The sequence below is a fragment of the Corvus cornix genome, chromosome 2 (genome assembly GCF_000738735.6).
Source record: "Corvus cornix cornix isolate S_Up_H32 chromosome 2, ASM73873v5, whole genome shotgun sequence".
NCBI lineage: Eukaryota > Metazoa > Chordata > Aves > Passeriformes > Corvidae > Corvus > Corvus cornix.
The window spans coordinates 147,871,863-148,016,041 of NC_046333.1; the positions used below are offsets into that span (position 1 = coordinate 147,871,863).

At 38.6% G+C, this 144,179-nt stretch overlaps 1 protein-coding gene across 3 annotated transcripts; it reads left to right on the top strand.

The window, feature by feature from the left end:
* The first annotated feature begins 16,518 nt into the window (after positions 1–16,518).
* Positions 16,519–108,412, top strand: KHDRBS3 (KH RNA binding domain containing, signal transduction associated 3). 3 transcript variants are annotated; one of them, XM_039549020.1, is made up of 12 exons: positions 16,519–17,005; positions 42,827–42,945; positions 54,102–54,218; positions 56,321–56,467; positions 62,620–62,759; positions 71,692–71,802; positions 73,186–73,378; positions 85,816–85,898; positions 100,691–100,749; positions 104,073–105,183; positions 105,597–105,653; positions 107,669–108,412. In XM_039549020.1, the coding sequence occupies exons 1-10, from the start codon at positions 16,918–16,920 to the stop codon at positions 104,162–104,164; spliced, it is 1,149 nt and encodes a 382-aa protein (XP_039404954.1). In that variant the 5' UTR covers positions 16,519–16,917; the 3' UTR covers positions 104,165–105,183; positions 105,597–105,653; positions 107,669–108,412. The 3 variants fall into 3 exon arrangements, with proteins under 3 accessions (XP_039404954.1, XP_039404955.1, XP_039404956.1); XM_039549021.1 differs by having other exon boundaries at positions 104,073–104,222; XM_039549022.1 differs by lacking the exon at positions 71,692–71,802 and having other exon boundaries at positions 16,522–17,005.
* The last annotated feature ends 35,767 nt before the right edge of the window (positions 108,413–144,179 follow it).

The following is a 144,179-nucleotide window of genomic DNA, read 5'->3' on the forward strand; positions in this document are numbered from 1 at the left end:
ATACCCATCAATGTTTAATAGGCATTAGGGCAATGCCCTTAACAACATGCTTTAACTTTTGGTCAGCCCTAAATTGGTCAGGCAGTTGGATTAGATGGTCTTGTAAGTCCCCTCCAACTGAAATAGTCTATTTTGTTTAGTTCTATTCTTGTGATTTACAGACAGTGATTAAAAATCAGCTTTGCCCCCACACTGCTCGTTGTGCGGAGAGTCCCTTGGAGTCCGCTTAGGAACCTGTGATGACCTGTGTGTGTGTTTTCATCCCTGTGCTAATGAGAGTTAACAAAATTACAGAATCCATTTTAAAAGCTGCCATTTTCAATGCTGATGTCAGAGGTAACCTGCAGGTAGGAAATAGTTTCATTTGTTTTATTTAACAATTTAGTTGTTCACTTAGCCTAAGCCTTCTGGGGTTACAGGCAACCAGAACAGATTTCTTGAACCAGTTGCACCCAGTACATCACCAGAGAGCATTTAGAAGATTATATTTCCCATGTTGTTATTACAAATTAAGCCATTCAGGGCAGACAGTTCCAGAAAAATCTAAAATTTGACCAAATGAAAATCACCTGCTTTCATTATTTGGAAGATTAATTTGTACAGGACTGAGGATTCTTTTTTCTTTTTCCCTAAAGGATAATATTTTTTCTACAAGCCAGTAGGAGTGGAAAGCTATAAACAACTGCTGATGGGTTGTGAATAGAATAGAATAATCATCATAATTAATAACTTAGTAATATTCACTACAATGTCATGACCTGGCAGAAACTTCCATCTATAATTAATTACAGTCCTCATTTTGGATAAGCTTCTTTTTTTTTTTTTTAGAAAAAGGAATGACAGTACTTGTGCTTATCTGTTTAACTGCTGACATGAGTCTAATTTCATCCACAGTGAAATTTTGGGTTTGATTTGCAACAATGAAAACTCAGATGCATAAGCCCTGAAAATTACCTTAAAACTAACTAAAGCTTTTCTTGCTTTTACCGAGGTACAGAAATAGAATTTTTTCATAGAAAAATAAGTTAAGAAAATATTCACTTACTTACCCTTATTGTCTGGAAATTGCTGTCCATTTTTTACCATTTCAATAATGTAGTAGCTGTTAGAGCTAAAAGATAGGCTTGGAGGACATTTGTTTTAAAATTTACTCCATGGAGAGTCTCTGGATTAATATGCTTTTATATGGGATAGGGCAAAACAAAAACAATGTTGAAAACTAGGTTGTATAAATAGAGCATGCACCTAGTTATGTACTATAAATCATGCACATGAGTATTTTTAACTGGGGGAAGGAGACAGAAGAACAATGAAGAAATATAGCTGTTCCTAAAGCCTAAGGTGATGATACTGTCTTGTTCTGGAGACACCAGAAATGCACATAGCCATTGAGCTTATTTCTCAAAGAGAACTGATAAATGAGGGAAGGCATCCCAGAGGGTTTCCTAGGTTCCCCAAGTTCAACAAAACCAAAAGTACTCTTCAGTACAATGCTTTTTCCTCACATCTTTCCTCAAATAAAATGAATTATTCACACAGATTGTTTATTTCAGTGTGGATGCTTTGGAATTTCTGTTGTAATGAACAGGGCTCTGAGGACTTCTCTGTAAATGCTTTTCCTGTTTATTCACGTTGTTTTTATCAACACAAACACTTATCTCAACCCCAATATCTTATCTCCCCCAAAAAAAACCCCACAAACCCAAACATTATTAAGTTGGAGATGCTGAGATATGTTTAAGTTGCTGCCTTTCTGCATCTTTCCATCTACAGAACAAATGGAATAGGAAAGTTTACATCCCTGAAGGATCGATAGTAAGATTTTTTTTTTACATTCATTATATACTTAGAAAATAGATTCTCTGGCTGTTTAAGTTAATTTTATAACATATTAGCTGTAGGATTTAGGAATAATCATGCACAATTAAAAAGAAAAGTGCATATAAAAAATCAACCTTAGGATATTTTTTATGGTAACTCCATTCTTTATACAAATATGGCATTTTTTTTTTTCAAACAGATGTAATTCTGTCTTCTTTCCCTCACAGCCCAAAGCATGAGCTCTGTCAGGATCCAGGAAATATGTAGAGCAATGCCTAACACTCAGACACCCAGTCTGGAAGATTTCTTCTGAGAACAGTCAGGACACATTCTCAGAAGGACAAATGCTGCCAAAATACACTTGTAACTTTTTTCTGTATAAAAACTGAGCTGCAGAAGTATCTGTCCTTATATTAGCCCAGTAGCTGCAATATTTACACAGAAACTCTTGAGAACTAAGTTGTATGCTTTGGTAAGATTTTCCTCTCTTGGAATGCTGCTCTAGTCAGCAATCCAGTCTTTCACATCCATTCTCCTCTTGTCATATGAATCTTTCCTCCTTTTCAACACAGGCAAGCACTTTGAATGTACCCACAGGCTCCTATGTTTTGCATTCAGTAGACATTGTACTTAAACAAGAAATAATCTTGAGGGCAAGTTGAGACTCCAGGACTCCACACTCTTAATTCAAGGCATCAGGCACTGGTGTCAAAGGATTTCTGAGTGTTAAACCCAGCAGGTTATTTTGCACAAGGGTATAACAATGATTTTAGCACAATTTTTTTTCCATTTTTCAGATTAGACATAATACCTCAAAACTGGTTTTGACTCTGGACTCTGAGAAGGTTGTCTAGGATCTCCTTAACAGAACTCTGTGTGGTGCCTAAATTGCAGAGGGCACAAAAAATGGATTTCTCCCACACTCAGAGTTTTCCTCTGGAAACTGCTGCTGCGGTACCAGCAGCTCCCTAGTGAATCTGATTGTCTCCTCAAGGGAACTAGTTCTTCTCAGAGCATTGCAGAGAAAGCATATGGTAGGCTCTGGCTTCCATTTCTTGAGACTAGGCATCTAAAAAAATAACCATTGCAAAAAATCACTGCAGTCCTTTATCCATCTGTCTTTAGTGTGCTGGTGTGAGACAAGTTCACGCCAAGTTGTTCATACTGAAGGAGCTCTACTTAACTGAAGTACTGCCGTAGAAAATAGCTGAGCAGGTCAGCTCTTCTTGGAGGAAGTCTTTGCTCACCGAAGCAGATGATAGTCCTTCACAGACTTACACAATCTTGAAAAAAGCAGGAAGATGCAGAAGGTTCATTTCAGCTAAAGTTTTGGTGGCTCTTTGTTCCCATTGTAAATGTGCTCATTAGAGTTCATCATAAGAGGTCTTCACATATGTTTGAAGTTAAACACCTGCACAACCTTTTGCACAATGAAGTCATAGCTATTACCAGTTATGCTGGTACTTATTTTTATCTGCTCTTATCCTAGTTTGTTCTTAAGAGGTTACCAAAGAACTGTAATGTCATTAAATACCATCCAGACATGAAAAGCTTGGTGAAGAACTTAAATTCCTACAGGAAAAAAAATTGTTAAACCACAGAGGAGCAAGTATTTATATTTTTTAAACATTTTTTAAATCACTATTCTTACAGAGTAGACTTAATCTGTGAAAACAAATCAGCTTATGATAGATTTCTTTGGGGTTAACATCAAGGAAACGTCGTGTTGCTATTGGATACACCTCAGCCATTTAGAGGAGAAAAAATATTGTCTGAAGTCAATATATTTGTGTCCTTAACCGAGATGAGAAATCCCAAACATTCCAATCATTTTTGTCTGTAAAAAGAGATGGTGTTTTTCAAGGGCTTTCAGTTGTATAAGCACAAGCATCCAGTGCTACTAAATGCTAAGGTGTAGATAGATAGATAGAGAGATAGAGAGAGAGAGAGAGATCTAGATATATATGTGTGTGTGTGTGTATATATATATATATATATAGACACACCTTAGGGAATATGTATAAATTATATGTATATATTCTATATATACATACAGCTGGAGGTCAGGTGTGCTATTCCAGATTTGCCATGTCACATCAGACACGTGTTTCCTCCTTGCCTCCCTGCCAAGTGAATATTGTGCCACCTTTCTGCTGAAAGAGAGCTCAGTCCTTGGTGTGGACTCAGTGCTGAATCACAGGTGGTGGCCTAACTGCCCACCTTTACTGATGGTCAGTAATTTAAACAAAGAAGCCAGAACTACACTCATGGTTGTCAGCAATTCTAATTCGCCCTCTATTGTCCCTCCTTCACCTCTATAAGATGTGTTAAGATCTTAGCTAGAGGTAATTATTTTTCATATACAAAATTTAAGCTATACATTCTTATTTCTTAGACACAGTTCATGCAAAAACCAGTTTAGGAATGAGTGTTTTGATTTAAACATCCATTAGTAGGCTCAGATTGACAGCATAAAGAATTCATTGAGAATTTCTAAAAAAAAGTCACACAGTTCTGATGACCCCATTATAAAAATGTAGGAGATTGCTGTTTCACAAAGTAAATAGCAAACCTCATTTTCCAAGAAATTCTCCTCTGTTCAGATTCAAGGCACTAAAAATGTTCTCCAGTGGTAGAGCAACACCTGCCTGCAGGGGGCATTGCAAGAAACTGACTTCTACAGTGTACTAAAACTGCATCCTGCAGGTAACAGAGGGGTATAAACAAAAGCCATGTCACCCCACTGAATATTGAAATAGTGTCATAAAACTGAGGATTCCAACTACTACTACCAAAAAACCAAACAAACAAACAAAAAACCCAAAACCCACCCAAACCCAAAAAAGCCACTGATCTTAACAGATGATTTATTGCATGTTGCTCTCAGACCCTATTATGAAGGAAATAATGAAACCCAAACAAAATGGTCCTAAAATATGTTAATAAAAAACATGTCTTCTTTGAAGAAAGAAATCAAAACACAGGCTCTAGACCCATCAGATAACCCAGACCAAATAGAGCACAAACGAGGTTACAGACCCTTGTTGCACTCTAACACTCCCTTGCTTGCACCACGGTGCCTTTAACTGTAAGATACAGTTTTACCACACACTACCAACTCTTCACCCCCTTTTCCCCAGGGTGTTAATAAGGTTTAATTAGCAAAATAAGCATTTTCGGAGTGGTTTTTTTTTTTGTTTTTTTGCAAAGCAGTTATTTTTCAATACCTGTCAAGATCCATATAACAGAGAACTTTCTTCTTGAACCTTTGTCAGAGAATGGATTTTAAGACCCGATTAAATCAGTCAATACAACTGTTACTGTAGAGTTGTTCTCAGTTCAGGGTTTTCAGGTATTGGTAAACAAAGACAAAAGATTAAGTTTTTACAGGGGCCCTATCTTGTCTCAGCTTACTTCACTGTTGCATCTGCACAATGTTTGATATTATAACTCATTTCTTCATAACAAAATTTAAAAGAAGAATAAAATTTTCTAAGAATTTCCTCAGCCCAGGAAGTGTTAGATGACATGTGGCACAGGAAACATCTAGGGCTAGATTGTGAGCTTTCTTTTTGGGGACTTAAAAAATTTTAAAACATACAAAATATTTTTTAATATGAGATAATATGATTTTTCACATTTTTAATGCACATTTATTTTTATTTGTTTCAAAATTTCGTATATTGTAGCCAATGCCCTTTTTGGTGGGTTGGTTCTAAGACTCCGGAGGATCAGAAATGGATTCAGAATTCCAGGGCTGCTTTTTCCTCAATTTGGATAAAGAAACACTTTATAAATAGCAATAGCTGTGTGTGAGGCCTTAGGGTTTTGTGGATTTTAAGGGTGGACGTTGATGGCTTTTGTTAAACCAGGTTAGAAATTATTCCAGTAAAGACTCCTGCTGTGTCAGCAGATCTGGAAAAAAGTAATCAGTACAAAGTGATGTATGGGTTTCTTTTCTTTAATAAAAAACCTATACCAAACCAAACCAAGCCCCAAAAGGAAACAGAAGTTGAGAGCTCAATGTAAATAAGTAAAAGCTAGCTGCTGCTGCCATGAATGAGTGGTTTAGGTTGCTTAAAGAATCACCAGCAAGGGATCAGAAAAAGCAGGTTTGATATAAATTTGCAAAAGCACAACCAAGTTTGATGGCAAGGTTCACTCTACTACTTACTATATAAATAAAGCACACACACACACACACACACACAAATGTTTGAGGAGTAACATACAAAGACTTTTGCTGAGACCAGGGACACAAAAACGTAAGGAGGGAAATGAGTAAGGGGTAACAGAGACCCTTCTATTTATTCCCAAGGTTCAGAGTGGACCCCCTTGCCAAACTTAGCCTCAGACTGGATCAGCAGTTTAGGTCTAAAGGATTTAGCATCACTTTATCATAATAATACCACAGAAAATATTTTCCATATAGAGTGAGGGGTACTGCAGTGGGGGGTAAATTTAGCCTTTTATCTTTTGTTTAATATAAGAAAGGGTAACTGGACACTTTATAGAGACTAAGGTTTGAAAAATGTCACATCATTATTCACATTCTTTAGGTTGGATGCATATTACCAAGCATAGGATCACCCTGCACAACCTGAACAAGTGGGATAAACTGTCTATACATTGTCTTACAGTTTCAGGGCAGAAGCTCAGGTCCTGCAGCAAGCTCTCTCCTGGCACACTTGCAGCCCACCATGCTTTACATCAACTGAGGTGTCTGAACCTATGAGAAAAGGCCATTACTGGGGGCATGGTATCCAATTTTTGGCAAGGCAGTTCAGCAGATATTAGTGTTCCCTGGACTCTTTCCTTGGGCAAACTGTTGGATTAGATGACCTTGTGGAGTCTGTCCTCCTTTTCTTTGGTTTGTATCATGCAGCTCACTGTAAGATTGTGCTGTCTGTGCTATCAAGAAAAAATATTCATGTTGATATTTTTTCCTGCATGTAGAGGATAACAGTATCTGGCAAAGAAATCTTTAATAAAGCTGCACTTGACCACTAACCTGTTGTGTTAAGGAAATTTGAATATTCTTCCATATTGTAAAACCAGCAAGACTTAAACACTGCTGTAGATAAATACCATAAATCTTGAAATGAAAGCATATGTTTCTTTCACACATTCCCACTTTTCTGCTTTAATTTGTCCCAGCCTACCTGAAGTGTTTTTACTGAAATTAGATCTGTTACTAGTATAAAATTATAGCTGTTCTATTTCTGTGATATAAAAACAAAGAAATAGAAATGTATCTGGTTAGACGTAGCATTGGATATTTTTAGTATTGTTTCCTAATCTTGCTGTGGAAATCTAATGTAATATAGAACATAAGAGATCAAATTATTATACTTATAGCTATAATATAAGCAATCAGGAATTACAAAAAACCCAGCAAACAATAATGGATATTAAAAATCTAATTATTTGTGTCATTTAGAGCATAGTATTTGTTTTGTAATACAACCATGAATATGGCACATTTGTGTAACACATTCTGTTTATTGAAAAACAAATGAAGATGAGATAATTTTAACTGCATATTTTATCATGGGAACAGGAGATCTGTGGCAAAAAAGAAGTAACAGAAAGGAATGAAAAAAACAGTAGGTGAGAAACATACAGCAAGGGACCCATTTCTTCTTTAGGATGGTTATGCTAATTTTTGGGACTTGCTGGAGCAGCAAAGTAGAGATTTTAGGATGAAGGCATCAATTACTAAATACTAATGCTATAAAGATATCATTAACTTCTCAAGGTAATTTCAAACACCCATTCATACCCTACTTTTCAAGTGCTGCACTTTTACTTGAACTCTGTAAGAGGTAAAACTCTTTGAAAGTCAATAAAACTTAACAGTTTCCTTAAGAAAACAAAAGTGGTTTCCTTGGGAAATATTATGTTCTAATCCTCCACTAATTTGAAAAAAGATAATAAACTATCTAGAGGCCCCTAAATAAGACCCAGAATTGAGATATTAGACTACTGATGTACTATTTTTAAGGAAGTGTATGCTTGGATGCATTTTAAGCCTTACTAAGCACTTCTTACCTGAGCTTAGGTTTGTGGCTGTTCCCTGACAAAATAAGGCAGTGCATGAATAAAATTCAAACTATTGATTTTTAGTAACTTATTTTTGACAAAAACATACTTCTCAATTTAAGTCACATAACTGCATGAAGTCAGAATCCCAAATTATTAAGGAAAATGACTGGGTGAGAGAGGGACACTGCATCTAATGAAAACATTCTAGCAGGAAAGCAGACATATTTTTGCCTTAACATTTCACTTTATACATTGATCTATAATGAAATAGTCCTGCTTCTTACTTTCCCTCATTTTGCTGAAACTTAATACATAGATGGAAGTGCAGCAGTACTTGTGAATGTATGGTCAGGACTATTTTCTTTCCATTTGAGTTCTAAATTAAAAATCTGAAATCAGGCCATTATCACCCATTGAATTCTCAGGCATAGCTTACAGAAACAGGCGTTTGGGGGTTTTGTTGTTTGTTTGTTTTGTTTTGTTTTGTTTTCCTAGTGACTTTTCTTTCTCTTCTCACAGCCACATTTCCTTTAACATCCCCCAAAGCAGCAGCTCTCCCAACTCTTCTTGCAGTGTCTTGCAGTGTCAGCTCTTCTTGGGGTGTCCTGTGCAGGGCCAGGAGTTGGACTCAATGATCCTTTTGGGTCCCTTCCAGCTCTGAATATTCTGTGATTCTATGATTCTGTCTGCCTTGCTATCTGAGGTATTTTTTTTATTATTGATAATTATCAATATATACACAGCTGAAATATTTTTTAAAACAATTGTTTTGCATATATCATCATATATCATCATATATATCATATATCATCATATGGCTTTGCGATATTAAAGAATTAAGCAATGAGATACTGTCGCGGGTTCGGTTTGTAACCGGGCAGAAACACCAATTTAGTGTAGTGGTTTGGTCCAAAATACTCATTACTGTTTATCTGCTGTGAGATAAGAATTAGGAGAAATGCAAAACAGGCACCAAACTTGAAAGAATATAAAGAAGTTTATTAACAGACCTAAAAGAAGAAAAAAAAATTATACCACCTTCAGAACTCTCCTCCTCCCCCCACCTTCCTCCCTTCTCCCACTGACAATGTTCAAAGACAACCCTTAAGATGTTCAGTCTGTTTACCACTTCCATAATAACCTTGTTCAGTCCATTTAGAAAGAGAAGTCTCTTCTTGCTCATGCTATGAAAACATTATCACAACGAGACAGCCTCCCACTTCCAAATATTGTTCAGTCCATTTAGGAAGAGGAGTCTCTCTGCCTGCGTGTGAGTCCTTCCCCCGACTTGCAGCTTTTCCCGCAACTGCTTTCGAGGGTCCACTCTTGAAGTTTTTGGGGTACAATTTTAAGGTTGAGCCGTTCAGAAACAAAAACAGAGGCCCTTCTCCTTCCCTGGGAGCAAAGGGTCTTCCTCATCTTCATCGTTAGGACTATCTCTGGGAGCATCTCTAGGAACTGAGGTTTTCTCCTTTCCCATTTGGAGCAAAAGTCCTCATCTGGTTCATCTCTCCCTGTCCAAACTTCTCATGAAATTACAGCTGCGTCAGCATCTGCCTATCTCAACGCAGGTGCTTCTGCTCACGAGTTGAACGCTCCACCCCCCATATCTTCATGAAATTACAACAGGATACTCTGATATATCATAGCTTCACAAGAGAATTTCAGCTTTAAGCATCTCCTCTCTCTCTTCCCTCAGGTTTTCAGCTCTTCACAGCAATAAAAAGGGTTAATCTCACCTCGGCCTTGCAGCTTTGCAGCTGGAATGTTGAATTTTCTTATCGCAGTGGAGAGGGGGGAGAGCCGAGCCGCTCCGGCTGCCCACGGCAAGGCAGTGGGGGGGGTTCCACGACTGGAACAGGTCCATGGCTTCAGGATGGCCGTGGCCCGGCCCGGCCTGGCCCAAGCAGGGCCTGGGCTGGGCCCACTGGGCCCTGCTCGGGCCCTGCAGCCACCTGTCCCAGCGCCGGAAACGAGAGAGAGCTTGGAGGGGGAGTTTGCCTATTCTTAAATGTGGATCACAGAGGTGATCACAACTTTAAGTGGCTTAGAGAATTGTCCATATTCAAACTGGCCAGCTGATAGGTTCTATCAGTTCCCAGAGGAAACTGTAAGCACCCCTTAGCAAGGACGTCCGTTCCGGGACTATGCTTGCTAACCTATGACAGATACACATGCAACAGTCACATCAACATTGTGGAGGTGGTATTCATGGGTGGGTTGAAAGTACCAGACTTCAGAAAACAGACCAACTTTGTGTTATAAGTGCAAATGAAATTATTTGGAGCTGGACATAAAGACACAACAGCCTTCTCAGCAACTGCTGTTGAGCTGAGCAAACCTCTGAAGGCAAAGGTTGATGATTCTCCTTCTTTTCCTTAACTCTCTGCATCACAGCAGATACCAAGAACAGGATGCAGAGAACATTTTGCACTGCTTGATCCTTCCATTGTGGCCTGGCATGGTGGGAACATGTATAAAATCCATGTTTCACAGACTGATTTGCCTGTGTGCTTTGAGCAGGAGCTGAGTCTTCCTGTCTTACATGGTGAGTTCCTCTTTCACCTGTTGCCTTGTAGAAGGTACAGAAGGAGCATGGTTCCATTCCCAAACAGAAAATAAGTTAAAATGTTTTATGCCTTTTTTTGTTTGTTCCTCCCCCCCTTCCATCAGTTCCTTTTGGGCTCTCGTACAGCTGCTGCTTTGCTTCATAATCTCACTTCAGGTATGCAGACTCTTGAAGGTCACTTAAGAGCAGCATGACTTTTGCATAAACATAGTCTGTGAAGTTTTCATGAACTGTGTTCTGGCTCACCCTCCAGCATTTTAAATAAGATTTTTTATTCCAAGAGAAAAATGGATATTTTACTGCTATCCCTTCTCCCTCTTAAGAGAAGCTTAAGAAATGCTTTCTATAAGACTGCTTTATTATTACTGTTTAGAGTTAAAGTTTAAAAGCAAATGCAATAAACCACCATCACCAAATGGCCTCTATTATATAATAACTTTAATTTACTCTGACTCTCTGAGGATCTGAGCAGTCTGAATAATGTTATTTTCTGATATATTATCAGAAGAAAAGAAACTGTGGTTTTCATGCAGAATAATGAAAGAAATGGGCCATGGGTAAATCAGAAATGAAATATCGCAGAAAACAGTGGTATATAGGAGATATTAATGCAGCAGATTTATTTCAGAGTTGGAGTAGCTAATATTCTTCACCTTGGTTCCACCAGGTGACAAGGAAAACAGCACTGATATTTTCAAAGATCAAGTATCCAGTAAACTCATACAAGCAGACAGAAAAACACAGATTGTAATTTTGAATGGAGTTCTGTTTCTTTTTCAAGAAAACATCACCATACAAAGATAAATGTTGTGAGACACATCATGGTCTTACCAAGACAACTGATAACTTATGGCTGATGAAGCCTTGGTAGTTAGGAAAGACAGTCTGTGAAAGACAAGTTTTTAATGGATTGAATATAAGAGGAAAAAATTAGCAACAAACAATTTCACTCTGTAAAAAGCTGTCTTAAGAACAAAAGAGAACATTCATTAGCACACAACACAATGTGCTAAAAGATGTGAAAGCAGGAAGAGGACAGGTGCAACAGAGATAAGGGTATACGGACTTGGCATCACCCACGTTCAGAGCAATAAAAGAGGCATGTGGGAGGACCAGATGCATCAAGGTTTGTAATACACATTGATTGTCCCAGCACTAGAGAAGGCAGTCACAAAGTACTCAAAGCAAACCACTTTTGTAAGCATACTAGGCAGGAATATAGGAAATTAAAGAGCATACAATTTTGCAAAAGCTCCTAGCAGAGGAATTTAGCAATAGTACAACATTCCTTTATAGCTACAATATAAGGTCAAGAAAGGAGTACTAAAAAGTTATTTATATTCAAATATGACACAAGAGAAAAAGAATAACCAGAAAAAGTTTTTTGCCATGATAATATCTTTTGCATCATTGGAACTATAGGAAGTGTGTATTAGAAAGTACATAATAGAAATTACAAAATCTAGATTTTTAACAAATACTTGTACAAAGCAAATAACAGGCTATAAAATCATTGTGCCTTATTCAAAACAAGATTAGAAAAGACTCTTTTAATATGACAAAATGCTTCAGAGCAGAGAATACAAAGTTCATCAAGATGCCTACAGGCACATCATATGACCGAGGCACATGTGTGTGCAGCTCCAGGACTGTGCACACTGCTACAACTGCCATTAGCAAAATGCCTACAGGAAAGAAAAAAACCCTTCAGATCATGGCATACATGAATATAGTGACAAAGGTGGTGAGTTCACTGCAATGTATTGCCTCAATTACTGCACTAGAAATGGGAGAGACTGTTCTGATACAGTGTGTTAGCCTTTAAGACCTAGAAAGAAAATAAAGTGGAATAAAGTGGATAAAATTTACCTGCTACAGATGATGTAATAATTTTGTTTTACAGGTCTCGTACATTCTATGTACTATGTTCTACCTTAACTTGCCTGATTACCTTGATTAGGTCCAAAAAGAGCCTAAACTTTGAACTATGAGGCAAAAGGTATAAAAGAGAAAGCTGGGAATTTTTAGAGAAAAGCTTTTGAAAACAATTTCTTATGGACGTCTTGTATGACAGTATACTCTTATCTATTTTTTTTTTCATATTTTAAAACACATGCATGTTAAAATAAAAAGAAAAATAAAAAGCCAGAGGAATATTGGAGAAAAGAGCACAATGTTACTTTCGTCATGCCTAATAGAACTTGGCAAGTAACACACTTATATTAGGGAAGCCAGAACCTACTTAGCAACATGCTAGTCAGAACTGTGGTGAGTCACATCAATCACTAGATGTGGTATTTGTGACAAACTATTTCCCAAACAGACCCTGCTTCTACAGGTCTTCAGCTATGTGCATTTTAATGAGTTGAAGTCTCAAATAAATAACGATTCTGTAACAGTCTGTTGTGGTTTGCGATTTAAGTCAGGAGCCCAGGAGTTAATCAGAGGAAAGAACTACATTAGAGGCCTGTAAAGTCTACCACAGAATTGTAAACAACCCCAGCAGGATGACAGCCTGTGAGTGTGATGCCTTCTGTATCTGGAGTGAGGGTGCTGTGTCAACAGACTCGCCTTGATCGGGCGCCTTGTTGTAGATCCCAACCACAAGGTTGATTTTGCCTAAATTACCATCCACTCAGCTGGGTTCTTCTCCTGTGACAAGTGTTCCATCTATTCAGTGATCACACCAAGCTGCCACTGACTGTGGTGCACTTGTATCCCACAAACCCAACCCTTCCCTGGGCAAAGCCCCGTGGGCAGCAGGTCTAGGGAGGGAATTCTGCCCCTCTGCTCTGCTCTCGTGAGAGCCCACCTGCAGTGCTTCATCCAGCTTTGGGGCCCACAGCACAGGAAAGACATGGATCTATTGGAGCAGGTCCAGAGGAAGCCACAAAGATGGTCAGAGGTCTGAAACACCTTGCCTTTGATGACAGGCTCAGTGAGTTGGGGCAGTTCAGCCTGCAGGAGAGAAGGCTCTGGGGAGACCTTATAGCAGCATTTTGGTACTTAAAGAAAAGAACAAACATTTTAGCAGAACATGTTGTGATAAGACAATAATGGTTTTTAAGTAAAAGAGAGTAGACTCAGACTAGATTTAAAGAAGAAATTCTTTACAATGAGGGTGGTGAAACGCTAGACCAGGTTGCCCAAAGATGTGGTAGATGCCCCACCCTTGAAAACATTAAAGGTCAGTTTTGATGGGGCTCTGAGCTACCTGACCTAGTTGAAGATGTCCCTGCTCATTGCAGTGACAGAGTTAAACTGGATGACTTTTAAGGCCCCTTTCAACTCAAACCATTTGATGGGTCCATGGAAATGACAAATATTTAGCTGTAATTACAGTATTAGGAACAAAGACTTAATGGTGAAATTACTGCTTGTTACGTTGATCCAACAAATAAATAAAATGTAAGTTCATTAATTTGTACAGAACCCATATTCCAGTGAGAGGACATAGTTCAGTTTCTGCCTCTTTACAGATGGTCCCCTCACATCCTGTTGGCACAAGAAAGTGAATCTCACTCCTGAGAGTGAAGATACCAACACAGCCTAATGGTTCTAACACATATGAGTATTAATTTTGGCACCTACAATTTTAGCTTATAGATATGCAGGCACACTGTCAGGTCATATAACTGGTGCCTTAAAAGGAGCAATGGATATTAGTCTGACATGGTTCCTGACTGATGTCCACCTAACAAACCAACTTCCTGAGGCTACCACATGCATTAAACAGCAAAGCAGACGTGTACTGTTAGAGAGCAAACACATTTAAGTCATGAGTTTTAGAAGTTTAGAGTCATGGCTTTTCAATATTCATGAATCCCACAGCTAATACTTACGGGGCAGCTCCTTGAGCAAGCTGCTTTTCAAGCTTTGTATAGATTTTGGCAGTAAGAAAGCAATCAATCCTTAAGAAGATGGTGTTTCCTGCCTTTCCTGGACAGTAAAAATGATGCTCAGCAGACTTTTCCCAGCTAACCACATCCTGGGCTGCTTTCTAGGGCCCAATGCTCGTCATTTCCCATCCTTTCTGCTCTCCTCTTGTTTTATTGCATTGTAGTGAATTTCATTGGAGAAAACAATATCCTGCACTTGTTATGTGCAGGTTTGAGTTTGAACAATAGGGTACAATGTGGATAATTTTATAATTCCTATATTATTACAGACCTGGAGAGAACCAAGTCTTCAGACTTCCAGTAAGTCTTTCTCTGTTGAAAGCCAGAGGGAATTGGTATAATTTGGGAAGAAATACTGTGGTTTCTTGAAACACCAAATGTTTATTTAATCAGTTACCAGGGAGAATATGATTCTTTCCAAGAAAGGTACATTGTGTTTTACACAATTTGTAATAACAGAGCTACCTTTCTGTCTGAGGTCCTTGATGCTTTAGTGGGACTTTAAGTACATTTAGGCTTTAGCGGCAAACATAGGGATTATTTTGCTCCAGGTCATTCAATAAAGATTACACTCCTACACATTGTTCTGTGTCAGAGTTGTATGTGCCTGCCTGTTTCACAACAGATGGCTGCATTTCAGTACTTTTATATAGAAGATGTATATGGAAGGTTGAAAAAAACATTTGTTTTTAATTCAACTTCTTCCAGCTGCTTGTATGCTTTAGTTGTATCCATCAAGCTTGATGTCATGCAAGAGAATTTTTTAAATAGAACTTTGCAAATTTGTTTCTGTTCATTCTGGATCAAGATTTATTTGGAATGGTTGTACAGAGAGTGTACATCGAGTATGTTTCATGTTGTAGCATACCAGGCATTGTTTCATGGGATATTGCAATCTGTGAAATACAAAAAGGAGTAAGATACCTTAAAATATGGTCTTTTGGTTTTCAGGGTGAAAGAGCACTTGCAGTTCTGAGAAGGGAGCCTTAACCTCTGCTTCCAGGCTTTGAGTGAGCATTTCTCATGCTGGTTTACCTTTTCAGAGCTTTTTTCCTCCCTGTATTGCAAGGATATCAGTAAGATACATTGCAGGTTTTTTTTTTTTTCCTAATACAAAAGTAAATGTATGGCTGTTCAATTTACAGATAGAAGAGTGTTTTCAGTGGCCTTTTAAGTCTAGATCATCAAAGTTTCTTACTGGATTTTCCAGTAAATGTTGATTTAAAATGCTACTTTATGTGTTCGGCTTCAGTGATTTAGTAATTTTCCTCTACTTTGCCCTTGTGCTCTGTGACAGAGAAGAGCTGGTCTGGCTTCCTCCGGGCTTTTGTCACCCAAGATTCATTGATGAGACACCTAAGGACGAATAAGGCACCGATGTAAAGTCTCAAAGCTAAATATCAGAGTGAATCATGATCTAATATAACAAATGCATCCCCTGAAAAAATAGGAAAATAGGCTAGAGCAAGGTCTTCTAAACTTTGCTTCTTTCCTGTTTTAGAACAGGGTGAACCCCAAATCCACTTACAGCCGCACATCAGGGCAACTCATCAGAAATATGGTTTTCTGACTGGTATTTATGAAGTGGCTTGTATTACTAGAGGCGCAAGTACAGAACGCGGGATAGAGGATACCGCTGTTTGGGGCAGTGGAAAAAAAAAAAAATCCCCTTTGCACTCCTTTCAACACAGTACTTGTCTTTCTCCGCAAGGTCTGACAGGGACGAAGAGGACGCCGTCCTGGATCTCCAACCCCTCTCACAGATCCTACACCCCGGGGAAGGCCCCGAAGGGAATCGTGTGTCGGAAGGGTCGCTGTGGGGTAGGAGGGGGGGGTTCTACGATCCTCGCTGGCCCGAACTCAGCGCGGCTCCCACTCCGCTCCCGGCACAGAGCCGCTCTGGGAGCGCTCCCTCAGACCGGCCCCGCACCGACCGCGGGGAGGCGGGGCCAGCAGCACCCACCAATGAGAAGCTGCGGTCCGCACTGACTGACAGGCCACGCCATCCAATAGGAGCCTTCACTTTGGCAAGGGCGCGGCGCTAGGGGAGCTCTGCTGTCCCCGCCCATTGGCAGGGGTCGGGGTGGGGCATGGCTCCTGGGCGGGGCTAAGCGCCGGCGGGGCGGGCTCTAAGGCCCGTATATAAGCCTGGCGCGGCGCAGCTCCCCCCGCTCAGTCGGCGCAGCGTCGCCGCGGGGGTTGTGCGTGCTGCGGGTCTGTGCGCCGCGCCCACCGCCTTACGGTTCCCGTTTTATTGTGTGCGGGGCCGCCGTCCTGCCTGGGTCAGCGGCTCCCGGGACGCCTCTCTTCCCCCTTTCCTCCTTGTGCGCCTCCGCAGAGTGATTTCTCAGCGCCCCTTCCCCGCTGAGAGGGGGTGTCTCCCCGGCCCGCGCCCCTTTTCTCCCCGCTCCTGGCCGGGGGCTTGCGGCGCTTCCTTCTGGATGCGTCCCCGCAGCCCCGGGCGGGAGGCGGCCAGGGGGAAGCGCTGCCTCCGAGGATTTACCGCCGCCTGGGACTCGGACCCGCTCCTTCCCCGCGGGTGCGCCCGGCACCCCGGCTCCGTTGCCGCTCCGGGCCGCTGCCATGGACGAGAAGTACCTGCCCGAGCTGATGGCGGAGAAGGACTCGCTGGACCCGTCCTTCACCCACGCCTTGCGGCTGGTCAACCAAGGTGAGGGGCGGCGGGGCACGGCGGGGCGGAGCGGGGTCGCCTCATCCCGCGGTGGGGTCCGGCCGGAGTGAGCGGCGGCCACCGAGGGTGCTCAGCCGGAGGTTCACCCCTCCCACTGCACCGCTTGGAGGGGTTTGTTGTTCTCAGGCTGTCGGTGTTTGTCGGCGCCCGGCGCCTTCCCCTTTCTCTGCCGGGCAGCATCGCCCCGGGCAGCCGCGCACGCTGGATGCCTTCTCTCATTGCTCCTCTTCCATCGGTGTTTTCTTTGCCATCGCTCTCTGCTCGAGTTACAGATTATTCCGAGTTGAATGGCCGTGTAGGACCGCTGGGTCTGCTGTCCTCTGCTCGGGCTGCGCGTCATTTAAAACCCCAGAAGGTCTTGTGTTTTACCCCGTTTCTGAACAATGAGCAACCGATTGTTTACATGTGCGTGAGCCTTCTTAAGAATGAGCCGACTACCGATGTTCTTCCTGAGAAACTTTGGGCTCTGCAGCTAAAATATTAAGGAACCAACAATACATTTTAGTAAACCTTTAAAAAAGCCACAAAGCATATTTTGTTTTGCAATTATATAACTCCAGCTAATAAATTACTCTCACCCCTTCTGCATCTGTCATGTCAGATGTGCTTTAAAGTGCTGGCTTTTTGTTTCAGTGATGCAATACTGGCTAGAAAAGTCATTCTGTGTGAATTAAAGTATGATTTACTGTACATTTGGAGATACAGTATAATTGGCAGGTGACTTTCAAGTACAGCTCTGGAGAGCTAAATGCTTGATCCAGTCCTTAGGATGCTGAAGTGAAATAAGTTATGAAGCGATCCTCTTAATATAACACAGTGACAGCTAAAATTATTTTCTGCTTCAATTGCAGTGATTACAAAACTGTGCTTGATGTACTTTACATCCTATAACAGGAACAGGTTTAAATTGATGTGGCTTCTTCTAATGTGTTGTAGATTTTGATGTGTAATAGATGCAAATGCCCGTTGCAGAATCGGGAGAATTACTGTTGTCTGAAATACTCTGGAGTTAGGGGTTGCTGTCACAGCTTCAGCTGTGGAATGCATATGCCAAGTGCGTTGTAGCTGCATGTCCATGGGTGGTTGAGATTTTGCATATTTTTCCTAACTTTGAATCCATAAAAATGCCACTGTTGATAATGGGAAAAGGAGAATTATGTTAAAAACCAATTATTTGTTCTGTTTGCTGTAAATAAAAAAACTTACAGAAATTCAACTTGATGGCTGCATATAATGAAGTTTCTCTCTAGGTAGTGAAGAATCTTCTTGCATGTGTAAATTATTCCAGGGAGTTAGAGAAGTATGTGATTTACTATTTTGTAAACAGTGTTAAAGGAAGTATACCTGACTTTTTGACTTTTATGAAAATAGTGCTTTTTTGAATTTGATACTTTTTGAGGTTCTCATTGAAGTGAGAAATTGGAGGACTGAAACTTTTGCCTTTCATCATGGTATCTGCATGCGTACATTCAGCTCAAAAAAACCATTGTCAGTGAAAAAATGTAAAAGTATGTGAATCCAATCTCTGTGGTCTAGTAGGTATCTTGATTTTTTTTGTTTACTTTGAAAGTGAAGTGTTTCACATGTTAGAGATGGGAAAAAGAAAGATTGAGGGTGACTTACCAACTGGTTAACTCTAGTTGAAAATGGAAATTTGTATAATACCTATGTAAAATAGATACTTTAGTTGTAGAATCACCAAAAAGCCAAATAAAATGAAGTAACTGTGTAATACAGGTAGGAAATGTGACTTCAGGAGGGGGTGTTTTACAAACCTATCCTGCCATGACACTAACTTTATCAGGGGCTGTTGTTTTTTTTTCCTCAATTGTAATAATTCTATGCACTTAAGTGAATGGAAATTATTACTGGAAATATATATGGAAATGTTCTGGCTTGGATTTTGTGTGCCAGGTCCACTGAGTATTTTCTATGTTAGTTCATCTGGAGGCAAATGAAATGGCTTGTCTAATTTTTTTAACTGGATTTGTTTATCTTTTAATTTTAGAATGGAACAGGTTTCCAAGTTTGGCTTCTTTTTGGTGTCTCTGAGAATGTCTTAGCAGAGGTTTTAAGTGCTTTAAATAACCATCTTAATTATGTAATAGCATTTTGGTGTCTTAGTAGTATTAAATTTGCTATCTGTATTTACTTGAACTGAAATACTGTACATCAGCCAGATTTCTTCAGAAACTCAAGATTAATTTGTAAGAGTTGTATGGATGAAGCAGAATCTTTCTGAGATCCTGAAGTAATTCAGGTGTGTTTATTGCTCAGACAGAAGAGCCAAATTGCTAACAAATTCCCAGGCATGTTGAAATTTGGTTTCTAGGGAAAATCCTGGGTCTAGACTTCTGAAATTTGGTAATTATAGTTTTCAAATGGAAGTGGACAAATTTGCATATTATGCTTATAATTACACATTTACACAAATTACATAATTTTAAATTTAAAAAGTGGAGCTTGACCTGCTTCAAGTTCCTGGGTAACATTTCATTTAAAAAAGAACAGTGTGGAAGTAACTAAGGTGCTGTAGGAATACTTTATTGAGCAGTATTATTAACCTGTCTTTCTAAATTAAGGTATGACAGAAATTTCTCTGCCTTGAAACCTTGTTTTGAAAGCACTAAAATCAAATATCAATATCCTTCAATGTTCCTGCATAGTACCTATAAGTGCTGATTTTTCTTGTTGAGAACTCTGCTCAAGGATTTGATGCTTTGTCTCCTTGGGACACAAATACAATACCCATTGCTTAAATATTGTTTTAGAGAGTCATTGAAACATTTAGCTGCTGCTTAAATTTTAGAACAGTGGGAGTCTTTTCCAGGAGACTAGACTTTATCCGCTTGATCTAATTAAGAAGATTTATTTGTATACCTGAAGATTAAGCCATCCTAAAAAGGGGATTTTTTTGCCTGTAAACCATTAAACACATTATAGATTGGAAGCAGACTTATTTGCATGTGTAGTAAGATGACCATGCTAATAAGATTAATTTGTAGCTGGTACCAGACAGTGGGAACTGGAACATTTTGTCTAGTTATTAGCTTATAGTAAGTTCTGTAAATGAAGAACCTTGAGAAAGATGAGGCTCTATGAAGAGGCAAGAGCTTAATACATTTATATTTGTGTTTTTCCTATTTTCAACTCTCATGTGCTCATCTTTATACAAAATCTGAAAAATATTTCTGTCTGTGGAAGTGATGCTAGTCATGAAATCAAGCCTTATTTCGAAGGCTGACTTTGCAGTGGTGGTTGTCTGTAAATGTTGGTAAATGTGCAAGTGTAGTGTTGATTGTCACAACTTGGTTCATGAGTGATGCTCTAAAAATACTGAAAGATCTGTGAGAAAGTTACCTTTTTTCACATATATTTATAGTAGTGATTCAAGACGAGTGGTTAGTGAATGTTGAATGAAGTATGTGAAACTGCAGATGGAAGAAGCTAACTGTAAATAAAACATGTTGATACCAGACTCATTTTGTAACAGGGGAGACGTGGAAGTGTGCTTGGCAGTTGCTTGGTTTGTGTAAAATAAAATGTGTAGGTAATGAAAGTTAGGGCTGCTGAAATCCTTATGTCAGAAGGTGATGAGTCCTGCTGCCGTTGCTGAAAGACAACTCTCTTGTGCAGACTGGAGCTCTGGAATTCTTCCTTACAAGCTCATTTTAGTGGCTTTGAGATTTGGGGTAATGTCAGAAGTTGGCAAGGCTTCCTTTAAAATGTCAATGAGATGATGTACAGGAATACCAAGCCTTCCTATCAGTAGATGGCTGTATGTGCTAACTGTGTGTTGAATGGTCTCCCTGAGCCACATGTCTAGTAGTGATCAGCAGGAGCTTGCTGTTTGTTGTGTCAAATTTTGCTTAGGAGTTCAATAATCAGAGCAGTATCTCCCTAAATTTCAGGGAGAATGGAGTGTGAGGAAGTGTACTCACTTTCTGCTTTGTAGAGGATATTAGTGGTCTAATTTTTTTTTCAGCAGGTAAGGGATGGCTTTGTAAAAATGGTTGAAGTAGGAGTTCAGTAATAAATTAGGGTTCCATATATATTACTGACTTTTCATGCTTTAAGCTCAGCTTGGTTGGTAAGTACTGTGCAGCCACTTGTTTCCTGTCCCCCGGTAGAATGTGGGGGGAATTGAATAAAGGTACTACCTGTGGGTTTAATGACTGAAATAATGTAAAATATAATATTTGTATTGAAAAGGAAAAACACAAATAAAACCCAAGAGAAATAAGTGGTGCAAAATATAGTTGTTCTTCATCTGCTGACTGATGCCAGGCTGTCCCTGAGCTGCGATCAGTAGCTCTGAGTCAACTCCCCCCAGTTTATATACTGGGCATGCATCCTGTGGTGTAGAATATTCCTTTGTCCAGTTCAGGTCACCTCTCCTGGCCGTGCTCCCTCTGGGCTTCTTGTGCACCTGCTCCCCGGCAGAGCATGAGACACTGCAAAGTCCTTGATTTAGAGTAAGCACTACTTAGCAACAGCCAGAAACATCAGTCTGTTATCAACTCTCATACTGAATCTGAAGCACAGCACTGTACCAGGCACTAAGAAGAAAATTAACTCTATTCCGGAGAAAACCAGAACAACTTCCAATAAATCCATTTAGGTATGCCAGGGGTTTTGTGCTTTTCTTTAATATATCAAAAATAAAGTTGATTATTTGTAGTGACATACATATGCTGTAATGTAAGCAAGCATTTTGCTGCTGAAGCATCCACTTTCCTGTGTGGACAAGTTTCATGGCATGGCACAGACACATGGTGCTGTTTGTTCCCAGTTCCTGATGGTGTTAAGTGTACTCCATCAGTGCAACCTCAGACTCTCCTTTTTCCGATTGTAGTATCAATCACAGGAACAATAATTGTTTCAAGTGTCCTACTCTTTGAGGATTTCAAAGCACTTCGTGAAGGTCATAGGTGTTTTGAAAATGAGATATAACTGTAGAAAGCTGACAGCGTTTTAAAATTATTTGGAGCATACTATTAAATATAGTAAATTTTGTGCTCCTCATATTTTTTCAGACAGCAGGTCACTTTTAGTTGTTGTTCTTAGAGGTTAACCAGAAATAAATTGTTCTGGTTTTAGTCTGATTACTAGAAGACAGCAGCGTAAGAAAAACATGTTGGTGGAATTGGATATTTTCCAGGCCAAGTGTGATGAGAAATTTAAGTGACAGTACTGGGAATGGATATGATACAATGGTTGCACCATCAAACCAGGGAAGGCTGACTTAGGTTCTATTTCTGTCTTATTAAAGCAGCATGAAAAGTAGTAAGTCTTGGAGGGGAGAAGGGATATAGCAGAGTCTGTCCCTTATCTCAGCTATCTGTATCTGGTAAAACTTCAGAAGTCACATTTTTGTCATAGTTGCTCTTTGCTTTTACTGCAGTGAAACCATTTTGGGACAGTCATAGGGCTAACTAAAAATTAGATTTCAGTCTTGCTCTCTTAAAAGGCTGGGGAAGTGATTTATCAGATATTCCAGTCATGTTAACAGGGCTTCTGTGAAATGCAGCTCAATATAATCATACTTTCTTCAGCCCTGGACTCATCTGCTCTGAAGCCTGACTGAGCCTAGAGCCACTCACCACGATCACAGTTAGTCTAAAGCTGACTCCTAATTCACTTGCGCACTCACTTTGGCAGTCAATGAGAGAGATCGAACTTAAAGGTTTCAAATGCAGGCTGACATGGTTTGTCACTTTCAATCCTTTTTGACACCAGCCATGCAAATTAAAACTGTAACCTTCTGAGTACTTATTTACTGGAGGAATCAGAAAGGAGGTCACAGCACTGTTCTTCTGGCCTGTGGCTTGCTTGACTTTACTGGCATGTACTTAGAATTTATGTATATGACCTTTCTGCCCTCTGACTTTATTCCCCTCTCTGTCTTCAAATATAATTAAGAAACAAAAGAATTTAAGATGTGCTTTTGTTTGAAAGAATTGGGTATCAAAGTTCAGAGTTGAAAAGCCTCTGTAAAGTATTCAGTGTAGTGCTGCATGAGTTTTTAATTACTATTTAGCAGGGTTCAGTGAAAAGCATGTTTAAATAGATTACCTGGTAACTGACACACCTAATATTTTATGGTGAATTAACTGACTGTTCTTAGCTGAACTCTGCAGGAATCTTGCAAGCTTAATGTTTACATTATTAATACTCTTTTTCAAATAGAAGATGATGAAGAACAGGGCTTTTATACTGGGCATGTGGAATATCTTCACAAAGTGGGATTGTCTGCCCCTGAATCCTGGGAAGGCAAGTCTCACCCATGCCATGGGGGCTGCTTGGTAGGGGTGGTGGTAGTTCTGGGAATTATTTTAGAGCCATATATTTCTAGCCAAGTGTGATTTTGTTTTTTTTTTTTTTTTCCCCAAGTATAACACTAGCTAGAAAATGAGTATCTTCATGGCCTTAAGCTAAGGCCATAAGGGCATATGGACTCGGGAATTTAATTTTCTTGTGACGTTCTAGATACAGAAGTCTGTATGTCTTAATCTTTGAGGAAATCATGGAAAGAAATACAATGCTTTGGAAGCTTGAGATGGTCTGTAGGCTTCTTGCTAGTCTGATTGGTTTGTGAAAGTGATCTTCAGCTTGTGATTTGAGAGCCTGACTGCCTTCACGGATGAATAAAGGTGCTAAGAGGCCCTTTAAACTGGGGTGGTGGAATGTGTGGCCAAGAAGTAAAAATGAAAAAATGCACAGTGCTTTAGCAATGGATGATTAACCCTTAAACCAAGTATAAGGACTGGTAGATTTGAGTGTCTTGACATCTTTGATTCAAAATGAGGTGCATTTATGGACATTTGATCTCTGCTAAATTGTAGAGCCCTTTGAAGTGTCAATGACTTGGGCTGTACAGTAGCTGTAGGTTGGCTGTTTATGACAAGGAACAAATTAAAGAGCAGTAACTGGAGAGGTAGCACAAAGAAGCATTGTTTGACTGACTGATGCATTTTTGTGCCTCAACAGCTGAGCAGTGCATGTTTTATTCTTTGTGTGTTTATCCTATCTTAAAATTTTCCTTTGCTTGAACTCACCTTTGTCATGTTTATCACTTATTGTTCTTCTATGTTGTGTTGTTGTTTTTCAGCATTTTACCTTATTGTCAAGGTAAACTTATTAAGAAACTAGGCAGTTAAATGGATTTCCTTTCTATTCTCCATCTCCAGTTGCTATTTGCTGGATGCCTTTCATTTCTTATTTTGATGTGTTTATCAGACTTTTGGCTTCAGGTAGCAGCTCAACTTCAACAAAGTTGCAAGGCAGCAAAAAAATGTCAGCTTAATTCTTGTAGATGGTAAATCTTTCACTTTTTTGGCTTGTATAGGTGTTCTTTTATAGATCTTTATTTTCTAGGAAGAATTTGTTGACAAAGTGGTTGGAAACCTAAAAGATTAGAAATCATTTCAGTAAACCCATTGTACTTGATCCAACAGAAAATTTGATGTAACAACTGCTGCTGTGCTGTTCTTGGTATAATACAGTGGCAGTAAAAACCTGAAGCTGCAAATCCTTTGAGGATTTACTGATATTCTTTGACTTTAATAATCCATCAGGATTGTTCAATAGGAATAGTCTTAGGAAGATGCCTTTATGTGGACAAGACAGACAATATAGGAAAATGTCTTGAGTATTGGGTGCGGTTTCAGACACCACAATATAAATCACAATATAAGAAAGATATAAAACTATTAGAGTTTTGGTGTCCAAAGGAGGACTATGAAGATGAAGGGTCTGGAGGAGAAGTGTTACGAGATGCAGGTGAAGTCACTTGGTGTGTTCAGCCTGGAGAAGAAGAGACTGAGGAGAACTCATTGCAGTCTGCAACATCCTTGTGAGGGGAAGAAGAGGGGCAGGCGCTGATCTCTTCTCTCTGGTGACCAGTGACAGGACCCAAGGGAATGGCCTAAAGCTGTGTCAGGGGAGGTTTAGATTGGATATTGGCAAATCCAATCCCAGAGGGTGTTTGGGCACTGGAACAGGCTCCCCAGGGAAGTGGTCACAGCACCAAGCTTGACACAGCTCAAGAAGCATTTGGACGATGCTTTCAGCCACATGGTGTGATTCTTGAGCTCATCTTGTGCAGGGCCAGGAGCTGGACTTCAGTCCTTGTGGATCCCTTCCAACTCAGGATATTCTATGATTCTATAAATCGAAATTGCTTCTCCTCTAACTGCTGCTGCATTTGTTGAATGCTTGGAGAGTGAATATATCTGTAGCCTTTTACTGCCTCAGATTATTCAGTAGCAGTACTCTGGGAAGCAGATGTGTTTGAAAGCAAAAGGTTTTAGATGTTCTCAGCCAATTTATCCACTGCTTTGGGATAAAAATGATGGTTTTCAGATGTAGAAATGGAAGGACTGCTTTTAATGTCATTCTTCCTTTCATGTGTGCTTTCCTGGTTGCTGGTGGTGGACAAAGGTTTTTATTACTGGTTCATTTTGATCCATGTCCTAATTAACTAGAGGTGGTCAAGTACCAATCCTGATGTCTCTGGTCAGCAGCCCAGTTTCTGCTCCCTGCAATCACATCCACAGTATCTGAGTCTGAGGGTTAAGGAGATTTTTGTTGCCTTACTTCTGCTACCAGGCACAAATGCTGTGGTGCCCTGTATGCAGACTTCAGTGATACAGCTCCATGGGGTAAAAAATTCACCCTTTCCTTCTCTACCCACCATCCAGACTAAAGCTAAATGATAAATTTCACTTTTGTGAAAGGGACTATGGTTCCTCATGTCTGTTTGGTTGTTTGACTTTTTATTGTGCTTAACTGTCCCCTGTCTCCCTTTCTGAGCTTGAAGGAAAGCAAATTTTTCTCAGCGAAACACAGTTTGGGTATGATGTTCTTGATCCATTTGTAGAGTCATGAAAGTTCAGAAAACATTTTTGCACTTCACTAGGTATTAAACTGCTTCATGACCACTTCTATCCTGTTACTTTAGGCTGAAGAAGTCCTAATTTTGAGTAAACTTCGTCACAGATCAGTTTTCTGCCTTCCTTAAAAGGGTTCCCCAAAATCTTTGTGGTAGTTGGAGGTGTTTCTCAAAGCAAAACAGTTTGTTCTTACTGATTGATTCAGTTTCTCCATGTAAAGCCTGGTGTGTCTGGGGGAGCTAAGCTGCTTCGCAGCAGATAGGCTGCAGTGATACCTTTAGCCCTAGTTAACACTTGCTCCTTATCTAGAGTTATCCCAGTAATATCCTAGGCTGGATAGTCTGCAAGGTGAAGTGCAGCATCTTTGTACTACATCTTAAGGACTTAGGGTCCAATTTGTCTTGTGTTACTCAAATGGGTCTTAAAGATTCTCTTCACTTATCATATACCCTTGACCTTTTTATTACACCATGTATCCATGGTCTGGAAAAATGATTAGGTTTTTATTGGCCTACTGTATAAAAGCATACAACAAAAGATTTATCATGTTTTTAAGGCTTACTGTATCTGTTCTTTAGACCTTTTTGTTTCTGCAGGCACCTGAGTCTTCACAGAAGCCTGTTAACACTATGTGAAACATGCTGGGAATGATGTAAGTGTAGTCATATAAAGTGCTTGTGGGGGATGTGGTGTTTTTGGCTGGGGTTAATTTTTGTGTTCCTAGTAGCCAGTGTGGGGTTGTGTTTTAGATTTGTGATGAAAGTGGTGTTGATAACACAGGGATGTTTTCATTACTGCTTAGCAGAGCTTACATGGAGACTCTACTGATGAGGAGGCTGAGGCTGGAACAAGGAGTGGGAGAAGACACAGCTGGGACAGCTGACCCAAGAGATGTTCCAGACCATGTGGCATCATGCCCACCATATAAAGCTGGGGTGAAGAAGGAAGAGAGAGGAAGTTTGGAGTGATTGTGTTTGTTTTCCCAAGTCACCATTATTATGTGTGATGGAACTCTGCTTTCCTGGGAATGTCTGAGCACCTGCCTGGGCATGGCAAGTGGTGAATGAATTCCTTGTTTTGCTTTGCTTAGGTGCGTGGATTTTGCTTTACGTACTATTAAACATTCTTTATCTCAATCCATGAAGTTTCTTAATTTTGCCTTGACGATTCTCTCCCACATATGCCTGGGGGAAGGGAGCACCTATGTGGGGCTCAGCTGCAAGCTGGGGTTAAACCATGACAGAATTAATGACCTCTGAAGACTTTTTCCCAGACTTATATCTTCTGTGAATTTGAGGATCTCGAGCTATTAAGAACTAATAGGACACTTTGGAAAGAGTGGAAGTCTCCCACAGTGGGTTTTTCTACAAGAGTCTAATACAGCATCTTACATGTAGTGATGCAGAAAGCCTGACGATGTAGCCTGTGCAGGAACGTTTTTGAATGCATCTTTGTCAAGCAACTCAATTATTATTAGGACACTGGATGTTAGAGAAGGCATTAGGCATGTTAGAGAAGGCATTAGGCATGTTAGAGAAGGCATTAGGCATGTTAGAGAAGGCATTAGGCATGTTAGAGAAGGCATTAGGCATGTTTCATTTTTGGGGGAGCTGTCTCGGTAGGGCTTTAGAGCGTTTCGGGAATTACTGCGGGAGCCGTGCCGCAGCGCCGCGCGGTGCCAGGAGGGGGCGACAGCGGCCCGGCCCTGCGGGGCTCCCGGGCTCGGGTGGGAGCCCCCGGGAGAGCCGGGACCGGGGCTCCCGGGATCGCGTGTGAGCATATCGGGAGAGCCGGGACCGGGGCTCCCGGGATCGCGTGTGAGCGTATCGGGAGAGCCGGGACCGGGGCTCCCGGGATCTCCCCGCGGGAGAGCGGGGATCGGGATCGGGTGTCATCCCCGTGGGAGCATCGGGATTGGGGCTCCCAGGATCGGGTCTGAGCCCCTGGGGGAGCCGGGATCTGGGACCGTCGGGATAGGGTTCCTGGGAACGTTGTGAGTCCGCCGGGAGCGGCTGTCAGCCCCTCGGGAGAGCGGAATCAGGGCCGCGCGGGCACATGCGGGTGCTGGGTGCCATCGGTGTTCGCCTGTCACAGCAGCTCTCGCAGCCAGATGTGTTCCGTCTGTTCTGCGTCTCCAGGCTCAGGTGTGTCCTGTCCCTGTCCTGCTGTAACCCCAGCCCGCAGCTCAGCCCCCGTAGCCGCTCGCTCCCTCCCCCGCGAGGGGATGGGGGAGGGAATCGGAAGCGTAAAAACTACAAAACTCCGGGTTAAGATAGAACACTTTGATAAGCAAGGTAAAAGCTGTGCACACAAGCAAAGGAAAACAAGGAATCTGTTCACCACTTCCCATGAGCTGGCAGATGTTCAGCTGTCTCCAGCAAGGCAGGATTCCATCTCGCCTGATTGTGGCTCGGGGAGACAAACGCCTCTACTTTGAGCATCCTCCCCCTTCCTTCTTTCTCCCGCTCTGAATGTCCACCTCTTCTGTCTGCCCCACACTTTGTATATCGAGGATGACACCGTATCATACACGGGGATGATTTTAAACTAAGAGGAGAAATTTAGATTAGACATTAGGAAGAAATTCTCTGTGAGTGTGCTGAGGCACTGCCATAGGTTGCCCAGAGAAGCTGTGGAAGCCCCATTCTTGGAGTGTTCAAGATCAGGTTGGATGGGGTTTGGAGCAACCTGGTCTAGGGGAAGATGTCCCTGCCCATGGCAGGGGGTATGGAACTGGATGATCTTTAAGGTTGCTTCCACTCCAAACCCTTCCATGACCTGAAGTAGCTTTGGCCTGTGGTCTTTTCTTCATGTATGCTTGAACTAGTCAGACTTCTGTCAGTCAAATTTGATAATGTTGGATGAAAATTTAAAAGAAACTTTCCCAGACTTTTAAACTTCAAGCTTTGAATATTCCTTTATTATCAGCTGATTAAATGGAGAGTACAGGGAAATTACCATAATGTTATTTATAAATTATTTATTTATAGATGCACTTATATAGTTTGCAGACCTGAAATAATAGGCCTTGTTTGGAACCCTGAGTAATAGTTCACATAGTTCAATATAAGGTTAATTAAAGATGCTGATGTGTATTTCATTATGGCATAAGTGGAAAGTAGCTGGATGTGGGATCAGCTGTATAAAGAACTCTAGGCAAATTATCTTTTAGATTAATGCCCTGACAGTGGAAAACGGATGTGATTTGCTTTCTTAACTGGTAGATCATAGTTTCTTTAGACTTCAGTGGTGTGCTGAGCATTGTGCTAACATAATGTATTTTCTGCCTCTGAGTAGGTTGTAGGTCCTGAAGGCACCAATCCCTTATTCCTGTTCATGTGTTCAAAGCAATGACCAAAGCTTCCAATGACTGCCTGGGCAAAGGCTGCCTGCTATGATGCCTTGCATGAGGTTGATGCTGAGTATTTATTTACTTATAAATCTGGGCAATAGCTAAAGTACTCAGCTTGCTGGATAGCCTCCTGCTTGGTCCTTTTTCTATGGAAAGTAGTGAAATGGATAGGAAATAATTGAATCCAAAGTTTCTTTCTCACTTGGATAAAGTATAAGGTAAAACTGTAGGCTTAATTCTTTAAAGTCCTTTCAGAATATTTTATACTATTGCACTGGAATAGTAACTGACTAGAGCTCAATGCTGTAGCTTGTGTTTCAATAAATTTTTTCAGCAGTAACTATTAATGATTTCTGAGTCTGTGCAAATGATGCTCATCTTGTAGGTATGTCTTGTCAGCATCTGTATGAGGTATTTTTTGGCTCCTCATTTGGAAGGTTTTGTTGCTGTTATCAAAGCTGAGATTTGAAGCTTTTCTGCAGAGTCATCGGAAAAGAGCTGAGTGTAGGGAACACAGAAAGCAAGCATAGTTCCTTTATTCCGGTTTAGTACCTTAAACATGGCTGTGCATACTGTTAGTAATGGATGTCAAGCTATGCTGTAATAAAACAAATGTTAGCATTATTTTTCTTTCATTTTATTGATGACTAATCAGCTGTTTGAGCTGTATCAATTATAGTCAATCAGTTTTTGATAATAACCCTTTTTCCCCATACAGTATTTCATTCTCAAGACAACCATCCTGACATGAGAGAAATTTTTTACATGTACCTAATTGAAATACTAACAGAATAGTGAAAGCAATTTCAAGCTAAGCCACAAAATGAAGAAGTGAGAGCAGATGGCCCCTTCAGAAAAATAGATTAAAGAGAATAGATGCTCCTGGCCAGCTACATAGTTAATCTCATGCTTCTTGTCAAGGGGTACTGCCAATAGATAGTTATTATGCAAGAGTAAAGTAAAAGCTGTATGAATTTAGTGAAAAAAGCTTTTCTTCATTCCCAGCTCTTTCTGATAATTTAGTGTTATGTTTGTATTTTTTAAGTTACAGTTATAGCAAGTATGAATAGTAACTTATTAAATTAGTTTTGTCTTGCCTTAGAAAGGGATCCTGCAAAAAGAGTGGCTCTGGGAATGTAGTTCCATTTATGATCAACCAAGATGCATTGTAGCATTTCTGGTATTTTCTGTCTCTGTGACACACTGGTGATTGGGTCTTTAAAACCATATGTCAGATTTGGTAGAGGGATTTGTGAGTGTGTTTCTCTGTCTGCATGAGGAAGAGTTTACCTTCCCTGTGGTTAAATGTTCTTTTCAGATTTATTAGCCCATAGTCAGATTTTTCGGATCAGTGAAGCACCTTTATTTCTTGGGTGTATGCAAAATAACCCATTCCAGCCTTTTAGGTGGTTATTCTGTGTGGCGCTGGACATGTCATTCTTGTGCTTGCTCTGAGGTCAGTGAATCCAGACGGGGAAGTGAGATTTGAAACTTAGTAACATGTGAGAGTTTCTTTAGGAAGACTTCTTTATGGGTGCACAAGTATCCACTGTGACTGGTTGGGTTTCTTGTTTATCCAAAATGCACTTTTCTGCTTTGTTTCTCTCTAGCAGCAAGGAGCAATAGAAAAATCTACTATATTAATTGGTTATTGTTGTCTCAGCTGTCCTTCATCTTTTAGGCACACAGACTCTAAATTTCTAAAGCAGCTATATTTTTTAAAATGCTTTGCCTTTGTCCTCTGCCACAGCTAGAAGGTAACTTCATTCTGTAATTTTGGAAAGTGGAGCATCAACATTTTCTTTCCCATATAAAAGCAATTTAAACATCACTGAATCAAGAAGTAATGGCACCTCAGGTAGTTTGCATTGGCACTTTTCTTACTGTTTCTTGGCAGACAGAAGTGATGAAGGAGCAGAAACTTGAATATATGGGGCTGTGAAGGCAGGTGGGGACAGGCAGGGCAGGTGTCTGGTTAGAAGGAGCTTCTGCAGGTTCCCAGCACTACTGTTATAAATATGACCACTTTTGTTTTTGCTGTCTCACCTTAAATGTAGGTGAACTTCCCTTGGCTGTGAATTGTTCCACTGCACTTAAATGTGTCAGCTGCCTTGTGCCTGTGACACTTCGTAGTAGTTGATTTTCTGTATATAATCTGTAGAAATGTACTGAAATCTGCTATTTAAACTATTGAATGTAGGGATTACTCCCCTAAGAAAGTTCATAACAGACACGCAGTCCGTCACTGGGAAAAAGTTGTGTTCAGCGAAAGTTGGCATTTTGAAATTAGCTGGATTAAAACTAAAACAGTAACATGTCTAAAGTTAATTCATCACATAACTACATGACATAATGTAGTTGCAGTAAAACTCAGGCATCACATTTTCAATTTCTATGAATGCATTTGATTTTAAACTGTCTTCAAAACAAATTAGTAAGACAAATGAATTTGAAATATCTTGACTGCTGAGTGGTTGCACAGAACATGCTGTTTTCCTGCTTCTTACAGCTATACCATAACCATGTCTGTTGGAAAGAAACTTGGACATTTAAAAATACTTTTTACTGAAGAAAGATGCTTTTTGTAAACAAATTTACTAACCCAAAGTATAACTTACTCAGCAGGAACTCCTTAGTTCTGTTTCAGGTAAACATGAAGATACTTTCTTTAGAGAAAGGTTTTGAGTCAGAGTTGTTTCTTATGGCAAGTAAAACCATACCATAAATGCTGCTAAACCTGTAGTATATTTTAGCTTTGTAAGGTGTGTTTCAGCAAAAGCTTACTGGTATAATTTGGTAGCTGCTTCACATATTTATGCAGGTATAGAACGTGGTCTGTTTCATTTTTTTTAATTTAGAAAGATGAGTAGTGTTCTATTAGGTGAATGCTAGAAATACTAACTTAAGAAAAAAACCTTTCTTCGAGAGATGCCATGAAGGTTGGAAGATTACCTTCCTCAGGGAAGGTGCTACGTGGACAGGCACATGGTCTAACAGAGCAGAGGTCTATTGCAGCTGTAGATGTGGCTGCTCTCCTGCAGAAGCTGGTCTGTTGAAAGATGTTTGGTCCTTTCCTTGTGAGTTGCAGCTGGAAGGAGTCCATAAGCTGGGCTTTCAAGTTTTATAACACTTCTAGGGAAGTCTGATCTGGGTCTACAGTTCTGTGAAGTGATTCAACTAATTTCATGGGAATAAGTTTAACAGCATCATATTTGGAAAAAAAAATTGAATGTTGTAGCAATATGCATTAATTCTGTGTAATATGTGTCTTCATACACAGAAGATAATTTGGATTCACCTGCTATTGAGCATGTGGAAGGGATTGTAATTAATGTTATCCCTCTGCTAGTTAATTTTTGACTTGGATGCTAAAGGTTTTTAAGATCCAATTTATGTTGAAGCTCATACATAAAATCACCATACAAATTTCTTTAAGCTGCACTTTCCCATAGGACAGTAGATATACAAGCTGCCTCTGTATATTTTCCCTGCCAAGGTACATTACTGCAACCAAGGATTGTAATGGGTGACGAAAAACAAAAGTACTGCCCACAATAGTTTTGTCAAAAGTGGTGCTTTGCCTCTTTTATCTTCTGGCAGTGCCAATGATGGCCTTCTGAAGAGATCATGAAGTGGTTTGGGTTGGAAGGACCTTAAAGGTCATCCCCCTGCTGTGGGCTGGGACACCTTCCACAGGACCAGCTTTCTCAAAGCCCATCCAACCTGGTTTTGAGATTAGAGGATTAGAGATTAGGGTTGTGTTAACCTAATCCAGGATGGTGTGCTGGAATTAGTCCCTTTTCTTTTACATGTGCCAACTAATATCTATATGTTTGTTTTCTACATCTGTAGATCAGAATGCACAAGTGCTTTAGGTTGTTACCTTCTTCATAAATATTCTGAAAGCATTTTTTTAGATTTGTGATTTTTTTTTTTGTTTTACAGATTAATGGACAACCCATCCATGTTATGACCTGGGACATCCACCTGTTTTTGTGGTTTTGTGTTCTTTCTGTACAAGATTACCTTTTCACACCTTAATTGCACATCAATAGTTTGTGCTTTAGTAAACAAAGTTTCAGACATGGAAGTCTCAGGTTTCTGAGAAATTTACATCAAAGGACGAGGAGGCTTGTGTTAAAATCAGCAAGATGAGAAAATTATGAACAGTGGATTGAAACGAGATTATGAATGAAGCATATACTGTTTTCAGTGGCTGATCTTTTAGAGGCTCTAAGCAGTGATTACATTCACTTTCCTAGTTCATTTGATCAGTGCAATGCCACAGAATGTATAGATGTTTTTATCAGTTCTGTAGTAAGATTGAGGTTATACTTCTTGGTAGAGGTTATGTAGGATCAGTGGGTATGAGTTTAAGTCATAGCAGTGTCTGTTGCTAACTCTGAATTTCACTGAATTAAGTATAAGAATTTAGAAACGTTATAGATACTTGCAGTAGCTTCATCTTTCCCTAACTCTGTGTGAAATATGGACAATGACAAGTTTTTATTGGACAGAAAAAGCATTTTGGACAATGTGGTGTTCTGGGAAGCAGTGGGAAGAGCTGCCTGCTGTGTGCATTGTCAGCCATGCAGAGTAGGGTAATGGTGGGACAATGGAAAGAGAAAACAGAAGACTACTGTACCCTGGGTCTGTCTATATCTGTTTCTCTGGATTGTCTTAGCATTCCTACGATGAATGAATAACATTAATTTCTAGCATGCTTTCAGGTAACAGATCATGGCTTTCTCTGCTCCCGTATTTCATGACAAATAAATCTTGGGCTGGGGGAAGAATTTTTAAGAACTAGTATTTTTTTAAAAGTACCAAAGATGGAACAAATCTTTTCTTAAAAAAGTAATTTCAAAACTCTTCAGCAAAACAGCAGAAATCAAGATGCTTGCTGAAACTTGCATGAGTGCTGAGAGGAAGCATCACCAAAGTGCTGGCAGTGCTGTTCTGGTGCAGCCCAGGTGCTGGTGGCCTTTGCAAGTGCACCTTCCTGGCTGATGTTCAGCCTGTTTGAGCTTCAGGTCCTGTTCTGCAAAGCTGCTTTGTGGCTGTTTCATTTCCAGGCTGTTCTCTTTTATGAGGTTATTCCTCCACAGGCACAGGACTTAGCACTTCCCTTTGAACTGCATGAGACTGCTGTCAGCCCATTCCTCCACCTCTTTGAGGTACTTCTGAGTGTCATCACAACCCTCTGGTATTTGAATTGCTCCCAGTTTTCTGTTATGTGTGAACCTGCTTAAACTGCTCTCTGTGCCGTCAGCCAGGACATTGATGAAGATGTTAAACATCATTGAGTGTTCCACTGATGTCTGGCCCCTGGCTGGCCTGGTTGTGATGCCACTGACAGAACCCTTTGAGCCAGGCAGGTCGGTTTTCAGTCCTCCTCATGGTCCATGTCTCTATCCTGTGCCTCATCAGTCTACATGAGGATGGTGTGGGAGGCTTATCAAAAACCCTTCTTCAGATGGGGTGGACACATCAGTTCTTGTCTCATCTCATATTGTTGATGGCTCTGTTTAGTACAGTGTGACTTCCCTGCCATAAATTTGTTCGAACTGCTCTCATCTTGTCCTTCTATGCCTGGAAAAGGTGTTTACTATATCACCTTCCAAGAGATCATGGTGAGTTTTACCATCCTGTGATGCCCCAGATCCTCCTCCCGGCTCTTGAAGATAGGACTGATATTTGCTTTGCCTCAGTCATCAGTGATGTTTCCTGATGACCATGACCTTACAAAACAGTGGCCTGTCAATGACATCAGCCAGCTCCCTCAGTATGTGTGGATGTTTCCTGAAACTTCTGCTTTAGTGATGATTTCAAGTAAATTGCGACTTACAGAAGGTGTTAGTTGTGTTTTATTGGTATTTATCAGTGGGATATGACACATTACTGAATTAAGGATTGCCAGACTGTGAGTCTCTACCCTGGCCTTCTGTTAGTGGAATGGAGGGTGCTGGCAAAGCTCTAGTTGCCTAAAAATGATTTTTAGAGAAGTAGAAGATAACACTACTTTGTCTTGCTGATGGCTACATAAATCTTGCATAATGCTAAGTAAACAGCTGTACACGTATTTGTGTAACTATCAATTATACAAAACACAGCAATGTGTTTTGTTAGCACAGCTATCTTCCAGTATTAAATATGGTTTGTTTCAATCTGCTGGCAGATTTTTAGACTGCAGTCTTTGCCAGGGCCTTAAAGTGTGGTCTTTAATAGTGCTCAAGTCTGTCTGTTTTAAGGGTCAACAACTGAATGTGCTATGGCTACTTCTTTACCGTGGCAATGGTTTAAAATGTAACATTTGTATATTAAGAACTGTAGGTTGTATCCATTTTTCGATTGAGATCTGACTTGTGCTTTTTCTTGTGAAAGTTGTCAAAGGAGCCATAGAAAGTTTGTAGTACTATGCAGTGCTATGTACATGATAAGGAAGAAAGATTATAGACCCTTCCTGATGACTCACCAAAATGTCAAGTGAAATCTTTTGTAAGAGCTACCTGGCTGTGTTTGTTTGCATAAATGAAAAAGGTGGAACAGCTGCTTGTAAAGGACTCTTGATGGAGAATATTAACTTCATTTTGCCTGAGTCCTATGCTCCTAGTAGTGTAAGATGCTCTGTATACTGGATTTTATTTTTAAGTAACAGAACAAATGAGTTGACTTTTTGTGGTTAGTGGATGCCTGACCTTGCTAATTTAAAAATATTCATGCCTAAAGAAAGCTGTAAGCAATAGGTACATCATTCAGCTGATTTTAGCATTTTGTTATAAGTTATCTTCACAATGAGATAAATAATTTTCAGTGAAGTAGGTTGGGTATATGGGACTATGTCTAAGTCTATGTCTACATCTTGTTTTCTTCCAGAGCAAGACTGACTAAACATCTATTAATACCTTATACGTGATTTTGACAGTTCCTACTGTGGTACTTCCTGCATTACTGCTAGTATTTATTAATCAGTCTAAACAGATTTTAGTGGAGTCATTTTTGATGTGAAGGTAATGGGTGTTCAATCAGTTTTTAATTGCTTAGATAAAAAAGCCCATTCAAAATATTTGTCATATTGGTGACTGAAATGTGTTTTCATGTCAGTGCAGACAGTAGTACTTAGACTGTAAAATAGAACTAATAATGCCTGTGAATGCAATTTAAATACAGATTGGTTTGAGTCCTTCAACAGGGATATTATTATTAATTTGAGGATTCTGAATGTTGTAGACATCATTCTAGCATGAACTGCTTATTTTATTGTAAATTGAAATGAGATTCATTGTCAGTTGCTTTTACAAAATTAAGGTGGCATGTGAAAGACAGTTATTCGGAATTCAACTATTGTAATAATGCACATTAGTTGAAACAAATTACTGTGGTTTTTTATGCACAATTCACTCTCTTAATGCTTTACTTTCTATGCCAGCTCAGAATTAGGACGTATTATGGATGCAAAACTTGTGATTTTTAAAAAGACTTTTTAAAGGATTAAAATGTTGGCTAAGGAGGGTAGGTGAAGTTTTCTGAGGTTCTTAAAGGAATGGAGTTGGGTGCAGTAATAGAGCAGCAGCATTAAAAATTGAAAATTCTGTTGCATTTTTTATTTGTGTTTTAGACCCATTCATGATGAGTCTAAATGTTGCCATTCCACATATATTTAGTTTCCTTATTTTAAATATTTTGACGCTGTTTTTGTTTGCTTGATTACTTTAGTTCTCTAATTTGCCTTTTTTTTCTAATAAAGATACACTAATTAGTATTTACTTTGGAAATATCTTGGAGGGTCGAAAAGGGGATATTTGTCTAAGCATTTACTCATATCAGAAAATGTTTAGTTGCTGAACTTAATTGTGTGTGTTTCTGGGAGATTGGGATGCTACATACAGTGGAAATTGGGAAATTCTGCATTTTTTTGTGAATGTCTACACAGAGAAATTGCTTTGAAGCAAACTAGACTATGCTAGACATGTTTTAAGATACTCAAAAGTAGGAGGCTAAGGTTGCCTCTTCTGTTTAGTGCAAAAATTGGGAGGGTTGTCCAGCTTCATGCTGATCAAGAGAACAGGGAGTGAGTAGTAGATCTCTCAGAGGCTGTTGTGAGGAAATCTGTGGGGTTTATTTCAGCAAGCCTTTTGAAATGTATTAAAGCCTTAGTGTGGTGATTCTAGTTCGAGTTCATGCTGTGCAGTACTGTTTTCAGCTCAAAAGATGAGAAATATTGGTTGGAGAGGTGCTGATTCAAAGAACTTTTAATCATTTCCTAGTAGGACAGGGAATAAAGGAATCCAGGGTAAAAATTGTATAATCTGAAGCAGAATCAACACCATTTTACTACAACAGTAATGAGATTAAGCTCTCATCAGTTTAATCAAAACTAGACTTGTAATTGGGTTCACCATCCTGTGTTAATGTATTCTGGATTTACACAACTCATGGAAGGACTCTGGGCATTAAGTCGGCATCCGGCACAGCAGACTTCCTATGACTTGGCTCCATTGGTAAAACTGTAATTTTTTTTTTTAAAAATTGGGAAAGTTGTAATTTTTTTTTTTTTTTAAGAATAGGTATTCTTAAAATGTGTCTTCTGAGATAAATTATGGGTTTTGCCACAGTGAAAATTTTAAAATAAACAGTATGGAATTCTGATATTGTCAGTTTTTTGTCCGTTAAGGAAAAACTACTTTTTTTTCTGAAATTCTGCTACAGCTGACTTGGAGTCCCCTTTTTCCACTGGGAGCTTGTTGCTTACCAAAGCTTGACTGTGTTCCTTAAACAGGGTCTTGATAAAATGCAAACTAATAAATCAAGGTCTGTTTTATGTACTACCATCACTTTGATTTTTTCTGATGTGAAGCCAAAAGGAATCATGCTGTCAGAGGAGATGGCCATCCAGCTCAGTGTTCTGTCTCCAGAAATGGTCAATAGCAGGGATTTTTCAAGAACTAAAAGGACTGGGGAAGTATGTAAAGATACTTAGGCTTCAGTTTGATGTAAGAGCTTTCTGAATTGAGGAGGGTGTGATTTTTCTAAGCCAACTGTGAAGTCTTGAGAATTCACTGATAAATACTATTGCTATTGGGCTATGCTTCAGTATATGTTGTATGACATGCTTGACTGAGTCAGTCTAAATTTTGGTGTTTACTTAGAAATTCAATAAAATTGCCCAAATAGAGCAAAATCTATTGCTTTTATTGTATAATGTTAGTAATTTTCAAAACTACTTGATTTAGGAGTGTTTTTTAAAGGATAATGTGATTCTTAGAATATTTTCACTTTCAAAATTAATGTGGAAACTACTTCTAGTGCAATTGCAGTGCAGTTCTATCAATGCCCTGTTCTTGGAAGCCATGATCATGTGGATATCCTAGAATGGGCCTTGCATTTTTCACTTGTTCTTCCATCCAAAGTAGGAAAAAATTAGTATGAAATTATTTGGGTATAATGGGGTGTTTGGTAAGACATCTGAATCTAAGGAAATACAGTGAAAGTTTCTTAAGGATTTGAAGGTAAATTGACCTGGTTTCTGTTTTTCCTGTTCTTGTGTAAAGGAAATATTGCTTAAAGGACAAATGCAGTAATTTCTGTTTACTTTGAGTTTGACATTTGATCTTATATTTATTATATTGATTTACTGCAGACAAATAGGGCATCACTTTGCTCAGCATTTAACACAAGTATTTATATTGGCTTAGCAGAGGCAGCTGGAATCCTGGATTGTAGTTTCTCCCCAGGAAGATTAATTCTCACTGAAGAATAATGTGAAACAATTCTACTTCGTCATTATCTGATGTATCTACCACTGTTATTTGGAGAATTAACTGAGGACTAATCGTTGCTTAGATGTCTGCTATGATTAAATGTAAAGAAAAAAATCCATGCAGTTATTACTGCATGCAGTTTAAATTCCTGTTGCATTAGCTGCATCCTTGGTCTGAGAACATGAGATTTTTATCTCTAGCATTATGGGAAGCTTTAATCACATGTTTATTTACTGTTAGTGATCTAGGAAATGGCATTGCTTCATATAGCTAAGCAGTGCAGAATGTAATCTAAGGATTAAGAAAAGGCAAATCTTCCTATCCATTCGACCTTGAAAATCTGATTGGATTTCCTGTGTGATCGGGCATGATTTTTCCCTAATTATCTAAAGCTTGATGTATGTGAATGATATTGCAAGAGCTGTGCAGATATGGATAAAATTCTAATGCTTAGCTGTATTTCCTATTAATCTTCAATTTCAAGTGCAAAGAAATAAAAAAAGCAAAATCTGAGATAAAACGTGATCAGTGGACTCGACTTTGTTCATTCAAAACTAAAGTCTTTTACAATAGCAATGAACAGGCAGAAAGTCTTGAATCAGTTTGATTAACTTTAGACCATAACAGGAAAAAAATTTAATCTTACTTTGTACTGCTGTGGCAGTGAGCTATGGCTGTTTGTTAGTAAAGTCATTTGTCTTTAAAACAAATGGGGAAAATGGTGATCCATTTTGCTGAGAGCTGATTTGCAGCCTCTTAACAGGTTTCAGTAGTTTCTTCAAGCAAAAGAAAGTTGTTTAAACAGTGCAAGTAAAAGAATAAAAGGTGTTTGCTTAAAATGGTCAATAAAGTATGTAGATATTTGGGGTAGGAAAACTGATTTTCTGAGTAATTAATGTGTTCCTTTTAACAATTACTTTAGCAACTTGAAGTTCAATATCTACTAGAGAAAGAAGAGAATGGTCTTTTTATGTTTTTTATTAGCTCAAAGTAGTCCCAAATTATGAACATATTTAGCATTAATCACATGGTTGCAACCAAGCCCTTCAAATAGCTAATTCAAATAACTTTTCTAAGCTAAAGTATTTAGGAAATACTATTAGCAATGTATTGATCTCTTAAGGGATTTATGCAGCTGGCTCAGCTGAAGAATGTTACTGAGGTGGAACTCTGTGCCTAACTCTTCAAGTACATTTTAACTGCGTCTGAAGTGTCTGAATGTTCCTGAAAGAACTCATTTCCAGGTGTAATATTTCTTGGCAATTTCTAGGAAGTTCCTTAAACCACTGTTGATTCATAAACTTGTGGTTCTCGTTTTCAGGTGGGCAAGGGGATTGCAGTGTGTGCCATGCTGTGCATTTGGGAATAACAGCATATGACTCAACAAGAGAAAACAAATTTTTAGCTTTACCAGTTTATAAAAACTTGGTGGGCTTTAACATTGAAAGTACTTTTATTTTGCAAGTTTAGATTCTTCAGGAAAAAGTCATTTACTGTAACAGTAATTACAATGACTGAGGACTCCTGAAAGTCTTGTATTAGGCCAGTATCAATTTAACTACCTGGGGCTCTTGGTGCATCGCTCTGTCACAAAAAATACAGCACAGTGCATTAATTGAATTTTAATATTATATAACTGTATATATAACTGTACTTTTCTGACTTTGAACAAATTTTAGTCCTAACATTTAAAATCAATATTAAATCAAATCATACCAATTTTTTTTGTGACTGCATTTGCTTCAGTCATAAAAAATGGATGTATTTTTATTACAATTTTAATAATCAGCATTTTGTGGTGTAAAATATTGCTAAAGAGGAGCAGATTTCTGGTCAGTTTTAAGCTTTGAGTGTTTGTACTAATAGTGTAATACCAACCGCAGCCTTAAAAATTAGTGTTGTGTTCTTACTTTTAAAACATAAAAACTTCTAAGAATCTAATCTTGTTTTTCAAGAGAAATCACAGAGCTTTGTCACTCCTTGTTGTATGAGGAGCAAGGGGTGTTAGATGTATATCTGTATTTGAATGCTGTGATAGTACCATGCTTTTACATCTGAATGTGATACTTGGAAACTTTGACTTCTAAAAGATACCAGTCGATTTCTGAGTGGGAACATCACACCCTATAAAATTTTAGTCTTAATTTCACCGGGAAATAAGTTCCAAATCAAACTGATGTAACTTTACATCTGTTTAATTGCCCATAATTTCCTCGTCTATAATGTGGCATTTCCAAATTTCCATTTTTACCTGGATTTTGACTATTAAAATATTCTTCATTAGCTGTTAGCTGGTGAGATAATGGTGCTGGAGGCTTTTTTTTACCGAGCATGCTGAAACAAAGGACATTCTGGAGCAAGGTTTCTTTGATAGGGATCTTCCAGAATGTTTGCATTGCTACGATCAATAGGAATCAAAAACTTCCTAGAGACTTGACAAGAAGTTTTGGAAGTACAGCTGGGGAAGACTTTTCCTTCAAGAAGCCTTCCTAGAGTCTGAGATTTCAAACTGATAGTCATGTTTGACTTTCTTAGTTTTCAGCCACTGTTCAGTAACTTGGGTAAATTGTGTTTACTTCCTGTTTTGTGTTAGTGAAGTTAAAACTTGCATGGAGGACAGGTTTCAGTTATTAAAAAAGAATTTGGCATCTTCATTTCTGTAGTGGAAAATGGAAATGGACGGGTATTCATTGAACAAATCTGCTAACAATGCGTGGATTTTTTTCTGTAGCTAGAAATGTATTGGTTTAATTCTGTTTTTATTGGACCTTATTTCAAACTAGATTGTCTTTGAAAGTGTACTAAAGGGTGGTTTCTCCTATATTTTTGGTTGGTTTCTTTTCATTCAAGTTTTTATCTCTGTCTCCTGTTGGCATAAGATCACATTCCCATTAAAGAAACTGGGAGGTCTCTATAAATGTCCTTAACTTCTACTGGTTGAGTAGAGTGGAAGAGTGTTGTGAAGAATTAACAAGATACATGGGGATGCTTGTGGAGGACAAGTGCTAGATTCCCACAAAAGAACTTCTGTGGCACTTTTGAAATGGATTGGATTTTGGTGTGTGCTAACATGTTTAACACTGCAGCCCCCATCATGATGGACCCCATCCAGCAAATACCTCAAGCAGTGCTTCACTTTGTCTCCCAGTATGTTTCTCATGAATCCTCTCTAATGAAATGAAATCTGTAGTTTTTCATTAGCACACTGGAGAGTCAATATTTTGGAGAAATTTATAATCAAGAGTCAGTTTGTGTGTATCTCTGGAATGAATAGAGTCACGCAAGCCAGGGTTTGAACTTCTAAATCCCATTCCTAATAATGTCATTGTTGGTATAACCCTAATCTCACATTTTTGGGTATGATCTGTGTGCCTCATTTACATTCTGAAATTCTGAAAGATTAACTTGACATTTGTTCCTAAGTGCAGTGTAGAAAGCCACCGTTAAAACTGCATACTTTATTTATAGAAGTGAGTATTAAACTATGCTGTGTGTTCTTTAATTTGAACATGCTCAAAGGTATCTAGGAATAATGTTCACTTCTTAAGCCATATAAAAAATGTAAGTGTTAAGTGAGTACAGTGTTTGCAATGCTTATTCAAGGTGCTGATATAAACATGAATATAAAACGGCAAAACATGCTTTACCCTATTGGCCTTGTATAACCAGTTACATGTGTTAATTACACAACATGACATATGTATGCCATACAGTATTAGCTCTGAAATTTATTTATATATATTTATTTTAGATTGTTGTATTAAACTGATAAAATAACTTTTTTCTTTAACAGAAATTGAAAAATTCCAAAAAGGGGAAGGAAAGGAAGAAGAAAAGTATATTGATGTAGTCATCAATAAGAATATGAAGTTGGGACAAAAAGTTCTGATTCCAGTAAAACAATTCCCTAAGGTAAGACAAATTTTCATATTTGATAAATTTAAGTTCTTCTAAAAGATATTTCACTAGTATCTTAACTGGTTTTTTTTATGTAACATTTAAAACTATTACCAGTCACTACTGTTGCTGTTCTGCAATCTGTTCTGTAGGAGCTCTAAGGTAGAAATTATTCTTGTTGGAATAAATGTGCAGGAAAGTGGTGCTGGTCACACAAAACAGTATGTTGAGAGCAAATAATTGAACCATATTTTTGGGATAGCAGGATCCTCCTCTTCAGAATATCAAAAGGAAAAACAAATGTTGAAGTTGAATCTGATGCCAGGCTTTGAAACTTTCTTATTGTAGCTAGAAGTGCAGCTTAAAATGCACCATTAAGGAACTAATTGTGCAAATTTTCTTCTCATCCTCCTAAGTTTCAGCCATTGTTATTCTTGAATGAATTATAGCTTGACTGCTAAATTATGCAGTCTGTTCTGGAGGGGTAGAGACTGTTTCATTAATATCTTTGCCCACCATGAATTCTTAACACTTCTTTACTGCCGAGTATTATCCTGCACTAAAATATTGCTGCCTGGAAGCATTTATGCAACATTCAGTAGGCTGTGGAACTTTATTATTTTGGTACTGCTTAAAATTTTAAGGTTAATGTTATGACAATAAAATTAGCATTTTTTTAATTTGTTTGAAATGGCTTTTTCTTCCTATTAGAAATTTCAAGTCTTTCTATTCATGGAGGAAAAAATTCACCATTCTTTCCTCCTTCTGTTTAGGAAAACCTTTTATAATTTTTTTTTTTCTGCTCAGTATCAGTGTTTTTCTCACAAGCCTGTGCTGGGTGACTTGCAGGGATGTCTTTGCTGCTGTTCCAAGTTTCATGAAATACTTCTTGAGTGAATGCAAGGCTGCGCATCATGTGGGCACCTCTTCGGAACTCTGACTTAAGTTATCTTTATGACTAAGTAGAGCTATATACAAGCCTACAGACACAAAGATTGGTAAAATATAGGGGCTGCTTACTCCACAGTCAGTGTTTGTAAACAGGATGTTTTTCTTCTAAATGTTGAGATGTAGATACTTGGGCTCAGGGGCAAGAAAGGCAAAATGGCTATTAAAAAGGGAAACACTGCCCTCTGAAAGACACTTCTGCTTCTTTATCTAGTGTCAACTTTCTTTATAGGACTAAACACTGAAATTATTTAGGATAGCTAGTAGGGAAAAGCCCTTGCCATCTTTTGAATGGCTAGAGATGCTCTGCTGTTTGATCAGTACTTCTGACCCATAGAGACACTGAACTGGAATAAAGTCTGGTGTGTGATATGGAAAGAAGCCTGAACTTAGATCCAGGGGTGCAAATTAAAACAGACATGTCCTGTGAGTTCCTGCATTTCCACTAGGACTGCTCCACAGAAAGCAAAATACTGGTATCTCTATTCACATAAATCTCTCTTCTGCCAGAGTGAATAAAATCCTAGATACTTAATATTTAAGAATATTTTTACCCCAGTATTTGGGGGCTCAACTTCCCTTAAAAATTTCCATTTTATTACATATAGATGGATATTTGTTAAAGGTTGCTCATTAAAGATTCTGTACAGTCAAAATGAATTAAAATTTCTCACTAATAGGAGTAGTCTGGGAGGTGAGTATCAATTCAGAATTATAATAGGTACTCTTGATATTCTCTGAAAAGCACCTGCTCTAAACCACAAGCAGTTACTGCAATTTGCTCTCACTTGGTTACTAGAACCAGGCTCTTGGTTTGATTTCTGAGATCTAGTAAATTATGGTACATTTTATGAAGTGACACAGCTTGAACATGGCAAACTAAGAACCTTATTATGGCATACTGTAGTCTGCAGTAAGTGACACAAGTTTTAAGTGCCTGTGTGTAGGAGAACAAAGTCTTTTTGCATCATAATTTTTGAAGTGCTAATCCTATTTATATTTCACGTGTTCAGAGAAGGGCTCAGAAGTTAGAGATGCTTTGTCAAGATTTTTGGGATAGATGTGGGGTTGTTCCAGTCGTCTTGGTTCCTCTGAGCTGTATGTAGAATGTATGTGTTGAATATTTATCTGTATTGTCTGATTGGTGACAGCCAAGATGGCTTCACTAAGGGCAAGTTGTGCCTGAAAAAACTGGTGTAATCCTTTGACAGGGTTACAGGGTTGGTAGATAAGGGAAAAGCAGCTGACGTCATCTACCTGGACTTGTGCAAAGCATTTGACACTGTCCCATGTGCCACTCCTGTCTCTCAACTGGAGAGACATGGACTTGATGGATGGACCCCGTGGGGGATAAGGAATTGTCTGGATGGTAGCAGTCAGAGCTGTGGTCAACGGCTCAATGTCCAAGTGGTAACCAGTGACAAGTGCTATTCCTTGGGGGCTGGTACTGGGACCAGCAATGTTTGACATCTTTGTAGGTGACATGGACAGTGGCATTGAGGGCACCCTCAGCAAGTTCACTGACCCCCAGCTCTGTCGTGCAGTTGACACAGGCTGGAGGGACGGGATGGCATCCAGAGGGGCCTTGGGAGATTAAAGAGGTGGGGCTGTGCAATCCTCATGAAGTTCAGCAGGGCCACATGCAAGGTGATCCCTGTGGGTTGGGGCAAGCACGAATACAGGCTGGTCAGAGAATGGATCAAGAGCAGCCCTGAGGAGGACAGCTTGGGGTGTTGGTTGACAAGAAGCTCAACATGACCCCTAAATGTGCTCTCACAGCCCAGAAACCAAATGTGTCCTGGGCTGCATCCAAAGCCCCGTGGGCAGCAGGTGAGGGAGGGGATTCTTCCCCTGTGCTCTGGTGAGATCCTACCTGCAGTGCTACATCCAGCTCTGAGGTCCCCAGCATAAGGACATGGACCTGTTGGAATGAGTTAGTGGAGGCCATGAGGATGACGGGAGCTGGAGCACCTCTGCTAGGAAGATGGGATGAGAGAGCTGGAGAAAAGAAGGCTCCAGGGAGACCTTCCAGTACCTAAAGGGGGTTTACAAGAGAGCTGGAAAGAGGCTTCTTAAAAGGGCATGGAGTGATTGGACAAGTGGGGATGGCTTAAATTGAAAGAGGAGAGATTTAGATTAGATAGTAGGAAGAAATTCTTTACTGTAAGAGTAGTGAGGCATTTGGCAGATTGCCCAGAGAAGCTGTGGGTGCTCCATCCCTGGAAGTGTTCAAGACCAGGCTGGATGGGGCTTTGGGCAACGTGATCTAGTGGAAGGTGTCCCTGCCCATGGCAGGGGTGTTGGAACTGGATGATCTTCAAGGTCTCTTCCATCCTGTACTTTCTGTGATTCTGTTCTGCGGAACTTACAAAAAAATATTGTGATCCTCATAAAAACTTGAAATGGTGTTTCACATAAATGCTTTGTGCCTCTGCACTGCTGTTCTCTGTGCATGTGTGCAGTTTCCTCGACCGTTTTACCTGTGGTAGGTGTTAGTATTGCAGCAAATATGTTGGTAGAAAATACCAAGGGAGAATTCCTCAGAAAAGTGGTTAAAAGACTTGTTTCTCATTTTTGAATTTTCTTTCCTGCTGATCAGTGTTGGTGACAAATGCTTCAGAAGAATGAAATTTAAGACTTAAATATGGATTAAATCTGTGCAAAAAGATCTTCTGCGTGTTAATATTGAATTTAGAGTTCTCCTATCAAGCAGGCCTGTTTGCCTGCAGTCCACACTAACGCTATTACCTGTTGTGCAAAATCCTGGACAGAGATACCTCCATTTTTTCATGAGATGCAGTCTTTATGGGGTTATTGACCTGAGAATCTGCTGTTTGAAGCTGGTAAAATCATTACAGTAATTTATAAATCTGTCAAATGAGCATTGCATTACCAGTTTCGGTTTAATCTAGCTAACTTCGGTAATCAGGATATAGTGAGAAAAAATAAGTTTGCTTCAATTCCATCGACACCGTAGTCCCCTAAATAAACAATCATGATTTTAAACTGGATCAAAAAACCACCCAAGTTATTAAAATTGTTTATCTCTAACAGGGTTAAATATCTGTAAATGAAACTAACCACAGATATAAGTGATTTTGTCAGCAGAAACTATTTCTTTGTTTATACTTGCCAGGGGTGACTCTGGGAAGGAAAGATGCCTCTGCTATTCAGGTATATTGATATTTCATTAATCCTATCTTAATTTTTTCTTAAAAAAGATGTCCATGAACTGAAACAGCCCATCAGTGCCCTGCCCCATTCAGACAGCTTGCTAAGCCTGAAATGTGTATTATATTGCCTTCTCCTTCTTTAAAACTTTTCTGTAACTCTGACTCCTTGAATAAGTCATAATAGCCTCAACACAGGTCAGGCAGTCCAGGCTCTGATCAGACCAGCCTGGCATGGTAATGCTTGCTCACATTTCCTGTCCTGTCAGATACATTCTCATGAGCCCATAGCTGGGTCCTGTGCAATTACCTCTGACAGCCCCGGAAGGTTACAGGTTAAGTGCAGGAGAAGCTCTTCAACTAAAGTGCAGAGCAGCTGGGTTTCTGTTGGAAGAGAATCTGGTAGACCTCACGTTCAAAAGTATGTATTGCACTTTTTTTGGTCTTCTTTGCTCATCCTGGAACACCTTATGAGTTTCTGGTCTTTCGCTTAGTGCACAAATAGTTGAGTGTTCCTGGTGATGTATTTAACTGGCCTCCTACCTAAGAGCTCTTGGTTCCTTCTATGGTACTCTCTAATTATATCCTTTAACTGGGAACTTTTGACTTGCTCAGCCCTTGGTAGTGTTAGTTAACAGGTTTAATCTCATGCTACAGATAGTTGGTCTAAATATTTTTGGTTTTGGTTTTTTTTTTTATATCTGGATCTTGATAGAATGTGATAGAATAACCAAGACAACCTGAATTTTGTCTGTGCTTTGAAATAATTCAAGATGGTTAGTGCCAGGAGTTATGTTCAGCTTCTCCTTGAGGCTGGTTATGCATTTGAATAAATTTCTTTGTGTTATCTACAGACTCCTGTAAAAAAAAGCCCCTGAATTAATATGTCTTGATATGGTGACAGCTAGTTTTACTGGGTAAGACAAAACCTCTACAGATTGCAGGCCCAGTCACATCTTTTCAAATATATGATTGTGCAGAGTCTTACAGTTTTTCGGTTTGGTCCAGCTCTGCAGATTTCTCCAAGAGGTCTGAATTGCTGTGATACAGAAATTAATCTGAGGTATTTAGGTGAAGCTTGAATAAGCTTTGGTAATGCTGTCTGCAATCCTGTTGTAACTGGGGCATCCACTACAAGTAAGGATTAGAGAGGTTAGGCTTTTATGCAACCTTATAGGAAAAAAGGCCAACTTTTTGAGGTAGCATTGAGTTCTAAATCAAGTTACCTGTAGTTGGGAGTCCATGTGGATGCTGGATGTCTAAACTGCAGGTAGTAGAATGAGATCTTGTCAGCTTAGGACACTGAGATTAGGGCGACTTGCTGTTTGATCAGCTGAATACCTCAACTGACTCTGGGTTGTGTGTGAAAATGTGACCCTTTGTCTCGGTTTGACACATGTGACAAATGTGTCACCCCAAGACACCCTTAAACCTGTATTTCTCTTGTGTTTCATGCTTGAAAATAATCTTCAAACTTGCACAGACTTAAAGGCAGAAAAGATGAGCTGGCCACACAAGGAAGGTCCTGATGTGGTTGTGTTGGTGAAGGGACTCTGTGGATCTGTCCTGACTCTGCTATGAGGAGCCATCACGTGTGAAAGGTGTTTTAGAGCTTTGTTGTGCACTGTGAGGCAGGAAGGTGTTATCCCCCTCTCATACATCTAATGAATATGCATTGTGAAGTAGTTTAGTCTCAGAAATCTGATTTTGCTTTGACAGTTTGCTGAACTTGGGTGTTCTGAATTAGGTGAAAAAAATAGCTTCCACGGATGGTAAATGGAACCGTGATGGTTTTCCATGAGATGGAGCAAAACTGTGGGGAACAATTATTTCCGTTTTGACAGGTTACCATTTTAAAAATTGCTCATAGATCTACACTTAAATACTGGGTAAATCTCAGATTTCAGGCAGAAATGGTCTGTTGTTCCCTGAAGTGATACTTTAAATATATTTTCTCAAAAGTTACTGACTTGCGGAACTGGTATCCATTTAAGCCTTTTAGCTCAACTTTTAAAGAGACAATATCTGTTTTAAAATGTTGTATTCATATACAATATATCTGCAGTTGTTATATAAAGTCATGGAGAGATTAGTATTTTAATCACATGACTAGTTAGAAAGCAATTTTTCATAATAACTAAGCTCTAAGGATTTCTTAGAGTAGAAATGAGAAAATGTGGTTGCGTAACCAGAAGTGATGTGGAGGAACAAGCATCAATTGTAATACCAAGGATAACTTTTGAGCAACTTTATAGTAAAATGGACCAAGCTTTCTGCTGTGAATAAATGTTTAAAGACCTCTTACCACGTTACATGAAGGAGAGTAGTTTGTGGTGTAACACAGATGCTTAAAGCACTTACCTTTCTATAGAAACTTTATCTTTCTGAGATGATTGGGAAAACCTTGAAGTTTTCCTTTTTTCAGGTCATTCTAAGGGAAAGTGCTCTGAATCTTAAATTAACTTTTTTTTTTTTTTCTAGTGACCCTGTCGCAGAGGAACCATTGCAGAAAACTAATATGTCAAGAAAGATTTCTATGGCTTTAATAACAATGGAGTGCTTAAAGCTTTACAGGAAAGCATTTGGTCAAGAATTTATACTTTCACTAAGTATTTTAAGCTGGATGAACCATTCTTAGCAGTCTTGCCTTGGTTGGGGATAAACAAGGATTACTTTTTCTATTATATCCCCTTTTCTGTAATATATACATTTTAAAAATGTGGTATCACTGGCATTAATTCTTTTTTTTTTTTTTGTTATAATTCATATAGTAGATCAAATGGTTCTGAAGAGAATATCCTGTTCTATAAATGTTCTTCGTAACTGTGTTTCTCTGGAAATGTTTTCAGGGAATAGTTTCAAGCAGTGATTTGGTAAGACAACAAATCTCTAGATAACTGTTCAAGTCATGTTTTGATTCGGTGATTCTGAAGAAATAGGTGCTATGCAGTGATGCCCATAATCTCCATTGTATGATAACTGAAAAAATGCTTCTTAAAATGAGGATTTTTGAACATCTAAGAAAGGAAACAATTTTCAAGCAAAAACCTTATAATCAATTTTATTTTGTTGCTTCTATTGTGAAAGATGTTTTCTATTTAAGATGTATCTTAAATTGGAGATTTTTGTTACACACTTTAGGGTAATCTGTAAAAGGGGAACAGATACACTCTTTCAGTACAGTAAACCAGTACTTGCCAGCTAATAGACACCATGGTCAAGAGAAAACCCCATATCCCAGGAATTTGAGGAAGGGCTGTTGCACTGCATAGTATCTTTACCCACAAAGTAAACCAGAGGTCCAGGAGGATGTGCTTTCAATGATCAGAGATTTTAGGAATAAGAACACCCCTCAAATCTTGCATACTTTTGCTCAAACTGGTGTATTATCTGATGATATTTTGTTCAGAGGATACCATTTATCAATAGCAGAGTATTATTTGGTTAGAAATGTAGCTGAGGTGCTAATTTTTCCCATTTTATCAAATTGTTTCCTCCCAGGTCTGTTAATCTGAATCTTGATACTGTTTTTGCAAAGATGCCTGAAGTTTTGCTGTAATTTTTTTTGCTTGAGATGCTGTATTTGTATACTCTTCAGAGCTGGCCTAGAAGCAAATTTGAATTGGGGACTTTATCTCTTTTATATGCCATTGTCCATAGTTTACTGATACTTACCTAATACATTAGAATCTGTCTTAATGCAGAGACAATTCCTGATTTGACAAAAGTGATCCAGTGTAGAGTAACATTTATGGTTGGCTCTTTAGAGTTCATTTGTCCTGTAGAACGGAAAAGTTCACCAGCTTGCACTGGAAAGCAGTGTGACTGCTTTAATACAGTATTAAACTGAAGCTGGTGAAGGTGAGGATTGTTTTTGGTATTTACACCAGTTTGGAGGTGATTGTGCTGTACTTGAGAGGGGCAAGTAAAGAGAGGAGTCAGGCATGTCTGATTCTGAGCCAAAACTAGTGATTGTGACTGGTCTGACTTGGGCAGAGCTGCTCGGATGTCTTTTTGTTACTATCCAATATGTCTAATTCAGAGATAGTTTATAAGCTTGAGTTCAGTAATGGACCTGAATTTTTTCTTTGTTCTTGTGCTCTTGGGGCAAATAAACCCTAAATGTGGAACATGGGAAGCACCTATGCAACTTGTGAGCAATTTTGTGTAAGGGCTAACCTGGATCTGCCAGGCTTACTTGCTTCTGTTACACCAGCAGATAAACAGGATTTGCTAGTTTTATAAGTAAAATTTGTTTTACTGTGTGCTGATTTTGTACCTTTAGGTTTGAGTCCTACTATTTGATTGAAAGCAGTATGTAAGTAATAATAGTAACTTAGTGACTGATACTTTGAATGTTTCTATATCTATGAAATATTTCAAAATAAACCTTTGATCAGATGTTTCCAATTTGATGTAAAAGGAAGATAAACCAATAGTTTGAAAAAAATGCAGTACCTGTTCAAAGTAAATAATCTGTTTTCTACTGAAAGGATTCCTTCAATATCATAAATGGATCTTATTTATGGAATAATCAACTGAAGTGTTCCAAAGCCTTTTAGCTTTGTTATGTGGGAGCAAAAATGCTTTGTGACTACATTGTAAGCCATTTTTTACTAACCTTTGTTTGTGCTTTTAAGCTACACCTAGAAGTACTGTGCTTTCAAATCAGCAGAATTTCAGACTTGTAACACAAATTTCTTATGCTTCAGACTTGTCAAATCGAATATTTGGAGCCTCAGTGCACAGAAAAGAATAGTTCAGTGGATATCAGGATGCAGACAATGCATTTTCATGTTCATTAAATGTGTCTAGAACATGTCATCTGTGCAGTCCTTGTGTAAGCTGGTGCGATGTCTGGCTTTGGCACTAGAGATTTCATGGTTTTGAAAAGATGACAACTTTTGGAGGTATTGAAGTTTTGTTTGACAAGTTTTAGGTTTACACAACATTAAACTGTTTGGTTTTAACTAAAAGAATACATCTGCAGTAAAGAGTTAGTGCTTGTTTTTATTTCTAGTAGCATAAAAGGCTATTATAAACAGATGTAAGTAATCTTAAGTAATGCTTGAGAAACTGAGGTGGTTCTCTACATGAAAGCTTTACTTTGAGCTTAACTATGAACTTCCTTTAAGGAAACTCTTGAAAAGGAGTAATTGACTTCTGGAAGTTCAAATTTGTTACAAATTGTATCAATTTGTTTGCTTTTTTTAGTTATACCTTCAGAAACAGTAAAATCAGAAGTCTGAGTTAAAAGGAATCTCTAGAGAACATCTGTGCCTTCAGATGTTCAACCTTCTGTTGAAATAATGATTATAAATTAAATTGCACAGGACCCCATCAGTGGCCCTGGGTCCTGAATATTCTCAGCAAGGGAGATTTCTACCTTTATCTGTTCAATCTTTGTGATTAATATTTTCCTTAATTGTATCGTAGGACCTATATGAAAACAAATGGACCTCTCTAATAAAAAAAAAATTAAAGAAATTGCCTGAGAATTTCTTGATGTGGCCTGATAATTTCAGAAAAGACTGGTTCATTCAAGGCCTTAAATTAAATAGGTTGTGTGGACTGTAGCCATGCATAAGCTATTTTCTCAATAGCATTATGTCAGGTCTACATTGGGAATTGAACTTGCAGCTAGTAAGGGGAATAAACTTACATTTTCATATTTAGTTGACTTTTAATACTTGCTTTCCTTTTTGTCTAAAGCTGAAAGAAATAAGCTGGAGCTGTAGACTTTCTGCACAGTAGGGTGAGTGCAGCTGCACCTTTCTTCCATCAGCACTTCCAGTGTAGCAACAAGAGATTTGGGACTGCCACTGCCCCATTGCCAAGTCCTTTCAAATTACTTCAGATGAACAGGGAGATCAGTGCTGCCCATCTTGGCTCTTCAGTGACTCAGTAGTAGAGGGACAAGCAAAGAACTTACAAACTGTTTCATAAATTTGAGGCCACAAAGCTTAAGCCCATTTGTTGTTCAGCATCACTATATTTTATTTCTACCTAAAACTATCTTTTTAACATGATTGTGTCACTTCAGTTGTTGAGTACCTCAACCTTCTTATCTGCTGTGACCAGTTTTCCATCATGGTTTATTGGTGGGAGTGGGGGATAACACCTTTAATCTTCCTTTTCTGTTTGGGATACCTGGAGAAGCCCTTTCTGTTACTCTTTGTGTCCTTTGCCAGTTTCAGCTTCATTTGGGCCTTCCTCACCCCAGCTCTACACAACCAGACTTGATCTCTATACTCTTTCCCAGGTCACCTGTCTTCCTCTGTCTATGCATTTGTTTCTTGCCCTTTAGTTTGACCCGCTGGTCCCTACTCAGCCATGCTGGTCTCTTGCCTGAACTCTTGCTCCTGGAAATCGCTTGCTCTTGTGTTCAATGGAAGACTTCCTTAATGATCTGCCAGCTCTGTTCCACTTGCCTATCCCTGAGGGCAGTCTCTCAGGGGATCCCACTGACTAGCTCCCCAAAGAGCTGGAAGTCTGCTTTGCTAAAGTTCAGCAGCCCAACTTTACTCCTTACCTGATCCATATTCAGTGCATGATCGCTGCCTTCAATCTTGATGTCCCCAGCGAGCTCATTGGCGTTGGTGGGAGTAACGCTCCCCTCTGGCAGGTCTGTCTATTACCTGGGTCAGGAAGTTATCCCACATGCATTCCAGGAGTCTCCAGGGTTACCTGCAGCTCACCGTGCCACTTTTCCAGCAGATGTTGGGGTGGTTGGAGTCCCTCAGCAGGACAAAAGCCTTGGGCACAATGCTTCCTGTAGCTGGAGCAAGAAGGCTTTGTCAGCAGGCTCCTCTTGATCTGGTAACCTGTAGTGGACACCAAGTTATCCTTGAGTTCAGATGCTTCTGTGTTGCTGGAGCCACTGACATTCTAGTAATTGTACTCTTTGGTTGTACTTAATGTTTTTTAATTTATGATCTAATCATTGTTTGCACCTAGGACTAAAAGTTGTTCCAGCAAAATATCCCACTGTGCTCATTAGTTTATGATTAAAAATCCAATGAGGTTAATGGGAGTTTTTTTGTTTTCTTACAGTTCAACTTTGTGGGAAAACTTTTGGGTCCACGTGGTAATTCCCTAAAGCGTTTACAGGAAGAAACACTGACAAAAATGTCTATTTTGGGAAAAGGCTCTATGAGGGACAAGACAAAGGTAAGGCCTGAGTATGTCAGTGGAGTTTTGTTACTTACTTTAAATTTCTGAGGAGGGGCGTAAACCTGGTAACAAAAATTGGGGCAAATAAAAAGCGTGGGAGATCCAATACTGGTTTTAGGTTAATGAATCTCCTTGGCTAACCAAGCCAAGAATCCACATGCACTGGGCAAACCAAGCCAACAGATGTCAAGTAATGGAAGACAGAGAGGATTTTATGGGACCCAAATTGCTGTCAAAGAGGGATACTGGAATGAGAACAAGCTGTAGCTTTTGTGTTGGTCTTCATGGGAAATGAAAAAAAAAGCCTGAAATGCTTCATGTATGCCCAAGGTTGGAAGATGTGGGCCAGTGAGTGAGCTTATTTTCATTTGTGTGCTGTTGTAAGAGTTTTAGTGTGTAGTGTTTTCTTAGAATCACAGAATATCCCAAGTTAGAAGGCACCTACATGGATCATCGAAGTCCAACTCCTGGCCCTCCAAGTAATGGAGAAAGTAATGGAAGCATTGCCAAGTCATGTTACAGAAGTAAAATAAAATACAATAATGAAAGTGAACTTTGCAAAAAAAAGCATAGAGTGACTTCAAAAGCTTGTTTATGGGAATGATCTTAGAAAAACCTGCATTGAAATTCTGTATGTTTTGTTAAAGGTGCTGATTGAAATGCTTTTTTACCAGGTACTACACAGAAAATTGTGACTTTTCTATTGCTTGTTGCTGTTACCAGCCAACTTGATTGATAAACACAAAAAGCAAGATTCTTAGCACTCTATTTTCTGCATAAACTAGCTGCACAGTGATTATTTTTCCTCTTTAGGAAAAAGGGATGGGGAATGCTTTATGCCAGTGTATACTAAAAGCCAAAGTATATGGGGAACTCAACTAGCTTCCAGTGCTAGTGATGGCTCATACATTTTGAGTAACTGTGCTTAAAGTATTTAACTGAGAAACAGTTCCTATTAAAACTAAATATTTGAGCTGTGATGTTTATATTAGGTTAATTCTTATTTTTAAGATCTCTTATTTATATTGCAAAATAATGATCTCGCTGACAGTCTTATCCTGCTGAGTGACCTCTTAATATTCTTGCTGTGGGTGCTCTGACAGTGATCTAAACTATTTTTTTGTTTTTCTTTTAAACATCCTCGTAGTTAATCACAAATCATGTAGATAAGAATGTTACTCAGGAGAAGCAGAAATGGATTGTCACATATAAACCTCAACCCATAATTAAGGGGTGTGCAGGGGAGGAGATTTCAGCTGTCATTGCAACTTACAATTTTAGTAATCTAAATGGTGAAGTGCTTGCCTGCTGCTTGCCAAGGACAGGAAGCTGCAGGGGAGCTTAATTTTTTAGACAGCAGAACTGCTAAGTATTTGATAAAATGTTATCTGGTAAAGCAATGAAATTATTTCTAGTGCTGGTTTCATCCCTTGGACCTGTCAGATACACACGGGTGGGGGGCAGCCTGAGAAAAGCAAGTGCTGCCCTTTAGGTCTGTGAATATTTTGCATGTGAATGTCAGTTTTTGAGAACTGAGCTCTGCTTCACTACACTGAACTCAGCTTTGCAGTCATTGAAGTGGGTTGGGTGAAGGAGGATGAAAGACAAGCTTGCTTCTGAAATAGCTAGTGAACTCTTTTGGTTGATGTTCTCTTCCCTCATCTCAAATGCTGTTAGCTTTATGTCCAAATAGCACAGTTCTGTGAAGGATGCACTCATTGGATACAAACTTCAGTGAGAACAGAAAATAAGTATCAAAGCGGTGTAGTAATACCAAGATTGAAATGGTATTGGTAAAAAAATCTTGCTCTTGTGGAATACTAGATCAAACCTGTTTCTGTAGACTTTACTTTCAAGGAAAGAGTGTCTTCTTCATGAAACTGGTGCACCTGGGAAAACTCTTGGAAGCATTCCCCCTTGTGCTACAGTTTCTGTGTGTGAGCAGAAGCTGTTGGCTCTTATTTCATGTTACTTTCTTAGTTGCAGACATCTGAACACGAGTAAACAGTGTCTGCAGATTCCTCTGGAGAAACTTCAACACTTGCACTACAATGTTTAAAACAAGAATGTGTAAAACCAATCTTTTTCTTATCTCCTAGGAAGAAGAGTTGAGAAAAAGTGGAGAGGCAAAGTATTTCCACCTAAATGATGACCTGCATGTTTTAATTGAAGTATTTGCTCCGCCTGCAGAAGCATATGCCAGAATGGGACATGCGTTGGAAGAAATCAAGAAGTTCCTCATCCCTGTTAGTATTTTTTTTTTTTTAATGAGAATTCTGGTAGTCTTGAGTGAGAAATGTTATCTCTAAAACTGAGTAAGCTGGTTTAGTGGAAGGTGTCCTTGCCCATTGTAGGGAGTTTGGAACCAGATGATGTTCAAGGTCCCTTCCAGCCCAAACTGTTCTGTGATTCTGAACAGCGCACAGTATTGGTCAGGTCATGTTCCTTAATTTACTTTGTGAAAGAAATGATGATGTTGTCAAATACTTTGCATTTTGATACAGGCAGTAATTGGGTGAGTCTGTAACTGTCCACACAAATCTCATGATCTGACCTACAGTAAAAGCTAAACTTATTCTTGCTTAACTAGTCATGTGCAAAGTATCACAACAACTACAAACAGTTGTAAAAATCTGCAAAATGTGTGGCTTGTCTGTTTTCTTGGTATATGTGGAACATTAGTTTTGTTTAAGAATAAATACATTTGAAGTTGTATTATTTCTCTCACCTCCAATCCTGGTTTAGTGTTGAGTGCTGAGAATCAATACAGGTTTATCTTGTATCTTTATTTTCATCACAATACTAGTGATACATGAGCTATACTTGTCTTCTGGTGTATACTTGAGCTTCCATTATATGGATGTATAAAAAGAGATCTGGTTTCCAGTACAAGTTTATACTCCAGGTTTGGGATACATCTAGGCAATGGGTTTCTAGTGTCTTCTATAGAGAGACAGCTTTATTTGCTCATCATGTAAGGACCAACCTTACTGCTTTACAATATTAAACTCTCCTAGGAAGCTGGGGCACTTGAGGTGATGTTGTGTGTGAAGTTCCCAACTGTTTTAGCTCTTGAGTGAACATTCTTCAATCTTTATTGGTAATCAAAGGAATGATTATAGAAAGCAAAGCATCCCCAAGGTGCACTGACTTCTGTTTATTTTTACTGCTAAAAATGCTACCCAAGTGTTAGTCTTTATTTGTGTCAGATCTGGGAAGTGTGGGGGCCTGGTTAAGGAAACTTTCCTGAGGCATGTATCTGCATGACAGCAGCTTGTAAATGTTTGAGTGGAGCCAGCGTGGCTGTATTGGGGACCAGTTGGGGATGTCTCTTGTACAGCAGTTGTTGCTGATGACCTGTCAGTGCTCCTGTATGTATTTTGGGGATTATAGTTGGTACCAAACCTAATCCACATCCATGAAATCACCCAGAGAGTGGTTGGGCATGGGAGCAGGCTCTCCAGGGAAGTGGTCACAGCACCAAGCCTGACAGAGTTAAAGAAGTGAACAGCACTCTCGGGATGTCCTGTACAGGGTGAGGATTCAGACTTAATGATCCCTGTGGGTCCCCTCCAGCTCAGGATATTTTATGAATCTAAGTCCCCAGGTGACTGGAGCTGTGTACTCCTTGACTATTTCTTCTGGCCTGGATTTGTTTGAATGGAGTGAGTTCATGTGCCCCAATAATGCACCATGGCATGAACCAAAACATGATAAACAACAGTTGTCAGGAGGTTTATTAGGAATATGTCCTGATGTGAAATAACCCTAATGTAGATGCATCTTAAGGCTGTTAAAAAACAAGGAGATGTCCTGGGCGTTATGTTCTTGTGTTACAAAGATCAAGCATCACATTATAAATTTGCGTGCAGGTTCCAAATGGCTTTTTCTTGATGTATATGAAAAGAGGTGAATGAGCATACTGCTGTTCAGGCATCCTAACTGATCAGACAGGGGATACTCAACAGAATATTTGTAGGAATTCTGGGCTGTCATAATGTTGAAGGTTACTGTACTTACATGATTCATGATTTAATGGTGTGAAGAGATAAGGGAGAATTAAGTTCTTGAGTATTCTAGACAGCAAACAGCTGCCTTCTTTTAGATGGGAATATGTTCAATTTGATAAATGCTTCTGGCATGTCCTGGAAGGAAGGATGTCTGATCCCTGTGCACCCTCCATCAGAGGTCTTGTTTTTCTTCACTGAGCTTGATTTCCCTAATGTTGCCATAAATGAAGTAAGCTTGTCAAAACCTGGTCATTAGTGTGTTAAGCCAGTAGAATTACAGACTGATAATGAGCAATTCCATTGACTGCTGGTTATACACTTTTCCATCTTGATTTTTGATCATTGCATCTTTATTATACTGAGCTGAACCGCTGCTACATAATCTTTCTTGAACTGTGGGATCAAGCCAACACTGTCTTAATTTCCCTTTGGCTTTTCAAATGTAATCTTATCAGAATTGCTCTAAATGCCGTAATCTCTTTTGCCTGCCCTCCCCTTGCAGCAGCCACTGAAGGAATAAGGAGCAGCTTTTTCTGCTCTACAACTAGTGTTTGGTTCACTGCTGCAAATGCAACTTGGTTTTTATTTTCTCCAAGGTCTGTTGTGGCTTTCTTAAGAAATGGTCTGTTTTATTTCAGGAAAGATTTCCTGCTATGAGTATATGATTATGATCATAATTTGCATTCTCCTTACAATGTAAGGTAACTATGCCTTCCTACAGTTTTAGATGCTGAACCCAATTTATGAATATGATTATTGTTCATTTTTCAGATCAGTGCTGAACATAAGATCGCATTTGGTGCTAGAATGCAGAATACAAAATATCCTTGTGGTAGTTGACTGTAGCAAAAATACCTCAGCCTCTCTTATTGGATCTTCAAATCATGGGCAAGAATCCTTGAATGCAAGGATGTTTAACCTCAAGCAGCTGCAGTGGTGTAATTTTATTTAAACTATTGGCATAACTCAAACCAAAGCATAAAAACTGGTCTTGAGGGTATTTTTGGCTGTGCTTACATTGCCTTGACTCTTACCTTCTTCTGCAGTTAGAATTGTGGCTTCTGACTTTTAAGTATATTTTCTTATCTTCCTTTAAATTAGCCAGCCCCTTTATTCTGGCCATACTCTCTGGTCAGCACTCTGAGTGTTAGATTGGTGGGTGTTGTGCTTGATAATAATTATCTCAGAATTACCTGTGTCAGGTCAAAAAGCCAGGTACTTTGAACCTCACCTGCCCCTGGTTGCTGTATTATACCGTGGTTTCAAGGCCAGGCTGGATGGGACCCTGAGCTACCTGGTCTAATGGAAGGTGTCCCTGCCCATGGCTGAAGAGTTGGAACAAGATGGTCTTTAAGGTCCTTTCTATCCCAAACCACTCTGTGATTCTATGGTTATGGCAGTTTTAGCCATTAGAACTTAGTCTGTTTTGCTTAATTTTTGAGTAGTGGCAGTCATTTGTCTTCTGACAGATACAGCACTAATTACCCTTTGCCATTGCTTACCAGAGTTTCTTGTTTTCCTTGTCTTTAAAGCAAAGTATAGAAATGTCTTCAAGAGAACAATCTATAGCAGTTATATGACGATGTGAGCAGAATTCACAACCTTTTCCTGTAGCCTGTCTTACCTTCTGTATGTTTGGTTTGTAAGATGTGGTGATGAAATAGCATTTAATGGCATTTGGAAGAGCTTGGTGGCCTTTGGAAACTCTCAGACTTTTCCTTAAGTAAGCTGGGAAATAGCTGTAAGGTGTAAAAAAGTGGCTGGAAACATGAAAATAATGGATTGCTCACTGCCAGGATAAAGATCTACTTGAGTGCTTTGCAAAGCTGCAAAGGGTTTTGTAGGGATCCGTCCTAACATTATATAAATAAATAGCTTTGGTAATAGTTTGAGTGATAAATTGAAATAAGGTCTTAAGTCAGAGTGATCCCAAGAAGAGATGCTGCTAATGTGTTGTTCTGGCTGGATGAAAATCATAGATAAAATTTAAAAGAATGTTTAGTTAGATCATTTAAGTATGGGGACTTGTGGGGTGAAAATCTCTTGCATGGATCTTGATGTAAATGGACCCTCCATGTTTGGATAAGACTGTAGTTAGTCAGGACAGGGAATTTATTCATAAAATGAGAGTACATCTGTTAAATTGAAATTCAGCAGCAGCATTTGACTGAAATTCAAGTGCTGCCACTGCCTAAGCTGTTCAGAGGAGGGATGCAGTCTAAAGGGCTTCTGTGTCCATCCTCTAGGTGAGGAAAAGATTATTGTCTGCTTAATTTGACTTGAAGTGTGCTGTTTCCAGCAGTGAGTATTCATACACTGACCATCTGCTACTTTTAATTGAGGAATCCATTTCAGAGTCTCATAGATTTAACACTGCAGCTTATCGTGGCTGCCTTGTTCTGCCCCTTCGCTCTGTATCCTCCGGCTGCCTCTGGCATGTGTGATAAGGGCCGTGTTTTCTGTTCTGTGCTGTGCACAGTGGAGCCCTTGTCTGTGACCTAAGGCTGCTGCTGTGTCTGGTAATGTGCTGCAGGAAAGTGAGAAAGCATCAAGGAGAAAAGGAAAGGGACTCAACATACACAGTGGCAACCAAGCACATCTTTGCTAAGGAATTAAATGAATTGAGTATAAAATGATCAAAGGTATTTTTCCAGGGGCCCAGTTCTGAAAATGATGTTTTGTGAAGAAATTATAAAGGGCATCTGATACAGGCTGTCAGAACTTTGATATTGTGTGTTGGTGTTACAGTTTCTTGGCATTTTGTGTAAAGATTGAAGTTTTATTCTACACAGTACATAGAATTTTGCATTTGTAGCCAGTTCTGATCCAGCAACAAATAAATATAAAGTGGGTTTCTGTCTAATAGCTGGCCAGAATAGTGTTCAGTTTCCTGTTTCTAGTCTACTCCCTATGATGGATTGGTTATGTATTGGGTCTTGGCTGTTTAATAATGAAATCTGTTTCTCAAAAGCTTCATTTATGCCATTTGAAACAGTTATTTCAGTCTTCTAGACCTTTTTCATATTTGCTGTTTGGTTTCTGCTGATAAACAGAGGATGATCTCAGGTGGGCAGTTGGGAGTTAAATTTCAGAACCTATTTAAGTCAGTTTGGACAAAATGCTGGTATGATGCTTCTTTTAACACCAGTAACTTCAGCAATTGCATGTAAAAGAAAACTTTTTTATTTCCATTTGTAGAAGTCTAGGAGAAGCAGAATGTTTCAAGGATAATTGAGATATTTGAATTCTTGGAAGTTTTAATCTCCTTTCAATGCAAGGTTATGTTTCAAAGTCTGTAAGACTGCCTGATAATCTTTTGGTCCCTGTCTAGTGAATAAATGTAATAAATTCAGATTTGCAGTGAGATGCAGATTCTTTGTTTTGTCATTGAATTGTAAAATGGTTGATAGAACAAACCTTCCTTCTTGAAATGGGAGGATTTGCAGCTGTTGTATCAGAAGTATGCCTTTGTTCCTATGGGAGGACCTATTAATATTTTGATACTCAGTTTGTGCTTATGCACCTTGGGTAAAATAGTTATCTTTAATTCACCTTTATGGCTGCCTTCTGCTCAGCTCACTTTAAGTGGAGGAGAAATGATAGAAAAATACCTCAAGAGTTCAGTGCTGGCTCTGTTTTATTCCCGTGTACTCTGCTTGTTTTGGAGGTTGACTCAAGGTCCCTGAAAATGGTGCTTGAGAAGTACCATATTAATTCCATGTACAGAAACCTGAGCTTTCTTTTTGCTAGACCTTGAGAGTAGAGGATTTGTGCAGACAGAACTAAGCCATATGTCCTTGGCATTTTTACCATTGCATATTATCAAATTTAAATTTTTGAGCTCTTCTTATTAGGTAACAGTGTATGTGAGTATTGAAAGAATTCCTGTGTTTATTCTATAATTTCTGATTTTAAAAGTGAGGATTCCTAATCTATTCCTTCATTTTCATGTCTTGCTCTCAACAGTCTATTTATTCTCTACTCGTTTGCAACTCTCTCTCTCTCTCTCTCTCTCCTCTTTGTCCTGTTTTTAACACACAATCATTCTACAGCTGGAACTAAAAACTGGATCTCAGTTCAGAATATGGGACCTTGATTTTTTTTTTTTTCTGGTTTCCTCCTATCTCTGCAGCATTTTAGCACTGGCAATATTCTATGGCTAAAGCTACATAGAAATAATATGCAAAGGGAAAGAAAAACATGCCTGAGTAAAAATGGCAGTTATTAGATAGAATTTTAAAATAATTTTTGGACTGAATATTATTATGCATGTTAAACTTTTTCAGTGGAATGTTCAACTTTTTAAGAGGAAACTTTCAGGAGCAGTGTTTGCTGAGAGCAGTGGATAAACAGTTTGATTTCTCTCTTATGCCTCCCTGCTGTTTCAGGACTACAACGATGAAATCAGACAGGCACAGCTTCAAGAATTAACATATTTAAATGGTGGCTCAGAAACTGCAGAGGTTCCAGTTGTCCGTGGAAAAGCATCGATTCGAGCAAGAGGAGTACCTGTTCCTGCTTTGTCCAGGTACATGGAATTTCATTTGAATGTACATATTTCAAGCTTCTCCCTTCAAACACAATTTCCCTCCAGAGTACAGCAGTAAAATACATGAAGGATTCCCAAAAGAAGAGCAAAAGATCGGGGAAACAACTTTCATTTATTGATGAAAGTTTAGTTCATTTGGACTGAATTAACAGTGGTGCTGAATTTTGTCTTGTGGAACTTGAATGCTGCCTTTGTAAAGAAGCAATGCACACCATAGGAGATGTTCAGTCCTACTGTGAGCAACTTGATTTCTAGCTGTGAGTTGCTCCTTAGGTGCAGTCTGTGTTTGGGCCCTGTGGAGTTCACAGCTTTGCAAAACTGGTAAATCTGTCTTTCCTCGATTGATGTGAATTTCAGGCAGTATCTCCAATTTACACAGTATGTTTTTCTTTTTTTATGGTACTACTAAGTTTTCGTAGTCATGACTAAATGATACAGAAGTGCTCTGGAAGTAGAATTTGGATTTTCTTGTCTGAGTGGCACTTGCATTGTGAAAAGTGGCTTTTGTTTGATTTGGGAGTAGGCAAAGTCTACTGCTTTTGCTGTTTTTCTTTGTCACAGAAGATGTTTGATTTTTACTCTAGCATCCCCTGTCTTCCTTGCAGTACTGAGATGACAGTTTCAACTCCTTCAAGTTCTGAAGTGTGAAAACAAAACCTAAATAAAGTTCATAACTGTTTATGTTAGAGTACAGAGATTGTGGCTGCAGCACCTAAGTGTGACTGTTTACTGTGGTAAACTGTTTTCTTCTGTTTTATCCACAGTTCTTTTTAATGCAACTTGAAACTTGTATTTTAACTTGTAAAATAATTTCAGAATAAGACTCTGAAGCATTTTACCTCAGATGATAAAGCATGTTTGAAGAAGCAGCACTAAGGAAATACTCAATTTATATAGATCTTCTTAGTTACATGTATCCTGATAATGATTGCAAATGCAATACAGAGTGAATCTTAATTTAAAGAAATTATGTGGGTTGTGCCCTGTGAGGAAAAAAAAATTCTCAATGATCACATTGTTGTTCTTGTATTTTGTAATATTGTGTAAAAAATATATATTCTGCTTTTCTTGATTTAAATGTTCTGAGTAGTGGTTATTATATACCAAGGTTCACCCCTTGGCACTGTAATCAGCCATACAAGAATTCTTTCAAATTGGAGACCTCATTTGATTTTGGAGATTTTTTTTTTTTGCAAATTTTATTTCGGTTTTTAAACAGTTGTTTGTAACTTTGCCACAGATGCCTGTAATTATTCTGCTACAGATGCTCAGTACCGATACGTTTGCAGTACTATTTCCACTTTATTTCATTTTCCATGTCCTTTAGCTAATATTTCTGGGATACAGAAGCTGTTGTTTGGTCAGATCCTATCATCAAAGTTTGATAACTAATTTACACTGTTAGTACCTAGTATGTGCATACGTAAATAGTTTTTTATAGTACTGCTTTCTAACATCACTAGTTCTATCCTCTGGATATAGGTAAATTATTTTTTCAAATCTGGATTTTATGCAAGAGATACACTGTTAGACAGCTCACAGAATCCTGTATAATCCTTCTACAACTATTGAAGTGTCTTCAGGGTAAATTTAAATGTTATTAGTGTTTGATTTGGAGGTGACAGTAAAAGGTTGTGGTTTTGTCATCGCCATTTTTCACATATATTCTAAGGAAAGTGAAAGGGGGTCTGTTTGACTTGTCCTTACTTTAAGGCTTGTCTTAAACTCCAAGACTTTGTTGTCTCAAATTGAAGTGCTCTGTTAGCATATTCCTTAAGTGAAATTCAATTCTATTGCTGCTGAGATTCTACAGCCATTGAGCTGAAGATCTCAAACTCAGTTATAATGCTCTGTTTCTTTTTTAGCAGAAATGGATTTCCATGAATAATACTTTTGTTGAAGCAAAGCTTTAAAGGCTTTGTCTCAGTGTTGGATAAAACAGTTTCAATAGGTAGCATCCCTGAGATACCCAGAAGAAGTTGAAGCAAAGCCTCAAAAGACTTGTAAAACGAAGTCTAAAACCTTGATCCTAACCTTCCTTTGTAATCTGCAGAATGGTTTTATGATTCCAGCCTTGATACATGAAACATCCTTTTGGGTGTGTTTAAGTTCCCACTTTTGAAACCTTTATTACTCCTGAATAGTTTCAGTTAAAAAAAAAAGTACTAATTTATGCCTTTTTTGCTCCTTATGAGATATGTGGGAACTGGATATAATACATCTTATCAAATCTACTTTTAGCTCTATAACAAAATTTTATTTTGTAGAAACCAATACATTTGGGTTTGCATAAAAAAGTCCTAGCTTATGTACAGGCATTCCTGTATGTGATAAGTAATTTCCTAATAGTTGTGGTTTGGTAACTTTTTACTCTTTTTCTGGATTGTTCCAGCTTTTCTTAAGTAAATTTTTGTTACTCTAGAGCGAAGTAAGGTTTTGTGGTTGACTGGATGGAATTTGTTCTGGAAGAGTTGTGTGTGCATTGTAAGCTTTGCCTTCAGGAATGTTCTTTTCTCATCATTGATCTTGGAGGATATAGCTGCTTCCTATAGCTGCTTCTTTCTCCCCCACTTTGCTCCCAGTTTTTGTCCCTAATACTGTTAAAGACAACCTTCAGAGGTAATCACAGCACTTCTACTTTCTGTAGTGTTCATGCTGAGCACTTAAACTATTTTGTCATAACCCCTCTTCTGTACAACAAGAAGGGAAAATAGTGGAAGTCTGCCTTTCATTCCTTTGTTTTTATTATGATGTTCTTAAATTCTTTTTTGAAAACAACTATATAAAATGATCATACCAGTTGCTTTCTAATTTATTGTGCTAGCAAGCTTAGAGGATCCATGGTGTTTAATGTGATGCTGTTATGGTGAGAAGCTAGAATATCTAACTCTTTAGGAATCAGTGTTTCTTCAGTGCGTTTGTATTCCCATCCTGAATCAGTGCATCATAAATTATACCAACCAAAATGTGAATTTTGGCTTCCGATTAACTAAAAACTTAAAATATACGTATGTTAACATTCTAGTGGAAGGTGTCCCTGCCCATGGCAGCTGGGTTGGAATTAGATGTTCTTTAAGGTCCCTTCCAACCCAAACCTGTCTATGACTCTGTACATGTTAATGTACACCTCTAAGGAGGTTTTGCAACTAAAGCAGCATTTCCTCTCTAAAACCTCACACTATTTTAAGAATAAAAATAAGATTCAAAGATCGCTCAATTGTGACTCCAACTAAGATATTTTAGAAAAGTGAAATTCTAGAGGATGATGATAGTAAGTCTAAGAACATGGCTCAAAGTTCCTTGATACCTTGTGGTGGCATAGGTGGAACCACTTCATGTGGTTATGGTTATAGCAGAAAATCAGTGCTAGAATCACAGAATGCTTTACATGGGGACCTTTAAAGACCATCTTATTTCACCCCCTGCCATGGGCAGGACACCTTCCACTAGACCAGGTTGTTCAAAGTCCCAGCCTGGCCTTGAACACTTCCAGGGATGCGGCATCTGCAACTTCTTTGGGCAACCTGTTCCAGTGTTGTCTGAGCACCCTCCTCATAGATTTCTTCCTTACATCCGATCTCAACCTGCCCTCTTCAATTGAAAGCTGTTGTCCCTTATCCTATCAGTACAGGCCCTGATAAAATTACTGTCCTTTTCTTATAAGCACCTCCACTTAGGTATTGAAAGGCCACAGTAAGGGAGGGCTGGCTAAGTTCACACCCCAGATTGAGAGATTGTATTTGAAAACAGGTATTTGGTTTCATTAAGGTGAGGGAAGAAAAAACGTAATTTGTCATAAAGCCAATATCCATCAATAGTCTCATTAAAGAAATGGCAGATTTCTGGTTTATGCTTTCAAGAGGATGTGGAGGTTTTTTTTTTACTTTTCACATTTATTATTTGTATTTCAGTCTACGCATGGTTGAGATCCTAATGGTTGAATGATTGTCACTCTGGGGAAAGGTAAAACTGCTACAGAAGTTGTGAGTTAGAACTTGTTCTCTTATATGTTAGAAGTAAAATGAGCTGATGTGGATCACTGCTGCAGTGTGTTCACAACTTCCAGCTGTTTTCCTACCATATATCTGGAATCAACTAGATTTTTTTTTTTGAAAAATAACTTTCTGTTGAAAACATGTAGGTAGTGAAGTGCAGAAGATTCTATAGCACAAAAGAAATATTTGACAAAGCCAGTTCAGGATCCAGGCCAAAGGCAGGTATAATTAATGTTCATTGTGTTTTGTTTTAGTTTTGTGATCTCCCATTTTTCACAAAATTGAAACATGAACATATATATTACTGTTCTAAAATGGAAATACAAACCAAAGCTTGTGTAAGAGTGTTAACTCAATGGTGACTTTCTGTTTTTTCAAAAAGGATGAAAAGGCAGAAATCTCAGTTCTGAGTTGTATCCAGATATGAGTGTTTTAGTATTTTAAAATGTCACCACCAAAATAACAGGTCTGTTATTTTTCAGATGTCTAATATAAAACAAAAATATTTACTGTTTGAGGAACATTGAGTGTAGCTGGCTGTGCTCAAATGAAGAAAATATATCAACATCTGGTAAACAAATTTGTTTGATCTGTATATTGAACATTGTAAATCCCTGCAGATATATAGAACTGTGAATGCTAAAATTAAAGAATTCCAGGTGTTTCCTCATTGAATCATATAGTGTTTGAGAACCGGTCCTAAATTTTACAAGTATTTTTATTTTAAAACTATTCTTCCATTTAATGTTTTTGGGGGGAGATAAGGAAAAAGATCTCCATACCATAAACTGTTTTAATTTTTGTGTTACTAAAAGTGAAGGAAAGCTGTGAACTGACTCTAGTTGTGATTTCATGATCAGAATAATTTTACTGACTCAGACATCCAGTGATGGGTGAAACTTGAAATAAAAATCAGTGTGATTCTAGAGCAGAGAAAGTTCTAAATGAAATTATGGAAGTGGCTATTGCCGAGGGCAGCTGGAGATGAGTGTTAGTGAGATGCTGTGCCTGCTACTGTGGTCAAGGGCAGTAACTTAGTTTGCTGGAAATAAATCCTAGAAACACTAAGGGACTACTGTAAAGTAGAAAGGTCGAATATTATTGCTAACAAAGGCCAAAGAGGAAGTATCTAAGTTGTATGAGCTCGTAAAATACTATTTTAGTGGGAATCAATTATTACATTAGTACCTATGAATTCCTTCTGAACATTCATGAATGTTTTGAGTCTAACATTGTGTAGTGTAGCTCTAAGTGGTATTAGATTTTCTTGAGAATGTTTTTACACATATTAAAGCCTTGATTCAAATAATGAGATGTTAATCACAAAATTCAGTACTTTAGTAATACTGCAACTGGACACAGTAAGGTAGACTGTACATTTTTAGACATTAACCATCTTCTGTCTACTCCACAGTGTTTACAAATCACCTTAGCACCTTCTGACACTTTTGTTAGACACTTTTTCCCCCCTTCTCTAGTGTGTTTATAGTTTTATAGAAATTGTGCTTCATGTTGTATTTTCTTTTTCCTCATATACTGAATTGCAAGTATAAGTAATGAGATCACATCATGGGAGGAGACTTAGATTCCAGGAAAAACAGCTTTCATGACAGTATTTTCAAGAGATGATGTGATATGTGAGTTAAATGAGATTATTCCTCCCATTTTGTAGTGAAACAAAAGATACTAAATTTTCTTTACTTAGTCTAGTCCATGGTACCCAGATTTAAAAGCCTTTTTAAAGCAAAGCCTACAAGTTAATTACCCAACTTTGGGAGTAAAATTATTCAGAATTTAATGATCTAAATTACTTCTGTGTTTAATGGGGAAGGGTTAACTTCCTTCACTGGGTTTACTACTGCCAGATTAATAAATTTAGGAAAATCAAACCCGAAGTGACTATAAAGATGAAACAAATATTTCAGATTTTCTGAAGCAATAATTATCTGGCAATAAAGTGTTTCTTTGAGAGCAGGGCACAATGGACTCAAGTTCATAGATGATCATTTTGTTGCTAAAGCCTGTCTGGAAGTGACGATAACAGCACCTGGCTAGGAGGTGGGATTTGCTGAGTATGTTTACTGCCAATAATTAAGTACGAGTGTGTGTTTGATAGAAATTACAGTTAATAGGTACTTGAGTTTTTCTTAAAAATGTACCAAAAAGGAGACCAAACACTAGTGTCCTGTGTGACGCTCACTTGTGTACTGTAGTGTCATCCTCTGAGGGGGTTGCTAGCAAGGACCTTTTTATTTCGCCTGTCCTGAACATAAGACACTTGAACCCTGTTTTAAAGTATTTGCATAATCAAAGTACTCAGAAAGTTTGGAGACAGATCTGTGGGAGGTTCAGGGCTTACTTTGTGCGCACCATCAGGCTGGATATATGGACTCAACTTCGTAAGAAGTTTTTACGTGTTCTTATTCATAAGGGGTTCTTACTGAGAACATTCAAAAGATTTCTCACAGGGACAGAAGTGACACCATGGCAGAGAGGAGGGAAAATAAAAAAATACCTTTCTTGTACTCCAGAATATAAGCTGGTAGTCAAAGCTGACAATGGGCTGACAAGTTTTGATAATGTGTAACTTGTTATAAAGGTTTTATAAAGAAAATAAAACTAATCAGCAGAGTGTTAGCAAAGACTGGGAGAGTTAGTGGCACTTGAAATTGGGCCTGCAGAATGATGTCCTTGGGCAAAGAAGCAAGCAGTGTAAGTGGTCCAAGAGCCATAAGAAGTTTGATTTGATTATAAGCTATCTCTGAGTGCAATAGCACAGAGCTGAGATGTCTTGATTTGGATGAATTATGTAGAAGAATTATTGTAATTATTAGCAGTTGCACAAAGGTTTTTTAATTAATAAGTGAGATAGTTGTAGAAGAGAAGATATAGAGAACACACCCTCTGTGTAGATTCTTCAGAGGCCTTGGAAGCAGAGGGATACCCCTCAAAAGCAGTTGATTAGGAGATGGAAAGCCCAGGAAAGTGAAAGAACAAAATTTTAAAATCACCTCAATTCAGTTTTTTTTGGTCCTGTTGCTGGTCACCAGAGAGGAGCCCAGCACCTCCTGTTGCACTGCTCTCCTTGAGGAAGGTGTGGACTGTGCTGAGGGCACCCCTCAACCTTCTCCATTCCTTTGATGCATCTGTTGGATCCATCAGATAAGCCTCAGTTGTCACTGGTAGTATGAAGTGCCTTAATCTACTTAATTGTTCTTGGTATGTGAATGGTTCTAGACTGCTTGTCATCTTGACATAGTTTCTGATGCACTTCCAGTTACTTTATGTTTGGGTTTTTTTTAATTAGGAAAGAAGTTGAATTAGGAAACAAGTCTGTGAATACACACAGTTGAGTAGCAAAGTTTTGTATGTACTCTTATGTTTTCTAAAATTTTTTTTTTTAGCATCCTTACCTCTGGACCAATCTTAATTCTAGGTGTTCTATAGGCAGTCATAGTGCAGAACCCGTTGGTTTGTGTAATGGTAGGATATATAAATTTATATGTGTGTATGTATTAACTCCCACATGTCCCCTCCTGTAAGCTGGATTTTTTTAGCTATTTTCTTTTCTAAAACGTTCAGGTTGGGATTCAGCTACAGATTAGAGTAGGCATCTGATCCTCTGTTGCAGTTCATAGAAAAATAGTGCATGTACTTCTATTTGTTCCTTCTGTTCTGTAATTTGTCTCTAAAGCATTGGCAGCAGTATCCAGTGGATTACTGTAAGAACAGCTCTACTGTGAGAAACTTCCTCAGTCTTTCTTGACTGTGTAGCAAAAAACTTAATATGCATGTACATGTATACGTTCATATATACAAATTGGTCTGCACTGGTGATTGAGGCTCACTCTGGGAGGTTTCCTGATTCTGGGAGGATTGAAGGGCTTCAGTTACTGTGGACCTGCTTTTCTGAGTATTTTGTTTTATTAGGATTTTTCCTTTGAGGTTAGAGTTGGGTTCAGCCTTTCAAGTGATACCTCTTTTAAAACCTGTTCTAGCCTTACTGAGCTCCTAGTGCCCTTTCTCAAGCTTTTTCTTTTTTTGATGATTGTTGTGTATTTGTCTGCCTTCCTGTAGAATTTCTGTTTTCCCATATCATGTGTATATGTACCTTTTACTCTTTTAAGCATTTTCAAACACAATTTGTATAGCTGCCCTTTTCAAATTAAGCAATACCTGAACAGATCTGTTGTTTTTGCAAAGGTGTGCAAAGGTTCTTGTTCAAGTTGTCCCTCAGTATTTTGAGTCTGTTCAGTGTAAATGTCCATCAAGCTTCTTTAGTTCCCTGGTAACTTCTTAAAGAAATAACAATTTACAGTTTCTAAAAATTTCATCTTAGCATCATAACCTGATACAACTCAAATCTGTGTGGTGGTGATTGAACTCTCCTGTCACTGGGTTTTCTATCTTGGTGCCTTTCCAGTCTCATCCAGCCTGGTGCAGTAACCATGAGAACCATACATCTCACATTAAGAGTTCCTGTAGGAGGAATGGACAAAGTTATGAAAAGTTAAGATCATAAATGATCTTGTAATACAAGAGAAATACTATTTCCCACTCATCACCATTCCATTCCTATAAACTGTTTTTTGAAATGCAGAAAAGACCTCATCACATGGATCTGCTGTTCTAATTCCTTCTCAAGAATAAATCTATGCTAGCTTGAAAAGCTGTACCTTTTTTCTTCTCTTAAATGTTTTTCCATGTTTTTCAGAATGTCCCATTTCCTGCTTTCACTTGCACCCTGCCTGAAGGATGCTGTCATGATTATGCCTAGTGATTCTTGAATCTTTTTACTGATGTTTTTTTTTTTTTTTGACTTGGTGTTGACTATCGTCTGTGCCACTAGGTTCATTTCCCTTTCTCTGGCTTCTCTTGGAAAGTATCACATTTGCTATTTCTTTATATTACTTCAGCAGGCTGTGTCTGGGAACTTCACTGCTCACCCCTGCCCCCACTACAATGAAGTCAAATAAGCAGCTGGTACCCTGTCCTGAGGAGGCATTCTACAGATTAGCCAAAACCAAGTAATAAGCACAGTTTTAAATCACTTACTGTCTAGGCTTGTTTAAAATACTTTGTGACTGTGTTTTCATCAGTAATTAAAATTAATAAAATCTATCCTGGTTGTATCTTTACATTTTTTGCATTCCTCGTTCAGTGATGCAGTTTTTGAAATACTACTTATTTGTGATAAACTGATTGTCTTGTTTTCTGATTAGTTTATTGACGTGAAGTTACCTGACTTGTATGAAATAGGATAGAAAATCTTAAGGCCAAATCTGGATCTTTATAATACTGTTCAAGTTGGAAATTTCTACTGAAATCAGGACAGAGTATTTCTACTCCATTACTACTCTTGAAATTAATTAGATAATGGCTTGATAGGTAGAAAGATAAGGTAGTGCTAGTACCTTGTTTCCTTCTATGTATCTGTTAGAGTGTATGATAAGGGTTTGCCTTCTTTGGAACAATTCTATTTGCCTACAGCAGTCATTCAGACTCAGCTATAGTCTATGGGGTGAAATGATGTCCTTTAAAAAGGAGATGTCTATTAGAAGTGTTTTAGATGTCATCTTTAAAAGAGTAAATGATGCAAATTTCTCACAGATTGTACCTCTAAGTCTCTCCCTTTACTACAGGGAGGCAGGAGGAAAAGCCACCTCTAAATGGATCAATTGGTTTTTGAAAACTGGTTCAACTGAAGTCTCATATTTTTCATCCATATGTTAAGTGTCCAGAGTAATGGAATGCAAGTTAATGCTTATCACACTTTCAGAATTTTTAGACCAAATATACTGTTATTTAGTTTTCTTAAATACATGCAGGACGTCAGGTTATATCCTATAATCACCCTGCACGTTTTATTACGTTTGGATGTTTCCTGAAACAGATGGAAATCTCTTCAGAAGCAGAAGAAAATGTATTTCTTGTGACCCAATCAGTATATCACACACAGTGTGATTTTTGGGTTGTGTTCAGAAGCTTTCACAGGATCAGAAGGGAGTGGCAACTGATTTCTTGGTGCAGGATTTGAGTACGATATAGCCTGACACCTTCAAATGAAGCTGTTGTTCTGTGGTTGTGATTTCGCGTACTAAAAGTCACATTCTAGTGAAGTTGACTGATTCCAGCAGATTGTTTTGGGTGTGTCTGCATATGTGAGAATGACTCAAGTCAGTGCAAGGTTCATCACTGAATCCCATGTCTTGTTTGTATCTATCTTCCAGCCTTTTTTTGCATAATACGTGTAATCAGATTTAAGTTTACAGAGAAATTACAAACTTTAAATCTCCTTTAGATTTTTTCTGACTGTAGCAAAGCAAAACTGTCATGATGTGGGAGAGGGAGGTGTTGGAAGGGAGGCGCTGGGTATAGTGTTTAATGGTGAGTGATCCGTGTGTTCACAGGGGCCGTGGGGGAGTGCCTCCACCACCAGCAGGAGTGCCCAGAGGGGCACCAGCTCCCAGGGGAGTCCCTCCCAGCAGAGGTCCAGTCAGTCGGAGCCGGGGACTTCTGGCACCCAGAGCACGAGGAGTTCCTCCCCCTGCAGGGTACCGGCCCCTGCCACCGCCCCCGGCACAGGAGACCTATGGGGAATATGTAAGTGGAGCTGTGGATGTGCTGTGCATGCAGTGTGTGTCATTCTGGAGAGGTGACATCCCTTCAGAACTCTGTACAGTCTCTGTAATTAGCACCTAATTAAGTCCTACACCCAGCAAGTATGAAAAATTGTGGTCATCTCTCTTTACCCATTTAGACTTGAACTGCTTAATTTAAAAAAAAATTCAGCATATATGTATGCACCATCATAAAGACATTTACAGTGCATTTGGCAAAGTAGTTATGTACCTCTTAAATGTTTTATATCAGGTTTTTGCTTTCCAAAAAATCCGAAAAATCACAATGTTGTAGACTTTTAATTCTCAACTAAAACAGAATAATATTCTAATCTTCCTTCCTAAGCCTATCTTTGTGGTCATGTAGTTGTTTAATGATTAGACAAGTAAAATATTTTTATGAAGGCTTCAGAACTAATCCTAAAATTTTAACAATGCACAGTGTATCTCAATAAGCCATACATACTCATCTTGATTTTATTGTATTAAACATTAGAATCATATCAAAATACTTTCTGTGTTGTATATGACAAAATTACGCAGTTATGAATTGTTAGGGAAAACTTAAATTGAACTTACAGAGCAGTAAGATAGAGAAAAAAGATCATTAAATCAAAACTATAGTGATAAAAATGAATTTAGTCTTATAGAAAAATAATACCTTCAAGGACAATGCTTTTAATGCCTTATATATACTAAAGCTTTTAGTGTACCCTCTTTACAGCCAAATGTGTCTGGACTTTGTTGTCTGTGTTGTTTAGATAAGCAAAAAAGAAGAGCCTGCATTTCTGAAAATGGTTTTTCTATTTAGAGCTTCTTTGCTTTTCTCTTAACCCTTCTTTCACCTACCTTCTCCTCTCTTCTTCCAAAGATTCCCACCAAAACCCGCTAAATCAAATACCAGCTTTTGTTCTTTTGATAGAAATCCAGTTTTCTATATAACACTACAGCTTTATTCAGAAAGAAGTTTAGTGTTGTTAATGTCAACATTTATGCATATAACTGAACAATTCAGAAGAAGTTTATGTACCTCATTAATTTTGAGGAAGAATACTTAACAACATGCCTAAATTTCCCCTGGCTATACTTGACTAGTCAGAGTGGGCACTGCAAATAAGTGGATCTGTCACAATGCTTTCAAAGGCATCAGTCCTCATTGAACAGCCTGTTTCCAGGACATGCATTCTCGAACACATAGAGAGATGGTAGAATATAAACCTCTTTGAGTAACTTCATATTTATATATAATCTGCTATTTACAGCATGTGTCTATAAAAGTGGCATGGAAGTAGCTGTTTGACTCAGTATCCTGATGTATGCTTCACTTCTGAGAGAATAATTAGAAAATAGCACTGTACAGAAAAGTAGTGCTGTGCTAAATAACTTCTAAAAAGAATGTTCTTTAGAAATGGATTGCTTATCTTCTAAACAAGATACCTTAACTGGGATAGATATAGATAGATATAGTACTTAAAGCTGTAGTTGATAAAGCGCAGCTAGATGGACCATTTCTTCTTCAGGAGAATGTTTAGCAGGGACATGAGCCATTGGTGTGTTGCATGTTCAGTACTAAATTTGATGCTTGGTATTTTTTTACCTGTCCATTTGTGGTACATTATCAAAGTGCCTTAACTGTGTCTTTTACTCGTTAAGGGAGCACAGTAGGAGTCATGAGCAGTATTTCTGCCCCTTCTTTACTAATTCCTGTTTAGTTATATCTAATATTAAAGCATTAGTTTGCCAACCTGAGCAGAATAAGGTCTTGTTGATTGAGAAGTGTCTGTAGAATGAGAATGTCAGAAAGTCTGGTGGGTACCGTAAGTTATTTTAAGCACCATCAAAGCTTTGGAAACTGAGATATCCAGAGAGGTTACAGTGCAGCCTTTGTGAGTGTATTGGGTTTGTGTGGCCAGGTTTTGGTACCAGAGGGGTGCAGGGGTGGCTTCTGTGAGAAGCTTCTGGCAGCTTCCCTCATGTCCAGCAGAGCTAGTGCCAGCCAGCTCCAATGTGGACCTGCTGCTGGCCAAGGCAAAGCCCAGCAGCAATGGTGGTACTGCCTCTGGGGTAATGTATTTAAGAGGGGAGAAAAAGCCCAGTCTGGAGCAGTCTGTTCCTAAAGGGCTTCACCCCATGGAAGGGACCCACACTGAAGCAGTTCATGAAGAGCTGCAGCCAAGGGAAGGGCTCACATTGGAGAAGTTTGCATTGGTCTGTCTCCGTGGGAGGGAACTGATGCTGGAGCAGGTGAAGAGTGTGAGGTGTCCTGTCCCTGGAGAGAAATGAGCAGAGACAACGTGTGGGGAGCTTAGCACAGCCCCCATTTCCATCCCCCTGCATTGCTGTGAGGAAGGAAGTAGAGAATTTTGGAGTGAAGTTGAGACTGAGAAAGAAGGGAAGAGTGCAGGGGAAGGTGTTGCCAAATTTAGTTTTTATCTCTCATCATCCTACTCTGATTTAATTGGTAATAAGATCATTTCCCCCAGATGGGTCTGTTTTGCCTGTGTCAGTAACTGGTGAGTGATCTCTCTGCTCTTATCTTGAGCCGTAAGACTTCTTTGGCATGGTTTCTCTCCCCTGTCTGCCTGAGGAAGGGAGTGGTACAGAGCAGCTTTGGTGGGCACCTGGTGTCCAGTCAGGGTCAACCCACCACAAGAAGGCTTTCCATTGAGGATTGGAAAGTCCTAAGGATTCATGGGGCTTTTCATTCCCTTAGGTTTACAAGCCTTTGCTGTATACTCATTAAACTAGTGTCAAACTGCAGGTTCAGGAGGAAGCAAACTGTGTGCAAATGGAAGCTTTGAACCACTCACTCCTGTAACTCTGTGAATATCTCAAAGGTGATTTAGGGCTTTCAGTATGTAATGTCCTTGCCTATTTCCTCTGTTGAGTGCTATTAAATCTACCTTGTTACAGACAATGAATTACAGACAGCTTCCCTTTTTCTTCACTCCCTTTGCTTAACTCTGTGTAGTCCTTGACACAAATGAATTTTTAACACCTGTGAGTAACTCAGTTCTGCCTCCTGCTTATCCTCATATCTCTCCTTCCTCTTCTTGATTAAGTAGCTGTGGTTTGTTTGGTTTTTTTAATAGTTATCATTAAAATGGGAAGGGGAATGGCTACTTCATTCTGAAGAATTGGAAAGATTACTTCTGGAGGCAGTATTTCACATGGGAAAAATATCATAGGCAAAAAAGTCATTAATTTGAGATGCATTTTAATGTGGGCTCAAGATCAAGAAAACTGTGAACGTTGCTGTGCTGTGTTTAGAGCCCACAGGGAAGTGTTCCAGAACCTTGCCCATTACAGAAAGCTCTACTCAGTGCGAGCTGCCTCTGTCTTCTGTCATCTTTCTGGGGTCTTTACATTGGTGGCCTTTGAATACTTTGCCTTTCTCTGCAGCAGTCACACAACATACTGGACTAATAGCAGTATTTGCACATTTCCCCAGTTCAATATAAGCAGTTTTCCCACTCCACTGTTGCCAGTCTCACTTATGAGTCTCAGCCCCAGAACTCATTCCTCCTGAGACCCCACACTGTTAGTACCATGATTGAGCTCTTGAAGCCACTAAATAACGGTTCCTTATCATTTTCTCTGAAGACTGACTCTTTAATAGCTCTGGTTGCTGTGATAAACTTTCTCTGAAGACTAACAGGGCTCTCATTTTTATTTCCTCAACTGCTCAGGTCAGGAGAAAACCTTTTGTGACGTGTGAAGCATGGCCAGGTTTATTTTTGTAATAGTTGGCTAAGGGAAACCATACTAGGTGGAGGCTACATTTATTGAAGCACTTACAGATGGTTTCAGGAAAATTTTTCTCATAATTAAATGTGAATTTTTCTCTACTTATTGAACTATATTGTGTAATAGATAAAAATATTTATATGTTTTTAAGCTGACAACTTACTCCACTAAGATAAGAAATAGAAACTTTATTTAACTACTAGCTGAAAATTTTAAGCTTTTCCACAATTTTCCAATAGGCAGGAAATTAATAACAGTGTAAGGTCAATTCCTCAGTGAATGTTCAGTCAAACATAGGTTAGAACAGAACTGCTTAGCCTCAGTTACTGTCTCGTAACGTTTGCTGCTCTTGGCCTCGTCCTGCTGTCGTCATCTTAGCAGCTTCCAACCTCTGAGACTTTTTTCCAAATTAGCAACACAGCAGTGGGGCTGAATCTTTTTCAGAGTATATTTTTATTTGATGCTATTTTCATTTTACAAAGGCAAATATTTTGCAAATATTCTGCCAGTATTTCACGTCTGTACTTTGCATGAATGTATTTGTGATGATGCCATGTCAAGTCCTGTTTTGGCTGCTTAAGTGTGTTAAATGCAAAGTGAGTTTTATCTGAGTTCATAATCAGATTTTGAGGCATTACGAACTTTAAACATGGATTTAAAACCTGTTGCTCTGGCAGTGTGGAATGTCTACATTGAAAAAATAACTCATCAGTCTAGCATGTTATGGCCAAGACTTGCTTCAACACTACTTTGAAAGGCAGTCAGATCTAAATATTCCTCCCAGTTGTGGGGAAAATTTGTGGCAGAGCCTTATTTCTTTTTGTGGCTATTTACTGATGTTTTCTGGTCTTCAGACAGGGGTTAACTCAGTGGCAGAGTTTTCTAATGCACTGACCACATGTATAATTTCTAGCAGCTAATGCTTCGATGACATTGCTTTGTGTGTTAAGAAATGGAACAAAGATGAAATGTCTACCAGTAAGAGACCAAGGGAGCCTTTCTAATGTTAAGTAAATTGTAACTTGAAAAAGAGCATTGTGAATTACTTCCAATTAGATGTCAAGTTTATTTTAACTTGGATACAGATACAGGCTACTCAGAAGGATGTACAGAACAGCTGGATACAAAAAAGTTTCTGATAACAACAAACTTCAAAATCTACTTCTTAAAATCTACGTTTAGTTATTTCTGCTTTCTGCAAAACCATAAATGTTAGGGATGTTTTAAAGCTTCATCATTCCTGAAGCATTAATTTCTGGATATTTCCAGAAACACATTGCTTTAACTGATCAACAAAGCAGACTTCAGATTTAAGATTGTAATTCTCACACTAAGTCTGTATTGTGAGACTATAATTAACACTATATGTGTACTGTGAAGTACATGTGTATTACAGATATTACAATAGCATGAGACTGTGCTTTTTCTGTGTCCCATGAGAAATGGGGATGACCCAAAACATTACCATAACCTGCTGTCTAACAAGACCTCTCCCAAAATAAAGAGCAGATGATGTGTTGCTCTGTCTCTCTTTGTAAAGTGAAATCTCAGTATTTTTCTGGTAGTGGTAGGCCTGTGGTTTGAATTCCTGTTGCACATATTCATTTTCCCTTGGTTCTCTCTGGAGATGATATGCTGAGCACCAGGGTACTGTCCCAGCATATGCAGTGCTTTCTGTCCTTTTGGTTTTGCAAGAAATCCTACAAGTTTGTGGTAAGCCTTAGGGAAAGTGGATTCGCAAATAATATTTGGCTGGATGGCTAAGAAATTAATTTCATAATCAAGTGATTATTACAAAATATGAATGTAGGTATCAATTAGCGAAAAGAATGATTGCAAAGTCTTACTGTTTACAGGGGAGAGCCCATTCCACTGAAAAACCTATAGCCTTTTATTTAGTTCACTTTCTTAGAAAGCCAGTGCAAATTCTGTTTTAATCTCTGGCCTTGAGCTTGAATTCCTTGTCTCCCTATTGAGATCATAATTAATTTAGATTTTGAAAAACTGAAAGTTAGGATTAATGTGGAAGCAATTTCTTGGAGCTGTTCATACACTGCTGATTTGGTGTGGTGAACTGTTTTTAGAGTTTTCTCATTAATATTCACTTGCTGTTTGGGGTTGAAGAAGGTAAGACCTGTAGGAAAAAAGGAGAAAAAACTCTGCATACCATATAGAAAAATTCAATTTTTTTATTTACAAATAAAGGCTTCTTGAAGTTGAGGTGGCAAAATATTAGTGAAAGTAAGGGCTAGTCCAAATGACATGCAGTTTGCAAAGAATTTAAATTCTTGAATGGAGTTCAAGTATAATTTCAGTGTCACTTTGCAGGATTTACACCATGTTTTAATTTACTTTGGTCTTGTGAGTATTGATACCTTTCTAATGACATGCAGCATTTTAAATCAGTGGTTTTATTTGCTTAGTTGTTTTGAATGTGAAGCTTTTTGTTTGGGTTCCTAGAAAAGGGCTTGAATTAGCTTCAGTCTCTAACAACTAGAGAAATTATCTTTTGTCCTTGCTGTCCCTGTTCCCCTTTGTGGAAAATGTTGTAGTTTCCATTTAGGTATCACACCATTTTTTGAGCGGTTTGTTTACTGAGTTCTGGCTTTTCAGAAGTGCTAACACTATTCTTAAATCAGGGGGAATTCGAGTAAGATTATGGAAAGCAAGTTCATAACATGAAAACATTTCTTAGTTTTTCCTTCCCAATCCAATGTTCTTTTTCATAGTAAATAGGGCAAGCAAGAAGAGATAAATGTAAAAAAAAGGTTTCAAATTTGAAGCCCTTCAAATAATTGTTTTGTTTAATTTTGAGTCTCTTATCTTCTCTGGGGTTTTCAGGATGAGATGGAAAGAGAATGCAAAATGTTTCCATTTTCCCAGGAATTCGATGACATTGGCTGTGGAAACAGTGGAGTGTTTTGGAGAAAAGGCTGAAAAGGTTTTCCCCTTGCCTATCTCAAAATTCACGTATAAAGTTCCTATAAAATTCTTTCAAAGTATTTTAGTTTAAGCTGCTTATCTAAAGATTGATATTATTGAATGAGCATGAGTCTTCCTGATTCTGACACTGCTCCCTGCTGTTGTCTATAGAAAACCAGACTTGTTTTGGTCTGATAGTAATTTGGTTTAAATGTTGCTGTCTATATTCATTAGCAACTCCTCAGGGCTTTTTTGAGGTGCATGAAAAACAATCCACTCCTGTATCTCTTATTCCAGGAATACCTTATTTGTTCTGGTTGGATATGCATTAGGCTCCTTCTGGATGAAAACAGATAAAAATCTCCAAAATAAGAGCTTACAGTCTGTGCATGCTTGCTGCTAATGTCCTTGATGTTGGCACTCAGACTTTAGATGGTTGTAGCTACCCATATTTGTTTTGATTGCCCCATATTCCCTGTTGATTAAATGAAGGGGGGATGTTATTCCCACGTAACAAAATGTTTCTCCCTTCCCTTTACAGTTCTAATTTGCCGAGAAAAGTTCATTGCACTGCATTGATGTTGTTTTGTGTTTTCTCCTTCAAGTTAATCTCTGCACAAACTTTTTTTTTAATTTGATAGTTTTTATCTAAAAGGAATATGTTCCTCCAGTATTCTGGGATAAAGTAGTTGTGTAAGTATTAATTTCAGAGACTGATAAGGAAAAAAACCAGTCTTTTACCTGTAGTGGTAATGGCCCTTATTTTTTTCCCTTGGATGGATTTCTGTAGATGAGAACAGCTGGAAAATTGATTTCTTATTGATTTCATTATTTTTTTTTTCCCCCCAGTGCTGCAAATGGCCTTTTTGTTAAAGGCCACTTTTACCCTGTTCTTTCTTCCTGTTTCTCTGTCTTGTTCTTTGAAACGTTGTTCATTTTCCTTAAAGAGGATCCAAACAGTAGTCTGTCATTGTCACTGCCAGCAGATTACAATTTAAAACCACCATTTCCTGTTCTCCACTACCAGGGGTTTGTTTAGAATACTGTTGTAGTTAAAAAGCACTGATGAGCAAGGCTTAGCATGATTTATAATGTTTTGGGGAGTGCAGAGGTTTTGACAAAGATTGCTTTTATAATTTTTTGACCCATTATAGTAACTTAATATATTTGAAGGATGCATATTTACACTTTGCCTTTGATTCTATTAATGAAAAATGTCTGTACTTTACGCAAACCAATTAGAGCTACCAGTGCTGCTCTTTGGATTTATATCACCTGTGGGCACTATCATTGAGACCACTGCAGGCAGGAGCTTTTTTAAGTAGAAATGCTTACAAGTTGGCTTAATAAAGGACTTTATTAATAAGCTTTGAGATTTTAGAGTAATTTCATATTCTTTTTGGATGATCTGTGTTGTAACTCCAGCTGTTCTGTTACTTTGGGGGAAGATTCTTAAGGCTGAAATCAAGACAGTTGTACGTTCCTGGTGGATACTTCAAATGTTGAGTGATAAATACCTGTAGTTTAGGAGGACTTCAGCATTTTCAGCTCTTTTTTGCCTGCATTTCTGTTGTAAGCACAGACTGTTCATCACAATTGCTGCCTTTTGATCAGACTAAATCTGTTAGGACAAGCTAGAAAAGTTAACTCTTGAAAAGTAGAATAATGAATAACAAAGAAAAGGCTTCTGTTCATGGAATCAAGACATGATCTGGTGTGGGTTTTTCAGTTTTGTTGTGGGAGATGAACTATGGGTTTGCCAGTAAACTTTCTGATATCTGAGTACATTTAGGAAAAGCTATTTATAGACATATGTAGTATGAGTACAGAGGGAAGTCCATTGTATTACATTTAGTAGGTAGAAGGAATGCAGACACTGTCATCCATGTGAAGAAGAATAATGGCTTTAAATATAAAAGTGAATGCTTTTATAAGTACCTGAAAGATGCCCTAAAATCAGCAGGAAAAATGTAATGAGAAGATCCTTATGAAGGTGTAATTCTTTTGTTATTGCATAGAAAGAAATATGTATAGCAATGCTTGGGCTTAGTAGAATGTATTTAGTACAAAGATGTACTTTAGTACAGGATTTCTGTGCATATAAGTTCAGTCCTGTCCATTTTCGTTATATATGTGTAAAAATGATAGTTACTTTCATTTAAGTTAGCATGGTATTTTATAGTGCTGAAACATGCCAGATGGTCAAGGGTATTTCACCTAAATACTAAATAAAGTTAAAGAAAACATTTGCTGAAGCCACTAGAGGTCTGATTCAGAAAGAAAATACTAAAGTAGTGTGGATTTAATTTAAAATGTAAAAATTTCTGTCTTGGTTGACCTTATTTGTAACCTCCTGAAAGAGAAAGTTTTCAAATACTGACTAAGAGCAAATACTGTCAGACCTAGTTCAGGTAAAGCTCTGAGACATACTTCAGCTGCTCCTGCCTAATTGCTACTTCAAAGGAGTCATGCAGAGCAAACACATATTTTGGAATTTGAATCTCTTCAGGCTATTGAGACCAAACCCGTTCTATTTTTTTAGCATGTTGCACATGTTTATCTTGTTTTTAGTGTAAACTTCGAGGTTTATAACTGTAAATATTAGGGAAAATTTCTTTACTGTGAGGGTGGTGAGGCACTGGCACAGGCTGCCCAGAGAAGTTGTGGATGCCCCATCCCTGGAAGTGTTCAAGGCCAGGTTGGACAGGGCTTGGAGCAGCCTGGTCTAGTTTGGACACATGGAAGGTGTCGCTGTCCATGACAGGGAATGGAACAAGATGATCATTAAGGTCCCTTCCGACCCAAACCATACTGTGATTCTATGAAATACATCAATAAAAGATAATTGATCTATTTAAGCAGATTATAGTAATTTCAAAAGCACAGGTTGATGATTTTAATTCTAAGTGATAGGAGTCCCACATACAAACCACAAATCAGGTATCTTTCCATACAAGGCTTCTAGGAGCCACCTTCAACATCATAATGCAGGGCTTAATTTCAGGAGTTGTCAACTTACTAACGCACAAAGTGGTGAACAGTAATGAATCCTGGGAAAAAATTCTCTGGAAGACAATTTCTAATAAAAGAAATAATGCAGTCTGATACAGAATGGATCTCCCACAAATTTTCCTTCCGTTCTGTTAGACATCTTATGAAGGATCTTTTCATTTCAAATTTACTTCGTCTGTTTTCAAGAAGTCATAGAAACACGATAACTTCAGAGTAGTCTTTTATCACCTTTTCTTCATGATCCATTTTTTCAGTAAAATAGTTAACATAAATGAGAATGAGAAGACTTAATTGCTCAAGAGGTCTCTAATGATTCCTTAGTGGCAAAGCTTTCCCATCATGTTAAAAGGTTAATTTCAGTTCTCTGCTTTCATTTGTTGCCACTGCTGGATGTGCCTTGTTTGAAGTTTGGAAGCACATCTTAGGGATGGCTGGTTCACAGCTGGGAGAGTCTATGTGAGGAGACCAAATGTCGTGTAAATGTTCTGGAACAGAGCAAATAAATTGGCTCAGGCAGCTTCTGCTGTTGGTCAGGGTCCGTATTGTTAACAGATGTCTGTGTATTGCATCAATAAGTAATAAAATGCCTGTTTGAAATAACTGCCAGGAGGCAGTAGGGTTGGGGGTTAGTCTGTGGCTTATCAAGAAAAATCCATACCTGATGGGCAAGAAAATCCTAAGAGTCTGGTTTAGTTTTTAGTTTCAGGGCAGTGAATTACTGAAAGAGAAAATGCATTTCCTTTTAACTGTGATTATTTATCCATGGATCTCCACACAACTGACAGGTGAATGAATCCTGGTTTCTTCTTCCAAACCAACGGATAAACTTACTCAACTGTGCTGGCAAATATGCAGAGACACCTTTCTCCTAATCACTGCTGAGAAACAATCACGTGTACTGTGAAGTTCTAGCAGTGGTGAAGTTCTATTGATGGACAGGTTGCCTGTTTTCCATAGAAGCAATTTCAAAAGACTGGAAAACTTGCTAAAAACTCATAGGAAATTAGGTTTCCTATCAGTTGTTTTGAGGATGTCACTAGCTTCTGCTATAGAAAGCTGTCAGATTCCCATCATTGGAGATGTTTTCTACTTGAGTTGGACAATCCATCCATCATTTGTCATCCCTATCTAATTGATGCTGCTTGTTGCTTTTCTTTTGTCATTGCTGAAAGATCCTTAAACATTCTTTTTCGTAAAAATGTTGGTTCTTTCATGAGGCTTTATCCTTTGGTTGCCAGCGCCACTAAATTTGTTCCGGTTTGGCCAAATTTAGAAATATATCCTCTGAGAGAAGGCACAACCACCCCTCCCCCCACCAGGTTCGGGAAAAAATAAATTTTCCTCGAAGGAAAGTGAAGAAGATAAAACTATTTTATTTAACAAACACACGGGAAAGGAAAATAATGTTAAATGGTAAAATCTTTCGCTGTAGAGGAAAAACCTGGGAAAGTGTTCGAGTCCTCCCTTTGGTCTCCTCGGAGCTGGGGCTTGGCCCAGGGCCAGGCCCTCTGTGCCCGGTGGAAAGTCCTCCCGATGTGCTCTGATGTTACAGCAATCAGGCAGTCCAGTAGAAAAGGGAGAAAATCCGAAATTCCAGAGAAGGAAAAGTTCAACTCTCAGCCTCTCTCCGGAGAACAAGAAACTGGAAAAACTGGCCAAAAGCTGACTGGAAAAGCCGCAAGCCGGGTGCTTCCTCGCCAGGGTTGGATACACACTTATCCAGAAAACACCATTTTTATTTTTTTGTACACACACATATATATGTATTTATATTAAACATGATCCCCCAGTCTTCACAGTGTCTTGTCGTTAGGTCTTTCTCATCTGACAAGCCTGGACAAGATACTCCTAAATATCCATCGAGGTCTTTGACGTATTTAGATAGGATTTAGATATTAGGATTTCCTAGGAATCAATGCAGTGGATGTGCCATTTCTACTTTTACTGTGTTTAGTTCAGATAGGTGTATTACTGGACAAAACAGTAAATTGATGACAGTTCTTCAGATTTCTATAGCTCATCCCTCTCTGTGAAAACACAACATCACTGTCACTTGTTTTTATCTTAAACTTCTGTATGGCTGGGGTTAGGGGTTTGTTCAAATTGGTATTCAAATACAGTGTTGTTTTGAGAAGAGTGTTACAGTGTGTATTTAAATCATGTATATAATGTGGAGAGGAGTAAGAAGTCCTTACTTCTAGTTTCTTGTTCACTGCTAAACTCCCACAGGTTGAAGAGTATTCACAGGACATTCAGAGGAGTAAAACTGTCATTCTTACTAGTCTTAGCTCTAGGAAAGTTCTTTCCTATCCAAATTCTACACAGAATATTGAATTTATTGTTCAGAAATAAGTCAGATACCTAAGTCAATTGCACAATATTTATTCAGATGTTTTGATTCCTGAGATGCCTCCTAGAGGTTTCCTGAAGATCAGTAGCTCACTCAAGAACATGGAGACATGAAATGTTTGTACTCTCTCTGCACAAGCCAATGTTAACTAAAAAAAGAAATCTTTTTGAAGTGCATTGCCAATAGCTCAAAGTACCTTTAAAGGAATTATGGTCTAAAATTTGTAGGTAGAATTGGTCTCTATTAATACTAATATCTTGCCACTCCATTGTGTACATATGTTATACATACATTTCAGGAGAGTGTTCTCTCTCACATATAGAACTAGGTTACTGCTCTCTTTCTGGGGTGTGCTTGAAGTTAATATTGCATCTTATATATCATTTCAGGAGTATGATGATGGCTATGGAGCTGCTTATGATGAACAAAGCTATGATTCCTATGATAACAGCTATAGCACTCAAGCACAAAGGTAAGCCTCCAAATCAGCTGTAACAACAATTGAAAAATTCTGTGGTTGGCCAGTTAGTTCTGCTTAGAGTTTTTCAATTTCATCTTAAACAGCAAAAAGTTTATGAGAGGATTTTAGAAAAAACCCCCATGTTACTTGTCTTTACTATCACATAAGTATAAAAGTTAAATTTCTGAGTGACTGAAAAGAAACAGAACTGAGAACTTGTAACAGTTGTAGTGATGCCAAACCTTAAATCAAAGTTCTCAAGAGTTCAGGGAGTTCAGGAAAATTTTATTCAGATTCATTGTGTGAGGGAGGAGTGGGTAAGGAGGGGAGAGGAGAAAAAAGGCAACTTTATAAAAGGTATTAAATTGTCTGAAACACAACTGATTAATTTTTCTTACAATGTTAACAAAGTTATATTCCAGTATTTTACCTGTATTTGACTGTAAGAAAAGTACGCCCTTCCGTTTGTTTTACTCCTCTGTGGAATTCCTTGTGACAAATTTGATTCTCTTGCCATTTGTTTTCCTTCTCTTGCTTCATTTTCAGCAGTATTTTTAAGCACTTTTGATATTTTTTTTTCTTTTTAAATTTTGCTTTCTTTGGAGGAGTCAGTATTTGGAAACTCCATGAATAACACTGGGTCACAGTGTGACCCAATAATGGGAAATATGCTGTGAAGTACAAACTGCTTCCTTTAAGTGGTAGTTTGAACTTCATGGCAAAAATCCCATTACAAATTTAGCAGCTTGGCTGATGATCTCCACTTCTGGGTATTTTCAATGTGCCTGTCTGGAAAGAGAACTTCTGTGCATTTTTCACTGAGTTGTAATTTATTTTCACTCTTTTTCTCTCAGACCAAGCATTCATAATTTGCTCAGTAGTAGATGTTTGAGTGTATTTGACAATGTCTTGAAATTTTATGGCAAAGTTATGACCTGCCTCGGAGGTAGCGTTACTGAGGTTCCTGTTAATAAATCTCATGTGGGGAATTGGAGTTAAACTGAATATATATGAGGCAGATTTGTTCTATCTTCTGCTAAATATGTAAGATTTACAATGCAGCTTTATCTGAAATAATACAGAGCTGTTCACAGCAAAGTTGAGAACAAGCTGTTTACCCCTGGCATCTGCTTTGCTGTAGTGTTGTCACACCCAACTTCAGTTTTGTTGTGTAAATGAATATTTTTCTGTGCTCAACAACTTAGTCAATGTGAAAAAGCATAGTGGAAAGCTCAAGTGTCATTATTGTTGAGAACTAAAATAATGAAATTGCCTTTGTGTCTGATACTTGGCTCCTACAGACTCTAAGCTTGATAAAAATATGACTTAAGAAATCAGCAGTGTAGAATCTTCAAAATATGAGACTCTGTAGAGGGTTACATTTTGAGAGCAGTTACTAGTAATGGATTTTTTTTTTCCCAAATGACAATTGCCAAAGTAGTCCTCAACTTTTATGTTTGTAATTTTGTTCTGGCTTCCTGCTTGTAGTGTTGGTAAATGGGTTTATTGCACACAAACGTTTAGACTTCATTACAAAGTCATTTGCCTGAGCCAAAATTAAACATTACTTGGATTTGGGTTTTTTTCCACATTAAGGTTTTCATTGAGATTTTCTTCCTTTGAACTAAAATTAGGAAAAAAGCAAATCTCCCAAGGAATGAAATTGCTCCTGTAAAGGATTAATACATAAGAATATGTATAATATTCTTAGATACATGTGCACGTGCTTAGTTGTCTAGAATGAAATACTTCGTAAAATGATTGTTCTACTTTCTACTTTTTATTTTCCCTGTAGTCTCACAATACATATATTGTTAGATTTTAATGAATTTGTTATCTTTTTAATGATTGCTTGACTTTTTTCCCCTAATTTTATTAAGTGCTCTGTGGTAAGACAAAACAAGAAATTATTCACTTGCACGTTTCTCACAGGATATCAACACTCATTTTCTGGCATATTTTCTGGCTTGGCAGAAAGATTTTTAGGATAGTATTGGCAGGAAAGAAGTAATAACTATAAACAGCCATCTGAGCTACCTAGACCAGCATTCCTTTCTTTAATCTGAATATCAAGTAGTAGCCCATATTGCAAAATCATTGTGTAACCACTATGAGATACTTACCATATTTAGGTGCATTACAATGCTGTTACTATGAAGGAAATTAGGGAAAAGTGCATTGTTTTCATAGTTTAGCCTTATTTCATTCTTGGTATTTTTTGCCCTCATAAAACATGGAAAGAAACTGCATTTGCACATGGAGAGCAGTCATGTGTTTAAAATTCATCATTTAGTGACCAGTATATGGAAGTACTCTTTCCTTTTCTAAGATGAAAATAGTAATCTTGAAATAATAGCATTTCTAGTAAGTCTTCTGATACTGATTTCTCTAGAAATATTGTGATATTAATGATACTGTATAATAAGAGGAAATTTGAGAAATACCTAGTTAACTGCAACTGAATTCTCTCATTAAATTACTTGCAGTAGTTTTTAGTATATGGCTAAGTTTGAGTGCAAGAACAGGGCTTAATGCTCACAAGTGTACATTGTGTGATACGGTGGAAATAGTGAAAATGCTCATTTTTGTTTTAAACATTTTGCTTATTTAGTGATTCCTTTGTTAAAGATGGAAACTTTCAGTAGAGTTTTAAAAATCTTTAGGAATTTTGGAGATCTGTAAGAGGTTGCATGACAGCAGATCTTCTGGTATAGGTGCACAGGAGTGCATTCTCCAGATTCAACCTTCAGCACTACACAGTGTGACTCTCCTTTATTGCTCTTTTAATTCGGATATTTCAAGTGTATTTCCCAGAAATGGCAAAATCTGAGAGGGGTTAGGATGGATGACATGTTTAGATATGAAGAATAGGACACTGTGTATTTCTGTGTGCATTAAGGTAGTTGAGACTTCATTTGTTCCACAGATAAATTATTCCTTTCTATATACTAACTGCTTGCTGATAGCAAATTGTGAGTGGTTAGAAATTTAATGGTATTTTATTTGACATTGTGTGAGACTGTATCCTTCCTTGTGCCTGGCAATCTGAAGTTTGAGTTAAAACCTGCCACAGCACTAACAGAGAGAGAAACATGAGAGTTTTCTGATAGTTTCATCTATCTTAATGCCCTGTAATCCTATAAAAAAATGTTGTTTTCCTTTAGAACATTTTATTATCCACTCTTGATTGTTCATGCAACAAAGCCCCAAATAGTGCTTCAGGATGTCCTTTAACAGAATTATTTTTTATGGTCAAAACGACTTAAAATATCCCTTGAAGCTGTACTGTGCTTTGCTAGATCCTTAATTGATTTTTAGAAGATTAAATTATATGTATAGTTTTTGCAGAGGGATTGTTAGATGATATTTTTATCAGTATAAACTGGAATGTTTAATCAACTGGACTGCTTAGTCTTGTTATAAAAAACCAAAACAATCTAAAATTAATAAAAAATAGTTTGCAATTTCTGAAAATCAGAGGATAGCAAGTATTTCATAGAATCATAGAATGGTTTGGGTTGGAATGGACCCCAAAAATCATTCTGTTCCAAGCTTCCTGCCATGGGCTGGGACACCTTCCACCAGACCAAGTTGCTTCAAGCCCCATCCAACCTGGCCTTGAACACTTCCAGAGATGGAGCATTCACAAATTTTCTGGGCAGCTTGTGCCAGTGCCCCACCACCTTCCCAGTAAAGAATTTCTTTATAATATCTAATCTAAATCTCTCCTCTTTTAGTTTAAAGCCATAACTTCTTTTCCTATCACTACATGCCCAATATGCAATCAGGCTTTAGGGTTGTATGATATGCAGTCAAGGGCATGTTATGCAGTCAGGAATTCCTTCATAGAATTTTTTCTATATATTAGAAATTTACTCATGTCACATGTGCAGTGGTGTGCCAAAAACCTTTTCAGGATCTTATGGTAAATGTTAATTGTAATTTAGAAAGCCAAACTCATGACTTCTGGTGCTGATTGCCTATGTCAGAGACATGGAGACTTGTCACCAGCATGTATGAATCCTTACACAACTTAGCTCACTCTAAAAGGACTTCCCCAGCCTGTCTAGAATTGTATTTATTTCCTTGGATTTATTGCAGAAAGCAGTGGGTGCTTTGATGGCCTGGTGTTAATGCTAGACCAATTTTATTATGAAAATTCACCTAATAGTGTTGTGGGGGAATCATGAGGATTTAGTTGAATCTTCATTTAAAATTGTAGTTTAAACATTTTCAGCATGAAAAAATCTAGTTATTTTAAATCTCTGAAAGAGATTTCAAATTGAGCCAAAGTGCTTTTGGTCCCTTAGTGACTCCATACATGATCTGCACAAGTGCTTGCGAGGACAATAATATGGCAAAGGGAAATGGATGCTAATAAATCAATTGTCACTGTCAACTCACTGTTTAATGTTCTCTAGAATACATAAGATTTATCACTGAGGAATTGTGGAATAATGGTGGTGTATGGAAACAAAGTCCACCAGGGAGATGTACTACATCATTTGGATTTAGCACTGCCATCTGCTTAATGGCATTGAGATGACTACAGAGGTACTTATGATCAACCATTCATAGCAGTGACAGATGCTGCAGAGAGTTAACATGCCAGGGAACGAGGTTTGGTGCTGAAGTCCAGATTATGTGGCAAGGTTGCTGAGAAAGGGGGCTGGGTTTGTTACCTTCCCAGTAGCGTTAGAGGGTTTACTGTGTGCTTTTAAGTTTACTGTAGAGAGAGAATGGCTAACACAGTTACTGTAGTGCAAAAAAAAGAAAAAGTGGAAAAACCCCATCTGTGTGCTTCAGGCACTCAGAAGTTTCAAAGAATTTCTTTAGGCTTGCCAGGTAGCATTTAAAATGGGATACTTTTCCTAGGGGAAAAAGAAAAGCTTTTGTCTAGCTTTATTTTTTAACCTACAACAGAGATCAGCAGCCTAAACTATGTGAGGAACACTTTGTTTAGCTGTATGCCAGTGTCTGTTGAGGGACAAGAATGAGTCATTTATGTAGTAATGTCATTTTATGTTTAATTATAATTTATAATTTTATAAGTATTTTAGATCTTCAGTCGAGGTGATCTCACCTTCACTCTGTTGCAGAATTTAATCTAAACCCATGCATAAAAGTGGAAAAATTAGGACTCGGAGAAATTGCTGGCTTTGTTTACAGTTTTCTGCATTGTTTTCTGGTTTCCACTTTTACCTAACAATGCTATAGATTTCTCTTGGCAACAATCATTTTGCCATTGGCTTAAATAGCATTTCTCAATTGCTCTTTGTGCATATCTAACAGTAATTACTATCACTTCAAATCATACCATAATGTGATAAAATCAAATCCCTGCAAGTTCCCTGTGAGCCTTGGAGCCACCCAGTTAACCTAATCTGAGCTGAGGGAATTGGCATATTCTCTTTAGTACACCTACATTTATTCAGTGCCAGTAAATCATTCTTTGGTTGTTGTTTATGTGTTGGGAAGTAAGAATTACATGCTGAAACTTAGATCATTTGCTTAAATGCATAAAAACATAACTGCCTCTATGGTCAGTCCTAGGCACATTAAAAACATGATGTTATGAATCATGTAATTGTTAAGGTTGGAAAAGACCTCCAAGATCAAGTCCAGTTGTTAACCCAACTCTACCATGTTCACCACCAAACCATGTCCCCAGTTGCCACATCCACACATTTTTTAAGCCTTTCAGGATGGTGTTTCTTGGGCAGTGTGTTCCAGTGCCTGACCACCCTTTCAGTGAAGAAATTTTTCCCAATATCTAGTATTTCTCACATGGGAGACCTTTCCACATCCTCCTTTCAGGTCATTGTAGGGAATGATAAGGTTCCCCCTGAGCCTCCTTTATCATCCATTACATTCTTTACCATTGATTTCAAAAGTGACTGAGTCAAGACAGAAAATTTATTTGTAATAGGGAATACTATGCACAAAGACCCTGTGGGGTGAAAGGTTTGAGGAATTTTGTGTTGGTAGCTTGTGGTAGTTACCTAAGAACGGAGAAATAGATGTTTGGTTGAAAAGGACTGAAAAAAACACCTTAAAGTCCGGCAGTGGTCATTGTTAAACTGATGCCTGAAGAATACAACTAAATTGGTTTGGTAAGATCCTTTAAATCTCTAAATACTGCTTTTTATGTTATTCCAGAAGCACTTCAGTTACAAGAGAAGCTGATTCCTAGTATGTAGCTCTCAGAAATACCCTCCTCATTTTCCACTAGGAACTCAAATTTTCAGGTGTTTTTTGGAACTGTGCTTAGTAGTCACAAAAGATGATGACATTCCTGTTTAATAGGAGGATTTTCATGAAGAACTGAGCATATGGATTTGAAATTGGCTTATGGAGATGTTGCTATTGGTATTTGAAAGTTAATTGCTAGCAGTTTGTTTGTGATGCTCAGTGTTTTAAATTTACATTGTTGAGTTTGTCAGCAATCATGCATTTCCAGGATGTATAAATATGCATTATATGCAAACGAGTGTCTGTTACTGTAGTTTTCCAAGATGTAATTCTCTCCATTTTAATGCTTGTAGCTGTTTGTATTTCATGCTTTGGCTTATAAATCAAATCAATCCACAGCAGTTTGATTTCTGGGGATTGTGCAAAGGGTTGGCATCTTGTGTTGCTGTTGCTTATGAACGCCTGGTATGTACCAGAGTGTACTGGAGGTTATAATTCCGCAAAATAAAGCCTTAAGGCATTAGCATAAATAAGCTAATGTAGCTTTTAACTGAAAATCCTGCCATGTGTTTTCTTGCTTAATTTTTGCACTTATATTATTGAAAGAGATTATTTACTGCAGTTTTTCAGATCTAATTTTTCAGGTTTAGATAGATGTTTTTTTATTACATGTTGAGATGTGACAAGGTAAACTATTCAGAAGTGCCTCAGTAGCATAGATAGTTTTAATTGTGATCTGGTGTATTTTAATTTTTTTTAATTGATTTACAGAAATCTGGTCTGAAATGACAGTAAAAAGGAATAAGACTAAGATCATTCAACTGTAGGGCTGGAAAAAACAAGCATATCTCATGGTGCACTCAAACTGGAAAAGATTTTTTTGAGTCATGGTGATATTGGTAGATGGCTTCACTGTTTAATAAACGTTAGGTTTACTCTTCATCTGTACTAATTAATTTACTCAGTAAAATTCATTTGGTTCTCTTCATGATTTTTCTATTAAATTTAACTGTGACTGTGCCTCCATATTTAGGAAACAAGTAAAAATGCATTTGAAAATAAATTTAGAAAGCTGCTACAGGAAACTAATATGCAGGTGTTATAGTAGTACAGAAAGTAGTAACATCAAATTAAAAGTATTGAGGAATCAAGAAAAAAGTCATTATTTAATAAAATTATATCAATTTTGCATGATTGGTTTAATTTTACTTAGGTGATTTTACAGCACCTTAAACTGGGTGGTAGAATTCCACAATGCAATTAAAGAGTATTAGTATTTGATAGGATTTTGATTTTTTTTCCTTTAACTGATTACACAAGTGAAAACATGAGGAAGGGGAAGGTCAAAATGGATCTTCCAAGTCCAAAATAGGGAAAAAATTAATTAACAGGGAATATTTTTTAAATATTAAGTGCTGTTTTGTAGTTAGTAGTAACTTGTAGAATTAATCATAGTTAAAAAAAATCTTAGTTATATGAAGGCTTCACATGAATTACAGGGTGCTTTTTTTTATTTTAAATAAGGTGTTTTAAGGTTGGAGGATGGAGATAACAAAGAGGAGTGGAGAGTTTCCAGTTGTCAGGCATCAGCAGGATGCTGTAGAAATGGTGCTGGATATACCGGCTTTGGAGACAGAACATGGATAATCAATCTTACAAATTAAAGTTATTCATTTAGAAAGGACTTCTCAAATGTCTCACATTATAATTAACTTTCCACCAGTTTGATTAACAGATACAAGGAAGAAAGACTACATAGTCCCTCTAGACTAGAGGAAGGACATCTTAAATTTACATTTGCAGTAGACAGAGAATGACATATATATATAGAGAGAGATACATATAGGGAAGACTTTTTTTCCCTGGTGTGAGGTAAAGAAGGAACGTCACTGGTAACTCACACTTGGAAGCCAGTGCCTATTAGTTGAAAGAGAAATCAGGCTGCATCAGCTCAGAGCATATTTTTGTCACAGAACATGTTTTTGTAGATGAAGATTTGACACTGTTTTGCTGGTAGATAGTCAACACACTGTCTGCTTACTAGCAGTAATTGAAAGTTGCAGTTTTCTCTTTGACTACCCTGTTGTATTCAGTTTGCTTCCAAGGGAAGAAAAAATGTTCCTTCTTTCTGTTGGTAAGGAAATACTTACTTAATTGGGCAACTTAAAAATGGGAGATGGTTGCAGGAAAACTTTATAACGGCTTTATTGTTTCTCCTTGTATTTTATTTCAGTAGAAATATTGAGGGCTGTAAATTGTGCTTTTAAGCACAATTCTGATATAGTCCAGGTATAGATGGTGAAAAATATTGTATTAGTAACCATTGCAACCACATTTATCTTAGTGTAATTGTATCATGAGTGCTGTATGTGAACCACCTGAAACACATACATGGATAGAAGTAGTGGAGCTCAGATGAGGCCAGGAAATGAGTCTTTGCACTTAAATGGGTTGAATTGTCCTTAGGAGGAAGAGTCCTGCCTTACTCTACTTGGAGGGGCAAGGTTTGGATCCTGCTGGTGCAAAGGACATTAGGGAAGTACTGGAAAGATCTTGAACATGGTAAAGCTTATGATTATGCAGCCCTGAAGACAATTAATCTTTCTTTTACTAAATGTATGCCTTGATGGCACACTCATTATTTTTGAAGTACATAAAGCCAGGATGGACTGATACCTTTTTTCTCAAATGTTCTTCAATTTCAACGGGTGAGTAACGCCTCACATTTTTAGAAAGGTGTTGAAAGTTGTACTGTTCCTTCAGTAAATTAAAAAGATAAGAAGGTATGGTGTGTTATCTTGTGGAGCAATATTTGTGATGATGGAATGGTGACAAACTGCCTGTGCAGTTTTTGGGGACGGTGTTTTCGAGGCAGTGTTGTCTTGTACTCCACTCTGTGACAAGTGACATCATTTTGGATCTCTGACAACAACATATGCAAGACTTGGGGGATAACCAAGAATTCGCTGGAATAATACCCAGATCTTTCCAGTATCGCAATGAATAGTCTAAGGATTTTTTGACTGATATCCCTCAGATCTTCACTGTTCTCTGCTGCTTCCACTGTCCAGGGTAATCTTGTCTGTTTGGAGAGAGAGGGAAGAAAACACATCTTTTTCTGATGTTAATGTTGTTTCATGTCTTTTTTCTCCTTTTAGCAGCTGGAATATGATTGGTACACACCTGGATAGTTAAAGAGTTCAAGTTTAGCTTCCTCTGGTAGCAGTTCACACCCTGCCTTGCAAACCGACAGATGTGGTGTGGGGTGGCTGGGGCTTGGTTCTAATTCACCAGCCAAAATGCTGAATTTATGCAACCTTAGCTTTTAGTTTTTCTGCTGGTGCTTTATTTGATGCAGCAAATTTTTGACATTAATATGGTTAACATTTCTCATGTTCGGGGATGTATTGTTGCTGTATTCATACAGCATAGTTTCAAGGTAAAGCTGTAGCTCCTGCTGCTGCTGCGGTTCCCGAGAAGCCTTGTTTGAACCATGTGCTCCAGTCACCTCTTTTAATTGCCATTTTCCTTTCCTTTTTGAGAGGTGGGACATGAGAATGTAGTGGGCCTGGGGGGAAAGACTAATTGAGACAGCAGTAACTGGACATTTCAGATGGTAAAACTGTTTAAGGCAACTGTACAGTTCTGCGAGAAATACCTAGATCGTTCCGTGCCTGGTAGGTAGCACCAGAATGCAGATACCTCTGAGGATATTTCACTATGCAGAACTGAAATGTCTCACCATTTCTGCCATAAAAAGTAATTCCTAAATAGTGATAGCTAAGGGGATCCTTGAGAGGGCACTCTGGTCACCTTTTAGGTAACAGATAACAGATCTGACCAGTAACAGATCTGCTGTTTGTAGGTTCCATTTGAGAGTACGATAGACTATAATTCAAGGAAGATTGCATCATTTTTCTGTATTTTATAAAACTTTCACATAGGGGTCTAAATTGTTTTCTGAGATCATTATCTGTTTTACAGACATAAACTGAGCTGCAGGGATAATAATATGTACTAAAGAAATCTTTACTAAGTAGCAGCAGAACTGGGTATTAACTAAAAATGTATCTACAAGATACAAGCAAAGATGTGGGTCTCCTCTTGATATCCTGGATTTCTGCTGCCCTGCTGTAAGCTGGGTTCCAGAATAGGTCATTCTAGTGATTTACAGAAGCATTGAGAGCAGCTACTCAATGTTCAAGACAATTACAGAGTTATGAGAAGCTTCACTGCAGTGATTGTTGTCTTGGACACTCTTCTGTTGACAGATGTTTTTTGTTATCAAAAGTAGCTGAGCGTGAAGATCTGACAGGAATGATGGAAAGAGGCTTATCCTTATGGAAGAGTTCTCTTCACATGTGATCATATCAGTCAGGGTCTATCATGTAAGAACTCTGGCTAGAGAGATCCTCATTTGTTTTCTCTGCTTTGCTATTCTGTGCAACTCTGTAGAAGCACAAAGGGTGGTGCTTGTGGAGCTTCCCTTGGCACAAAAGGAAACCGTAGTTCTTCTAAGGGTTTTATTGTCACCTTCTGAAACTGTCCTGGTTTCTGTCTAAAGGGATCAAAGTTACTTGTGATACTCATATAAAAAAAGAAAAAGCAGAAATTTTGGTCAGTTTTTCCCTAATAAGCATTACTGGAAGCGGAACTGTGTTGCAAAGGCTGTTTTTCATCAGACGCCAAAGAAAGTTTCAGATCACTCGGTTCTTATACCAGGGTTGTCAGTGCTTAAGTCTGGGATTTTCAGTAAACTGGAAGCTTTCAGTCAGAGACCTTTTAATCTTTCCTGAGCAGCCAGGCTCCCTGCCACACGGCTTCTCTTTCAAGCACAGAAATGTGTTAATGACCATTCTAAAAGATGTCTGTATCACATATAAAGAGCTGTGGCCATCACATGAATTAATTGCAATATATTTTTGCTACCTTTGTGCATTTTTGGAAGTAGACTCGGATTGTGTGGTTGATCTGCCTCTTTTAGGATTGTCCCAAAATAGCCTGGTGAGCTCTTCTGATACGGAGCCACAGAATCATTGAGGTTGGAAAAGACCTCCAAGTCAAGTCCAACCTTTGACCAAACACCACCATGTCAACTAAACCACAGCACTCAGTGGTTCATCAATATTTTCAGCAACAAATCTGCTTAGTAGAAAAGCCTGAGAAATTGAGGTCGTTTTTCATAGAGCCTTTGAAGGCTTATGTTGAATACCTCTAAATTAAAGTATTTAAGATACTTCTCATAGTGATTCTAGAGGAATGGCAGGAAGCTTCCCAGTCCTCTAGTTTACTAAATAAAGTCTTAGAGAAGCATTTCTACTTCATCAGTGATGCTGTGCTAAAATCTGAGCTTGCTCCTTTCTGTGTGAAGCTTTTTCTCTTAACACAGAAAACAGGCACTTCCCCCAGCCTTATTTAAACTATTTAAGCCTCACTTCACACTTCCTCTGAACATTGTAGGATTACTGCCCAGCCCTCAGCAATTAGAAACAAAATACTTAAATTTATTGTTGTTTTCTAATCCTTCCATAGTATTAAGTGGTTCCAATTTTTTATGCTGACATGGAAAATCAAAGCATTTTTTATTTGCTATCTCTGTCTTCTCTCTTGTCAGTCCAAAGCCATTACTCTGGAATGGGAATACAAAAGAAGTTAAAAAGAGAGGGACGTAAGCAAAGTGTCTGTGTGTACAAAAGATCTGAATCACATCTAATACTCCAGTGTTAATTGAACTTGTACCATTTACTTGATGGTTATGAAGATGCTTGAAAACTCAGCTGGCTATAGCATGTAATTATTTTAATTATTTATTTAAAAAGAAGAGTCATAGGAAATGAGGAAAAATAAAGAAAGTGGTTTTATGAAGACAATTCACATCTGAAAACAAAAGAACTCCAAGCAGAGTCTGTGTTTTAGTCTTGCTGGGTTAAAAAGGAAAGAATCCGTGGCATATTTTATCCTTTTTTTGTGAAAGGAGGGAGTCACATGAGGTAAAGAAGAAAATGAACTGGGATTGTGGATGTTTTTTTTTTCCTTTCTATGAGACAAAATGAAAGGAAGAGGAGCAACCTGAGCTACCTGGTCCTAGGGAAGGTGTCCCTGCCCATGGAGTTAAGTGATGTTTAAGGTCCTTTCCAACTCAAGTCTTTCTGTGATTCTATGAAAAGGCCTTTCTTTGCAGAATAAATCCATTAAGGGAAATAAAAAGTATAATAGCCTTCAGTTAGAATGCTAAGATGTCAGAGAATATATATATATATAAAGAGTCTAAATGTAAAGGATTATTTTGAAGCAAAAATGTGTATCATATCTTCTGTCCAAAGGAAGAATTATTTAATATAGCTACTTTAGTCCTCGAGCAGAATTGACCTCAACTATCTCAGTTATCTCAGTTGATGAGTTAAAATGTACAATTTAGAAATTTGGTATCGTTGCAGGCTGTTTTGACTAGGTTTCCTTTTGCAGGCAATTGCTTTGAAACAAAATACAATTCTATAAGCTGTAAGTTCATATACAGTACTAGGTTTTTCTGTAATTCTAAAAAAACTCAAAAACCCCATTACCGTCGGTCTTGATTGATAACGCCATGGAACATTCAGACTCTGTAATTTTTTTTTTTTTTTTTTCCACCCAGAACTCCTTACAACCATCTGTATGTCCCCTTTTCTTTGGGTCTTTAGGTTTTCTCATCTGGAGCTTTGGGTTTGTTTAACACAGAGTTGACTGGAGAACGTTGGCATTGTTCATAGAACATGAATGAAGTAAAGCTGGGAATACTGAATTGCACTGGGCATGGTTACTTCCCATTATAGTTGTGCTTTTCAGACAGATTATTAATTTTGAAGGGTTTGTCTGTTAATAAAGATGAGTTGTGATACACTTGCAGTGTAAGTGAAAGGTTCCTTCCTTTCTGATGTTTGTTTTGCAGTATGTGTGCTGTAAAATCAGTCATTTTTTTGTTTAATAGATATATTAGATCTATGAAATGAGAGCCCGCAAAGTCATTCTGACAGGATTGACAGATACAGGGATGGGGCTCAGCTGCTTTAGGCTTCTATTCTAAACTTGATGACAGCCTTAAAATAAATAAGTGCTGTGTGGAAGGATAGTGAATGTCAGTTTTCAGTTCATTGTCAGAATAAAGACTTTTATTACTGGCTGCTGCAGAGAAAAAATATTTCTTATTCAAACTTTACCCTTATTCTAGGGTCCTCATCACATGAGAAACCATAGAGAACAGGTTTTTTCAGTGATACTTTTTTGTGGGTCTTCACAGTGCATTCTGGTTAAGTTTTTGTTTAGGAAGCATTATACCAGCAATTAAAAATACTCACCCAGACTTTTTAGATATGCATTTGCACACACCAAAACTGTATTTTTTTTCTGGCCTGGTTATTTTGTGGGATTTAAAAATTTTTAGTTTGGGGAAAAAAAAAAAAGAAACCCAAACTAAAACGTAAACAACCCAAGCACAACAAATTATTTTGTCAGTTTGGTAGTAATTGTGATGTGTTGTTTGTTTTGTATAAATGCTTTACCTGCTAATTTGTGTTAAGGCTATAAATTTTTTATTTTCTCTCTGTTGTTTATTTTGTTAGCAATCAATCTAATGTTAGGAACATTTTGTCAATATCAGTAATTACTTGCTAGTGATCATATATTAGTGATTTCCTTTTCACTCAGAAGGTAATGACTTGGTAGCATCAGTTTGTAGAGTATTTTCTGAATATTGTCAGCCCTGAGTCTGGCTATGGTTAGAAAGAAAAGGAAAAAAAAAATTATTTAGGCACTTGATTTTCATGTCCTACAAATTGTGTAAAAGACTACACATAGCTAGACTTACATGAAATCTGGAAGCATAATGGAATAGTGTGTACTAAGGATTGTTCTTCAGTTTCCATTCAAGGGTCTGAATACCAGTAAGATACCAAATATATATACCATTATATACCAAATATAAATACCATTATAAATGGAAGACTAGTTTAGGCCATGGTTATGGTATTCATACACACTTTTGAATCCTAACAACTACAGATTTCAGCTTTTTACATAGTTTCTACTATAATTTCTTATCTTCCTGTTAAAATGATAGCATTTATATTTGTGTTCTTCTGTTTTGTTTTGAAGACACTGGAAGTTGTACACACACAACAGCTGTATAACCCTCCCGTCAGCAAACTGTTTGCCTTTTATTGCAATCTTATCAGTGAATTTGAAGATACAAAGGCAAAATACTAGGCAGCAGTAGGTAATGAAAAAAGTTTATAAGACAAATTAATTGGTTCAGTACCTACATCTCCAGTTTTTTCATTAACACTTTTAAGATCTTTAACCTTCCCAACTGTAATTTTAAATGAAAAATTCCCCCATCTGCATTTACAACGTGGATGAGTAGCTGAGTGATGAAAAAAAATCCTAAATGGAATTAAATATAGTTTCTAATTAATAAACAAGCAGGACCTCAGTTGTCACTGACACATGGATGCTCACCATTCTCAGGCCATGTCCTATATCATTTAAGCTTTCTTTTCAAGGATAGAACAAGTAATAAGTATTTCTTCTCATAACTGTTTCTTTCTTGTTCTCTCCACGTCCCTCCTGCCCTGCAGTGGAGCGGATTACTATGACTATGGCCACGGACTGAGTGAAGACACCTACGACTCCTACGGTGAGTGGCTTTATCAGCTCAATGATTGCAGCAGCAGACTCTTGAAAAAAAAAACTAATGAAAGGATAATTTCCATGAGGCAAGGCTCAGTCCTGCAGCAGGTAACGGCTGCTCAGGGATTCCTGAGCTGTCACAGAGCTCCTTGTGTGCTTATTGAGAAAAATGCCCTCTGTGGTCTGTTAGCTAACGCAGTCATGGGAAACTAAAACCAAAGAAGTAGAGAAAATAAAACTTAAATCATGATGCACGCAGCCTTTCCATGTCACATTCAATGAGTTTTAAGGAAAAAAAATGGGGGTGTAGGACCTTTTTCCAGGAACTTTTGTCTGCCAAAAGCAAATGCTTCTGGTGTGGCACAGCTGGCACTGAGACTTGGTACAAGGTAAGAATATGGTGAAGCTCCCAGCTGAATTAGGGCCTAATTGAGTGTGTTTTAGCTTTGTATGGTCTTTTTGTATTAGTTCATTTTCTTGCATCAGTCTTGGGAAATCAAGCGGAGAGTCATTATGTAAAGGTTAGGGAAGTGCTTTAGGTAGCTAATAGACATGAGGGCAGTGGGTTACTCTGTATAGAGACAAAACAGTACATAATGAAGCAAAAAACATACACCAGTGGTAAAGATCACTTTTTTTTATATATAGAAGTGTGGTAGTGACAGGTTTAATTAAAGAAATCTGTTACGGTTAGAAGCATAAAACATATTAAAAGGCACCTTTGCTTAAGGGATAAATGTTAAGTCTCTGGCTAGAGATCAGAGAAATACAGTCTAGGTCTCTCAAATCTCAGACATTTGAGGTTTGTTAGTAACCTGTGTAAAAGTTGTGATTCTGAGTATTGAATACTTCAATGATTTTAGAGCTCTACTTAAAATTCTCCAAGGTCTGTTTCTTTAGCTCCACTTGGAAGTGCTTCCTGCTGAAAACTAAAATGACCTTAACTAAGTTGTGATAAATGCACCTAATGCTGTAGTTTGCCCAATGTATCTGCTTAAACTGATTATTTTGCTTAAGGGAAGAGTCAGTTCATCAAAAGAAGAGGTCACTTGAAATTCCTCTGTCCCCCAGCATTTCCAGTTGCTGTTGATAGATATATAGCTTAAATCTTTATTTCAGCATTAAAATAAACTGTTTGCCATTATAAACCTTCTATTTCTAAGACTATTTCATTAATGCAAAATTGATGGGGGGAAAAATGTATGAAACTGCTTAATGTAGATGGATTGATGGGGAGAGATATTGATTGCAGTATTTAAGCTTGAAAATACGGATTTTTCATTGCTTTTGCATTTAAAATTGGTTTTCTATTTATCAAAGCACAGCCACTCAGAATATTAAGCGATGTATTTATTCAGGTTGAGAGAAAGACTATAAATACCTTAGAAGAATGATTATGGGTTGCAGCCACTGTAGTTTTTGCACATATAAACATGTATACACTTTATTTCTTAAGTATATCCCTCAAAAAGCAGAGTTAGAGTTTAATAACCATCTTCACTATATGTATAGAACATTAGGTGCCTCAAAACTAAGTAGGACTGCCTAGTCAGCAGGTAGTTGTCAAGTGCTGGGCAGGAGGAAATTCAGATTCCCAGGAGGTACCTGAACTTTGCCTCTGAGAAACTCAGGTGACAATCCAGAGGATGTAGGAAGAATATCAGTGTTTTTAGGATTTGGAGCCCTGAACAGCACCAAATGAAAGCTGAGAAACAGTAAGGTAACTCTTTACCCTGCTGATTTGATCAGCTGCTTGAAAAAGAGGAAGTATTCCCCTGAAACTGTAATCAAGACTGCTCTTTTCATTTAAACAGTTCTTGCAGCAGTGTAAAAGCTTGGATGTTTTTAGTTCCTACCCTTCAGTCACCTGCCCATACTCTTAGGCATTAGGCTCAGGGTCTTTTTTTAACGCAAGTCTTGCTTTCTGTGTGATGAAGAAGCACAAGAGGTTGTTACCATATACCCATGGAACTTGCCTGAGGTGCAAGTTTAATTCTTTCAGCCTTACACGGAATTGAACTTGTTCCTTTTACCTCCTAGGAAAATGTCCTGACCACCTGTGTATGATTTATAGCCTGGACTCTGTAGACAGCCACCTACCACCTACATTATTAAAAAGTTGTTAGGATGAGGCTTCTGCGAAGGGATTGTGAAACTGAACCCTTGACATATGGGATTCTTGTCATCTAATTTCATATATCTCATGTCAGAGCAAGTTACCTCAGTATTCAAAGTGCAGGGGTTCTTTGGGTTTGTTTTATTTTTTTTAATGGACTAGAAAGACAAAGGGATGTTTACATTTTTTTTCTACCATAGATTTGGATTCCACCTTTAGTTTCTGATTGCATTGGGTTCACTGGGGCACCTGTCTGTTTAGGGCTATTCTGCAAAAATAGATATGGAAATACATACACTGTTTCAAGGTGGTTTTGCTTTTTGGTTGGTTTTTTTGTTTGTTTTTTTGGTTTGGTTTTTTTTTTTTTTTTGGTGCTCCTTTTTGAAGTTTTTTTCTCACAGATGTGACATAGTATTCTGATTTTTTTACATCATTAAAGTGTACCCAAGTACTGTTTCATTACACTGCATTTTAATCCTGTATGTTCCCTGGCATAGTAGGTCTGACTCTCATTTAAAATAATAAATTTTTGCTACTTCTTAAGAATATATATTACCATTAGAAGGTGGTAGGATCATGAATCGTTAAATATAGCATGAGCTTTTTTTACAAATTTATTTTATAGCCAAAATTCAAGCAACCAATGTTTCTTATCCTTTTAACTTTTTTTTTATAATCTGCCCTCCTATTTATTGCATTTCAGGGAGGTGTATGTTTACCTCCAGAAAAATGGAATATTTGCCCTAGGATGTTAAAAACCACAGGTATTGGTAGTGATACTTGAGGCTTGGTTTGCGTGTTTGAATTAGGCCTAAATTGGTACTGATGCAGAGAAACTTATTTTTGAGGGCATTTTATTTCGCTATACATAATTCATACCCTCCATTCAATTCATCCCATTGCAATTATTGGTGTGTCTGCTACTGGAGCTGAAATTTCTGGCCATGTCCAACAAGCAGGTCCAGCTGAACTTCCACAGTCCTAAATATTTTTGCCATTAGCCTGTCACAGTCCCTGCTCTTACATGCTGAGAAATCACCGTGGGATAGCTCAGATAGATGTGTTGTACCCAGATTTTTTGTTTCAAGTGTTAGACCTCACTTTGTAAACCTTGGTTTCTGTAAACAGAATGTGTCTGATTCACAGATAAGAAAAATTAAGTTCAGCATCTGAGAATGTTGGAAGGGCTCTGACCATATTTTCTTTTCTTGTAGGGCAAGAAGAATGGACCAACTCACGACACAAGACACCTTCTGCAAGGACAACAAAAGGAGTCTACAGAGACCAGCCATATGCCAGATACTGATTGTACTGTCTGATGTTGTGAAATATCCAATCTCCACCAGTCCTGTATACTGTTCAAAGTAATTTTTTCTATGAACAATCCCTTTTTATTAACTCAAAGTGCATAAAAAATCTGAATGGATGGACTGAACTTAAAACATTTTGTTGAAAGAACAACCTGGGCAGAAAGATATGTAAAAAAAGGAACTTTGTTATTTCCAAACTGTGTTTGAAAAAATAGGTGATCAAAAAATAACCCTTGATTAACTAGTGTTAAACAAAAAATAGGTTTACTAAATACATTAGTCCATTCTTTTTAACATAAGCGTAACCTTTTATTTTAAAGGTTTTCAACAATTTAGTTTTTAGCTTTTATTTTCAGCCATTTGCTAGATTTTCTCTTTGCAAACATGAGTAAAAAGGGAAGCAAACTACAAATGCGAATAATGTGGTATTTTGTAACTCAAGTCTTGAAATGTTCTGTAGTGTTAAGCAAAGTTTTACCCTTGCTTGATACTAAATAAACTTTTGAAAGAAAATCAGTGTGTGTGAGATTAATTTTATGCTTTATCTTATAATAAAACTTCATAAATAGTAGTAAACAGGGAAAAATGTTTAACAGTGATCAGCATAAAAGGCTCATATTAAACATTGTGCAACTTCTTTTAAAACAAAATGGTTTAAACCTAAATGTATCTCTCTATATACTCACAGTAGATATAAATGCTGTTTAAAATATCCAAATGGTATGGATCTGCTTGAGTGCCACATTAAATCAAAATACTTTTTGTTAAAAAATGGTTTAAAATAGCTAATGAATTTTCTGGAAAAAAATGTGACTAGTTTTCACCTTGTTGAGCATTTTTTCACTAGTGCAACTTTGGAATTTTTATGAGAATTTTGGTACGTTAATGACCACCTCGCTCCGTGCTGGAAGCAATAAACACAAAGCTTTTAAAGACTTTCTGACTTGACTAATTGAGGTCGCTTTCGTCAGAGGCAGAGGATGTGTAACCCTTAAAACGGTCTTCATTTGCAAAGGTAAATAAATCAAATAAGATTTTAATCTCACTTAAGTTATCTTAATATAACCAATAAAAACAGGGAGGCTACAACTTAGAAAGTTTCATTTTAGAATGTAGGAAAGACTTGTGAGGACACCTAAATTCTCATTTTAAAACGTTTAATTTGTGTTAGTCATCTAAAAAGCCTTAGCCTAGCTAGTTAAATTTGGACAAACTATTCCCTATTAAACAACTGTAAAACCTCATAACCAATAGTTTGTAATATATTATTTTTCCATAAATTCTAGTAACTTAAACATTGCAAATGTTATCGAATGCTTTTTTTTAAGCATTGTTTCTATAGTTTGATTTACTTTGTTTTCTTTATTTTTTGTTTTAAATTCTTTGAAATTTAGTAATAATACCTTTTTTTTTTTCCCCTCTTGTCAGGAAACTCACCTCCTTGGACAGCCAAGAGAACAAAAACCCTAATCTTCTGATGCTTTGGTAAGTATGTTTACTCATCTGTGAAATTATTAGATAAATAATGGAACTTTTGATCAGGTCCTTAATTCTACACAAGGCTTTAATTTAGGTGTCACTGTCTGTGTTCAATTCTGGATAGAAAAGTAATAGTTTTGAACTATCATTAATCAGGACCTTAAATTGTCACAATGTATGGACACTCCCCTGGCAGTTTATTGAAAGGTGTGCATAGCTTTGACAGCATCTCAACCCATTGGGTATTTGATTGGACAGAGGTAGCTGAAGAAACTGAATGTAATTTGATGCTTGTAGTTTTCGAAAGGGAATTTAAAATCCTAATCTGGTCAACAAAAATGTCTGAAGTTGAAAAATACATTTTGCAGACTGATTTTCAAAGTTAAGCATTTTTGCACAAGTAGCAGACTGACTTCTGGCATTAATTGAAGGAGAACAAATCCATTAAGAGGCATTAGCTGAAGAGTAGCTGGCTTTACTGTTTCTTGTCAATTCAATATATAAAATAAGAAATAACTTAATTGTATTTATGCTCAGATGGTGTATATTTTAAACAAAACAGATTTTTTTTCTACTAGGAATGGTAATTCTTCCTGCTAACCTCATGATCTCAGTGCCTTTAGTTGACAAGGCTCAGATAAATAGAGCTCTGTACTGTGAAATACTGCATAAGTTGCACTGCCTCTGTGTACTGCAGTAAATTTAAGAGGCTGCTGTCACTGGCTAAAGGAACCTTTTGTACATATAAAATGGCTTTAGAACAGCTTTGAGCATTTTAAGGGCTTAAATCAAAGTACTATTTAAGAGTAGGAGAGCTTGAAGAAGATTTCTCCCATTTGGGGCTCAGAGGGCAGAGATTTAATACCAGCTGCTAGAATTGTTATGGCAAAACTGAATATATAAATATCTTTTAAAAATATTTATAACAATTGGCCAAATCTCTCCTTCTGTTCACATCTTAAATCACGTAATATGATGAATTACATAGGAAGTGTTCATCTGCAAACATCATGTATTGTATTAAACAGACAGAATGAAACTTGAAGGGTTGAAACTAAAATATCTAGGAGCAAGGGTGGCTAGTAGATAAATAAGTGAATCAGAAGTGGATTCAGTGTTCTGTAGTGTTTATCCAACTCTTTTATTTAATGCCTTATTTTCTTAGTGTCTCCAGTATGGAGGATGAATGTGTGATCAGCATGTGTGATTTGTGCCACTTGTCTGCTACTCTGCCCTGAAGTCCTAGAGAATCTTGAATTGCTTCAGGTTCCCTTTGGGGTGGAAAAATGTGACTCCCTGATAATAGAGGCTCTTTAAGTGCACCATTGAATGATTACCATATGAATTAAGTCTTCCTTCTTCCAATGCTCCACATTGATACATCTTACTTCTCCTATGAAAATGTTTCCATGCCTCTTAAAAAAATTCTGTATCAATTCTTACTGTTATGTCTGCACAATAAACTACATCCAATCAAACAACTGGTATTAGATACTCTTCAAAACTGTATTCTTGCAGTGCAAAACTTCTCTTGATATTTCCTAAAATAACATGCATTAGCATTGTTCTGCTATTGCATTTCTCTTGGGGGTATTTCTTTTTTCTGTGGAGTAATCTCTTAAATTAAATTCATTAGATTTTGAGCAGAAGGAAAAATAATCTAAGAAAGTCTCTACATGAAAGAAAACCAATGTAGAATGCAGCCTTTCTTCCATTATGACAAACAACTTAGAAGTGTTTTTCCATTCTAGTAGAGTTTTGTACTCTGACACTGTTACTGTATGTTACCAGTCAAACAAGTAATTTTAATCATATCAACAATTGGCCTTTACTGAATCTTCTTACAACATTTTCACTGAATTTCAATGATAGCAGTTACTGCAATGCTTGCCTAGATCTACATACATTTTTTATATATGTAATTGTCTGATTCCCCTACTTACAGTCTGACAGGCTTCAGAGAATTCATGATCTCTCCTCTCAAGATACATACAAATGAAGTGTATTTTGCTCTTTTTCAGGAACTTCTGCCATGTTAATTATGGACTGCTTAGAGCATTGTACTTACCCGTGTGCTCAGACACTGATGAGATGGAGTATGAAAATCTTGCTCAGCATTTCTTGTATGAAAGCCTTAAAGTGTATAACAGCATACACTTTTTAAAATAATTGTATATTGAAACTCTTAATTGTATAGTGATGCAACAATGTTTTATTTGGAGCTCAATAAAGAATTTCCATCCTAAGTTTCTGTTACAAAGCAATAACACAACCTCCCGTTCTTTAGTGACTCTTTTTAGCCTTATGCAGCAAGTGTAAGAGAGTGTGTGAAGTCTCATGACTAGAACTTAAATGCTTTTGGAAATAGCTTATCTAATGTATGAACAACATGGATAAGTTAAAATGAAGATTGGTGTTTTCTGCTGAAGCTTTTTTTAATAGCTAATTGTAAACAAGTCTGCTTCAAACAAGACTCTTAGGTAGAAATAATGCTCCAACTTTCCATTTCCTTCAAAAACTTGTATAACAAGGTGTTTAATCCCTGTCAATTATACTATGCTGCTTATTCTCTTTCACTTGGTGTTTGATGCATAGAAATCTTTTCCCTAATACACAGTCACAAGTTTTCTAGTAGTAGAGTCTTGGATGAGGCTTTTACACCTTGATAAATCTTGTATCCAACTGTCATGTTTCCTCAGTGCTTTCTGTTTTATATTAATTGTGTTTGTGATAATTTGTAACAGAAATAAAGTTCTGATAATTTATTTTCTTGTGTTCTTTTTCATAAATAGTGCTTGCAAAGCATGTGTGTCCCATTCCTCAGTTACGGTTCCATCAGATGCTTTTTTTTTCACTGAATCTCAATTTATTGCCAACAAAAGCATTATTTGGTTCTGTGTTGTTGCTATTTTGAACATAAACAATACCAGTTGATAGTTCCACACCAAAATGCTGCCTCTTCAACAGGTTTTCATAACTTCTAATTCCATATACTGACTACTGAAATACAGCTTTGAAGTTGTGGGGATGTGGATAAAAATAAGATTTCCTATTAACTGTGGCACTGAACAAATTGAGTGAGACAGTTTTTAATAGATTTAAACAACTAACCATAAAAAAGTCTGTATTTTTAACCTCTGAATATTTAAGGTGATTTTCTCAGTTAATCTCACAATATGGAGAGGTTTTCCCTGCCTTCATCTCACTGTGCTAAAACTGCATTTCTAAAATGTTTTCTACAGCCAGCAATAGTAATTATTTAAATAAGTGAAAGCAAAATTAAGAAAAAAACCCCTTTGAATAAGCACAAGAGATGTATAATAATGATTCCTTCAGACTGACTGGCAGGAGCCTCTGGTGTGGAACAGCACCTGACATCCTAAATGCAGGCCAAGTATAAGAACTTTATATAGATACTGTGTGGGGAATTTAGATAAGCAGAATGCAATTTCACTTTCTGTAATTTGGACACCAGGATTACCAACACAAGCTCATTTGAGGAGTGCTATGAACTGCTCAAGGAGTATCACCTTCCACTCTGGAGTCATGAACAACAGGGCTGCTTAATGGCAATACTGAAATATTTTGCTAGTATGACTTATGTGACTATCAAATCTATCTAGAAAATGTGATTTTCCTGGTGTCTTGTCTGATTGCTGAGTGGCCTAACAGGAACCGCTGGGGTCTGGTCAAAGCGGGCTGACTGTGGCCATCCAGCTGTTGGGGTTACAAGTACTTTGCTTTGTTTCACTAAAAACTTAAAAACTGGCTGGCTGTGGCCTTTGCAGCCTGGACTTCAGGCCCTTCCAACCCAAACCATACTCTGGCTCTGTGGCTTCATTTCTGCTGGGTTTTATCATCACTAGGTAAAAATTTAAGTTCTTATGATTGTGTTTTGAGTGAAATTTTGGTCTCATTTGTCACTTGAAAAGCACACATGTACAGGGCTGTGCTGCCTCAGTGGTGTTACGCTGTGGGACAGTCCTGATGCTCTGTTCCCAGGTGCCAGTTCTAGGTGATGTCAGTTTACTTCAAAGGTTTTGAGCAAGGATGTGAGCCTGCTGCTTCAAACGAGTTGTCCAGTCAGCATCACAGCCTTTCCAGTTGTGTCTGCTCTTTTGGGGATGACCCCATCTTGAGGTCCTACATAATAAATGTATGAAAAGATGTTCCATGGTTATGAATTAGAATGTACTTTGGTGTCAGACATCTTTCTAAATGATGTTGCAGAACATACATTTTGTGTTGGAACTTAATCCTTCTCGTAACAAAGGAACTGAAAACTTAAGGACCAAAATTCAAAGTTAAAATGTATATATAATGATTTGGGATAAATAAAACCAAATCTGTTCTTGAGTGGTTCTGCTTCAATTTCCCCCCACAGAATTTTCCAATCTTTTTAAGATTATTTTAGCTGTTAGAATTGGATTTTTGTAGTACATTCACAAATCTGTGCTAAAAGGCCAAAGCTGTAGTAGAATTTCCAGGTTACCAATGCCCAAGAACACCAGTACTGTTGGCAGCTGTAGTAAATGCACACCAAGAATCCAAATATCTTTGACTTTTTAACTTTATGAAAAAGACTAATTGGATGAAAGGGCTGAGAATTACTTTTTCAAGCTCAGCAGTTTTGTCCAAGACAGCTGCATTTGTTTAATGGGGAGAAAAACCCCTTTGGTAATGGAAATTATTGAAAGTGTTTAGTATTAAAGCAGATATTGTGAAGATAAATGTTTGTGTAGCCTCAGATGCTTCATTGTGCATTGACCCTTGTCTTCAAGCAGGCTTTCTACACAATTGCAAGTCAAGAGAACATCTCTGGCAAACCTGGATTTTAAAGATGTTTAAGCTGTAGCCAAGGGCCAAAATAAAGCTGCTTTGCTGCATAGGTTTTTTTTTTAGGTCTTTTTTCCATCATTGGGAAAGTATTAAAAAGTGTGAGATGTCTAAACTCCTAAAAATAGCAAATTAGGAAATTGGCTTAATGGAAACTTCCGCTTTTTCATCAAAGATATACTTGAAAAATATGAAATTAGTTTATATTTAATAAAGGTTTATGACAAAACTTCTCAGGAATCTATATATCTGGTAACCAGAATAACTCATGCTCTTTCAAGATAGCCACTGAGCCAGAATTCCTGACTAAACAAGATGCTGGTCTTATTACCCAGAGAAAAAACAAATCTAAATCGGTCCTTGGAGTATAGTTTCTGCTTTTGCAAAGCTAAATGCTAAACCCATTCTTTATGCTTAGAACCATTTGGTATGAAATAGCATAAATGGTTTAATCTTTGTTATTACTGAAATTTAGAATAAAAAAAGTTTTCACCTGAAGTGAAATACTGGCCCCTTTGTGAAGACAATGGGAAGTTGTGGGGTTTTTTACTGACCTCTACAGAGTGATATTTTTTTGTCTCTCTTAGACAAAATGTAGTGAACTGTTCCAAATCCTTACTCAAGCAGTAACCCAGGAACTCAAGTTATTTGTCTTCTGTGGCAAACGAGTCAGTGGTGACTTGTGCTCTTGCTGTTGATCTGGTTGTGAAAGACCTGATGTCCTAAACATCTCAGGAGGGTGAAACACTTTTTAGTCATTTGAATACTTGCCCTGTTTTTTTTTTTTCCTTCTTCTATTACGAATTTAAGTTTTTTAGTGTGGAGGTATTTGTTTGTTGTCTTTCTTACTGAAAGAAAATATGTAGACTCCATCTCAGAATTAACTCTTATTAGGATATTTTAAAAAAAGGAAATCACATTTGTCCTTAAGTTAATTCTTCTAACAGTGCAATTACTGGTTCAAAAATCCATGGATGAAGATGCTCTTGCTTCAGACAGTGAGATTGCTACAGGATTACACTGCTAAACCTGCATTCCTGGACTTTGGGCTTTTTGCTGAATCATTGTGCAATGTTTATATTACAATACAAATATTTAGAAAGTTTGAAAGACCTTCGAGGATAGGTAATTACAGTTTGAAATCAAATGAGAATGCTATATAGACTTCTGCCTGCATGTATATTGGAAATCATCTGACTGATGGTGATTTTCAGAATTACCCACATGTGGAAATTGACCTTAATCTGTTTAGTAGAAGTTTAGAGATTCACAGACTATTCTGAGTTGGAAGGGACCCACAAGAATCATGGAGTCCAGTGGCCCACACAAGGATTGAACCCACAACTTTGGTGTTATCAGCACCATGCTCTGACCAACTGAGCCAATCTCAATTATAAGCAACTAACAAGACTGCACAAACCTGCTTTCAATATTCAAAATTAGAGCATATACCATGCACAGTTTCACTTTTTTACAGCACTTGAGGCTCTAACTTCAAATGGTTTGAATAGAAAATTCCCTTAGATATTTAAAATATTTCAGTGATGATTTTCTCATACAGCTTACTAGTAAGAAAAGTGTGTGTGGTTTTTTTTCATTATTAAGATTTTTTTTTTTTTTTTTGCATCAGAAATAGGGTCCCTCTAAGATTGACAGAATTAATAAGTCAAGAAAGCGGAGGTAATCCTGAGGCAGTTCTCCTGAGAGAACTGCAGGATGAATGCATAAGGGATTTGGGTAAAGTTTTGTGGTGTGTTTGATGGTGGTGACCATGAAATGCATTTACCTTATTACACTAATTGCAGGCTTGAGGAAATGAAAATGTAAAAAAATAATACAAGCATATTATACAACAGGAGACTGAGGAGTGGTTGTTAAAAGGCAGGCTAAATTGTAAAAGACATTTTGAATTTCAAATTCTGGAATAGAGGAGGAAAACCTCCACGTTCCAGAGCATATCCTCCCCAGGCTAGTTTACGGAGCCATGTTACATTGGTTTGTTTGTTTGTTTTTTGTCTAGACTATTCCAGGTACTTTTCCCTGGAGCTCACTCTCAGTTTAGATGTATTTGATGGTAGAAAGCTGAAGTGATGTATCCTAGTCCAGAGGGGCAGGGTAAACACAGGTCCCAGTTATAGTCTCTGATAACTGATTTTATTTATTTTTTTTTTTTTTTTACCTATGTATGTAACTGGTCTGACATTGAAATTCCTCACATAGTAGGAACAGCAGCACTAATTTTTGGTGATATACTTCAAAGATATAAGCATATAACTTTCATAAATGCCACAATCAATATTCCTTTGAAAGGTCACTTTGTGTACTGAATAATATTTATATGCATGTGTACATAATTTAACGGTTTTGGTAAGGGCCCTTCAGAAGAATAATTCAAAGGACAGAAGATGATATCTTACTGTGAGAGACTTAAAAAGCTTGATTATGGTTTATAATTGCTCGCACAGGGAGAAAATAACAAGTACTGAATGACTCTAATCTAGTAGTGAAAAAAGTAAGAACTAATGCTGAGTAAAAACCCTGCGGTCTTAAATGAGAAATTAGGCTCTAATGAGAGTGATTAACCACAGCAGCAAGCTACATGCAAAAGAATGGGCTTCTCTTGGTTTTCCTATGTAGCAGGTAGATCAGATGATCTAATAACTGTGTCTGAGCTTGAGAGTCATGGATCAATGACTGTCGTATTATAATTCTCACTTCCTTTAACTGATTTTCAGACTAGTAATATGTGAGAGTGAGGATGATCAAAATTCCTTTCATTATCAAGGATGAATTCTCCAATTCTGTGTGTTATCTATGTATTGCACATCCTACTGCCTTTGCAAACTGAAATGGATATGAGTTGGTATTTACCAGAGTACCAACACAACTCTTGTTCCTCATGCAGGCTGCACCTAGAAATTTTGGGTATTGCTGTGGTTTCCTCACAAATTAGGCTTTTTGAAAAACACCATCTACTTTTTAAATTAACAGAAGGCTCTAAATTTTGTTAAAGAAATGGGCTGGATGTTTTTAGTTCTGGCTTATGTATGTACGACTCAGATGACAAACTCTTGACTGTTTGGCCAGGCTTCCCTTATCATCAACCAAGAGAAACAAGCTCAAAGGATAAATCAACTTTTTGTGAGACAAGTGCATTAAGCTCAGGGGACTGACCCTCTGAAAGCACCTGGCTCTTCCCCCTTGATTCATGTGGGTGATTAAACTTGTTTGGATGTTTAAACCTTAGATGTCTGAAGTAAAGCATGATAAATCCCACTCATATTTCTGTTCCAAAACCAGTTTTATTGATACCTTAAAAAAACAGCGAAGAACAAAGAAAGGTAGACTCTTTTTTGATGGCTTCTGCTCCAAATATTTCTCTAACAGCCTTCTTAGCATATGCATTGATCAGGAGGTTTTCACACTCAATGTTTATTTCCAGAGCCTTCTGTTGAACACAGCCACATGCTTTTGTTTGTAAGCATCTGAAATATCAGGATTAGGTAGAATATTGGCTGAGACGACTTGTAGAAGAGGGAATTTCCCTTCCAATTCAGGATATTCTATGCGTCTTTATTCTTGGGGCTATCCTGTGCAGGGGCAGGAGTTGGACTTTGGTGATCCTTGTGAGTCTCTTCCAGCTCTGGATATTCAATGATTCTATGAATTTATGGTTATGCTGTAAATGTTAGTTGCTGCTTAAGAGAAAGCTTTAAATTCTGAAGGAAAGCTTAGAGATTAATTTCTGTGCATAATTACTTAGAACAATGTGAAGTAAAAGTTTTCCTGTTTCAGTCTAGTGTTTGAAGTAAGTATCCAGTCGCCACTAATAACCATTAGATGTTACACAGAAGGAAAATAAAAACCTTCAGTGTACTTATCCAGTTATTGAGGGCTGTTTAAATAGCATTATCTATCCTTTGGAATATGTGCAGGTTATCTTTTAACTAGGAAACAGAAAATATGCAACACTTCTGCTAATGAAAATCTAAGACTTTATACCTCTGTGGTTCATAACACTTAAGGAATTCACTAACTTTCAAACACTGTTCTGTTAAGGGAGTGGTGATGCAGGTAGATAATTTTGCACTGTACAGAGAAAGAGCCAAAGCAAGCCTGAAGTTTAGCATTGGTGAAATATTCCTTGGAAGCTGAAATTTTCTCAGAAAAACATAGGTTTGCACAAAAACATGTATTGGGAGCAGAGACACTATTTAATTTTAAAATAAGTTATTTCAAAAAATGTATGTTTTTAAAGGATGACTTTCTTTCAGGACAGTGTACAAGTCAGTATTTACCCAACACCCAAATGAAGGTATTTGAGAGGAACCTAAACCTATACAGGTCCTTCCTTCTTCCCCTTCTGTAAAAAAAATGCATGAAGAGGAGGTTAAAAATACTCTGCATGCTTTCTTGCTGTTACTTTTTCTTCACAAGTCCATCAAGGTAAAAGAAACATGTTTGCATATCTTTATTTCCCTCTCAGCCAGCAGACCTTAGGACCATTACAAGTTTCATGCAGTAGTTTGGAAGCATCTGCACAGCGTCGGTGTCTATTGAGGTTTCTGTGTTTCATGTGTGTTGGACCCAAAAATGTGACCCTAAGTCTGGCCTGTAGCTGTTGTAGGCTCCTTTATAGCCGCTGGTAGAAAGCCATTGAAGAGAGGGGGGAGCAGAGTGCCAGGTATGATTTGGTTACCCTGGGAAACATCAGGCACTCTGCTCCTAGGCCAGAAGCTTCGTTTGGTTGCCTCAGGTTATCTCACACCTCCTTACTGACTCACATGAATGGCTTTTGAAATAATTGCAGTCGGTAATAGAGTTATAAGATTAATTTAATAATGAATGAACACACTAAATATGAAGTCTGTGCTCCCTCCTCTGTCTTCTGTAGTGTGCAAACACAGGCTTTAAGTGTTTAGAAATAAGTTCACAGTGATCAGCAGGATAGAGTTGACTTCCTTATGCTTCTCTACCACCAGCCCTGTTATTGTCCTTCACTGCTGAAACCCTGTTCTGGTAATTCCAGTGAAGGACTGTGTAAGTGGAAATGCTGTTAATCAGATGGTGCTTGAGGAACAGTGCTACTGATTAATTATCCCTGTAGATCTTTTGTTCTACTACAGGTACATTTAAAGAACAGGCAAAATTTTCAATTATATGCAGGCATTTATTTTTCAAGGAGCTTCTCAGTATTAACGCATCAGAAAATCTAGCAGACTGCAATTTATTATTTATTTTCTTCTCAGCACCTTCTGAGTATTTTAGGTCTAGTGAGCAGAACACAACTCTGCATTAGTCTGTGTATCTGTGAATGTCTTTTTCCTATTAGCTCCATGTAAGAAGCATTCAAATTTAAAAAGCCTAAAATTTAAAAAGTATAGTTTATTACATGCCTCCTGATTGATTGGTATCTTTCAAAGGAACAATCAGAATTTCAATTCCCTGGCCACAATATATTCGGTTAGAATGGAGCAAGCCTTGAAAGGTTTACAGCTTTGATTTAGACAGCTACTCACAAGTAGTACAAGCCACTGGCCTTTAAGCAAAGAGAGTTCAAAATTTTGTCATTAGGGTCACATTTGCAAATCAGGGCTTCTATGGTTGTGTGTGTATATATATATTTTTAAAAAAGTGTATTTCTTAAGCTCATGGCTCAAGTGAAACATGGGCAGATGACTGGGGTGGGTTGGCCTTGGCTGACCACGAGGTGCCCACCAAGCTGCACCATCAGTCCCCCTCTTAACTGGGCAGGGGGAGAAAATGTACTGAAAGGCTCCTTTGTGGGTGGAGATGTGGAGAGGGAGAGATCACTCAGCAATTACTACCACGGTGTTGATTGAGGTAGATATGCATTGCTTACCACGAAAAGCTCCAGACGGATGGTGTGAATGCCTCAGTGCTTAGGGCTGATGGACCCTGGGTCCATATACAGTGAAGGGGAGGAGCAGATCTGACTCACAAATTGCTGGAAATGGTGTTGTGGGTATAGATCAGGCCCCCAGTGGGACTTGGGAGCAGCTGTTCAGCTGTGTCTCCATCCTTCACTTCAAACTTAACTGGATATTAGGAAAAGTTTCTTCACTGGTGGTCAAGCATTGGAACAGGCTGCCCAGGGGAGTGGTGGAATCACTGTCCCTGGAAATGTTCAGAAAACGTGTAGATGTGGCATTTGGGGACATGGTTTAGGGCTAGACCTGGCAGTGCTGGGTTAACGGTTGGACTCAATGACCTTGGAAGTCTTTTCCAACCTTTATGTTTTGATGATTCTTACTCTCCTGACCAGGCCTGTAGGTTTGTGACAGGGTGCCACACTCCTGCACCCAGTTGTGCAAAACAGGCACCTCTGATGGCTTAAAACCGAAGGAAGGTTCTAACAGATCACCTGCTCTCCTCCTGGTTAGAGCAGCAATTTGTGAGCAGCACAAGAACTGCCTCAGTGTTCCTTCTTTGGGTACCTTTTACATTTACCAGTGCTTTAATTAGGTGTAGCAAAATTCCTTTAAGGGCAAATCCATCCCCACCTCCTAAGCCTCTGGTGAAGCTTGTAAAATGTTGTCTCTTAGATTTCCAGCTACTGTGTTAATTTTCACCCGGCACTTCCCCCTTCAAGAAGTGAGTAAACCATATTGATGAGCTTCTAACATTCATCCAGAGCCAGGTATTTATTATCTCATTTCAGTTTCCCGTTGACTCAGTAGGTGGTACAGCTTTTGATTTATATTTGGATTGCTGCCTTTCCTGTTTTCAGGGTGTTTTTTCTGGTTTTTGGTTTTTTATTTCTTCTTCCTTTTTTTCCCCCACCCCCTTTTTGAAAACAGCCAAAGTTATTTGCACCAGCAAACTCTGTCTGTAACCAGAGATTGCTCATGAATGAACTCATATCTGCTGTTGTGACACCAGAACAGCACTCTCAGCAGCAGCAGCAGAGCAAAGGGCCCTGTGAGGTGGTGGTTGCCAGGCTTCAAATAAGATATCAGACTTCAGGCTTTGCCACAGAGGAATGTTTAAAAGCTCTGTGCTACAGGAAGCCTAATTTCCATCTCTGTCCCGATAATCTGAAAGGGTAATGACTGCATGGTTTGTCTAGCGAGGTTCTTGGTGCTGCTGTGCTTTCACGTGCAATTTTTCCTTTCCCGTCAAGTTCCTGTGTGGCATCACTGTGTGTTATTACACAGCTGCTTCTCTTTACCCCAGAGAGAGCGGCATTTCAGCAGAAGACAAAGCAATTGCTGTTCTTCAAGCATGTGAAATTCCCTGGGAGTAAAGAGCTCCTAATCTTCTGCCTTATTTGACTTTAAAATCTTTTTCAAACATCTGCAGACTTAAGATCCGCTGTTCAGATATTGGTAGGGTTGCATCCTTAAATTATTATACCCTTGCAGATGACTACTTCTTTTCACCTCCCCCCACCCAGAAAAAATATTTTACTGATCTCTTCTAGAAGAAACAGACTTTCAGGCTTACTAAATCAGACTAAATATTTGCAATTAATCAGTGTACTAGAGGTCATTTGTATTTGAAACTGGAAAAAAAAAATAGCCTTAAGATTCTACCAGATGTGCTCCTTCTGCCTGTTCTTGGAATGATTTATATTTAATTTGAGTTTGTGTTTATTCCTACTGTAGTTTTTCAGCTGACTTCCTCCATTTATACCAGAAGATCTGACATAAGTGTTTTGGTAAAATTAGATAATAAGTAAACAATCTGTTACGCAAACAAGATGCTAAAAAACCCCACCACAAAACACATCCATACACCAAGAACCTATTTTTTTTTCAAGAAGGAAGATGGATCATCTTGGCAATTTCACATAACACAGAATGAGGACCGTGGAGTGACCCTGATGCAGCTCATTCAGATTAGCCATGTGTGGTGTGCAGGCTCCTTCCTGTCACAGAAAAAGTCTAGTCATGAGCTGCTTCTGGTTTTCAGTATCAGCCAAGCGAGGCTTAGAAATAACTCCTTCAAGGATATTAATTTTTCCAGATCCTGAGGATTGGTCTCTGTGTACAGAGACCTAAAAATAGTCTTCACACAAAGGTTCTCTGTGCATATATGAAATTCACTTTCCTGCTGCTCAAGCTCTGTAGCCCACCTTCATTTCAGCAATTTTTTAAATTAGAGGGTTGAAAGAATTTCCAGAATGTAGAGTAAGTATTTTACACGTTAAAAGGGTTGCGTGTCATGAACAGGACAAGTCATTGCCACACTGGCTGGGACGATGAGTTGGAGTGCTTCCCTAAATGGTGGACATCAGATAATGAATGCAAATGAAGCAAAGACATAAATTTAAATAGGTTAATTAAAAGTCATTAAGTTTTTTATGACATTCTCTGGTTCATAGAATCACAAAATGGTTTGGATTGGAAGGTACCTTAAAGATCATCTCATTCCAACACCCCTGCCATGGGCAGGGACACCTTCCACTAGACCAGGTTGCTCCAAGCCCATCCAACCTGGCCTTGGACACTTCCAGGGATCGGGCAGCCACAACCTCCCTGGGCAAAAGAGCTGAACAGGCTGTAAAGAAGTGGTGCTTCTCATGTGGGCATCTAACAAATTTTCTTTTGGTTCTGATTTTCAATGGTTGATTCCACAAACCTCAGTTTCATACCTGGATATCAGCTTCTAAATCTCAGTGAGATGGTGCCTGGTTTGGACACTAAGCTTGACTTGGAGTGAGAGTATTTTAGCTAGGAAAATTTAACAGTGACAACCCAAGCCAATTGCTTGTAGTAGTACTTCCATCCTATTTCCCACCTCTCATATTAAGTATGTTGCTATGGGACATGCTATTGAATGTGTATGTCTGCAGTGTGTTCACCTACGTTCAGAGAGACATATCCTAGGTTTATTTCCTCTCTAATAAAAGTTTAAAAGGTAATTCTAACTCCCATTTGTGCCAAGAGTAATTGCACTTTGCTCATTACCAATGGTAACAAACAAACACTGAAGGCAAGGGCCACACCAAGTGGAGCATAGAACACCTAAATCTGATGCCTTTTTTCTTCATATTTTATGTATGTAGTGAAATCCCTCTGGACATTATAAGTGATAATCTGATAACATTAAGTTGTCCTGCAAGAAATTGTTAAGCCTTAGCTAAATTACTGTGCTATGATTGCATTGAGTACCGCACAAGGAATCCCAGTCTTGATGCTGGTGTTTGTATTCATTCAGCAGAATAGGCTCAAATGTCCTTTCCCCCTCAAAAAATGCAAATTCAACATTTTTTTTCTGGCTAAAAGGATCTCAAACCTTGTTTAAAAGGCCAAGGAAGACATTTCCTGCCTTTCCTTTCCTTGTGTAAGTATTGTGCTTGTTCCAGCTCTTAACAATATTATTTCTAGGGAATCATCACTGATTTTAAGGTTGAATTTTGTAGTCTCCAGCTTCCAGCTCTTGTTAACAATACCAAAATAAATGTTAGGGTGTTTTCATGCAATCCTGTGGAGTGAATTAGCCCAGACCTGCTACCAAGTATTTTTATTTTACACTAGAAAAGCATAGGTGATGAGAATATTACATTCTGTTTGACTAGGAGATGCAAGTCTAGAAGGTGGAACAGTGATATCTTTTCTACAGTTTCATATCATGTCACTTCACAAGTGCCAGAACACAGCAGAGAAAGTCTGAGGAAGGCAAGTAGAATCTGTCCCCAGCAACACAAACACCACAGGGAGAATGGCTATTAGGAGAGTACACTGTTGGGATAATACATAGGAAGGCTTCAGGGGGAAAAAAACAAACAACAAACCAGTCAAAACCCCCCAGCAAAAACCTATCAAAACCCAAAGAGTGATATTCAGATTATAGATGTCTTGGAATGTAAAATTCCCTGCCCTGTTCATTAGCCAGCACGTTCACAGAGCTGCCTGTGCAGACAGATGCAAATGCTGTGTTCCATCACAGAGAACAGTGTGGGGAAAGAGGGAGCAGCTCCACTGCTCTGGTGGGACTGGGAGATGTGCTTAGCAAAGCCAGAGCTTTTGGTCCTTTTAATAAAATGACAGTAATTTGACAGTAATAAACATTAGGCTGTCACTGTAATGCAGCAGTTTGCAAATAATGTTGACATTATCTTATGCTTCATGTCAGAATGTGGGTCTTCTGTATCAGCTGATTAATAGGGAAATTGGATGAAATTCTTTAAATCTGACAAAAAGGAGCTTGGATTGTGCTGGGAATGAATTTTGTTTTCACCTGTTCCTTTTAAGCACTCGTAGTGCTTTTTCATCTGCTTTTTGGTTGTTTTTTTTGTTTTTGTTTTTGTTTTTTTCCTAATTTTGAGCATTTGTGCAAAGTTGTGACAAGTTCTACATAAATGGTAATGTTGTCTAAACTACTGAAAGTGCCATTTAAAGAGGTCCTGGAGGTGATTTTTTTTCTAGAAATAAACAGTTCTGAAGTAGTGAAGTTTTGCTTTTTGTAGATAGATCTTTTGGGGTTTTTTTGGTTGGTTGGTTGGGGTTTTTTGGTTGGTTTCTGTGTTTTTTTGGGGTTTTTTAAAGTGCTTTCATCATTAACTTCTGTCTCCCTGCTGTCACAGATTGTTGCTGTTCCTCCATAGTAGTGATCTAATACAAATGATGATCAGCCTTCCAGAATTCATTTTAGAACTGAGGGAATTATGGACACAGAAATTTGCCAATGCCTTGCCAGGGATTCCCTTTGTCACAGCAGCCAATCATTGTGAGCCAGGCAATCTGTCACAGCACAGCCCTCCTAACCACCTATTTCCAAATCTTATACTTCTCTTTCTTTCAGGATTTCCTAGAAATGAATCTGACTCTAACTGACAGGCACCAGGAAGATTTGATCTTTGCATTCATAACTGTGTACAGCTCAAATGCATTTCTTGCCACTGAAGATGAGGGTCAGGAGCTGGCTAATGGACATTTATACAGATACCAGACAAAATTATCGGTTGTCTTCTTTTCAAGGAAGGCAAACTATCACCATGTAATATCCCCCTTCAGAGGTGTTTGAGCTTTGTGCTGGAAGCACATCTGGCTCATACCGGTTGCTGTGTGTGCTGAATGTGGAGAATGATGGATTCCCACCTGTCCATTCTCTCAGATCACTCCCAAAAATGGAATATCCAGCACCAGTGTGCCCATTTCATGGGGTCAACAGGTTAAATGGGACCCCAGGAGACCTCTATTGAAACTTCCTTCTCGAAACAAGGTCAGATATGGGATCCTGTAACACTGCTCAGTTTGATCCATTTGGGTCTTGAAAAGCTCTAAAGATGAGAAGGCACAAGGTAGCTGGACAATCTGTTCCACTGCCTGGCCATTCTCATAGGGAGAAAACCCTCTTTCTGTTCAATGTGGGACTCTGATATCCTTCCAGCACACACCACTGGGAAAAGCCTGGCTCTGTCTTCCTGAGGACCTTCCCATGGGAGCTGCTGTAAGGTCCCCCAAGGCCACCTCTTCTCCACGTTGGACACTGCCCATCCCTCAGACTCTCCTCTAGAGCATTCCACCCCTGATGACCTCAGAGTCTTCCACAGAACTTGCTCTGGATTGGTGATGTGTTTTCTGTATTGATCTATTCAACTCTTAGTTAAGTCAGAGGAAATATGAATTAATCACTTAAATCCCTGTGAACCTGATACCAAGTGCTCAGACCTGTTCTGTGAATGGTGATAACCTGCCCTTTCCATCTCTGAATCCCATGGGCAAGAGGACAGGATTATCTTGCTTTCAGGATGAGGGCTACAAACATATTACTCAAGCTGGTGGTCTAGTCATTCAGTGACAGAGTCACTTAGTCCTTTCCTAGCTTTGCTGGACTGGACTCCAAAAATCCATTTGTTTTTGCTGGCATGAGTTGACAATGATGATTGAATTTGGAATGAAGTGCCTCCCAAGAGGCACTTGACATCCTCTACAGGAAAGTCAGCAGCCAGTATTAAAAATCAATTAGCATTTTCACAGCACAACCTTTGCCATACAATGTATGATGACCTTTATAGGCCAGAGAAGAGCCATTTTAATGTACTATATAATGCCAGGTGGTAATGTCTTCCCTCACTTAGGTGGCTCATGATTAAACTCAATTATCTCAGCCACCAATTGACCTTTATCCATCTCCCACAATTTAGTGAATAGAAGTTGGTAAAAGCTAACAGGCTAGATACCTCATGTTATGACAACTTCTCCTTACAAGTGGGAGTAAGGCATTTCTGATATGCAGTGGCTTCAAGCAAATTTTGTATCCTTCCAGATAAAGGAGAACTTGTTGAGATGCAACCAGGTTACTTTTGCATCCTACGTGTACATTTTCCATTCCTCTTTTCACTGTCATGCTGTGTTGGAGGTGCTCAGTAGATAAATATTTTCCATTTAACAAGAGTAGGAAGAGACATTTATCATACCCAGCTGGTAGTCCAGTAAACAAGGGGGAAATTTATCCTCCTTATTCACCTTTGGAGGCTTTATTCAAAGTACATCCAGTAGTTGATACTATGCAGAGCCACAATGCAAGAAATGGCCTTTGCAGTAGTTGTTTATCTCCTTGCTGATGCAGTAGCTTTCCATGATCCAGACATTTTCTAGCTCTGGAGGTCTGACAAAAAATGTTCTGAGGTTAGTAGTAAAGTGAAGTATCACAGTACACTCTCCTCTCATGTGCAAGTAGATTACTTCATCTCATTTACCCCACGTTTAAATCCATGCCGGGGGAAGACTAGTTGATAATTCTAAAACACATATATTTTTCCAACCTCTTCAGTTCAACCTGAGGAGGGATTTATCATTTACAATTGCATTTTTACTGGGAAAGTTTGAATTTTACAAGGCCCTAGCACATATCATCCTGATAAGACTTCTTGACAAAGTGTTTCTGTTTCTTGTAAATGTTCCTCACATTACTGTGTCCAGGATACCAGAGTTTGAAATCTGGTTTAAATGAAAGCTGATTTGAGCTCTGCCTGTGGAACAGGGTGTGGTTAACTCTGCACTCCAGTAAAGCAAACACAGCATTTAAAGAGTATTATTTTTTTTTTAAGGAAACAGCACAACTTTGTAAATAATTGAGTATTTTGCTTCTCTGGTTCTTCACTATGTTTCCTTTCTATTGAAATACTCTGGAAGTAAGGGAAGGGCAGTTTTATCATACCCTGTTCCTATGGGCTCATCTTTTCTTCTCTTGCTGATTTTCGCTCTGCTCACAGTTTGGCAATGCCTAATAGTTTTTCCCTATTGCAATTGTCATTTGGAGCTCTCATTTGGCAAAGCTCTCCTTAAGATGTTTTCATTTCCTCTCCAGACCCCAAAGATGCCAGCATATGGCCGTGAAACACTGTCACTGAATTACTGTCTCTTTTCATGGTAATTAGTTTAGACTTTTGGACTACATCTATCCTGGTTAATTGAATGGCACCAGGGAATGTTCCCAGCAAGGGGAACTTGATAGACTGTCCTGTTAAATGGTTCCTGCTATGATTTTGGCCCCATCCAGTTGGCACTCTCCCAAATGCAGCCTGGACACAGTTGGGGAATCAGCACAGACCCGGGACCATTCCCAGAAAGCAGTTTGGATGCCCACCCTGTTTCCAAAGCTGGGAGAGTTTAACAGTACAGATATAGGCAAATCTGTGCCAAAGAATGATCCCAGACACATGCAGCATAATTATCTAGCCATATTGTAACCCAAAAGCTGGTTTGGAGTCTCCCTTTCTGTCTTTACCTAAAAAGAATCACGATTACCGACCTTAAAAAAAACCTATGTGTTTTTTTAACATGTATAAGACATAGCTTGGGAATCACTAGAACTATCATTTTCTGTGACAGCTGAATTGGTGCTGTTCATGAGTATCTCTGACTTTCCAGCCATTGATTGTACAAATACACACACATATTGCATCTGTGCATTGGACCTGCTCCACAGATAAATCAGGACTGAGCAGTGAAAGGGCTCCACTGCCCAGGCACGTGGCTTGTTGCAGCAATTAGGTGTTGTATGATGGATAAGATACAGAATATGGGGAAGGAAGAGAGGATTTCTTGCTTATCATGGTTGAATACTGAACTGAAGAACTAGATACTGTCCCTCCACCCAGTGCAGAGCTCCCAAGAGATGCTCCACAAGAGACTCAGAGCCAGTAGATTAGCCCAAGGTAGAAACCTTTATTTATGACAGCTCAGAAAAGTGGCCATTGTCTGTATCTGCTGGTTGTCGACAAATTCAGAGTGGGCTACAAAGAGGCAGCCATGACCTTTTTTCTTCCTTAGTCAAATGTGAGGAGGAGAAAGAGGCAGGAATTATGTTATTTTGAAACAATCATATATGGCTGTATCTAGATTGATCTTTTGGGGTATTCAAATAGATCTTGTGGGATTTTCTGACTAATCAGATAGCAGATGTTTTCATGCCAAGACCTTTCCTTCTCTCAGAAGACCTTGAGGCAGCTCCTTTCCCATGGTTACAGCTCCACATATTGCTTTTCTAGGTGACCACATACTCCCTTGAATAGTGATCTCTTGCAGTAAAAGCCTTCCTGTGGTATGCATCAACCACACATCAACCACAGATGTTGTGGCCTTGACACCAAAAGTTGGTGTTGGCTTGGAATGATCTAAAGCTGATTGCAAACTATTCCATCTGCAGTAGCCTGACAGGAGATTTGCAACAATACCTAGAATTTCACATCAGAATTAGAATGATCCTGAAAATAATTCGCTTTTCATGGAATGTGCAGTTCTCTTTTACATCAAATGAAGAGAAATTCTTCTATCATTAAAAATAGTTTTTCAATTCAACCTGCTATTAATATTAAAACATTGTAAAAGCAGCCCTGTGCTCCAGAGATGTACAATTCAGTGTCCCCAGAATGTAATATCAAGGATAGCAAGTATTATTGATTAATTTCATTATACAGGGTACAGTATTCACTTTGGAGAGTCACTCAATACTAGTTATCAAAATATATGCAGAGGACAGGTAAAGGTTACAAAACTTCCCGGAGAACAGAGCTAACAAACTGAACTCTCAGCTGTGAGTCCTGTGCATGACTTAGTACTACTAATAGAGCAAGTATGTGCATATTAGAAGCCCTATTGATCATCAGGAGCTACTCTTCAAGTCAGAAAGAACAAAGGTAGGAAGACAAACACAGAAAATAACAGCCCATTAATCTGGGTAACAGAAGTGAACTGTGAAGTTTGAAAGTCACTGGTAGAGCATTTTTATTCTACTCATGTAGTAGCTACAGAGTGAAGAAGAAGGAAAAGTGGTATCTTTCTTATATGTCTGAGATTAGTACTGCAACAGGTACAACTGCAAACCCACATATTTACTTTTTAATGCTATTATTATTTTTCCCGATGTCCTTAACATCTCTATACACATAGGTTTGTTTTCACCAATGGACAGTAGCTTCCACTAAAAGCAATTTACTGACTGGAAGGCAAATATAAGGGTTCTTTCTCTGAAACAAAGATGCTCTCAAACCACAGACCATTTGATTAATCCTTCTCTGCTTTTACCACCTTTCCATTGCATTAGAAACCTTTATCTGGAATGGTTACTTACCTCATCTTGCTCCAGCTGATCTTCCCGCTACAGCTGCAAGCTCTAATGATGAGCAATACAAATGAATAATAGCTCTTACACACCAACTAAGAATTTAAGATTAACTTCTGTTTTGGTAAAAAACAAGCCCCACCCTTAACAAACAACAAATAAATAAATAACAAAAAACATCCCTTCCCAAAAATCTTAGTATCAGTACCTAATTTTTAAAGTTTCATACTTATGAAACTGCACAGAAAAAACAGACTATCTGGAAACTTTTTTATACACTGTAATTTTAATCTGAACTATAGCAATTTCACTGACTTTGCATGGCCATTTTCAGTTATTTGAGGTGATGGGGACAGTGAGGGAGGTGAACTGTGTCACCTGGGTGATGAACATGTTGGACATCATTCAAGCTTCCCCTTGCCAGCTGAAATGAGAATCCTCTCCCCTCCCCATATGGATGTGGTCAGCCAGCCCCCTGCAGCTGAGGGCTGTTGCACCCACCCAATCACACCAACTTGCACTACCCGTGAAGAATTAGAATTCCTTTTTTTATTGCTAAAGAGGAAAGGTAAGGAAAGACGGCCTAGGAAATGAAATGAGCACACTCAACTCTGTGGCCACCTGTGTCTGGGAGGCTTGCAGGTTCATTTAGCTGGTGGAAACACATGATGCACTTGATTACAGTGAGAAGATGGAAACTTGAACCCACCTGAATCCTGTAAAATTACTTTTCCTCATGATGTGGCAGCTTTGTCATCTTTTACAGTGACTTACAGGAGATAACAAACACCCTCTACAGGGAGGCTACTCTAACTCTCCTATTGATTTTTGCCAGTCCTGTGTGCTTGTTTAATAAGAAAAATGTTGCTCAAAACTGAGTCTGATAATCCTAAATATGTTATTTACTTTTTGAAAGGTGAGCTGGATTATGATTAATATGGTAAATAGCTCAAACCTAATAGAGTCAATGCTTCTTTATAGCTCACAGTGGTCCAGTCCTGGTGCAGAGGAGAAAGTAACAGTCAAGCCTGAATTAAACACTCTCAGCTTTCATGTTTGTGCAAGAGGTTTTGATTTATTTGTTGATATCTATGTATAGGCCTTCATTCAATCACAGGAACTAATGTCATCCTGCTGCAGAGCTGGGGATAAAAACTCATCTATCTGCCAGGCACAACCTCCTTTCCCACTTCCCCTGCCCCTTTCTGGGATCAGTCTCAGCACTGGAACCCCTCCCTTTTGATGATCAGCTGAGAAACACCTATCTTGGTACATGTTTTCCTGGGATAGTATCAGACACACCTTTTACAGGGAATATGTGACAGTTCCTGTCTCTTGTTCCCACTGTGAGGCTGTGACAGGCACTCACGGCACCAGCACAGCCCAGGAGGAAGGGCACAGGTGAACCACACCAACCTGGACTGATCCCTGTCCCTCTCTCCTCTTCATTCCTTCTTCCTGCCCTTTTTAGCTGAAATCATGTCTCACCAGTACACCAAGACTGTCAGCAACTCCCTTAGGAGTCACCCCAGGATGTGACCAGGCCCCCATCAAATACCTCTTGCCTACCTCCACTGGAAATGGGGGATCTTTTATCACGAGTCTGCTGAAGATGCAGCTTCTCTTTGGCAGGGGAGGCACGATGGATCCCAGCCTGGCAGTCCTGCCCTTCCTTGCTGGTTCTCAGAAGGGTCTCCAAGGCCCCTGTCAGCCATGAACCTGTCGTAGGAGGCTTGTGTGGTGTCTCTCCTGTGGAATATACAGGAACAGGAGTTCCCCTTGCTATTGATCAGACACAGCTCAATATAAAAATGTTTTAGGGAGCAGAGCTTTACTGGAACTGCAGTTGCTCCTGGTGCTGCAGACTCCCAAAGACAGAGCACTGCTCATTACACTCCTCCTGAGCTCATCTTCCTTTCTCTTTAGATCACAATGCACATTTGTCGTGTTGTGCAGGAGCCTACAAACACCAGTGCTTGCTTTGATTTTCCTCTTGGCATCCCAGATGGGCAGTGATAAGTTGTCTTGTCATGCTGAACTACCACTTTGTTCTGATATTTTTTTACACAGTGACACAATATTTTCCAACATCTTGCCTTGAAACTGGAGCTGAGCCTAAACGGATGAAAAAAAAAATTGGTAAAACTTTCTTGTTAAAATGGAAAAATAAATAAAAATAAGATATTGAATAAGACTTTATGTGTTAATTCCCATAACGGAATTTATCTACAATGCCGTGTGGTTTAAAGTTACAATTTTAAACTGGTGGTAACTTTTTACTGTCAAGATATGAAAAGTTACCTGCCAACATTACTTTAGTAACCATCTACTCAGAATAGCAACATTTCTACCATGTTCAAAATAGGATTGGAAAGAAACTCAGTCAGTCTAAAAGACCATTCAGTATTATTTTTTTTTTTATTGATGCTGGTAGGGAATTCTGACGTGTTTTGTGAATTTGTACGAGAAATGTTTGGTTCTTCATTCAGGAATCATTCTGTGGAAGGAAACAAGCACAATTAAGTTAGTAAGACACCAGTGACACTGCGTTGAAGTCATGAAGAATAACGGAAACCTAAAATAATTCAAGATTACTGGTCAACCTTCCCAGAAAACTGTGATTAAAAACATCAGATGCAGGGTTTTTTTTGTTTGCTTCAGTTATTTTGCTTTTCTGCTTTAAAAGGAATAAAATATACATAAGAAAGGCACCAATACAAAATGAAACTGAGGAATGTTTTAAGTAATTGACTATTGGTTTAGCAAGTGCTGCTGTGAGCAGTGAAATGTGTGTGGTGAAACTTACATTTTGGCTCTCATGTCAACACAATTGTTCTCATTAAGCGTGTTTCTATGGATGGAGAATCCACACCATGCCCTTCCATATGGATTATCTGGTGCCTAAATTACAGTTGAGGCTGAGGTTCACCATTCCTTGGGGATGACACTAACTTGGGTTCTTTCATGTATTTCATCACAACATGAAGAAATCTGGTAATTTAAATTTAGGTTCCTTCCACCAGTCTGAGAGGTAGAAAAATTTAATCCACTTCCCTACTCTGTCTTTTCTTACCCCAGTGATGTTCCCATGTTGCAAGTATTTACCCTTTGACCTATTTGCTCCTTATCTCACATATCTTCAAAGAAAAAAAGGAAAAGAAAAATTAAATATAAACATGGATAAAAAAGCTATTTTCCTTCTCAATTTCTGCTGCTTGTCCATCTCCTGCTCTTACTAATGTCACTGCCTAAAATCCCAGTCTGAAATGTTTTGCTACAGATAATGCCACTGTTCTGTTGAGCTTTCAGTTCTTTAGCAATGTTCACATATAAGTCTCACTCTTTCCCAAATTAAAGGCCTTTGCAGCCATTCTGACATTCCTGCCCAGGTTTTGATCAGCCCTTGTTTTCATAAGCAAGAAACTTCCCTGTCATCCCAGCATGTACAAGCTGACCTTCCTCATCTCTGTGTAAGTCACTGCTGTCAGGAGTGATCTCCCAGGCTACTGAGACCACATCATCCCACCATGACGTCTTTCAGTTCTTCCCTCAGGATTCTCTTTTCTTATTACAAGAAAACCAAAACAAAGCACCTATTTGCCTGAACTGAACCAAATGAACTGAACTGAACTATCTCCCCAGCCTCTTTCAATCAGCATCACAATGTCAGCTCCTGCCTCTGCTCCACCCACGATCTGCCAGCTTCCACTAGTTGCCCTCTCCCTTAATGCTGTTTGTTTCCCATAACAAATGGCAAAATTCATGGGTTCATCCTCCTTAAATGCCCTCAAAGTCCATCCTCATCATGAACCCTACAAAGAATTTAACTATGCAGCCATCCCCTCTGCAACTTGGATTTTTGCCTTTGTTCTCTTGGTTTCCCCACTTTTACCCAGGTGTTCAGTTTCAACTTCATTGGAAGCAGCTTTGGGGTAGAGCCTTCATTGGCTACCTCATTGGAAAGCAGTCTTTACTTCTCAGTCCGAGAATTTTTTTCCCCAAGTGTCCCAAGTCTAACTTGAGGTGGCTTTGCATTTTATATTTTACAATGTTTTGTTGTATGAATTTAATTTCAGAACACTTAGCTTCAAAATAAATAGACTATAAAACTTCACAGTCACCCAACAGGCTGTTCTAGAAGTCTAACAGAAGCAGCCCCACATTCATGTTTCTCTTGGACTCTTCCTCAAGCTCACTGGTGCTTTTCCATAACTCCCACCTTTGTGAGAAACTGCCTTGTCAAGACTCACAAGCCTTTTTCTTTTGACCTTCATTCTTTTTGTTATCAGATCCATTCAGCTGGTGCCTTTTCTTCTTATCCCTCCCTCTTCTGCCTGAATGACTCATCTGTTGTATCCCTTCTGGCATTTAACTTCAGGGGTGTCTGGGCAGGGACTCTGTTGCTGTGATTTAACTTTATAGCATCCAGTCCTAAGGGACTCAGATCCCCAGTGATGGTCTGACAGCACTCCTGTTTTCCCACAGATTCTGTCTCCTATAGCAGGCAGCTCAAGAACTACCTGAAAATATATTAAGCATATAGCACAATGACATATCCCAAAAGAATCTGATTTAAGGCCAAATCTTTGTATTTACTGTACATTTTCTTATTGAACAGTTCAATTTAAGGACAAAGTGTCAGCCTAAATTTACCATCTTTGGTTATCTCCTGTCACAGTCTTTATCTTATTTTAATGCAGCTTTCTTAGACATGCAACAAATAAAGGTCATTTCCTTCTACTTAGAAGAATTTGTATTTCTTTATTTTTAAGAATGACCTTATTGCTACTGAAGAGACAGACAGGCAGCTGAGGATTCTGGAATAGTTTCCGGAGTTTATCAAGCATGGTGGGTGTGCCGTTGACAGTGCTCACACAAATGCAAAAGGGGCAAGGCACCTGGTGGTTTCTTCAGAGAGGTGTGTCTGAGCTGAGGGTATGTGTGCTTCTCTCTAAGGATCTGCTTGGTCATTAGCTGTTAAGGCACAAATTGGTGATGTACATGCAGAGGAAGCATTGGGATAGGAGTGATGGTTGCATGATGTTCATGAAGATGTAGCTCTGTGCTCTTGATGGTGAGGGGCTTGGACTGAGGGCATAGAGTTTTGCTATATGGAAAGCGAATGAGGGTGCAGAAATAGGGGGATGACTCAGATGTGCAAATTATCCAGAACAGAGCTCAAAATGGACCTAGAGCTGTGCTGGTGTCCAGGCAAGCCAGTTCTGAGAAACCCTTGTTTATGTGCATGTCATAGGTTAGCAAGCTGAGTCTCGGAAGTGATGTTCTCCTTACAGCTTCCTCTATGACCTGATAGAACCTATCAGCTGGCCAGTTTGAATATGGACAATTCTTTAAGCCACTTAAAGTTGTGACCACCTCTGGGATACACACTTAAGAATAGACAAACTCCCCCCCCAAGCTCTCTCTCGTTTCCGGCGCTGGGACAGGTGGCTGCGGGCCCTGTGTGGGGGCCAGTGGGCCCGGCCAGGCCCTGCTTGGGCCAGGCCAGGCCGGGCCACGGCCATCCTGGAGCTGACAGCCCTGTTCCACCTGCGGAACCACCCCCCCCTCCACCCCCACTGCCTTGCCGTGGGCAGCTGGAGTGGCTCGGCTCTCCCCCCTCTCCACTTCGATAAGCAACATTCAACATTCCAGCTGCAAAGCTGCAAGGCCAAGGTGAGATTAACCCTTTTACTGCTGTGAAGAGCTGAAAACCTGAGGGAAGAGAAAGAGGAGATGCTTAAAGCTGAAATTCTGTTGTGAAGCTATGATATATCAGAGTATCCTGTTGTAATTTCATGAAGATATGGGGGGTGGAGTGTTCAACTCGTAAGCAAAAGCACCTGCACTGAGATAGGCAGATGCTGACGCAGCCTTAATTTCATGAGAAGTTTGGGCAGGGAGAGATGGACCAGATGAGGACTTTTGCTCCAAACGGGAAAGGAGAAGACCTCAGTTCCTAGAGATGCTCCCAGAGATAGTCCTAAAGATGAAGATGAGAAAGACCTTTTGCTCCCAGGGAAGGAGAAGGGCCTCTGTTCTTGTTTCTGAATGGCTCAACCTTAAAATTGTACCCCAAAACCTTCAAGAGTGGACCCTCGAAAGCAGTTGCGGGAAAAGCTGCAAGTCGGGGGAAAGGACTCACATGCGAGCAGAGAGACTCCTCTTCCTAAATGGACTGAACAATATTTGGAAGTGGGCGGCTGTCTCGTTGTGATACTGTTTTCATAGCACGAGCAAGAAGAGACTTCTCTTTCTAAATGGACTGAACAAGGTTATTATGGAGTGGTAAACAGACTGAACATCTTAAGGGTTGTCTTTGAACATTGTCAGTGGGAGAAGGGAGGAAGGTGGGGGGAGGAGGAGAGTTCTGAAGGTGTGGTATAATTTTTTTTTTCCCTTCTTTTAGGTCTGTTGATAAACTTCTTTATATTCTTTCAAGTTTGGTGCCTGCTTTGCATTTCTCCTAATTCTTATCTCACAGAAGATAAACAGTAATGAGTATCTTGGACCAAACCACTACAGTGCACTATTCCACACTCTCCAGTGTGACTGCAGAGTTCAAGGTGATTTATCCCCCAGCCTCTCTGTGCTGGCTTCACCAAGGTCCTGTTCTCTACCTTGCACAAGAGATGATGCTACTGCACAAGAATTTAGGGGAAGGCTGCTATCTGTCCCTGTACCATGAAGGTGGCATTACATTAATTCCAGGAAGGTAAACAAGAAGAGGGGGAGTTGTCACTGGGGAATTATAAGGCAATCTGGCATGAAAGCTGCCTCTCACTCCTGCAGGAAGTAGTTCTTCAGAAGTGCCAGGAGAATTTAAATAAGAGTGAGACAGAACAGCTAAAATATTTAACTCTAGACAACTTTTAAAAATAAGGAAAAAAGTATAGTCAAAGAAATGTTATGAAGACACACAAAAAGACAGCTATTTTTAAATATCCTTAGGAGCATGTGGGACAGTGAGTTTCATATAATGGTATTTTTCAGTGTCAAAACCAAAATGGAATGAATTAACTATTCAATGTCAGAAATTACTTCTTCTATCTTAGGTTTTTTTGACTTTGAAAGCTTTTTCGTCTTTGAAAGCTTTTTCTAAATAGCCTTTTTGAGATTGTAGTCTTTCCTCCCTCTAAAGCAGAGTTACATATAAAAGTTTGTTCTGCAGTTGTTCCCTTCAGCCCCAGCACTGTATGGGTGTATCCTGTAAAGACTGGCTTACTGTGTAATATCTGAAGTGCATTGAAATCAAAGTAAGCCAAAGGATGGGTTAGAGAAATTTACATCAAGGTTTTCATGTCCCCCAGGTCACCATCTGTGTGCTTGGTGACAGATTCAATGACTGCACCAGAAATGCATCACTTGCTATTTAATACCTGCACCATTGGCAGGGAAATTTCCTCTTTGTCTTTAGGGATTAGCCAGAATAATGGAATTACTATAACAGGATGAATCTTCACAAGACAAAGTAAGGATGTGTTTCCCAAGTTATTACTTTTTAAAGTGGAAGATAGAAGTAATAATATTATTAATAATAATAATAATACTGTTTGCACAATAAGACTCTAGTGAATTATACAAGATGTGACCCCTTTATTAAAAGGCTCATATGAACCTTTTCAAAAAAAAAAAAAAAAAGCCAAAAAACCACCAAAACCCAAAACAAACCCAAACCAAACAGAAGTAAAGAAAAAACCCAATGTATTTCAAAATAATTATTCTGGAGTCAAGTGACATAACCTGCTGAACTGAAGCCTGGAAATGTCAGTGTAGTGTGAAAAGTGACACAATCCATACAAAGAAGTGTAACAATCAAATTGCTCTGCTCTGGTCATAGGCACATTCAAATTTGTTCTACAAGATACAGTAGAGGCGGTCCTGCAAAGCAGAATTTCTTTGCAATTTCCATGGCATTGAACCCAGCAGATTGATGACTTAAACAAGCTATCTAGATTTCCAACTAGATATGCAATCAGAATGTGAATGCACTGGAAATTTTTTTATTCATGCTACACTGGATTTATCTCTCCATGAAGACACTTTGCAATGTCCTTTTCTCAGGATCAGTGCTGAAATGTCATTCTTGCTAATGCTTTGCATAAAAAAGGGATATTCTACAAAATGTGAAGCTGGGTCCCCTAGCAGGTAAAAGAATCAGCCCTGATGGAGGATAAAATAATAAAGGATACAACACTGGAAATATCAATAATGTCTTTTGCTTTGTGTGTGTGAAAAGGAGTGGGAGAAGGAAGCTATTTTAAAATTACTTAATTAAACATAAAAAAAATGGACATGCTGGCAGCAGCTGTGAGGCAAGGATGTCATGTATGGGATTGCCTACTAATCTCAGTTCCTGCTCATACTGCATTTTGAGAACTATTGCCTTATAATGGCTAAGATCATAGAATCACAGAATGTTTTTGGGTTGGAAGGTACCTTAAAGATCACCAAATTCCAAGTCCCCTGCCATGGGCAGGGACACCCTCCACTAGAGCTGATTGCTGAAGGATGGTATCTTGTAATTTCTGCTAGTAATTAGAGAAAGATTGCAGATGAAAAATATGCTGAAATTACAACAAGATTAATAATATCGGGGGTTTTTGCCTTATCTTACCCTTAGGTGCCCTCTTGCAGTACTTGCAGCTATTGTTTAAGTGAAAGAGTGATGTCAATCAACATAACAAAAGTACTGCAAATCCCTACCTTGACAGTCCTACATCAGTTTCAATCAAACTTATTTTGCACTCAGGCAGCTAGGAATAGTATCTGGTGAGATGCTAAAGCTGCTACTTTGCAGTCCACAGAGAACTCTATGGGAGGTTGCACTGACTCAGCACCATCAGATGATGGGTGGTGCCAGATCTGTGCAGGGACTCCCACCTCAGGGGTGTGGGACAGTAGTGCCTGTTGGCTACAGGTTGGGGCCCTTTTACCTGAGATCTGTAATTCATTCTATGAAACCTCTGTGACTGTTACAGGGCAGAATAAACTAACAAACAAATAAATTACACACATACAGACAGCCCCTGGTTTAGTCCAACCCACTTTATACTGTATAGAAATGGACCTGATAGGGCAGTAATTGGAAATTAAGAAATGACCATGTATGAGATCATGAGATGACACTTGTCTGGTAACATCCACAACAAAGTGATACCTGTATGCCAAAGCTGGTTCACCCTGGCCCCATGTTTGGGATTGAAGAGTCTGAGCAGGGAAGTTGGCCACCTAAGATCTGATATACAGAAATTTTGTTTCACTGCTTCTCAGGGGAAAATTAACAATTGAAAAGTATCTGTTGCAGGGTATTGAGCCCTGCCTCTGGAGCTGTGGAAATCGTGGAGGGCCCGAGAGCACAGTGGTCTTGTAGTTATCAGAGAAGAAGTTTTGGCCCCTGAGGATCCATCAAGCAGCTCTGTGCTCAGATCTTGTCCTCTCTGGCAGGTAAGCTGTCAAGAAATTATCAGAAACTTTGGTAACCTGGTGGACAAGGAAGTGGGCTGAAAGGTTAGAATTAGAAAAACTTGTAGGGTACCTATGAGAAGCCTGGAAAATTAACAATCTCCTCAAAATTGCACAATTTTGAGCAATTTCTAAATTCTGATAAGACAGAAATCTTCAGCCTTGCTTTGGTTGTATTCTTTTTTATTGATATTTCTACAGAAGGGAAAAAAAAAAAAAAAAGAATTCTTCTCCTTTTCTCCAGACATTGCCAAAGAAATAATATTAAATACCATTATTGCTCAGACTGGTGTCTTTGGTGTTAATGGAATAAAGCATCCATTGGCTTTAATGGAAGTAAGTTTGGATTCATCTGCCATTTTCCAATTTCTGTTCACTGATGTATCACCCACAGGAATTGCTAAAATGTTGCTAAGAGGTAGATTAGCAGAAGGGAAATGGAGATGAGATCCCATATGGGTGAGCTTGACTCACCAGAATACATAATCAAGTGTTTATCTGCTTTTCCTGGCTACAGACCTTTTCCTAAGTCTTTAAAAGGTTCACCTGGGTCCTGATTAATCAAGGTAATCAAGGAAGATAAATCAATTAATCTATCAGATTTTTGTCGATGGCAATATTAATGGAAAAGAGGAATTGAAGGCATGAATCTTACTGGCATAATTCTAATTTGGCCATAGATGTGTTTCAAACATCCTGACCCTGAGAAGATGCAAGAAATACCACTACTGCTTGTTACATACCAACTCTGAAAAGAGAGCTTTTGTCCTTCCCCCTAGAGACAGCTATTGCTCACTATTGACCATGGAATTTTATGGCCTTTGTACTTTTGTTCCCCTTTGCTTTTGCATCCAGATTACAGCCAAACTTCAAGGGCACGTAGGCAGATCAAACACAAACACTAGAATTCCTTTTCCTTTACATATGCAGTATCATAATAGAGCATACCAGAGTGCTCAATTCTGCACACCTGATTTTGAAGAAAATAGGAATGCCTGCAGAAGTTGGTGGTATTTTTTATAGTTTTATGGACACTCTCTGCAGGAGGCCCCACCTCTGCTGTTAGTTATGTTCAACTTTGATGATTCTCCACATTCTCCATGTACAAGATTAATTAGTTATCCCACAGAAGGTTCCTGTTTTCTTTAATTTGGTAATACATCCATCTGTCAATGCAGACTTTCTCTGAAATCCTCTGCATCTGTGAACTGTCCATTTTCAAATAACCTTTTTAACTGTGGATTATCAATCACTTTGTATTTTACTTCAGACACAGACTAAGACCTGATATCTTCCTTTTTTTTTTTTTCTTTTTTTAAATCTAGTGTGGTTCAGGATAATCTAAAGATATTTCTAATCACACTTATGTTCTTTAAGTTTCCAAGATTTCTCAGCATTCCTAGAAATCCAAGTTACTTAGATATAGTAAAAGAATATGTTTGTATGTATACATGTATGTGTATATATAACAACTTCTATATAATTACAACAACATTGTTGGTATTTATCAAACTTGTTTAATGAAATTTGCTCACATCTCTTTACACTTCAGGCTGTCACGAGTCAAAGCGATCTCCTTACCCCTTCCTTTTGTCCAGAGAAAACCTCTCTGGTAGAATTTGCTGTGCTGCCTCACCTCCCCCTGCATGGGGAGCGGCTGAGGAGGCTGAGGGGCTGCTGATGGAGGCTCTGCGCAGCGGTACCCGGCCTTCCATCTGCTCAAGGTTGTTGCTAAGGAACGTTTGCTGCAAATAACAGCAGCACCTTCCCCCACCTGCTCCCACGCCAGCTCCAAGGGCTCTGCTCTCTCTCCTTGACTCCACAGACGGGGAAGCACCAGCTGCTGCAGGATTGCGTGGAAGTTTTCCTCTCACTTTTCCCCCCTCCCCAGTCACTCCTTAAAACCTCCAGAACTGAAGCACCTGCTGCCAGCCCAAGAGGAAGCCTTCCAGCCTGCTCCTTCCCAGCCATGCCAGTACTTACAGAGCTTTCCCTTGAGCTCCCTTTCTTGCCTACTTTTCCATGGTGTGGTGAAGCACATCACGATTCAGGCCTTCAGACTCAAATGCTTTGTGCGTGGATTTGCAGTGGAAAGGTGAGAATTCATGCAGCAAGTTCCCTCCTCTCCACAAGTGCATGAACTAGCCCCTTACAAGAGCTGTGACTTGCATCTCATAATTCATATGTGCTTGGAGGGAAATAAAAAAGCATATCTTTGGCTATCCTCATATTTTAATGGTTATCAGCTTGAATTAATTATACCCTTTTTGGTATTTTTTGAAAGGTCTGTGGCTGATGGTGTGAGATATGATTTTATAAGAACAGAAGATATGATTTTATAAGAACATGTGATTATGAAATGATATACAGTTGAACAAATATTCTTTATCTCTACTCAGAGCTAAGAAAAAGTTCATAGGCAGAGCACCCTACTATGAATAATCTTCTTATTTCTAATGCCACCCAGCCATGCAGACTTAAAGATAAGTACAGATGAACTAAGAGAGGCTGAAGTTATTAAATGTAATGGAAATGGACTTCAAATTTGGCGAATCAAAATTTTGGATTAACTTTTTCCTTTAATGCACTTAAAATGCCACCACAGCAGTTCCATTTTCCTCATCAAATTAGTTAAGTGGGAGATGAAGTGATGCAAGTTCTGTTCTATCAAGGAATCACAGCCTCCAAGAAGAAACAATTGAAATATGGAAATAGCTGTTGCAAAGCCAGGCCTTGTGCCAGGGTGAAATGGAGGCTTTGATTCTTTAGAAATTCTTTTGAAAGGAGGTTTTTACTCCCAGTGAAACAGTATTGCCTACCATAATCTGACATTTCTTTCAGTTTCAGGTCCTCCAGGCCATTTTATCCTTAAGTTTGGGCAGTGCAAAAGAGGTCTTGAGGCATCCAACAGCTGGGAGAGGAAGAGGTTTGGAGGGAACATGATCTAGGTCAGAGCTGTTGCAAGAAACTTCCCACAGCTGCTGATGTTTAAAGCAGCCCATTGTTTGGAGGGAGTGGGAAGGCTGGGAAGCTGCTTCTAAGGGATTCTGGGAAACCTGTGGACAACACGGACTTTGCATGAAAAGATGGTCTTGGGAGAGCCTGCCAGGTATCTGCCTGCTCCCCTGCCAGGGCTGGGGAGGCTGCAGCTCTGTCCTGGAGTTGGTGGTCTTTGTAGCCAGGATTGTGTCCAGAGACTCACAGCTCATGAGCAGCACCACACAGAGTGAGGGGAAATATGGGAGATCCCTGGCTAGGATGGATAACTCCATCCTGATCTCACACCTATCTGTGACACACGTGTTCATGAAAATCTTTTTTCTTTTTTGTTATACAGTTTTCAGTACCTTGGCAGTAACAAAAGAAACCAAACCAAACCACACAAAACACAACGTGTTTCCATCCAGCCACAAACCGATAATGTGCAAATTGCAATAATTCAAAATCAAATCATCTTCATGATACAGTCTCCACTAGAGGAATTACAAAGGTTGTTTTTTTTTTTTTTATTTCATTCCCATTTAATTTCCTTTCATTTTCAGTAATACTTCTGTTAAAAATATTCCCAATTAACATGGCAGTGCAAATTTAAATTATCATTGAAATCAGCAAAATTATCTGAAAGTTTTGGCCTTATATAAAAATGCTTCTCTATTTAAAATCAATTTGGTCTCATCTGTGCTGTCCAGAGTTATGATTCCATGATAAATAAAGTGTGTGAATAGCTTGCCTCTGGTTACTATCCTCATGAGTCAGATGTCCTCATGTATAAGCACGATTGGGAGCTATAAACACTGTGATTCTTCCCTTAATTGAATCAATGGGAGTTCTGCTAGTAATTTCTGTGGGAAACGTTTTTTTCTAATGAAATGTTTTATATTTTTAGGGCCTCTTTAAGTCTGCATGAGGATTCTTTTCATCTTGGGTATAGGTTGAGCCCAGCTTTAGACTAGATAGGAGTAACAAGTCTCCTCTGTATGCAAATCCCTCAAGAAAGCTGATACTGTGTAGAACATCTCAGTTTAGCCACTAAAAAAAGAGAAACAACCAAAGTGAAGAATCTCTGCCAAAGATTATGTCATGGGGTCACCCCACCTGCCCCCAAAGGGCTGAGACATTGATCCAGGGCTCTGGAGAATACTGTGAAGGGACCTCCAGGCTGGTTTGTACAGGTCATTTTTGCTCCCAGAGAAAGACAACAGCGTTTGTGGTGCTGAGCCAAAGCAATTTTGCTTTCTTGGTCTCTGCCCCACACCATGAGGGTGCACTGCAGTCAGAGCAGCTTTCCAAATTCTCACCCTATTGCTTTGGGAAGGTCTGTGCTTTCTTAGTCACTGGGGACATGCTTTTCCTTCTTTCCTGTTTTGCTTATTGCAGCTTCTGTTATTTGATGTTATCAGAGAACGGGGGATCGGGGTGTTTGAGTTCGTTATAATTTTTTATTTATTTCCAATTTTTTTTTTCTTTAGGATACATTGATTGTTGATATGGCAAAAAGACTTGTCTATTTCACCCATTTGTTCATCAGTTAAACTTCCAGGTGCCCAGAGATATTTGTGTCTGAGAAAAAAAGGGAATCCCAACCACAATCACACGGAAATGTGAAAAGTGCAGCTAAAATATCAGTCTAGGTGGATGATGAGGATTATTTCACTGTTCCACAACAAAGCAGGGCTGTGGCTTTTGCCTCTAGTTGCTCTGCTCCCTCTTCCTCTGTTGCAAAGATACAAAACAAAATAATTGTGTGTTAAGGCTGCCAACTCTTTATTCCCTAGCCCTGAATCTCCCTAATATTCATGCTCAGGAACTGATTATAGGGTGTACTGTTGGTTGGTGGCTTTTTCCCCCTTTTTACCATCTGTCTGCTGTGAATCCATCTGAAATCCCTGGCTTCACCAGCTAAAATGTTCTCAGCAACACAATTTTTTTTCTCTTCTAATTATCCTTTTAATTTTCTTCTGCTCAACTCCCACACCTCCTCCCCCTTACCAGATTGTTTATATTTTTTCCAAAGAGCTTCTGAGAATTGCTTATCCTGCTCTTTTCACCCTTTTCCTGCTCCTTATTCCAGAAGTTATTCTCTTGTACCCTCCCTTGCTGTGATCTTGCAGGAGTGAATGTGGATCACAACCTTCACGACTGTTTCTGAAAAATTGCCCCATGGAGAAATAGTCTGTGATATTAAGAGTATGTTCCTGTTACTCAGACCTCTCTACTCTGCTTTAGCAAGTGGGAAAGATTCCAGTGATTATGAAGAGGTTTGGTACAAACCAATAGTACTTTATTTCTGGAGAGAGATACTTCACCCAATGACATCACCAAGCTCCACAATCAGCTGCTAACTGAGAATTGACTCAAAACATGTCTGTAAAGAAATATTTGAGTGGCTCGAAAAGTGCAGCCCGGAAAGAAATGATGGGGCTGGTCCTGGGAACAGTATATACATGAAAAATGTAGGAATGAAACTATCTGTCATCTTCGCAGCCTGGGCACTTGATCTGGGCATGGATGTAGACAACTAGCACAAGGAGTAAGTGAGACTGGGGTGTCTGGCTCCAAAATCTCATTGCCACAACTTGTTTTTAGGTGTCATTCAAGACAGGTGACATTTGAACTCTCTTGCCTCTTCAAATTTCCTCAGCCTCAGCACAGCCCTGGCTGAGCCCCTACCTCTTGTTTAAATGTAATCAGGGAGCAGGAAGGAGGCAGCACAAGGCTGGTGTCTCCTGAGGAGATCCATGCAGTTTTCAGATCTTCCCTAACATGCAGTGACAGAACTGGGATCCTCAAGAAGCTGTTGCTGGTGGTTTTATGTAATAGCCAACTCCATAAACACATTTGTAGGTATCTATAAAAAGCCTTTGCTGTAGTGTCGGCATATGAACTGCTAAGCACTTCATGTAACATGTATAGAACACAGCACATGCGAGGTATTGACAACAAATACACTGTCAGTTGTACAAAAATAACCATATTAATATAGTATAATAATATGTGTTTTGTATAATACTGTTAGGTTTAACCCCAGATGGCAACTAGGTACCACGCAACCACTCACTCCAGTCCTCCCCTGCTCCCTGTGGGATGGGAAAGAGAAAGAGAAGAGTAAAAGTGAGAAAAGTCTGGTTGAGATAAGGACACATAAATAAGTAAAGCAAAAGCCATGCACACAAGCAGAACAGAGCAAGGAATTCATTCACCACTGCCCATGTTCAGGTGAGTGTTCAGCCATGCCCAGGGAAGCAGCTCTCCCTCACTCACAGCAGTTACTTGGGAAGACAAACACCATCACTCCAAATCACGCAAGATCATGGAGTTCAACCATTAACCCAACACTGCCAAGTCCACCACTAAATCATGTCCCCAAGTATCACATCTACAGTGATTCCACCACTTCCCTGGGCCTTTTAGAAACAATGGCAAGGATCTTGGCAATGGCATCAGTCAGCTCTCAGCACCATAATTTGCATATCCTGTGATGCCACGGACTTGAATGTGTTCAGTGGGTTTAAGTGCTTCCTACCCACATCTTCCTCTGGTGAGGTCAGTGTTGCCTTCCCACGAAATCTGATGGTGGGATCAGGGAGCTTGGAGGCCAGGAACAGACCTTTTGAGTAAATTTGGCAGAGTAGAAATAGAACTTAACCTTTCAAGTCCATCCACCTCACATCTAAGTATTTAATTCTAACAAACATTCAAATTTTTGCAGTTCAGAGGTATTTCACAGAATCACAGAATCATTAAGGTTGGAAAAGACCTCTAAGATCATTGAATCCAATCACTAACCCAGCACCACCACCATGTTCACCATTAAACCATGTCTTCAAGTGCCAAACCCACAAGTTTTTTGAACACTTCCAGGGATGGTGACTCCACCACTTCCCTGACAGCTTGTTCCAATTCTTGACAACCCTTTCCATGAAGAAATTTTTTCCTAATATCTAATCTAAATCTCCCCTGGGAAAACTTGACGCCATTTCCTCTCATCCTGTCACTTGTTACCTGGGAAAAGAGACCGACACCCACCTCACCACAACCTCCTTTCAGGCTTGACATTGAATTATGTCTGTCTAAGCTGCTGTGGTGAATCATGAAAAGATAGCCCAGAGCTTTTCACTCTTCCTCAGGCTGGTGTCCTCACCTCTATTTCCTTTCCCTTTAGGCACCCTGGTTCCCTTGATATCTGAGCTGTCCCCGTGATTCATGTGTCACTTATTTTGAACAGTAACTTTTACTGTTTGAAAAACAGAAAGGATATAACTTTTCCAGACAGTTTTCTTTCATCAAAAACCAAACAAATCAACAGAAGTAGATCAGCTCTCACTGGTGATATTTTCACTGTTTATTATGTTCAAGCTCAGGGATTTTCTCTGAGGTTAAATTCACTCCTGTGGAAACAGAGCAATGCAACAGAGACCTTGTTCTTGGTCAGCCAGCTGGAGACAAGAGGCCACAGGAATTCTTGCAGCTGACAGGGGACAGGCTGGCCTGAGCAGAAGAATGGAGGACAAGAAGGAAGCCCCCAGACCTGGACTTCTTACATGAACAATGAAAGGCAGCTGAGGGGGATAGGCAAGATACAAGACACCAGCTCTACAGTGATGCAGAGTTTTTATTATAATACAGCTACTGACCCTGAATCCTCCTGCCAGCAAGGGATGCTGCAGTTTTGACTGTGCAGTCAGGTTTGCAGCAGAGCAAGGACCCTGACTGCACAGCTGATCAAATGAGCCATCAATCAAGTGACTCACTTTGTGTACTTAAACTTCCTGCTCAAAGTCAGGTTATAATTCATACAGCTGAACACCTCCCAGAGCAGCTGCCTGAAACTTAAGGCAAGAGATGCTAAAGGAGGTAAAGCAGCTGAAAAATTAAATCGCCAGTTACTAATAATAAACACGAGAACTCCTTTTCCTGACCTCCTTCAAATGGCATCTCATAAAATTATAGAAATGAGGTTTTTTAACTCATTGGGAATTACCTTTATAGCAATGCAAGGAGGAACATTAGAAGATTACTGGAGTAGGAAATTGCTGATCAGGCAAAGAGTGGGCAGTGAACATGGCTTTAGAAAGGAAAGGACTAGCCAGGTGTGAAAGAGAGGCATTGTTTCCTTGTGTGACTGCACAAACTAAAGGCACTGGAGCTGGCTGGATCCAAGATGCATCTTGATTTGTTTGCCTAAAAACAGATTTCTAGTGCCACATGAGATGGCTTGAGGTGTCTGAACAACTGCATAAGGAAGTCTGAAATGAGACAGTACTTCACAGACTGACAGTCTTCAAGATCAGATGCTAAAAGCCAGATTGTGAGACTCTAGGAGATCTCAAATGGCACTGTCATGATCAGACATAGAACACATCTATAGTACAGATCACTCAAGTTAGCTCAGGTGACTCCTTCCCCTTTCATAGACTAGCAGAGGGGAAACCTGTGATGCAACACTACTCTTGTGCACAGAGCATCTGCTGCTACGTTAGTTTAAGCAAATTTGGTTTAATGGAATAGGCAAGGAAATTAAAGTAGTGTAGCAATTTAAATTCTGGAGCGTGATTTACGTCTGGGGCACAGACTTTGCATATAAGTCATTGCAGTGTTTCTGTGCTCACCTCCTGTGCACAAAATGAGCATAACTGCATTTTTCCTTTTTTATAAAAGAGACCTGAAGTAGCATGTATTAATCAGGAGGAGAAG

What these genes read in the sequence shown, in the direction of transcription:
- KHDRBS3 (XM_039549020.1), top strand. Translation starts at nt 16,918, where the DNA reads ATGGACGAGAAGTACCTGCCCGAGCTGATGGCGGAGAAGGACTCGCTG. An exon ending in CAGTAAAACAATTCCCTAAG is followed by an intron (nt 42,946 to 54,101) that starts GTAAGACAAATT and finishes GTTTTCTTACAG; the next exon opens with TTCAACTTTGTGGGAAAACT. An exon ending in AGACACCTACGACTCCTACG is followed by an intron (nt 100,750 to 104,072) that starts GTGAGTGGCTTT and finishes CTTTTCTTGTAG; the next exon opens with GGCAAGAAGAATGGACCAAC.